The sequence below is a fragment of the Puma concolor genome, chromosome D3 (assembly GCF_028749965.1).
Source record: "Puma concolor isolate L17-30 chromosome D3, mPumCon1.1.hap2, whole genome shotgun sequence".
NCBI lineage: Eukaryota > Metazoa > Chordata > Mammalia > Carnivora > Felidae > Puma > Puma concolor.
This window is the reverse complement of record NC_141678.1, coordinates 79,133,632-79,277,810: the sequence shown is the minus strand read 5'-3', so window position 1 is coordinate 79,277,810 and position 144,179 is coordinate 79,133,632. Positions and strand designations below refer to the sequence as shown.

The 144,179-nt window shown below is 38.0% G+C and overlaps 1 long non-coding RNA gene and 1 pseudogene across 1 annotated transcript; both read left to right on the top strand.

Annotated features, from left to right (window-relative positions):
- The first annotated feature begins 30,746 nt into the window (after positions 1 to 30,746).
- On the top strand, positions 30,747 to 97,737 carry LOC147575659 (uncharacterized). Its single transcript, XR_015242760.1, has 3 exons — positions 30,747 to 30,850; positions 56,727 to 56,789; positions 97,509 to 97,737. It is a non-coding gene; the product is annotated as an uncharacterized LOC147575659 (long non-coding RNA).
- An 18,297-nt stretch (positions 97,738 to 116,034) lies between these two features.
- On the top strand, positions 116,035 to 116,605 carry LOC147575658 (prefoldin subunit 5 pseudogene; annotated as a pseudogene).
- The last annotated feature ends 27,574 nt before the right edge of the window (positions 116,606 to 144,179 follow it).

Here is a 144,179-nt window from a genome sequence, read left to right as displayed (position 1 = left end):
ACTAAAATTTTCTTGTCTTTAATATACGCTATGCTGCAGGAAGGCACTCAAACACCAGTCTCTCATGTAGAAGAATTTGAGAAATGTCATCTTTTTTTTAAGATAATTTATTGTCAGATTGGTTCCCATATAACACCCAGTGCTCATCCCCACAAGTGCCCTCCTCAATGCCCATCACCCACTTTCCCCTCTCCCCCATCCCCCACCAACCCTCAGTTTGTTCTCGGTATCCAAGAGTCTCTTATGGTTTGCCTCCCTCCCTCACTGTAACTTCTTTTTTTTCCCCCTTCCCCTCCCCCATGGTCTTCTGTTAAGTTTCTCAAGATCCACATATGAGTGAAAAAACATATGGTATCTGTCTTTCTCTGCCTGACTTACTTCACTTAGCATAATACCCTCCACTTCATCCACATTGCTACAAATTGCCAGATTTCATTCTTTCTCATTGCCAAGTAGCATTCCATTGTATATATAAACCACATCTTCTTTATCCATTTGTCAGTTGAGAAATGTCATTTTCATCTACAGTTTGTATCTTCTTGCGTAACAAATAAAATTCAATTATATATTAAAGTATGAAGATGTTATGTAGTGACTGAAGTAAGGATGCATTTTTATCCAAGCTAAAAAGTCATGTAGTATTTGTTTTTCTTTCAACAGAAACACTGACACATTTAATTTAGAAAATATATAGTATATAGAGAATTTGACTATTCTTTAATAGAAATATCTTCCCATCATGGACTGGATTGTATTTATAAAAATAAAAAAAGAAACCACTGTAGAATTTCTGTTTTGCACAATAATTTCTGTCCCCTAATTTCTATCCTTCACTAGCTATCTGCTATGGAAATAACATCATAGAAATTCCAGAGGATGTGTCTTGCTTATTTTATTTTTATTTTTTATCATTTTTTTATCATGATAAGTGTACTCTTTAATCCCTATCCCCTGTCTTCCTCATTTCCCCATTCACCTTCCCTCTGATAACCATCAGTTTGTTCTCTTTAGTTAAGAGCCTGTTTCTTGGTTTCTCTCTCTCTCTTTTTCCTTTGCTCATTTGTTTTGTTTCTTAAATTCCACATATGAGTGAGATCATATGGCATTTGTCTTTCTCTGATTGACTTATTTCATTCAGCATTATACCCTTTAGGTCCATCCCTATTGTTGCAAATGGCAAGATTCCATTCTTTTTATAGCTGAATAATATTCCATTGTGTGTGCCTACGATATCTTCTTTATCCATTCATCTGTTGATGGACGCTTAGGCTGATTCTATAGTTTGGCTATTGTAAATAATGCTGCAATAAACATAGGGGTGCGTGTATCCCTTCGAATTAGTGTTTTTGTCTTTTTTTGGGTAAATATTCAATAGTGCAATTCCTGGATCATGGGGCAATTCTACTTTTAATTTTTTGAGGAACCTCCACAGTAGCTGCACCACTTTGCATTCCCACCAGCAGTGCAAGAGCGCTCCTTTTTCTCCATGTCCTTGCCAACAATTGTTGTTTCTTGTGTTTTTGATTTTAGCTATTCTGACAGGTGTGAGGTGATACCTCATTGTAGTTTTGGTTGTATCTCCCTGATGAGTGATGTTGAGCATATTTTCAATATCTGTTAGCCATGTGGATGTCTTCTTTGGATAAATGTCTGTTCATGTCTGCTGCCCACTTTTAAATTGGATTATTTCTTTTCTGGGTATTGGGTTTCTTAATTTTTTTTTTTTAATTTTTTTTTTTTTTCCAACGTTTGTATTTATTTTGGGGACAGAGAGAGACAGAGCATGAACGGGGGAGGGGCAGAGAGAGAGGGAGGCACAGAATCGGAAACAGGCTCCAGGCTCTGAGCCATCAGCCCAGAGCCCGACGCGGGGCTCGAACTCACGGACCGCGAGATCGTGACCTGGCTGAAGTCGGACGCTTAACCGACTGCGCCACCCAGGCGCCCCAGGGTTTCTTAATTTTAAACAACAAATTTATTATTATTATTATTTAAGATATATTGACATATAACATTGTATTTTTTCTACTTATACAATATAATGATTAATTTATGTGTGTACTGTGAAATGATTGCCACAATATATTTAGTTAACATCCATCACCATATTTAAAAAGTTACAATTTTTTCTCTTTTGATGATAACCTTTAAGATCTATTCTCTTAGCAACTTGCAAATATACAGGACAACATTATTAGCTGTAGTCACCATATTGCACTTTACATCTCCAGGACTTATTTATCTCATAACTGGAAGTTCGTACCTTTTGAGTGCCTTTATCTATTTCACCCCTCCCCCCGCACTCCCTTTGTCTAGTAACCAGCAATCTGTTCTCTGTATCTTTGAGCTTGTATATTTTTCTTAGATTGCAACATATGAGATCATATGGCATTTGTTGTTCCGTCTGACTTATCTCACTTGCAGATTGCCCTCAAGTTCCATTCATGTTATCTCAACATGATTTCCTTCTTTTTCGTGGATGAAAAATATTTCACTATGTATATACACCACGTTTTTTAATCCATGAATCCATTGATGGACATTTAGGTTGTTTCCATGTCTTGGCTATTATAAACAATGCTGTAATAAACATTGGGGTGCAGATGTCTTTTTGAGGTAGCAATTTCATTTCCTTCAGATAAATACCCAGAAAGGGAATTACTGGATTGTGTGGTAGTTCTATTTTTAATTTCTAAGGAACCTCCATACTGTTTCCCATAGTGGCTGTACCAGTTAACCTTCTCTTCAAAAGTGCACAAGAGTTCCTTTTTCTTCATGCCCTCACGCATACTTGCTATTTCTTGTCTTTTTCATAAAAGCCATTCTAGGGGCGCCTGGGTGGCACAGTCGGTTAAGCGTCCGACTTCAGCCAGGTCACGATCTCGCGGTCCGTGAGTTCGAGCCCCGCCTCGGGCTCTGGGCTGATGGCTCAGAGCCTGGAGCCTGTTTCCGATTCTGTGTCTCCCTCTCTCTCTGCCCCTCCCCCGTTCATGCTCTGTCTCTCTCTGTCCCAAAAATAAAATAAACGTTGAAAAAAAAAATTAAAAAAAAAAAAAAGCCATTCTAATAAGCATGACGTGGTAGCTCATTATGGTTTCAAGTTGCATATCCATGGTTATTACCAATGTTGAGCACCTTTTCACGTGCTATTCATGTGTTCAACAGATAACTTGTTCGCTATTTTTTTTAGTAGACTTAACACACAATTTTACGTTAGTTTCAGGTGTACAACGTAATGCTTTAAGTTCATTCGTTATGCTGTGTTCACCACAAATGTAATTACTTTCTGCTCCCTTACATTGTTACTGGGATTTGTCTCTTTTTTTAATAATTTTTTAATGTTTATTCATTTATGGAGAGAGAGAGAGAGAGAGAGAGAGAGAGAGAGAGAGAGAGAGAGAGAGAATGCATGGGGGAGGGGCAGAGAGAGAGGGAGACACAGAATCCGAAGCAGGCTTCAGGCTCTGAGCTGTCAGCACAGAGAGGGATGTGGGGCTCGAACTCACAAACCACGAAATCATGACCTGAGCCGAAATCGACACTTAGCCAATTGAGCCACCCATGTGCCCCTGTCTTTCTTAAATCTTGTATTGCATAAGTGAGTTTCAGATACATGAGAGTTATATTGCAAGGGAAGTATCAACCAAATGTGCATTGTTTATTCCTGGACCGAGTGCTTTTCTTGGATGTCTGTCTTCTATGAAATTTTAGTGGTCTGTGTTGAGATGACTACAAGGAATCTTAAATATGTAGATTTCTAAGTCAATATTTGCTAGAAGTTTCCAGCTCCTTATGTATACCCACTGATTATATCCCTGTTCCTCTTTCTCTTTAAAATCAGAGTTGTGTCCTATGTAAATAGGACTCCTTAGACAAAGAAAAAACAGCATTGGCCAAAGATGGCTACATAAACACTCCAAGGAAATGCAAAAGGCTCTTCAGACTCCAAGTTGCCCCATTTCTGCCAACATGACCGCAGCACAGAGCTGCCAATGCACAGTCCGCACCCACCACCTGCCAGATCTTCTTCATGTTTCTAGCTCTTCCTTCTTCCTTCAGAGGGTCAGTCCCTCAGCTACACAAGCAATTGTCTTCTGCCCCCAAAGTGGAAGAGTCAGGGTATACTCAGGATAAAAATAGAAGTTTGTTTTTAATCTTTCCCCTGCCCCTTTCATTAGTTGGCAGGGGTCCCATAACAAAAAAAAAAACAAAACACCTGGGTGGCTTAAACAACAGAAATTTGTTTTCTCACAGTTCTGGAGGCTTGAAGTTCAAGATCACGGGGTCAGCAGGTTTGGTATCTTCTGAGGCCTCTGTGCATGGCTTGCAGATGGCTGCCTTCTCTCTGTGTTCTCACGTGGTTATCTCTCCATCTCTGTGTTGTCTGTGTCCTATCTCTTCTTCTTATAAGGGCACCAGTTATCTTGGATTAGGGCCCATCCCTATGACTTCCTTTTCCCTTAGTTGCCTCTTTAAAGGCCCTGTCTCCAAATGCAGCCACGTTCTGAGATTCTGGTGGTTAGAGCTTCAACATATGAATTGGGGGCAAGCACGATCCCATAAAACCCTTGTATTGATTTCCTAGAGCGGCTGTTAACAAATTCCCACAAACCAGGTGGCGTAAAACAACGGAAATTTATTCTCTCACAGAGAATTCTGGAGGCTATGTGTCTGAAAGTAAAATATTATGAGGTCCATGCTCCCTCTGAAGGCTTCAGGGGAGAATCTTTCCGTGCTTCATTTTAGCTCCTGGTGCATCCTGGCAATACATGGTATGGCTTGGCTCGTAGCTGTGTCACTTCACTCTCTGCTCTGGGTACACCTGGTCTTCTTCCCTGTCTTCACACAGAACTCATAAAAGTTCACCAGTCATTGGACTTGGGGTCCATCTCTAGCATGACCGTATTATCTGCCAAAACCCTGTTTTTGAATCAGATCCCATTCTGAGGTTCTGAGTAAACATGGGCTTTGGTGATTTTCAACCCTTGTAAACCTCCTAATACAAGTTCAACTATCATCTCCTCCACTAAGTAATCTCTCACAACCTAGGTTTGTGTGTTATTTTTTTTTAATGTTTATTCAGTTTTGAGAGAGAGAGAGAGAGAGAGAGAGCATGAGTGTGGAGGGGCAGAGAGAGAGGGAGACACAGAATCCGAAGCAGGCTCCAGGCTCCGAGCGGTCAGCACAGATTTTAACACAGGGCTTAAACCCAGGAACTGTGAGATCATGACCAGGGCCAGTCAGACGCTTAGCCACCTGAGCCACCCAGGTGCCCCATTGTTTTGTTTTTCATTCTGGAAACAAAAAAAAATTGCATGTGAGGAGGTGAAATGTGAACGATTTAGACCTCTGGAATCCAAGGATGAATTTTCCCAGATGCAATCTTTGGCTCTAAGTGTCAGCCATTCTTAGAGTAATACGTACTCGGTACACTAAAGTGCTTTTCTGTTCTTTTCTGCAATTATAGCATTGTTTTGCTTTTTTAAATTTTTTTAAAAAATTTTTTAATGTTTAATTTTGAGAGAGAGAGACACAGAGCGTGAGCGGGGAAGGAGCAGAGAGAGAGGGAGACACAGAATCTGAAGCAGGCTCAGGCTCTGAGCTGTCAGCACAGAGTCCGACGCAGGGCTCAAACTCACAAACTGCGAGATCATGACCTGAGCCGAAGTCTGACACTGAACCGACTGAGCCACCCAGGCTCTCCAGCATTGTTTTGCTTTTGTGACACATCAATGGTAGTTTCTTATCCCCTTTCTCTTTTCTGCCTTCATTACGTCAAGATGTGCCATTTTATTTTTATAAAGGCTTTACAGTTAGAGAAAATTGAGCTCCAATGGGCTGTTTTTCGAGCCACAGTTTTCCTCATGTCCGGAATCCGTGTAACAGTACTTAACTCTCAAGTTTCGGCAAGATAATGATTGCTTGGCATGCTGTATACACTTAGGTCATGAACCAAACATTGCATTTTATTGTCTGTAGCTCTCTCTCCCTCTCTGGCCCCCTGAACCTGCTTTATATCCTGAGACAAACCATGACCAACAGGGGTTAGTTTGTAAATATCCCAGTTCAGTCACCCTTCAAGTGAAATAACACTGACATGCATATTCTTCACTGGCTCCCGGAATTCCTTTGTAGGATTAAGCTCCGGTTTCCCACACGGTAGCTAACTTGGCATGGCACCCTTTCCTGACTGGTTTCCTTTTCCTGCCTCACTTCTGCTTTCCTTTTGTGGGGAGTCCAGGAATTGCCTTCAAATTAATGACTTACAGTTGAATTATTTTCTCAAGATCTGCTTGGGAGAACCCAGAGTATGTCTTATGGGAGAACCCATAAGACTGTTATGTCATTGTTAAGAACAAAATATGGAGCTTTTAAAGTGCTCAGAAGTCTTCTGCATCCAGGCCTTGGGGGAGGTTCTTATCGTGTCTGTTAGTCCTTCTCAATAGGTGGCTTTTGCTGCTGTCTGCCTGCCACTTCTCTTCTCATTTGATGTACTTTTTTGGATGGCCAGCCTACATCTTGTTCATTCCATCAAGTTTTGCAGGAAAACGTATGCAATTTTGCAGGCAACTACCAGCCTTATTTAAGGTGCTGAAAGCTGGTCCCCCAAGCCTTGTGTGTCACTTCATCTACACGTCTCTATCTCCCAGTCTCTTTTTCGTGGTATTCACACTGAATTACTTTCCCTGACCAATTCCTAAACCACATTCATCCTTCACGTGCACCTTTGATGCTGATTTCAGATCCGGCTTGGCCTCCGGACTTGGTATGTTTTCACTTATTCAGTAATTCGGTAAATGTGTATTGAGTGCCTACTGTCTACCAGGCATGGACTTGGTATTTGGAGGTGAACAAGACGAAGTCTCTATTTCTCATTCCGGGGTGTCCTTGCTTCATTCTCTCCATGAAGCCTTGTATTTACAAGTAGCGGAAACAAATGGGCTGCTTTAAGTAGATGAAAGGAATTTACTCAAGGACGTGTAGTAGCTCAGAGAATTTTTGAGAAGGCCAGAGAATCAGGCTTGAAAGCTACTCAGCCAGGAATAGCACCCAAAATCACATCTCAGAAATGTTTCTCGGGACAAAATTGCCATTAGCACCGCAGCTCGAGCTTCTGAATTTTGAGACTTTTAGAGCTGAGTGGAGCTGCTCCTTTGCTGACACTCTCGCTAGAATGGATTCTGTACTTTCCGCGGTAGGCAGTCTCTGAAAGGTTGCCAGTGATCGCTTCCTCTTGGTATTCACATCCTCGTGTCACACTCTCCCCCTAGCGTGAGCAGAACTGAATTACTTGCTTCTAACGGGTAGAAAATGGCAAAGATGGGTTAGAGACATGACTTCTGTCTTGCTTGCGTTCTCTTTCTCTTCTCTTTGTTCTGATGAAGCAAGTTGCCGTGTTGTGAGCTACCCCTAAGAGGCCCATGTGGCAAGGAATTGAGAGCAGCCTCCAGCAAATGGGCAGTGAGGGGCTAAGGTCCAGAGTTCGACAGCCTGTGAGGAACCGAATCCTGCCAACAACCATAAGAAGTAGCTTCGAGATGGCTCGTTTGAGCTTTGAGATGGCTCTGGCACCGCCCCGGCCCTGATGGCAGCCGGACGGAGATCCAGATGCAGAAGACTCAGCTAAGCTGCGCCTGGAGTCTAGACCTGCGGAAACTCAGATAACACATGTTATTGTAAGCCACTGAAGTGTGGTGTAATTTGTTATGCAGCAATAGATAACTAAGATATCACCCACAGTTATTTGTGTTGCCAGCTGCAGATTCAAAATCTGGTGAGAAAGCATCCAACCAGTTGGACCAAGATCATACACTGGTGTCCCAGCTGCAAGGAGGCAGGGACGGTGAGCTGCCAGCGTTTTCATGCATCATAGTCGGAGGTGGTTTCCTCTTCACAGCAAGACACGGCGGGAGGGGGGGATTTTCCCAAACGTGGAAAAGACTTTCATGTTTTGGTCAGTTAAAAACAATGAGTACCGTGCGCCATGATGACTGCTTGGTCAGAAGACCAGCTCAGCTTACAGTCCCGGTAAGGAGCCAACGTCTTGCCTCCCTTTGCACACTTCAGATAGCATTTTCCGTCTGTGCTTGCTCTAGTGCAGGCAGCTCTCTCACTTAGTTTTCTCTGGACTCCTGAAATAGGTGGGGTCTGGAAAGGGCTAGAGAAGTATTTTGTTTGGGCTGCTTATGGATTCCTGGGGGGTATATGACTTTATGTTTGAACCGTGTGGATTATTGGAGAGAATTTAATTCTGGGGTACTATTTCATGTAGCCCACAGTTACGAGCCAGTTGAGGCAAGAACACGAAAGCTGTGAAACACCAACAGGCTTTGCTGTTTCCCCTGGGACACTTGAATAGAAGCCTTTTCAAATTATTTTCTCTAATAGTAATAGAAGGTGTTACAAAGCCAACAGAAAGCCCAAAAGTCACAATAATCCTCCCCACCAACAAAATCGCAGGCCTTGGAGCAGAGAAGAGATGGGCAAAGACACCCTGGAGCTGGGGGTGGTTGCACAGAAGGTTGGGCAGGAAACAACTCCCGGTTCATGATTGCTATAGGTCCCGGGAGAGTGAATGCTAGCTTGAAGGCATAAATCCATTAGTATGTGAAATACTTTAAGAATGAAAGTTGGGTGCCGGTGTAGAAGGCAGGCTCATTGGAGAACTCACAGGTAGTGGGGCGAAAACCACATCAGCAGAGAAAAGAGGAATCCCAGTGAGCAGAGTACCTAGAACTTCCTCAATACCTACTCCCATGACACCAGACATGGGCACGAGACCCGGGTACAGCAATTACAAGGAGTGCACGGGATCTCGTGGAAGACGGGGAGTAAAACAAGGGTAAGACTTACGAGCAAGAAGAGAACAAGCTGGAGGACACAGGAGGACATTGTGCCGATTTTCATGATGTGCATGTTGCAGAATCTTGGGGGCCTATGAGTTCTTCCGTTTCTTTATTAAACCTCTTACTAACTCAGCATGGTCAAAGGATTTGCAACCGATGAGGATGGGATCATCCAGAAGGATGAATGCCCTGATTTTGTGCTTTAAAGAGTGTGTGAGGTGGGAGCCAGGCAAATTATGGCAGTCCTCCAAAAGATGTCTTCACGATTTGGGTGCCGGGGCGAAGGGGTTGTGTGAAATTTCCACAAAATAGGAATTACCTTTACATTTCATTTTTACTCAGTTGAACATTATGATCTTGATGTGGAAATACAAATACTCCTTTACCCTTTTGATTGTATTGTTTCTCTCTGTCCTTGAGTAACCTCAGGAAGTTAATTAATAATGACTTTTTCAATGTATTTTCATTAACACACATTAAACATAGAAAACACTATCTTTTCTCCCTAACCAAAATCTATACAATTCCTTCTGGCAAATTTTAGTATACCAGTGAAAGCAAAAGAATTCAGAGAAGTGAATGGAGACACAAAATGCATAGTGCATTGGGGGAAAATCATGATTGAAAGAGAGAAAATTTATTGTTCCCCAATATGTAATTTAAGAGTGGTCCATGGACAATTTCCTTCATTATCTTCGTGGGAAAGATTGTAATAAGTCTGTAATTAGTGATATTAGTAGAATACATTTTTTTCAAAACTATAGACCTATAATATTTGTAGAGAAATAAAGTTAAGTAATTTTTAGTAAGGAAGCTGAACAATTACAGAATCCAGTATGTTAAGATTTCATGCAAGTGAGTGATCATTAAGAGAAATGTTTGCTGTGTGGTAGGCTGTAATCTTTCTCTTAAGAGCTATACTAATAGCAAAAAAATGTGTTGAGAACATATCTCTTTCAGATTTTATCAGATCTTGTTTTTGAGGCAATGGACCACAAATTGGCTGTGTGTTCCCAATGGCACCACCTTCACCTGGCATGATCACTTGTGATTCTATTTCCCAGACTAATAAGCCTATTAGGACTTTATTTCTGTAAATCAAATATATATCCCTAAAACTGACAATTATGTGTGCAACTGTTCATTTATAGCTACTTTCCAAATTAGATTTTTTTCCTCTGTACCAAATTGGCCATTCCAAATAATACTTGGACCTGTTTACTTTTGGTTGTACTAACTCATGTGCTCAGTCAGTACTGCCTAACACATAAGGGGCAACATTCACACCATAGTATGAAGGGCTGTGGGTCTTGATCTAGTCATAGTAATATACTAGAAAATAAACTCCCTGAAGGGAGGAAGTCCTTCTTATTTTCTAACACAGTGTTTCATTCTTAACTTAACATATATTTGTAGCTAACTGTTTCATTGAGTGATTCTGGATTCATGAAGAATGTAGGAGAATGCTATAACAAGTACATTTTCCTTCTAGTTATTATGGTTGTATAGAGCAGTCTACCATATTTTTGAAAAAAAAAAAATCACAACCAGTGTGAATCATAGGATGGCATAGACTTCTTTTGTGGGCTTTTGTATCCGTAATTCCCATCACAATAGCTACTGATAGTACATGACTTATCAACTTTTTCATTCATCATTTTGAGTTTTTAAAAAAAAGTTGCCACCCCCTGCACAAAGGTAGCAAACAAAGTATTGTATGGAAAGAGAACGTAAGGTATGAGGGGGCAAAGAAAAAACTTGTACCGTTGAATCTTTACAGAAACCTTAACGTTTATTCTATTCATACATTGATGAAGTAGATATTATAATTAAAACAAAGAAATAAACTTCAACAGATTTATTTATGCCAGTGAATCCACATGTCTATCCAAACATCCACAGTTCTCACTGACTTAACTCAATGTTTGCTGACAAATGAGAAATTCTCATAATAAGAGAAAGGTAAGACCCCCATGCCCACTTAGAAACATCAAGAATCCCTCAGTTATGTACCACTGACATTGAAGTTTTTCTAGGTATATCACTTCTATAAATCTTTTAGCTCTGGCCTAGAAACTGTTTTAAAAAGAAAAAAAAATTTGTCTGTATCCCCGATTGTCAATTTTTGTAGAGGTCAAAGATATCATGTATCATAGAAATCAACAAGTGACCAAAAGTCACAGCGAAAGGATTTTCCTATGCAATAAATGGCATCAACATGAAAATCAGTGCTTAGAGAAAATAACATCAAAGAATCAGTTTGCCACCTCTCTCACAGCCTAGCTTATGATTTAGTTTTCTCATTAATAATTAATATTTAGCGATAAGCCATATTAATATACAAATCAGAATCAAATCCTCATAACCATGGATCAGTATGTTTCCCCTTGACTTTACCCTGCCGTGGCCCTACCCTTTTTAAAAATATCTTTTCCTATGTCACCTTCCCCAAAATACTTGGACCGACATAGTCTCCTTCACTCCAGATGCTGTCTTTCTTCCCTCAACCCTCCTTGCATTTGATTTTTAATCTCTATTGCTGCTCCTCTCATTTTCCTGGGTTTATATTTCAGTTAATTGTTCTGGGTTTTTTTGTTCTGTTTTTTGGCTAATTTTCTCGTTCTTAAATTGTGTACAGTCTGAAACACCTAACACAATAAGTGTTCAATAAGTAAACTTAATTGGCCATCGTCCACCTCTGATGCATAACTTTGTACTATAAAATTATGTATATGCAGGCTAAAGAAAGTGTATGTCAGTTCAGATGTACTGAATATACAGCCGTATTAGGCCTCCTCTGACCTGAGGAGTACACAAACTGATGTGACTCAAGTCCACTATCAAATTGCATTTTTCAATTGGAAGAGAATTATTCTCTTAAGAGGCTAGCAGGAATAAAATCGCCTGTTCATGAGCAATCATAATAAAGACACAATTGCAATAAAAACAGAGCAAGGTCTGCAAGATTTTTAGATAGTATATGTGTGACCCTGCGGATTAATCACTCTGCTAAGAATTTTTATAATAATTCTGTGTATTACCCTTCTTGCTTATGGATCTTGGTCCATAATTTCCTCAACCTGGGTTATTTATTTATATTTTAAATTCTGCACATTTCGAATACCTAGCAAATTGTTTTTTTACTGATGTCAGTGACCAAACGTCTCATCTTTAAGAGCAGGTTTGTTCTCACTGATTTTTAAAGTCAGCTTATAAGCCGTGTCAAGGTTTTTATGGCCAAAACTATGGTGAAATTAACAAAAATAATTGAAAACATTTTACTTTATGAAAATAAAAATAATATGTAAGGTACACATTCCAGGCTTTAGTTAAAGGAACATTAAGTAGGGGCATCTGGGTGGCTCATTCAGTTGAGCATCCGACTTCAGCTCAGGTCATGATCTCACGGCTCAGTTCATGAGTTCCAGCCCCACATCAGGCTCTGTACTGACAGCTCAGAGCCTGGAGCCTGCTTTGGATTCTGTGTTTCCCTCTCTCTCTCTCTGTCCTTCCTCCAGTAGCACTCTGTCTCTCTCTTTCAAAAAATAAATACACATTAAAGTGTTTTTTAAAAAGGAAGAAAGAAAAAAATGAAAGAACTTTAAATATTTTATCTCTAAAAAAGTAAGGCTTCTGCATAAAAAAACATTTTTTAAAAGGAACATTAAGTAAAACTTTGCTCATTTATTAGATTTTTTTTAGTAATTAACATTCCAGAAAAACTAAAATACAGTGCCATATATAATTCTTTTTTTTAACCACCTAATATTAAGATGATTTTTGAACATTTTTGTGGAACAAATGAGAGTGATTTGAAACTGAAGATTTAAAAGTATCTAGAAAAATATGTGTTCAGGAAGACAAAGTTCCCAAAGTGGAGTCACTCAGCCATGGGATGTGCAGCTGACAGCATTCAGTGAAGGGCACCTGTGCTGAGGGTACCCATATAATTCTTGACCCAAGTAAAAGAATCTTATTTGCTTGGGGAAACATAACATTACAGTAAATCTTCATGTGGCTATTTATTTGTATATCACTTGATGCAAATGCCTACTACTTCCCAGAGCTCTTCCCAGAGCTTTTTTTTTTTTTTCTTTTAGAGAGAGAGAGAGAGAGAGAATGAGAGCACAAGCAGGGGAGAGGGGCAGAGGAAAGAGAGAATCTCAAGCAGGCTCCACGCTCAGTGCAGAGCTCAATGCTGGGCTCAAGTCCACAAGCCCGAGAACCTGACCCGAGCCGAAATCAAGAGTGGGTCGCTCAACCGCCACCCAGGGGCCCTGTTCTATTTTCAATTAAGGTAAATTTTAAGAGCTTCTCATTAATTAAAGAATAGTATTACAGTTAGCATTGAGTCCATTGAATCATTAGAACTGTGGACTAGCAAGAAAACAAAAGGATAATTGTATTAGATTTTCAGCCCTTTAGATAAAGCTGTTTAGATTTGTTTTCCCAAAATGTTCATCAGTTAGTTTTCAGAGAACTTATCCAAGCTTCATAATCCACTTTTTTCCCCTAAAAGCAGATACAGTACATTTAAACCAAATCCCTGAAGTATCCCTTTTATGTGCCATCTATATTTTTAAGTGGTTTGAACATTCTGTCTCACATTAGGATAGTTTATAGTATGAAGGTCCTCTTCTTTGTGGTGCTACATAAAGCGGAATTTCTTCATAAAACTCCTGACTTTTTCCATCGTATATATGTGTGGAGACAAATTACAGCTGGTTGAAGATGCGCAGATTAAGGCTTCATTTCAGTTTCTAGCCGACAGTGAAAAGGCACAGTCCTTCCGGTGGCTACGTATGTTTTAATTTCACAGCGTGGTTTCTAATACTGTGGTGCAAACGTGAATTCCAGTATTCTTATTTTTAAAACTGCAGCCCGGGGGCGCCTGGGTGGCGCAGTCGGTTAAGCGTCCGACTTCAGCCGGGTCACGATCTCGCGGTCCGTGAGTTCGAGCCCCGCGTCGGGCTCTGGGCTGATGGCTCAGAGCCTGGAGCCTGTTTCCGATTCTGTGTCTCCCTCTCTCTCTGCCCCTCCCCCGTTCATGCTCTGTCTCTCTCTGTCCCAAAAATAAATAAATGTTGAAAAAAAAAAAAACTGCAGCCCGGCAATCGGCAGTTATTTATTGATTCGGCACCTTGTACGCACAAGCAGTCCGTGAAGAGTTGTGAAAGGTGAAACAATTTGAAAGTAAGATTCCTGCCAGAAGTCATCCCATAAAATAATATCTAAAAATATAAAGCTCTATGTGATTAGTCCGAAATGTATTTGGTTCCGGCAACAGCCACAGCAGGAGGTCAGATGATGCAGTATTCAGTGTGAGCTAGAGGAAGAGGGGGAGCTGCTTTGGGGAAGTGGCATTTGAATCTAGAAACAGAAACTTCAGAAACAGAAATAAGTCTTAGATGGGTAGAAAGGACTTGAGAGAGCATTCCAGCTGGGGAAACAGCTGTCAAGTGACAGAGGCAGGGGATTGAAATAAACACGTGGGGGACGGTGAGAGGTTAATGAAGAGGAGTAATTGGAAAATAAGGCTGGGGAAAATACGTTTGAAGCATATTTTAAGGGATTTAAATAATAACCTAGGAAGTTTGCACTATGGGTTACAGCTCTCAGTGACTACCGTTTTTTCAAAGTTACAGAGGAACAGGAGGACTTGGAGAATGTGATTAGCTGATTCTAAAATCTGTACGAAAATCAAAGAGACTTAGAAAAGCCAAGGTAACCCGGAAGAAGAAAAACAAAATTAGAGGATTTTCACCACCAAGAATCAAGACTTACTACATCGATACAGAGATAAAGTGTTGTATTGGCACAACAGCAGACAAATAGTAATGAATTAGCATGAAGAGCCCAGAAACAGACCTACACACGGATATACAGCAAAGGCACCCGTACGATTCAGTAAATGGTGCTGTACCCAAAGGATGTTCCATGGAGAAATTTTTAAAAATATGAACCTTGAATCTGAATTCATATCACATGCCAAATTTAAGATGGATGATAGATGGATAATGTGAAAGATAAATAAGTAAACAGGCACATTTTTTTAGTGGGCCTGGTGCTTCAACAGTCATCTCAGAAAGGATATCCAAATGGCCAAGACAAATACAAAATGATGGCCAACTTCCATCAGTCACCATGGAAATGCAAATTAAAATAAAAATCACATATATTATGCTCCTATCAGATTGGTTACAACTCAAACAATGACCAGTATCTAGTGTTGGCAAGGGCGTGGCACAATGGGAGCTCTGATATTGCTGGATAGGAGTGTAAACTGTACTTAAGAAATTGTTTGGCAATATCTAACAAGAACTAAACACACCTACCCCCTTTAAGTCAGCAATTCCACATAACAATGGGTGTTTATGTCTATTAAAAGACTTGTGTGCAAATGTTGCTAATAGCTTACAGCAGCCATATTTATAATAGCCCCAAAATGGAAGCAATCTGAAAGTCCATCAATGAAAAGATGAATAAATTGTAGGATATTCATATAATATAATACAACAGTGAAAAAAACCACAAATAACAACGTAGATAGTTCTCACAGACCCTATGTTGAATGAAAGAAGCCAGGCACAAAAGAGTGGTATCGTGTTGGTATGAAGTTCAAGATATGTGTTAAAATAGTAATTACCTTTGAAGAATGGTTATTGACTGGGACCATGAGAGAGCCTACTGAGGGCGGAGGAGGGGGATGTCTTATATTTAGATTTGTATAGTGGTTATTTTGACTTGTATGGTGGTTATATATATATATATATATATACACACACACATACATGGTTGTATATATATATATATATATATATATATGTACATACAATTGAGCTCAGCATTTTGAATTTGTGCACTTTACTGTGAACAAATTATTCTTCAATTTACTAACCAGATTTTAGGAAGTCTCTAACTTTTTTTCAATTGCCTACCCACATTTTTTTGTTGTTGTGTTTCTACTTCTCTACAGATCTATTAACTTGTCCTGTCTTGGCTGGTGTCTTCTTACTTATTTCGTCTACTGACTAATCTTTGTGATCTTTTGCCTTGGTTCCCCAAAGATAAACACTCACATGGTGTCTGTCTCTCATTTCAATCTATGCAGTAACAGTAATGACGGCTAGTACAATTGTGAGGTATTGGGCTGTTTTACATGCATCATCCCACTCAATTCACACAAGCAGCTTATGAACTAGCTATTATTATCATTGTTTCACTGATGAAACTCTGAAAGATTAAGTAACTCACAGAAGAGCTAGGATTTGAACCTAGATCCATCACATTCTGGAATTCATCTTCTTAAACACAATGCTATGAGAAAGATTGAGACCAAGAGAGAGACTGACTTTCTGATTTTCCAGGCCACCTTTTCATACCAACAGTGCAAGCAGTAAATCACTGAAAATCTTACAGATGGCCAACCCAGGTCGGTCATGACAAACAGAATGTGTAGAACATGTCATAAAAATGTTTAGGATGGTCCCAGGGACTCTGGATGGGAGCTGACTCTACGTTGCCGTGAAATAATCCAAAATTGCATCACTTACTGGTCTCTTTCACTTAAACAATGGTCTTTGAAAATCAAAAATAATAAAAAATTAAAAACCAAAAGAAATACACTCAAATTACCAGGGGCAGATATAAAAATGTTCATCCTAAATGACAGAAGAGAACTGTTTTAGTGCAATCTAGAGTGCTGTGTGCTGTGTTACTAAATTGTGTTACCAAAATGCCCTAGAGTTACCTTAAAGAATCTTTTGTCTACTCCTCACCTGCATCCTCAGACACCATTGTAGGGATTATAAAAACATCATCTAGTTTGAAGTTCGGTGCTTTAGGTAGTGCACTTAAAGAGGAGACTTGCATGCTTTATTCATTTTTATTCTTCCTTTGGAATTAATGAGCAGACTTTTGCAAAGTGATTTTGTTCTGAGAAAAGCTGAATATTTGATAGCTGTAGCTAAAAAGCATCTCCACTATATCTTCCTTTTCTGTATAGACTAACTTTTTAGTCCTATGATGGTATATTTTGAAAGGTGAGATTTCTCTAATGCTCTGGATATGACAAAGCCCTGTCTTCCCCATATAAATATATGCACATTTAGTTAAAGGAAATTTTGTTCTGGGTATCCTGTTAATTAAAGTTTTTATTATGACTGATAAGTTTTCCATTGGATACTAGATAAAAATAATTGTTAAATTTATTCCATAGAAATAGATGGGTTGGATACAAATGCATATGTGATGTGGAAGTCTGGCATCAGCAGAGTTATGACTTTTTAAATTAATCCTAGGGTGTGATTGATTATTAATGAATGCTCATAAAATGACTACAGACTTATCTCCAAATGTCATGTTTATTGCCATAATTAGAAGGAGAAAATGTTTATTTTTAATGGGAATTTTCCCACAGTCTCATGATTAAGTGGAATTAAAACATTGAATAAAGTTCTGTACAGAAACTAACATTTCTCTCTGAGATAGAATTAACCCTAAGATTGAAATGAATTGACTTACAGAAAATACATTTTTTGTTTTCTTTTAGTTTTTCAGTAAATGTGAGGATAAAATATTTGAGGATATAAGATATTATTATATTATTTAATATAATTATATTATATTGTATATAATTATAAATAATATTATATTATCTTCTATTTTTAAAAAATAACTTATTCACATTTTTAAATTTTTTCTTTTCATTTTGCAGCTGAAGAAAATCGTTTGAGATATCACAATTAGTATATTTGTTTACATTTTTTTAAATAATATGACTTTAAGTCTTTAACCTATTAATGTGAAATATACTGACTGATTTCCTAATGTTTAAGCAACTTTGCATTCTACCCCCCAAAAAACCCAGCTTGGCCATCTTTTAGGTATAATTTTGAACTTTGCTAATATTTTGTTTAAGATTTCTCATGTACATTCATAACTGTAGTTTTTATTTATATATAAAATACATAAAAATAAATGAAATAAAGATTGCATATTTAAGATGTACAATGTGATGATTTAATATACATATACATAGTGAAATGATTACTACAGACAAGCTAATTAACATACATCCTCACATAGTACCATTTTTGTCTGTGTGTTGGGTGCACCTGAAATCTATAATCTTGGCATATTTCTAGTATTCAATATAATATTATTAACTACAATAATCATGTCTGTATATGAGATCTCTAGACTTATCCATGCTGCGTAATTGCAACTTTGCACCTATTGACCAATTTCTCCACATTTCCCTCATATCCTCAAGCCCCTGGTAATGACCTTTCATCTCTTTGCTTTTATGAGTTCTATGAGTTCAAGTTGTTTTGTTTTGTTTTGTTTTGTTTTGTTTTGTTTTGTTTTTAGATTCCACATATCAGTGAGATCATAGTGTTTGTGTTTCTATGTCTGGCTTATTTATTTCACTTAGCCTAATGTTCTCCAGTTTTATTCATATTGTTGCAAATGACAGGTTTTCCTTCTTTTTCATTGCCAAATAATATGTGTGTGTGTGTGTGTGCGCGCGCGCGCACGCATCTGTGCAAAACATCTTTTTTTTAATCCATTCATCCATTGATGGTCACTTGAATTGCTTCTCTATCTTGGGTATTATGATTAATGCTGCAATAAACATGGGAGTGAAGATATCTCTTTGGGATTCTGATTTCATTTTCTTTGGATATATGCCCAGAGTGGGATTTTGGATCATGTGGTAGCTCTATTTTTAATTTTTTGAAGAATCTGCGTAGTATTTTCCAAACAGCTCTATCAATTTACACTCCCGCCAATAGTGTACCAGGGCCCCTTTCCTCTACGTTCATGCTTACACTTATCTTTTGTCTTTTGGACAATAGCTTTTGGATAATAGATGTAAGGTGATAGCTCATTGGGATTTTCATAAATTGGAATACTTAATATTGTTAGGATGTCAATACTACTCAAAATGATCTACAGATTCAATATAATCCCTATCAAAATGCCAAAACTTTTTGCAGAAATAGAAAAACCTGTCCTAAAATTCATACGGAATATCAATGGACCCTTTCTAATTTCAAAACTTACCACACACCTACAGTAATAAAAACAGTGTAGCACTGCATAAAGATAGACCTATCGACTAACAAAATAGAATCAAGAGTCCAGAAATACCCTCGTGTCTTAGTCAAATAATTATACTCAAAATGTCAAGACCATTCAATAGGGAAATGGCAGTATTTTCAACAAATGGTGTTAGGAAAACATATCCACATGCAAAAGAATGAAGTGTACACCTTTTTTTTTTACACCATATACCAAAATTATCTCATAGTGTATCAAAAATCTAAATGTGATAGCTAAAGCTATGAAACTCAGAAATAAGTGTAGTAGAAAAGCTTCATGACATTGAATTTGTCCGTGATCGCTTGCATCAAAAGCATAGGCAACAGAAGAAAAAGTAGATAAATTGAACCTCATCAAAATCAAAAACTTCATGCATCAAGAACACTGCTAATTGAAAAAGTAACCCATGAATGGAAAAAAAATATTTGCAAATTATATATCTGTTAGGGGAAAATATCAAGACTATATAAAGAGCTTTTATAGTTCAATGATTTTTAAAAACCTGATTTTAAAAAATGGGCAAAGGACTTGAATAAACGTTTCTCCAAAGAAGATATATAAATGTCCAATAAACACATGAAAAGATGCTCCACATCACAAATCATTAGGGACCCACAGTGGGATACCAGTTCACATCTATTGGAGTGGCTATTGTAAGAAAACAAACAAAAAATGACAAATGTTAGTGACCATGTGGTGAAATTGGAACCTTTGTGCACTAGTGATGGGAATGGAAAATGGCACAGCCTCTGTAGGAAGCAGTATGGCTGTTCCTCAAAAAATTAAACTGAAAATTGACATATGATCCAGTAATTTAACTTCTGGCTATGTACCCAAAACAAGTGAAAGTGGAGATTCAAACAGATATTTGTACATCCTTAATAGCAGCATTATTCACAATAGTTAAAGGTGAAAACAAGCCAAATGTCCACTGAGGGGTGAATGATAAAATATGGCATCTGCATACAATAAAATATTATTCAGCCCTAAAAATCAATGAAATTCTGACACATGCCACACATAGATGAACCTTGAAGTCATTATGGTAAGTAAAATAAGCCAGATGCAAAAGGAAAATCTAGGATTCCACTTTCATGAGGTACCTAGAGTAGTCAGACTTGTAAAGACAGAAACTAGAAAGGTAGTTCTGGGGACCTGGAGGGAGGCGGGGCATGAGGAGTTATTGTTTAATGAGTATAGACTTTCAGTTTGGGAAAATGACAAAGTTCTGGCAATTGATGATGAATATGGTGACACAACAATATGAATATACTTAATGCCACTGAACTGTGCACTTAAAAATGGTTAAAATGATAAATTTAATGTTGTGTACATTTTTTTTTCACAATAAAAAGAACGTGTGTTTATCGTCAACTCTCTTGCCTCTATGTCCCTCTGCCTTGTTAAACCCCAACCCTAATTAAATGCAAATCAGTCTACTCCATGCACCTTTTTGGTTAAACTCGGCTCAGGCAAAGTGACAAACTTTGCTGACTGATATTTCTTTAGATTTAAAACTCCAGCAGTCAGAGTGATCCTGTATACTGTAAGCCATCATGTTGCTCCCCTGGGAAAAACTCCGCAAACACTTCCTCACCACAAAATAAAAGCCAAGTTCCTACACAACTTGGCTCATTCTTTTCTCTTCTGTTTCATTTCTACTATCCTTCCCCTTAATCTTTCTAAGGCTAGCCACACTTGCCTTTCTGAAGTTCTGTGGAAGAGCCAAGGATATTTCCACAGCGAGACCATTGCATTTGCCATTCTAGATTTGGAATGTTCTTCCTTTAGAAATTTGTGGATTCCCTTACTTTCTATAATTGTCTAGGCAAAATTCACCTTCTTAGAGAGGCTTTCCCTGTCCACTGTCTAAAATAGCAACATCACCGCTCTCTTTACCCTTATGCTGCTTTATTTTTATTCTCACAGTGTTTACCATTACATGCTATTATATGGCATAATTCATTTGTTTATCCCTAATCTATTTTCCTCATTAGAATAATCCCATGAGGATGCTGACTTCTGTTCACTGTTGCATTCTCAGCACCTCGGAGAGTGCCTGCTAGTTGGTTCTCAATAAATATGTATTGAATGATGGAATTACTTAACACATCCTCACAAAGGGGTTCAGAAAGTAGCCTAGAAGAAGAATTCGTTACAAAAGTGGATCCTGAAGTTCTCTTGACATTTTTATGTTTCGGTATTTGAACTCCTTTCTTTTTTGAAGTAGAGATCTTTGTTGTCCCATAATGGACTCTTCTTTAGCCTATATAATAAGCAAAATATGCCCTTTATACAACTGCAATTAAATAGTATAAACCATGAAAATCTATTGCTATGTTCATTGATGACCTTGACTCAAGTATTACTGAATGTGTACCACATGGAGATACACTAAGTAGCCTCAGAGTCTTCTCTCTTCTTGAACTAGTGAACTTGTGCAGAAGCTAAAACTAATTCTACAACATTTTTCTACTTTTTTTTTCTTGTAGGATGAGGGTATTTTCTCTACGCAGTTCATGTTTTCATATTTTAAAATTGTGTGTTTTGATCCTGTTCACTGCTGACTTAACGGGCTTTTTAAAGTAAGTGATAACGTTTTTTTTTAAAAAAGAAAATAATTATTTAAGGTGCTTTAGTGAGGGGAATCAAAATATTATTTTGCAGTATCAATTGTTCTTTTCTGAGAGGTCCTTTATGTGGATTACAGTCATATATTGCTGTGTATACACAACGATGTATATGTAACAATATGTAGATATAGATATAAAATCATATATGTCCTATAAATTATAATGCCCTGAAAAGTCTTGCCATGTTTCTCTACATGATCTCTATTTATAGTTTTCTAAGAAAAAAAACTTTTAATCAAATCAGTCAGTTCTTTTTCTGCTTAACCGTACGCTTATCCCTGTTGGAAATAATTTATGCAGTGGAAACCCACTGATACTACTCATCCACCGAAAATATTTTCGTCAATGTTTTCTTTGGAACCAGATAAAGATGAAATTCATTGTAGCTAGCTTTGAGTGTATTAGTTGGCATTTTACTGCTGTCTGACTTTCTGAAATTCCAAACACTTTTAATGATTAAAACCATTTTACATAACAAGAGGCTTTGTGGTGAGAATGATTGACTAGTTGCTATCTGCAAACAGCAATTTATAACCAAAAGGGGCTTTAAGATCCTGAAAATAATTGGTAGCTCATTATTTGGATTAAATTGCTGAGTTTAGCTTTTCGTTTAAGTTTTAACAAAACCACACTTACCAACTGTTCGTATAGGCTTGGTAAGTGACTACGGCCCCTCATAGCACTCTTCCAAAATGACAAAATGACAGTAGAGCTGTAAGTGGGTACAGGTGACAACGCTTAATAATGCAATTAACTAAAACAGAACCCAATAACAAGGAGCTTTGCTGTCACCTTCAAAGAGATACCTTTGCCTTAAAGTGTCCTTACAAGTGGCTCAAGAACTTATAAGAGAGAAAGGTGTTATTTGTAACTTGGTACTGAGTAAGCACCAGGTTTGAACTCATGAAAGGCCACTTAACTGTTTAGAGTCCCATGGCCAGAATCTTCCTATATTTCTCCCAACCTTTAATAACTGCAATCCGTAAGTTAAATGTGGACAGGGACACATAACAGGAGTGGGTCAGTGCTACTGCTTTGGGCATGGGGTTACGCTGTTCGTGTGACTGTTATCTTCTATGAAGGACAACGTCCATAGTTGTGCTATGAAAGTTTTGATTCCAACACAGAAGGACTCTAGATGTCCAAGCACGACGCTAGACATTTTCCCTAAGGCCATTATAAGCTTCACAATAACCCGATGAGGAGACCTTTATTATTCCCAATATGAGGACACTGATCTTCATAGCTAATAAATCAGCCAAACTGTTGACTCCAGTAATTGCCATCTTCCCATGTATCCATTCTGGCCTTCTTCAAATATTTAGGCTTCCAAACAAAACAGATCTATCCTCACTATGCTTCAAAGACAACATGTTAGTGGGTGATTTGATGGTCTGGTTTTGCTCCAGTAGTTCCTAACTAAAGGCTTGGATTGCCACATGAATGAGCAGGTTGGCTTGATAGGCTCAGTAGGAAGGTCCCTCTGAGCAGGTGTGCTGCCCGTGAGGAGTGCAGAGACAAGCTCTTTGCTGTTATTGTGCGATGTGTTATTTCAGGGCAAATTTATGCCTCTCCTAGGGAGCCTTCTAGAGTAATAATCTCTGACAAATGGTGATCCTGTTACACCTAGGCTCCCCGAATAGCTCCACCTGAATTTATTTTGCGTGTAAATTACAGTGCTCATGCGAAAGAAGAATCCCATGGATGTAGCTTCATTTCTACTTATTAAGGGTGGAAAGAAAAATGTCATGATTTGTTAAGAACATCTTTCAATCATTCTGCATTTCCCCCCAACTATTAATTTTCTTGCAAGTGGATTTTAGGAACCTAGGCTCCCCTTTCATAAAAAATAAGTGTCATTGTGAAAGTGTACGTGACCAGGTCCTGCAAATAACCAGAGACAGATTTGAGTGGGCAAGCACAGCACATTAAAATAAAACATTTCCATTTCTTGCATTTTTCAACAAATCTTTAATTGGGGGGGGGAGATAAGTTTAGTCACTGTGATTTTACATATAATTATTAATAACATGTTTTGTACTTTTCCCTTCTCCATGGTCCTCATTCATGGTCTCTGTTTTCTCTGTAACCAGAATCTCCCACAGATGCTTCAAATTTTCAGTGCTAATTTTGAGATTGATATCTTTCCTCCACCACTAACTGAAATGTCTCTGTAAAAATGATCATTTTGTCCCATCTTTTTTCTTGAATAAAGACATACCAAAAACTTGAAATTAATAAAGAATAAATTAGAATAAAGCTTTCTTTACCTTCTCTCTGAATCATTCCAAATAGCTTGTCAGAGGAGAGGTCATTACAAGTTTTCTTTGTTAGGCAACACATATTTATCTCCCCTATTCCCAAATTGTTATATTATACACTCCTTCCATAGTTACAATAATAACAGTGATTTATAAGTGGTTACTTCTTGGTCTTGACTTATTAAAAAATCTAAGCAAGTAAATATATAAGAAAGGCTTTTACTGAGGGATCGTCTCAGTTTTCCTTGCTGTGTATTGGGAGAGCTGAGTGTTGTTCAGGATGTGTGCATATCACTCTTTATTCTTAGAAAAGCTCATTGTTTCTCTTGGCAAAATTCCATTGTTCTTTCCATTCTTGTTTTCTGGATTTTTTTTTTTTTTTTTTTTGAGGGAGTGGGTAATTTTCAGTATCCATTTGAATGTGTAATTACTTCTAAAATCAAATAGGTTTTTTTTATTATCATTATGAAAGTAAAATCACTTTTAGTTGATATTTAGTATTCCTGAAATGTTCAGAGAGAAAGATTCTGCCTAGTTGGCCACATTGCATTTCTTCTTTCAGAAATGCAAATAAAACATCTATTAACTTTTTGTAAAGATAATACATAATGTATTTCTTTCTCATAAGTCTACTGTGTTCGTGAAGGACGCTTGCACCTACATAGAAACACGATTTTAACTCAAGGGGGCATAGGGAGATAATGATAGATAGATACAGAGATACAGAGATACATAGATAGATATACAGATGATAGATCGATAGATAAATACATAGATACATAGATAAACAGGTATTAGTGTTCTCTAGTAGTGAAAGAATGAATGCTGCCCTCTGGAGGCCACAAATAGGAAAAGCAAACCAAGTAATTATACCATCTAATCACGTGCTTAATGCCTTCAGTTTGAAAATAAATTGTTATCTCTTGCCTTTCCAGTAAATTATATCTAAGGTGGTACAGCCAAGAATGTAGGGTTAGGCTGAATCTGCATTTCACCACATTACACATTTTCGTGGGGTTATGTGTTCTTATGATAATTTGTTCACAGTGTCTTTCCTTTTCACCAAGGACCACAGAAAGAAATCAGTGGCAGAGAGAAATGGAGAATGGAGTTGACAAAAAGCAAATTAATCTTTTTGTCTACTGAACCCCCACTTGAAATATATATGACTTTGTACTTCAGATAATACTTTATGCTTTCTTGCATAACATATGTGCCAAGATTGTGAAGTGAAAAATGTGGTTTAAAAAAATAGATGAAAATGGAAGAGAAGCCGTGACTCTGGAATTTAAAATATATTCTTTCTATATAAGGACAGCTTTTCTCTTATGAAAATTAAAATACCGTAATGAAAGAGAATAGCCTTTGCTGCAACTTCCTTAGATGTGGATCCACATACGGTCTCAGTCTTAGAATATGTGATATATAGATTAGAGTAATAAAAATACAGACGTTCCATTTTAAGTGTTCTTAAGACTAGTCATTAGGAACCCAGATATTTGGAATGTTTCTTCCTAGAAGAGCTCTTCTTTCTTAAAAATACCAATGTTTATAACCCTTTGAGGGTCATTTAAAGTTTTAAGTCCAAGAAAAGTCTTTCTCCACTTCATTTCATTTCAGGAACCTACTATTTGTTTTACTTCTTTGGCATTCTCACACAACTCTAAGTGTCTTAAAGTTCCACCTATATATATATATATATATATATATATATATATATATATATATATGTTTAATATACACAATTAATGCTATTCTCATACTTTCTGAAATAGGGATATTTACTTTATTCCATAGATAAGATAGTGAGAATCATTTAGGTTATTTGACTCATTTCTTTGCAAGAACATGGTACCCTCTAAATCAAATACAAAATGTTGGACTTCAAAATTGTTTCTCTTTCTGCTATACAACATTTAAGAAAAAAGCATTTGTCATGGACTCAAACATGATGCATTTAGAAGAGATGGGAGTTCAAGCATAAAGTGGATACCAAGCCATACCAATAAACAACATATCAAATAGTAACAGCATTCTGCAAAATGAAAGAAGGAGGGAAGTGGGAAAGGATGGAGGAAAAGAAGAATAGTAGTGGGAAATAAAGGAAGAAAAAAACTGAGAATTTCACATAGTCTCATGGATTGCATTTCATACTTTTTATTTGCCAGAGGAAAGAGCGTAAAAAGTACAATTTCAAATATGATGATTGCACAGGTATTTCTGGAGTAGCAAACTCAGGTATAGAAAAAAAAATATTATAGAAGAGTAAAAGAACCTAAGGTGATAATGAGCCACCAGGGCATAGCTGTGGTTGGTTAGAAGCAATAGTTGACTATACAAAGACATTTAATGAGGAAAAAAAATAGGACAGTCTATTAAAGGGCACATTTTTTAAACCATTTTCCATCTGTGTTCCTGGAAATGTGAGTTCAATCAATGAATAATTCATCCAAGGCTGATAAAGGAAAAATGCAGAATGTATTCACTTGGCCAAGATATGTAGGACAGTCAACTGGTAACAGCTTCAGTTGCCCTGGCATCAAGGTTTAATTGAACCAAAAAGCAATTCTGAAATTTCAAAAGAATATTATTTCTTTTTTGAAATCTGTAAAGTTGCACAGAAGCTTTTGAAGACATAAAACTAAATTGAGGGTAAAATAGGCTTATGAATTCAAACCATAAAGGTTATCAATTTTATCCCTACCTAGTTTAGTTAAGTAGAGTCATCATTTTCTTTCCACCCTGCTTCATTTTCTTTGCCTTTATATTCATGTCACAAGTTCAATATGCAGATATTATTACAGATTGTAGAACATGAACAATAGCAATACCTTGATTCCAACTGTAAGCCATGATACTCTGGTACCATCTTTCTAGTAAAATTTCTTATCAGTTGGCTTTTACAGCTTAAAAAAATCATCATAAGCATCATGACTTAAAACAATCATCATGTATTTGGCATTGGAAATGCACCTTGGTCCAGGTCAACTAGAAGGTTCTTCAACTGGTCTCAGCAGGGCGTGCTCATGCGCCTATGGCCAGCTCTCGGTAGACTGAGGCTAATTCGTCAAAGGGGATGTTAAGTAGAATGGCTTGTCTTTATTACATGTGGTCTGTTAGTCCCAGCAGGTTATCCCAGACTTGCACACTTGGTTGTAACAAGGTCCCAAGAGTGAGAGGTTTACCAAAGCCTCTTGAGGTCAGGCTGAGAATTTATAGTTTCCCTTCCATTGCTTTTTTAAGTCAAATCAAGTCCCATGTGCTGCCCAGATTGCAGTGGTATAGAAAGAGATTCTATCTCCCGAATCAAGGAAAGATTATGTGGCCATTTCTGTCATCTACTCCATCTTCTTTTGAGAAACTCTCACTAACGAAGATACAGCCATGAGATTAAAATTCATGCATAATTTATGGCATACATTTAGTCCTCAAATATTTCTGAGTTCAAAGTTTCTACCATGCTTGTCTTTCCATCTTTCAGTGGTCACTCAGTCAGACTCCCTCTGGAAGTTCTCATGGAATACTAAGCTCTATAACTGATGCCCTTTACTAGCTTAATTTCTGGGTTTTGTTCCAAATATGTGGTGGTTCTTTTTTTTCCCCTTCATTTCTCCTTATCCCTATACCTATTTCTTGAATATTAGTGCAAGGTCTCTATCCTTCTGACTCTTTTCTCTCTTTGCACCATTTCCAAGGCTGCAGGTATATACCACATCCTTCTCACTTGTTATTTGAATTACTATGGTAGCCTCCTCCTGCATATTTCACTTTCCCTTATTTTTTTCATGGTCATCATCAAGAGCTCCTGAAATCCTTAGAAGAATCACATCAATTGTAATTCTTAATTATCTTCATTTTTCTGTAATTTTCAGAATAGAGATCAAAATTTCAGAACACAAGGAAATGTATGCTCTAATCTGTTTTCTGCTCTAATTCCCCAAATCATCTCTGCTAAACCCATATACGCCATTATTTTTAAATGTTTACCATTTTTCAGTAGCTTTTGCTCCTGTGATTTAGAAAATAATTTGCTGCTTTCTAGAATGCTCTTTTCGTCACACCTTTTCAACGTTTTTTTTTTTTTTTTTTTTTTTTATTTATTTATTTTTGGGACAGAGAGAGACAGAGCATGAACGGGGGAGGGGCAGAGAGAGAGGGAGACACAGAATCGGAAACAGGCTCCAGGCTCTGAGCCATCAGCCCAGAGCCCGACGCGGGGCTCGAACTCACGGACCGCGAGATCGTGACCTGGCTGAAGTCGGACGCTTAACCGACTGCGCCACCCAGGCGCCCCTCGTCACACCTTTTCAACTAACTTATCTTCTACTCATCCTCATTCAAGATTCCACACATTTCATTCACTGCCAGGAAGATCATTTGATGCCTGTTTAAGTTAAATAACCCCTATGGGGACTTCATGAAGTCTATGCTCATCTGATATAACACATCACACTTTGTTACAAAGTGTTGATGGTTTTTCCTTCTGTCTTTCACAGGAGCATATCAACTGAAAGAAGGTTGTTGATACGTGTTTCTGTGCCTATTTAGTATTTACCACTGTATGACACTCATCAGATGTTTGAAATAATTAGGTGGGAGTAAGTGTGTGCCATAATAGGAAAAAGAAAGTTAACGTATCAGTTCCTTAATACTATAATAGTGGTGTGTAACAAACAGCCACAATACCCTACTGGTAGAAAATGTATACATTTATTTTTGCTCTGAGTCTGTGAATCAATCGGTTGGTCTGCTGATATGGACAGGTGTGGCTGATCTTGACTAGACTTGACCATGCACTTACACACAATTTGTTAGATGGGTAGCGGCTGGCTGGTCTAGGATAGCCTCAACTGGGACTCATCTCTCCTCAGTGTGGTCTCTGTTCCTCCCAAGGGCTAGTTCAGCCTTATTGTCCCAGAAGATGCAGGCATTTACTAGAGTTGCTAGGCTTGGAACTGGCAGAAATGTCTTCTGCTTCATTCTATTGGTCAAAACAACTTACAAGACCAGCACAGATTCAAGGAGTGAATCATGAATCATCTTGATGACAGGAGCAGCAAAATCACACTACAAAGAGCATGGATGTAGTGAGGCCATTAATTGGAGCTATCAATGCAATCAATTAGCTTTCCCAACCTATAGCATATTATCCTAATTTACATAATTATTCACATCGTTCAATACTGTGCTATTTAACTCTATCGCAAGCATATAAAGAAATACAATTCCAAAGTAGACCTCAGATTTGTTCAGACTACTTTAGTTGGAAATAAGTTTCTGATGAAAAAAGAATTTAGAAACAAAACAATCATTTAAACACTGAGCACCACAGCTCAAACAATAAAGAAATTATAAAATAAAGATGCTAATGAAACAAAAAGAAGTAAGAAAGGAAAGAGAGGAACAGATAATGACTCAACAGAGCCAAACTGCTAAACTGTAGCAATCAAAGCAAATAGCAAGAAAACAAAAGGCACTGATTAAATTCAACCTCTCTGCTCCCAAAATAATATGTATGCTGCATCATTTTCAACCAACAGTATGGTAAAGACCTAAGTTAGTGCACAGCAAGCATTATCAATTCTATTTTCATTACTATTGGAGGAGAGATTCATTTTCTCGATCAATTAGGAAAAATTATCCCTATTAAAGTATTTTTTGTACAACTATAGCTGGGCCACTTGAAGCTATCTTGTCCTTGCTCTGGCCTTGAAGTATTGGAAGAAAACTCTATTATTATCCACATTCAGCTTGGCAGAGAGCAAAATGACATACCCTTGAAGCCTCTGTTTTCCAGATCAAGGGACCAGTTCTCTGCTAAAGGACAATTAAGCAAAGTTTAATTTGGCAAAGCTAAAGGCTCAGTGTCAGAAACATAAAATCATTAGTTAAAGAAGGCAGTGATCAAGATAACCTCAATATTTCCCTCAGCTTGACTATACGTAGACTGTGTTCTTCCTGCCTCCAGGCCCCTGACCTCCCTTTCACCCAGGCCCTTACAGAATCCAGATGGCCTAACCACGGAGGCCTCTCTGCATCCTTTTCTTAGAACATTTACTTTAGAAAACTTGTCATTGTGAAATCTTTCTTTGTCCCTTTGAGATGCAAATCTTTTTAAGAGCCTCTTGCTAGTTTTACAATCCAACGTGGTCTTTCTGCATGACTTTGGGTCTGTCCCATTGACTGACACCACTGAGGAAGATAGTGTTCCTATCTTCCCAGTCTCTGACTGAGGGTTGGAGCCTAACTTTCCTTCCTGGGTGCTTTGCTCCATGTGCAAAACTATCTTCCATTATGAAGACGCACGAAAACTTACTTCTCCTTTGGTTACAGTCAGTGAGCAAACAGAAGGCCAATAGTCCCTCCACCCTGAGTCTTAAAAGCTCAGACTGAGTTCTGGTCTTTCCTCTGTTGCAATAGCCTGGAATAAAGTCTTCTTTCCATGTTTAATTTTCTCTGGTGCAATTTGGTTTTGAAAGTGGCATCTACACATTAGCAAAAATTGAGATGTTTGAAAGTACTTTTGAAAGTTCAAAAATATTCACAGAAATTCTAAGAAGCCTGAAAGCTTCTGTGCAGTATTTAAAAAGCAAATACTTCATCATTTGGAAAGCCCCATTTATTCAGAAGTGATTTAAGTTTTAGAACAAAACTAAGAAATTTTCCCCTTAATGGAGGGAAGAAGATGCCGTATGTTTTTCACAGGTAACTTGAAGTTTCTCTCCAGAGACCCCTTCTTTATGAGTGTTTTTCTTTAACCTTAACAGCTTACACCGCTGCCCATCTTTCCCCTAAAAGGCTTATAATCGGAAAATGTGACCTATTTCTAAATTAACTAAATTTGAAAATGATTAAGTTTAACTTCAACTAACTGTGCATTTAATATCTGTCCCTTAGGTCCTCGGCCTGTTTCAGAGCCCAGAGCACCCAATCGGATGTTAAAGAGTTTCAAGTCTAGTGAAGAAGGTTGATGTTCACACAACTACCTCTAGAAGAATGCAGAGTAAGTGAAATTCTATGATGGCAGGGAAACACACACAAATTGAAAAGGTTTATAGGCAGGAGCTGTTAACATCCAGGAAGTATAAGGGGGCAAAAAAAAAAAAAAAAAAAAGAGGATGTTTGTGGTCAGGTCTTAAAAGATGAGCCGGGGTGACTCAGTGGCTCAAGAGATCAAGTCTTGATTTTGGCTCAGGTCATGATTCACAGTTTGTGAGATTGAGCCCTGCTGGGCTGACAGCTCAGAGCCTGTTTGGGATTCACTCTCTCCATCTCTCTCTGCCCCTCCCCCACTCATTCTCACTTCTCTCATTCTCTGTCTCTTAAAATAAATAAATAAATTTGAAAAAAGAAAAAAGATGAGAGGTGCCTGGGTGGCTCAGTCAGTTGAATGTCCAACTCTTGATTTCGGCTCAGGTCATGATCTCACAGTTGGAAAGTTCAAGCCCTGCGTCAGGCTCTGCACTGACAGTGAGGAGACTGCTTGGGTTCTCTTTCTCTTCCCGTCTCTCTCCTCCCTCCCCTGCTTGTGTGTGTGCACCCTCTCTCAAAATAAGTAAATAAACTTGAAAAAAAATGAATGGGAATTCTAAAGGAACACAGAGAAAGGAAGAAGATTCCAGGTGAAGGCAATAGCTTGATAAAAGGTTACAGAAGAATGCAGGCTTCTGTCTCGTTCTGTGGTGCTGTAAACACATTAAGACAGAGTCTGGCAAAGTAGATATGGGAAAATCCTGCTTAATTACTCCACTTTTTAAGAATTAACTCTACCAAAAGTCACTGAACTGTGAGATTTGCCCTTTAATAATTTATAAAGTTTTTTTGGGTTTGCACACATAATTTTTCGTAACTTTACTCAGGGGAAATGTATATAAAAAAAGCCACATCCACTTAAGATGTGCAATTTGTGCACTCTGACGGATACGTCCATGAAACTGCCGCCCCGGTCAAGATAGTGAATATACCCTGCATTCTCAGAAGTGCAGCCCACCTTTGCTCTTAGTCACAAAGCGATCCAGATTTTGTCATTATAGATTTTTTTTTTTGGCTTTTAGAATTTTGTATCAATGGAATTGTAAAGTATGGACACTTTGGGTGTCTCCCTTCTTTCACTCTATATAATGGATTGGGGAATGGCATCAGGTAAGTGTAAGCTTAACTATTTGAGAATCTGACCTATGATTTTACAGGTGGTATTACTGTTTCACATTTCTGCCTGCAGCATAGAAGAGTTTAGTGGCTCTACATGCTTGCCTGCAATTAATATTTCAGTCTTTAGAAGGAAAAAAGGCAGTTCTGGAGAGTAGGTCATGATATTTCTTTGTGGTTTTTTACTTGAATTGTCCTGTGAACTAATAATTTTTAGCATCTTTTCATGTGCTTATTGGCTGTTTTTAAACCTTGTGAAATATCTGTTTGAATCTTTTCTCTATCATCTATTAAATGGTTTGTCTCTTTATATAGAATTTTAAGAGTTATCTGTATATTTTGGTTACAATTTCTTTGTAAGAATCATTTTTTCAAATATTTTTTTCCGTCTTAAGTCAGCCATTTTGGTTTTGTTAATGTTATCTTTTGAAGAAGCAAATAATATAATCTTAATAAAGTATAATTTTATCAAATTTTTAATGATTTATGTCCTATTTAAGGAAACATTGCTTAATCCGGTACTGCATAAATATCTTCTCCTATGTTATCGTTCAGAAATTCTATAGGATTAGCTTTCACATTTTGATTTGTCATTCAAGCTAATTTTTAGATACAGTGTAAGGTAAAAAGCTGATTCTCATTTTTGCATATAGGTAGTTTTTTCCATTAATATTAGCGGGGAAAAGATTTTTTCTATATAAGTGCCTTAAGAACTTTGTAAAAACTCCATTGTCCATAAATTTGTTGTCCTATTTCTGGACTTTCTACTCTGTTTCTTTAATCTACCTATATTTTTTGCTAGTTCCATATGTCTTGATTATGTAACTAACAGTAAGTCTGAAATCAGATAGACAACATACAAATCTATCATGGACAATGAAAGAGAGAGAGAGAGAGAGAGAGAGAGAGAGAGAGAAATTACAAATACCCCTCTGAAACATAGATGCAAGAATAACAAAATATTAGCAAATCAACTCAAACAATATGTAAAAAAATTTTTTTACATAGAATTTATCCCAGAAAATCAATTAGGTTAACATTTGAAAATCAATAAGTATAATTTACCGTATCAAACATATTTAAACATGAAAACCATGGGATCATTTTCAACTATAGGTAAAATGCATTTGACAAAATTCAACATACATTTGGGGTAAAAGACTATTATTACTTAGTTTTATATATAAGTATATTACTTATAGTTATAAAAAACTATGATTATTATTACAACATATTACTAACAGAAAAGAATATTCTCAAGTAGAATATTGCATCTAACAACTTCAGAATAAATATTTTTCAAGTGCACATAGAACATTCATTAAAGAGAAATATATTCTGAGTAATATAATAAGCCTCAATAAATCAACATTTGTTAAAATCATGCAAATTATATTTTTAATAATAGATATCTAGGAAAAGCTACTGTAGTGGGAAATTAAACAGCATAAATTTAAAATTATACAAGAGAAAAAGACAAAATGTTAAGGGAAATTAAGTTATATTTTGAGGTTGGGGTGCCTGGGTGGCTCAGTTAAGTGACCCACTTCGGCTCAGGTCATGATCTCACAGCTCTTGGGTTCAGGCCCCACAGGTCGGGCTCTGTGCTGACAGCTTGGAGCCTGGAGCCTGCTTTGGATTCTGTGTCTCCCTCTCTCTCTGCTCCTCCCCTGCTTACGCTCTATCTCTCTCTCAAAAATAAATAAACATGAAAAAATTATTTTAAAAAAAGATATGTTTCGAGGTAAATGATAAAATATATCAAAATTGGTGAGATACAAAGTATTACTTAAAGGGAAACTTATTTTAGAAATCAAAGTATCAATCAAACCAAAAGACTAGCCCTCAAAAAAACAAACTAATTAACAAGATCTTTTAGCTATACTGATGAAGAAAAAGAATATAAATCACCAAATCAGCAATGAAAAAGGAATTATCACCACAGTTCATACAGACATTAAACAGATAATGAGAGAACATCATGAAAACCTCATGCCAACAAATTTTAAAATTGACATGAAAGGGACACATTTTCTTGAAAAATCCAACCTTTTAAAATTGATACAAAAAGAAACAATCTGCAAGCCCACTATATATGAAATAAATTGAATTGCTTACAAAAATCATTCAAATAAAACTCACGAATCATATAGTAAGATCTGTCAAACATACAAGGAAGAAATAACATAAACTGTTTCAGAAAACACAAGAATGAGAATCACTGGCTAAGACTAACTTGTGTTTGAGGCCAGAAAATCTCTAATATCAAGCTGATAAAAAAAATTATATGACAAAAGAGAAAATTATCAACCAATGTCTTCACAAATACAGATCCAAAATTCCTTGACACAACACTAATAAACCATAACTAAAATATTTTTATTTTTCAAAAAAAAATTTTTTTTTCAACGTTTATTTATTTTTGGGACAGAGAGAGACAGAGCATGAACGGGGGAGGGGCAGAGAGAGAGGGAGACACAGAATCGGAAACAGGCTCCAGGCTCTGAGCCATCAGCCCAGAGCCCGACGCGGGGCTCGAACTCACGGACCGCGAGATCGTGACCTGGCTGAAGTCGGATGCTTAACCTACTGCGCCACCCAGGCGCCCCTAAAATATTTTTAAAATATATTTTAGGAGCACCTGGGTGGCTCAGACAGTTAAGCATCTGACTCTTGATATCAGCTCAGGTTGTGATCTCTCTGTCATGAGATCAAGCCCCCCATCAGGTTCCACACTGAGCAAAGCCTGCTTGGGATTCTCTCTCTTCCTCTCTCTATGACCCTCCCTTGCTTGCTCTTTCTCTCTCAAAATAAACTTAAAAGAATAAATAGAATGTGTTTTAAAGTATATTACACTTTAACCCAGTAGAATTCATTTCAGATAGTTTGCATTCAAAAATCAATCAGAGGTACACCAGTATTCATAGCAGCAATATTTGTGAAAGTCAGAAGTCAGTCAGCAAAAGGCTAAAAAACAACGGACCATTTCTTCTCTTTAGGGTAGGCAAAATGTTAAAAGACTAACAATACTGAAATATGTGGTACCAAGAAATCAGTGTATATTTCTAGTGACAATGGGAACTGGAACAACCACTTTAGACACTTTTGGTGTGTTTCATGTTTCAGCAAAGTGTAACACAACCAAATAATTCTGCTTTCAAGTACATATCCCAGTGGAACTCTAGCACACGTCTACAGGAGAAATGTATCAATATGTATAGCATCTTTTGTAGTAGTAAGAAAACTGGAAACAACTCAAACGCCCACTGAAGAGAGAGAACCAAAGTGTCATATGCTCATGTGATGGAATATTATGTGACAGTAAAAACAAAGCAAATGTGGCTGCCTGGACAAAAATAAATCTCCCAAAATGTTTTAGAAAATTGTGCAGAACTGTTCACAGCAAGAATAATAATTACATGAAGTCCGAAAGCACTTCATAATTGAATAATTCATTTTTAGGAACAGATAAATACGTCTACAGCAAGAGAAGGATAAAACAGTTCGGGAAGAGAGGCAAAGTAATGGATCGCAGAGAGTTCACAGGAAGTTCATAAATTATTGGCAGTGTTCTTTTTCTTAAGATAGGCAGTGTGTAGATGAGTGTTCATTCTATTTATTAATCTCTATAACTTAGATAAACCTCATGCCTCAAATACAAGAAAAAAAAATACTAGGGCAGACTCCATGTCTCTTGGGTATTAGCCCAGCTATTAATCATTTTTCCATTCTTCATACATCTGCTATTTATTTCATGTAGGAAACACTAAGAAAAGTGTTTCTCCTGAGAGGAAGAAAACAAAATCTCTTTGTTTGCTTTGCCATTATTGATGATGCTAATTGTAATATTGTTTTGAAAAATAATGTGCAAAATCCCTGTCTTATTTTACTTCCTCTGGAACTAGGATAAGGACATTTTTTCTCATTTCTAGAAATTAATTGCTTACATTTCTCCCCACATCAGGCGGACAGCAGATATTGTGCATGTGTCAGTCATAATTTAACAGAGGAGAATTTGCATCTTTGAATGTGTCTCTCCCTTGTGAGTATCTGCACATTGGGAATAGTTGGAAACAATATCACCATGAAACAAAATTCAGTGCATTCTGAAATGTTTGCAATGTTGTCTTTGTTTTCCTTTCTGGAGCCTAATTCCCCAATGCTATGTCTATGTCGTCTTTTTTCGTGACAGGAAGATTAATAGTGAGCATCACATATACATTTTTGCTAGGCCATAGGTTATAGAGGACACACTGTGACCAGCCTTATTTGCTAATCAAGACAGAACTTGATGCCAGCAAGATTTATCTGGAGATGAGCTTTGTAAGAGGAACAGTTTTACTGAGTAATCACAGAGAGTGTGCATTGCTTTGACTTTAAAGTTTGACAGCTGGGATTTATGACAAGCTCAAAGCAGTTCCCATCAACATCATCCAGTGGCATGTACAGGACCAATTTTCTATTTCCCCATATTTATCTGAATTGGCAACTAAGAAACTTCCTCTAGTAGCTGTTGGCAATTTCAAATCAGATACTCTGTTCCTGTCACTACAAAAAGCTCCATTGGAATTACTGACAATTGAAATCATGCATAGTGCATATGCTACAATGTTTAGTCAGCATGTGCAGGTATGGCCTTGTGGGAAGTTCCTTTGCTTGTGACATAAGTGTTTGATAAGCCCATATGACATTTTTCTTGGCTGGTAATGCAATAATATTTCTATGCATTTATTTGTGCATAAAATAGAAAATACAGAAAACTAAAATACCATCGAAATTTGGGGTGAGAGTTCACCTACTGTCAAATAGCACTAAGCCAGATGAAATCTCATTTTATCTAACAATATTTGTATAGTGCTGTGAATAAGAAACACCTTTGGGAACGTACATGCTTTACGTTCCTTATTTACTTCACAATAATTAGTTAATAATGTGATTCTTCTGTCCTCTGCTCATTGATATTAACATCTGAGAAAAATGAAAAATGCACATGGCATGCTTGTTTATGTTGGAAAATCATAAGGAATGTACAAAAACAAAACTCCACTAGAACTAATAGTTGAATATGCCAAGATTGCAGTATCCAATATACAAAAATCAATTGTAGTTCTATACACAAGCAACAATTAATTGGAAAATACAGTAAAGCTATTATTTATAAACTGTAGCAAAACCAATCAACTATTTTAAAAATAAAGTTAGTAAAATATGTGTAAGACCCAAAAACTGGAAGCTACAAAATATTGATGAAATAAATAAAGGAAGACCTAAGTAAACTGATATACCATGTTCATGGATTGAAAGATTCAGTACTGATACTCAGACATGAATTCTACATAAATTCATCGGTATTTATTCACTACAACCCCAGTGTAAATCCTCTTGGGCTATTTTATAGAAACTAATAAGTTAACTCTGTAATTTATATGGGTATGCAAAGGACATAAAGCAGTCAAAAACAATATTGATAAAGGAGGCAAAAGTTTGAGACGTTCACCAACCTGATTTCAAGACTCATGATAAAGTAACAGGAAACAAGACAGTTTAAATACTGATGTACATGGAGACAGATAGATCAGTGCCACAGAACTGGAAGTTCAGAAACAGATCCACATATAGATTGATTTTCGCAATGGCAACAAGTTAATTCAATGGGAGAAAGGATAGTCTTTCAACCACTGATTCTGGAGAAACTAGATATCTATTTTAGAAAGAAAAAGAACTTTTTTTAAAAAAAGAAAAAGAAATTTAATTCCATTCTCAAATCATACATGCAAAAAAGATAATTTGAGATAGATCACAGATCTAAATGTAAAAGCTAAAATTATAAAACTGTAAGAAAAAAGAAGAGAATATTTTTGTAACAGAGAGTAGGCAATACTCTCTTTAAAAGGGACACAAAGGCACTATAATTAAAGAAGAAAAATGATAAATTGGGTTTCATTAACACACTTAACACATTTACTCTTCAAGAAAAAAAATAAGAAAATGAATAGGCAAGCCACAGAGTGGGTGACCATTTTTGCAATACAGATATCTTACAAATGACTTGAATCCAGTATATATAAACAACTTTTAGAACATATGAAGCAGAAGACAAAATAAAAAGAGACAAAAGAATTCAGACAATTTAGAAAAGAAAACAGAATGACCAATAAGTACATAGTAAGGCTTTAACATCATTAGCCATCATAAACAAAAATTGAGGGGTGCCTGGGTGGCTCAGTCGGTTGGGTGTCTTAACTTCAGCTCAGGTCATGATCTTGCTGCTTGTGGATTCCAGCCCCATGTTGGGCTCAGAGCCTGCTTTGGATTCTGTGTCTCCTTTACTCTCTCTCTCTCTCTCTCTCTCTCTCGTAAATAAATATTTAATTTTTTTAAATAAAAATTTAAAACAGAATATGTTACCATTAGACCCCCATTAGAATGGCCAAATTTTTTAAAGATTGAAACATCAAATTTGATAAAGGTGTGGAGCGGCATGAACCCTCATATATTACTTGTGGAAATTTAAAACACTAGCCCTTTATTAAACAGTTTTGTGATTTTTTTCTATAAAGTTAAAACACACACTTACCGGGGCTCCTGGGTGGCTCAGTCGGTTAAGCGGCCAACTTCGGCTCAGGTCATGATCTTGTGGTTTGTGAGTTCGAGCCCCGCGTCGGGCTCTGTGCTGACAGCTCAGAGCCTGGAGCCCGTTTCGGATTCATGTCTCCTTCTCTCTGACCCTCCCCCATTCATGCTCTGTCTCTCTCTGTCTCAAAAATAAAATAAACGTTAAAAAAAATCACACACACACACTTACCATATAACTGAGGAATTCCTTAGGTAATTCCTAGGTATTGTCTAAGATAAATTTTTAGAAAATCCACAAAATACTGTAGAAGAATATTCAGGGCAGCTTTATTTAGGGTGAATAGATAAACCAATAGTGACCTACTTATTCAGCGGACTACTAGTCTCCGGTAGTAATACTGATAAAGCAACAAAACGGATAAATCTCAGTAGCATGTTGAGAGAAGAAAAGGCCAGTCACAAAGAGTACACATCCTACCATTTTATTTATATGTCGTTCTTGAAGAGTCAAGTGAAGCTATGATGTTAGAGATCTTACTAATGGTTGTCTCAGTTGTCGTGGGGTAGGGTGGTGATTACAAAGGAACATTAGAGAACATTCTGGCATGGTGAAAATATTCCACATATTGATTGGAGTGTTATCCTAATGTATATGTTCATCAGAATTCCTAAAATGTTCATTTAAAACCTGTACCTTTTTTTATACCTTAATTATAGCTCAATAAACTTATTTTTAATGTGAAAGAGGAACTGTAATAAATCATAAGATATTTAAAAAGCGTAACAATCAAATATAATGTAGAACCTTTTTTGGATCTTGATTCAAATGAGTTAACCATAAAAGACATTTTTGAGACAAGTGGAGAATTTAATGAGGACTCAATATAAGATTTTATTAAGATACTAATATTAATTTTGTTAGGTATGACGATGGCATGCGGTTATGTAAAATAATGCCCTTATTTGGCAGAGATAAATACCGAACTATTTATGGATAAAATGATATGATGTCTTAGAGATGCTTTAAAATACTCAAGGAAAAATGAGAGAATAGATAAGAGTAATAAATTGTTGGCAAATGTTGAAGCTGGTTATCGTTACATGGGATTCCTTATATTCATCTGTATATTTCATGTATCTGGAAAATCTTTCACAATGAAAAGTTAAAAATTCTGGTACTATTAGAGTAGGTGTTGGCAAACGACATATTTTTTTTCATCTAGAAATATAAAATTCATCCTGGAGCGCATTATCTAAGAAAAGAAAATTCTAAAATGTATTGTCCACCAAGATTCTCTTCTGCATTTTCATCTCTGGTATCTTGTAAGAGTTCATTACCTCTCTGTACATAACACCACATTAGATGAGTGAGAGGTACTGTACAATTGACAAATGTTGCTTCCCAAATGTTTTTCTCCTGACGATCTGTCCATCACCTCTTTTACCACACATCTTTCATCTGTTTAAAAGATTTTGTGAGAAGCGATACCCACTTTCTTATTCAAATTACAGTATATCCAAGTTATGTGTGCCTTTTGAGTGTGTCCAAAGCTAAATTACACCTGATACCCATCCCATCTTTGAAAAGTGGCTTAATTTGGGCACCCCTGAAGATGGAGCCTGAAACAGGAAGTTTCTTTGACAGATGACGCCATGCTTTCCAGAGTGTTCCTTCCAACTCACGGGAGCCTGGAGAGATTTTTCTACTGGCTCCTATTCCCACTAGTTGAAGGTTGCCTGAGACATTGTCTATACCCTCCCATGCCTCTCATCTTGCAGTTACAGGCTATATTTGTGTAGTCCGAAAGGGCTACTGGCTCCTGAGAAAGCTGTGAGGCAAACAGAGCCGGGCAGTGCACCTCTGGGTGGGACAATGTCAGCATAGCATCACAACCCACCAGAGCTGTGGCGGAAATAAAAATGAGCAGAGGGAACGAGATGTGGGACAGTGAAAGCACATGCCACAGGGAATGTGCCAGGGTTTTACGTTTGCCTGTTTCTTATTGAAAGAAGCATAGTCATTCCAATGTCAGGGTTCATTAAAAGTGCAGATAGAAGGTACAGGGTAACAGAAATCATTGTGGTCTTCAGAATCAAAGATGACTCTATTGACTACATTGTTTTCTCACATTTTAGATACTAACTTGAGTATTCTCCCATTAATGATGTGCTGCTTGTCTGCTAATGGATCTATATTATTATTTAAATGTTTTATGTCCTAGCTGCCAAGCAATGAGTGCCTTCTATATATAGGAAACTGTACTGAAAAAACAATGCATTTTTGTCCTGATCATCACAACCCTAAAATGTAGATGTTATTACAACCCCACACATGTGTGATCTTTTGGCAATGTAAAAAAATGTCTTGTTTGGAGTCACTTGGTAGTAAGTGGCTGGCCATTTCTGAATCTAAAGCTCATATTCTTTTCAGCTCCATACCTCTCCTGCCTTGACTTCAGGTACAGATGTTTTTGATGGCTCTGTGTACCAGATACTGGGTGACAAAGAGTAAATGTCATGAAATAGACTCTCCAAAGAGAGCTTGTCAAACGTTTCTCAAGCTTTGTTTGGGGGTAATTTCCTTCTTCCCATTGCTGTTATATACTATCATGAATATAATTGGGCCTGGGTCCTCTCTATATTCCAGATTTTTCTTAGAGAGATAAAAATACCAATGATGGACCACCTGTAATAAACACCTGCCTAAGTGCAGAGAGGACTGGCAAATCAGGTCACTCCAATGTGCATGCTAATAAGCCTCCTGAAATGCTATCCATGGCTTCAGGAGGAAAGAAAAGCATTTAATGTTTCCCTTTCCACTCCTTCTCAGCATGTGATTATTGCTAAACCTTTCCTGCTTGGTATTTTTTCCTCCAATAGGCTAAAAATATGCAAATAATCTTTTTAATTGTTCATGAGAACTCATTAAATTTCCCTCTTATGATGAAATTTCATTCTCTTAATCAGCAGTTGTTTGGAACTTGGTAGATAAAAAAGTATCAGTATTAGCACACTGCATTAGGGGTTTTTTTATTATTATTATTTAACAAAAGGGAAATTTTAAACTGAAGTGATTGCAGAATTTAATTTAAAAACCATATTCCTTTTCCATCTAATTAGAATTTTAAAATGGTTTCTTGTATCAAAGCTAAACTATCTGACCTCCCTTTATAATATTCGTTGAGAATTCTGATTCTGTAAAGTATCACACATGAATATATGAATATGTACCACTATTCTTTTTCTTTCTGGTACCTTCTTTTCTCTTTCTGGTAAGAAATGTGAATCCCTGTTTTGAGAGAGGGAGGGGAAGAGAGCAAAGAGCCAAATTCACAGAATCTGCTGTATTTTCAATTAAAGATACGTTTGTCAGTGTCTGATTACCAGAATCCTGTGGGTGGTGGAAGGCTGGAGTGATAAGAGATGAGGTTTCATCTGATAGACATCCCTCCACTAGAAAATAAGGAAACTGATTAATGGTAGACAGCATACTGGTTATTTCCTTCACCTGTATTGGCTACCAAAGACACTAAATTATTTGACCAACTGTTCACCTTTGAGTAGTGGGAGTTGAGAGATTGCTCTGGATTGAGCAGAAATCCAACAGTGGGACCCTAATTATTGCAGTTTTCTGAGATGTAGACCCATTCCAGAGAATCGTGGTGTCTTCTAAACCAAAAATTCAAAAGTTCTTCAAGAACAGAATCTGTTTCAGTCTCAATCTATCTTTCAGTTCTTGCTTTGGTAATTGTACAAAGATTAAAATTGTTACATGGATATAGCAGGCCATGTGGGTCAGCTAAGATATATTCTTGCCATGATGGCAGAAGTTCGTAATGACCCAGAACTGGTTTCATAAGTGGGGTGGACAAAGGAAATAAGTGGTGCTTCCAGGAGAAGCAACTCATCATTGGTTTACTCGGGATTGAAGAAAAGAACTTTCTTCAATCTTAAGGCTGAAATTTTTCTTTTTTCTGCTTTAGAAAATGGTGTGTTTTAATATACCAGTGCTACTGTTAGTTGGACTTTAATTGAGCTAACATTTAGTGTCGGGCACTGAAGGTTCAAAAAGAATAAATAAAACAAGGTCCTTCCCAGTTTATAGGTTAGGAGAGGACCATAATACAAACCAGGCTGTGCCAGTGTTAGCCAAAGCACACAACATGCTTTCACGTAGTAGCTGCAACGTGCAAGGGAGAGGGTTAGGTAAAAGTTATATGAAGGAATCAGTTGTGCTTCCCTTTGCTTACCTGACTTCACCGCACTGGCCTCTTTTTTGTGTCTTCAGTGTATCTCAGCATGAGAACCTTTTCAGTTTTTCATCTATCAGGAAAGAGCTTTCCCTGGATAATTCCCTCCCTTGATGTCTGACTTCTTCTAGATGGTAACTTCAATGTCATTCCTCAGTGAGGCCTTACTGACTATCCTAGCTAAATTCACTCTGCCTCTAATTTTAACCACTTCTAGTGCTTTACTCTTCTTTACTGCTGGGCATTATGAACTTAGTTGGTTATTTCTGTGTCTCCTATATAAGCACTTGGAAGGCAAAGGATTTCTCTATTTTGTTCACTGATGCAACCTCATGTCTAAAGACATATACCATATTCCCTAATATTTGTTGAATAAAAGAATGAATGACTATGATAGGAGGAAATGAGACGAACATAACATGGGGTATTTGGGCTGGGTATTGAAGAATTAACAGTTTCTACAACAGTGTGTAAAGCATAAGGGAAGGTTTTCCTGATTCAGCCTCAGTCCACTAGCACCCTGGTCCTTGGGGTAGGGCTTTCTCAGTGATTTCACTTCTCTCATAGTGGGAAGGATTCTCTTAAGTTTTGAATCCAGGATATTTTTCTGCCCTTCCCCTAAGATAGAGGTCCTCTCTCTCTCTCTCTTTCATTCCCACAGCTGCAATGGGTCTTCACGTGTGTCTTGGGGGCCAAAGAGTTTGCCTTCCTTCACCAGAACTTAAGTTTTTTGTTCCATTGGGAGAAGAAAATGGGTCTTCCAGTAGTGGTTTCTGTCTTCCTTCCCAAAGCCCGGACCCGTGGGAGGCATTCTCCAGTTTCCTTGTTGCCCCTATCTTTCTCTTGAGCACCTACAGAAGTCCACAGAGAAGGATTTGCTAGTAAATGCAAATAACCCCATGTCTGTGGCTTCTAGAGCTTCTGTAATCTCATACCATCCCATACTTGGCCTCTAGCAGTCTATTAAAATTTTTAGCCAAATTCTTACCGATTTGTATGGCATCCCCATTCTCTTCCCATGCTTTGCCCTAGGTAATCCAGTGCTCACCTTCCTTTCTCTTAGAGGCCCTTGTTTCCTTTAGATTTAGAGCTAGTTACTCTGAGACCTCTGCCTTTCAAGGATTTCAAGAGAAGTTATGGTTTTAAAGATAGTCTGATTTAGCTTGTTATTAATATAGAAATTATCATTTCACAGATTTCTGTATCCTAAGTTGAAGCTTCTATTACTCTGGTTCTTTTAATTTTTATTTATTTTGACTGATTGCATTTATTGCTTGTCACTTGTATTTGGGCAAGTTGTTTCTTGTTTCTTTTAAATTTGATGGTTGTTTTATTCTTCAGATTCTTCTATATGCCAGAATATTTGAATGACATATGGCTAAATATGAAACTCTACTAAATTAAACTTTTGTTTCTTTGGACATGTGACTCAGTATTAAAATGTGCTACTTGAAATGTTGATATCACTCTGATATTTCCTCTTGGATAAGTGACATGGTTTTTCTTTTTTGGGTGCCCCTTGGATTGCTTCTTTATTCTCAGAGGTGTTTTATTTTTCTAATGTCACTACAATATATGTTATTAGTAATTATTACATGTCATTTTCTCCCTCACACTGTACTTTTTTTTTTTGAAAATTCTGGTTTTTCTATACTTCAGGAAAAAATTCATGTACTAGATGGAGGAGAAGTAGGGGGATCCTGGGCTTTCCTTGTCCCTCAAACACAGCTGTATGGAGGTGAGATCACTTGGAACACCAAGGAAATTGATCTGTGGAGTGGCATAAAGATTTCCACAATTGGAGGGAGACAGTGTGCCAGCTAGGAGGTTCATGGAAGTGAATTGGAGGAGAGAAAAATGGAGGTGCTGCAGAGGGGAGAGAACCCTTTCCATGGAAAGACAAAAGGGAGAGAAAAAAAGAAGGGTTGAGAAAGTGTGGCATCAAGTTTACACAAGAAGAAAACCTCTCTGGACCATGGACTGGGGAGCAAGAAGTAACTGAGTGCAGGTTTTGTTGGTTTGTTTTTGTTTTTGTTTTTGTTTGTTTTTGTTTTGCAAACAGGGTTTGGAGCTCAGACTATGAGGTTTTAGAAATGCATGACTTTCTCTGGAGCAGAGCTGTGGTGCACATCCCTGGGGAGGAGGGTACTGGCCCCAGAGTGCATAGTGTGGTGTAGTGATCTCTGAGGTGCACTGGGAGAGAACATTCCCCTTCCTGGAGTACTTATGGAAGAGGGTTCTTATGGAGTACTTATGGAAGTACTTAGGGAAGAGTACTTATGGAAGAGTACTTATGAAGGACAAAAGACCCCACGGGCACCAGCCAAAGGCTTTTCATCAGCAGAGGGTAGAGGCACACCCAGAGGGAATATAATCTTTGCTGCTTTTAGCATTGTTACACCATACTTCCACCCACTGTGCAGGCATGGAACTGTTTTCAGGGACAGAGGGCTTGAGACACAGCGTGGAGGGGCTCTACTCCAGAGGAGGAGGGCAGATCTGCATGGTGCCAGGTCCTTTAAGACTTCAGGTTTTGAATCCTAGCTATGCATTAAAGAAAAAAATGTAAAAGAGTAGTGATGCAAGGTGAGCTGCCTGCCCTGGCTATTCTGTGAGGGCTGCCTGAACATCAGGGGGTGTGAGATCCCCTGTCTGGGCAGGAGTGATTGGAGTGGTGCCATTTCTCCCCCATCACCAACACGGTGGAGCCAGCAGAGTGGGTCTCTCCTCCAGAAGACCAACACAGTCAGCACCCCATGTGTACCACGTGTACTGAAAATCGAGTGCTCCAAAATGACACCTACAGTTCTGGTGGAATATAGGACCAAACTTACTTTTTCTTTTCTTTCATTTCTTCTTCATTTTTACTTTTGGAATCAGGCTCATAGATTCCTGTTTGTTTTTTTCTTTTCCTCTTCTCTCTCTCTCTCTCTCTCTCTGCAGCAGTCTTTTTATTCTTTTCCTTTTTCTTTCTTTCTTCTTCTATTCTTTTTTGTCCTTTCTTTTCCTTTGGAATCAGCCTTCTAGTGTTTGAGCCTCTGTTTTTGTTGTTGTTGTTCCGTTTCCTTTTCTCTTTTTTGGAGGTCAGGCTTTCCCCCCTTTTTTCCAAGCTTAATTCAACCAAGAAATCAGAGCACTCCTAGTTAAAGTTCCAAATACTCCCCACTGCAAGCAAGGAGGAGCTTTGGAGAGAACTGACCAGTGGGAAAGAAAAGCCAAAATGCAACCGCAGAGTGGACACAACATACACTAGAAACACTTCCTGGAGTGCCAGGTCCTGGATAGTGTATGACCCCCTTTATAATATAGCAGTATTCTCAGGTGCAGGATACATACCAAGCTTTTTTTTAAATTTTTTTTTAACATTTATTTATTTTTGAGACAGGGAGAGACAGCATGAATGGGGGAGGGTCAGAGAGAGAGGGAGACACAGAATCTGAAGCAGGCTCCGGGCTCTGAGCTGTCAGCACAGAGCCTGATGCGGGGCTCAAACTCACGGACCATGAGATCATGATCTGAGCTGAAGTCAGATGCTTAACCGACTGAGCCACCCAGGCACCCCCATACCAAGCTTTTAAAACACACAAAAGACAGAAAATTGGCCAAAATGACAAGACACAGGAATTTTCCCCAAAAGAAAGGTCAAGAAGAAATCATAGCCAGGAACTTGCTCAAAACAGATATGAGCAATATATCTGAACAAGAATTTAGAACAACAGGCCTAAAACTACTAGCTGGGCTAGAAAATAAAGCATAGAAGACACCAGAGAAACCCTTGCTGCAGAGATCAAAGTCCTAAAAAGTAATCAGGCTGAAATAAAAAATGCTATAGCTGAGATGCAGAACTGACTGGATACAGTCACAATGAGGATTGAAGAAGCAGAGGAGAAAATGGGTGACAGAAGATAAAATTATGGAAAATAATGAAGCTGAAAAGCAGAAGAAAAGGAAACTATTAGATCACGATGGGAGACTTAGAGAACTTAGTGATTCCATAAAATAAAACAATATCTGTATCATAGGAGGCCCAGAAGAACAGCAGTAAAATAGGACAGAAGGTTTATTTGAACAAATAATATCTGGGAACCTCCCTAATTTGGGGAAGGAAACAAGCATTCAAGTCCAAGAAGCACAAAGAAGTTCCCTCAAAAGCAACAAAAACAGGTCAACACCAAGATATATCATAGTGAAACTTGTGAAATACGAAGAGAATTCTGAAATCAGCTAGGGACAAAAGATCCTTAACCTACAAGAGTAGACACATAAGGTTAGTAGCAGACCTATCCACTGAAACTTGACAGGTCAGAAAGAAGTGCAGGAAACATTTAATGTGCTGAATGGGAAAAATACACAGCCAAGAATTTGTTATCCAGCAAGGCTGTCATTCAGAATAGGAGAGATAAAGGCTTTCCCAGACAAACAAAAACTAAAGGAGTTTGTGACCACTAAACCAACTCTGCAAGAAATTTTAAGGGGGATGCTCTGAGTCGAGGAAAAAAAGGAAGACCAAAGCAACAAAGACTACAACCGACTGAAGAACATCACTAGAAAGACCAACTCTACAGGTAACACAATGGCACTAAATTCATAACTTTCAATAATTGCTTTGAATGTAAATGTGCTACATTTTCCAATCAAAGGACATAGATTATCAGAATAGATTTAAAAAAGACTCATCTATATGTTGCCTACAAAAGACTCATTTTAGAACTAAACACACCTGCAGATTGAAAGTGAGGGGACGGAGTACCATCTATCATGCTAATGGATGTCAAATGAAATCTGGAGTAGCCATACTCATATCAGACAAAGTGGATTTTAAAATAGACTATAACAAGAGATGAAGAAGGGCATTATATCATAATTAAAGTGTCTATCCATCAAGAAGATCTAACAATTGTAAATACTTATGCCCCCAACTTGAAAACAAAAATATATAAATCAATTAGTAACATAAAGAAACTCATTGATAATAATACCATAATAGTATAGAAGACTTTACTTACAACAATGGACAGATAATCTAAGCAGAAAATCAACAAGGAAACAATGACTATGAATGACACACTGGACCAGATGGACTTAACTGATATATTCAGAACATTTCATCCTAAAGCAGCATAATACACATTCTTTTTGAGTACACATGGAAAATTCTCCAGAATAGATCACATACTAAGTCACAAATCATCCCTCAACAGGTACAAAAAGATCAAGATCATACCATGCATATTTTCAGATCACAATGCTATGAAACTTGAAATCACCGCAAGAAAAAATTTGGAAAGCCCTCAAATACATGGAAGTTAAAGAACATCCTATTTAAGAATGAATGGGTTAGCCAGGAAATTAAATAAGAATTAAAAAAAAAAGACTATGGAAGCCAATGAAAATGAAAACACAACAGTCCAAACCTTTGGGATGCAGCAAAGGCAGCCCTAAGAGGAAAACACATTGCAATTCAGGCCTATCTCAAGAAGCAAGAAAGGTCCCAAATACACAATCTAACCTTAGTCCCAAAGAAGCTAGAAAAGGAGCAGCAAATGAAGCCTAAATCCAGCAGAAGAAGAGAAATAATAAAGATTGAGCAGACATAAATGATATAGAAACAATAACCACAACAACAACAAAAACCCACCCAGTAGAACAGATCAATGAAACTACATGTTGGTTCTCCGAAATAATAAAAAAAATTGATAAATTCCCGGCCAGACTTACTAAAAAGAATAGAGAAATGTCCCAAATAGATAAATTAATGAATGAAAGAAGAGAAATCACAACGAATACCATAGAAATACAAACAATTATAAGAGAGATACTATGAAAATTTATATGCCAAAAAACTGAGTAATTCGGAAGAAATAGATAAATTCCTAGAAACTCATGCACTACTAAAACTGAAACAGAAAGAAATAGAAAATTTGAACAAAGAAATTTAATCAGTTATCAAACATCTCCCAACAAACAAGCATCCTGGGCCAGATGACTTCCCAGGGGAATTCTACCACACATTTAAAGAAGAGTTAATACATATTCTTCTCAAACTGCTCCAAAAATAGAAATGGAAGGAAAGCTTCCAAACTCATTCTGTGAAGCCAGCATTACCTTGATTCCAAAGCCAGACAAAAAACCCACTAAAAAGGAGAATTATAGGCCAATATCCCTGATGAAAATGGATGCAGAAATTCTCAACAAGATACTAGCAAATTGAATTCAACAGTACATTAAAATAATTATTCACCATGTTCAAACAGGATTTATTTCAGGACTACGGGGCTGGTTTAATATTCACAAATCAATGGTGATTGACCACATTAATAAAAGAAAGGAAAAGAACCATATTATCCTCTCAATAGATGCAGCTAAAGCATTTGACAAAATACAGCATCCCTTTTTGGTAAAAGCCCTCAAAAAAGTAGGGATATAAGGAATATACCTCAACATCATAAAGACCATATATGAAAGACCCACAGCTAATATCATCCTCAATGATGATAACTTTCCTCCTAAGGTCAGGAACGCGACAGGGATGTCCACTCTCATCACTGTTGTTCAACATAGTACTGGAAATCCTAGCCTCAGCACTCAGACAACAAAAATAAAAGGCATACAGATTGGCAAGGAAGAAGTCAAGCTTTCACTCTTCATAGATGACATGATACTCTACCTGGAAAACCCGAAAGACTGCACCAAAAAAACTGCTAGAGCTGATACATGAATTCAGCAAAGTCACAGGATGCAATATCAATGTACAGAAATTGGTTTCATTTCTATACACCAGTAATGAAGAAGCAGAAAGAAATCAAAGAATCAATCCCATTTATAATTGCACCAAAAGTCGTAAGACATCTAGGAATAAACCTAACCAAAGTGGTAAAAGAGCTGTGTGCTAAAAACTATCGAATGCTTATGAAAGAAATTGAAGAAGACACAAAGAAATGGAAAAACATTCCATAATTATGGATTAGAAGAACAAATATTGTTAAAATGTCTATACTACCCAAAGTGATCTACACATTCAATTATATTTCTATCAAAATAACACCAGCATTCTTCATAGAGCTAGAACAAACAATCATAAAATTTGTATGGAACCAGCAAAGACTCTGAATAGTCAAAGTTGTTGAAAAAGAAAACCAAAGCTGAGGGCATGACAATTCCAGACCTCAAGCTGTATTACCAAGCTGTAATCATCAAGAAAGTATGGTACTGGCACAAAAACAGGCACATAGATCACTGGAACAGAATAGAGAACCCAGAAATGGACCCACAAATGTATGGCCAACTAATCTTCAACAAAGCAGGAAAGAATATCCAATGGGATAAAGACAGACTCTTCAGCAAATGGTGCTGGGAAAACTGGACAGTGACACGCAGTAAAATGAAACCACTTTCTTTACACCATACATAAAAATAAATTCAAAATGATTGAAAGACCTAAATGTGATATAGGAAGCCATCAAAATCCTAGAGGAGAAAACCAGCGGCAACCTCTTGGACCTCAGTTGCAACAATTTATTACTAGACATGTCTCTGAAGGCCAGGGAAACAAAAGGAAAAATGAACTATTGGGACCTCATCAAGATAAAATGCTTCTGCATAGTGAAGGAAACAATCAACAAAACTAAAAGGCAACCAATGGAATAGGAGAAGATATTTTCAAATGATATATCAGACAAAGATAGTATCCAAAATCTTATCAAAGAACTTACCAAACTCAACACCCCAAAATCAAACACCCCAAAATCAAATAATCCACTGAAGAAATGGGCATAAGACATGAATAGACCCTTTTCCAAAGAAGACATCCAAGTAGCTAACAGATACATGAAGAGATGCTCAACATCATTCCTTATCAGAAAAATACAAATCAAAACCACAATGAGATACCACCTCACACCTGTCAGAATGTCTAAAATTAATAACTCAGGAAACAACGGATGTTGGTGAGGATGCAGAGAGAGGGGAACCCTTTTGCACTATTGGTGGGAATGCAAACTGGTGTATCCACTCAGGAAAGCAGTATGGAGGTTCCTCAAAAACTTAAAAATAGAACTACCCTATGACCTAGCATTTCACTACTGGGTATTTATCCAAAGGATACAAAAATGCTGATTTGAAGAGGTCCTTGCACCCCAATGTTTATAGCAGCACTATCAACAATAGCTAAATTATGGAAATAGCCGAAATGTCCATCTACTTATGAATGGAAAAAGAAGATATTATACATATATACACACACTTGGTGACCGAAAAGAATGAAATCTTGCCATTTGCAACAATGTGGATGGAACTAGAATGTATTATGCTAAGTGAAATAAGTCAGCAGAGAAAGACAAATATCCTATGATTTCACTCATATGTGGAATTTAAGAAACAAAACAGATGAACATAAGGGAAGGGAAGGAAAATAAGATAAAAACATAGAGGGAGGCAAACCACAAGAGAACAAACTGAGGGCTGCTGGAGGGAAGGGGAGTGATGGAACGGGCTAAATGGGTGTTGGGCGTTAAGGAGGGCCCTGGTCGGGTCGAGCGCTGGGTGTTACATATTAAGTGATGAATCACTGGGTTCTACTTCTGAAATCAGTATTACACTGTTTGTTAAGTAACTTGAGTTTAAATTAATTAATTAAAAATAAAGAAACAAACAAACCTTCCCAGCTTCAAAGAAAAAAAAAAATTCAAGTGCTTATTTTTTCTCTTCTTTAATCATATAACTATGCACACATCCTATTTCTTCATCTGTCTTTTATATATTTTATTTTTCCTGTTCATGATTTTACTGCTAACTTTTTTCCACTTGATTTTGCATGAGTTTGTTCAAGTCTAGCCTTGCCTTGTCTGTACTTTTACCATTATCTACGTCACTTTTTGTTGCCTCTAAAGTAGCATTAATTTCAGTAACAATGTAACCTTTTATTTTCTAATTCAGCACTCCACTTTCTATCTTTATCCTGTTTTTGATATATGTCTTTAGATCTATTTCAGTTTTGTTTTTTCTAAGAAATCTATGAGTTATGGAAATGTCCTAATATTTTCTTCTAAATCCTGTGACAATTTTTCTGATATGTTTATCTTCATTTTGTTTTTATGTCTCTTACTTTTTGAATTATATTTAGTTTCAAATCCTATTATTTCCTTTATAATTATTACTGATTTTTTTCATGGAGCCTTTCAATTTGAAATGGATTTTACTAAGTCATATGTTAGAAAAGTAGAGGAGGGAGAGAACGCTAAGTAGTCAGAACTTTCAGTTAGGGTTTTACTCCCCACACCACAGATACTATTTCCTCTGCCTCAAGAGTGTATCTAGTCTGGGTTTTGTGCATTCTCTGTGTTTGACCAAACAAATGGTTGATATCATTCACAATAAAGCTTCTAAAATGTTACAGGCTATGATGCTGTATCACCCAGCTGTTTGAATCTCTTTAATCCATGCATTAGATGCGAGGAAGCAAGCTTACAAGATACTAGATTCCAGGCTCTTCGTCACCTTAGCTAATGCAAAATTAAGTAGAGATAGCCCAGGGTGCAGATTTGTGGGAATAAAATAAAAATGTAACCACTAGGGGCACCTGGGTGGCTCAGTTGGTTAAGCGTCCAACTTTGGTTCAGTTCATGATCTCAGGGTCCGTGAGTTCGAGCCCCGCGTCGGGCTCTGTGCTGACCGCTCAGAGCCTGGAGCCTGCTTCAGATTCTGTGTCTCCTTCTCTCTCTGACCCTCCCTCATTCATGCTCTGTCTCTCTCTGTCTCAAAAATAAATAAATGTTTAAAAATAATTTTTTAATGTAACCACTAGGTTTGAGAGTGATTTATTACACAATATGTAATTAGAAATATCATATATGGCCAATGTGAAGAAGATGTGTTTGACTTCTGTATGCATTCCTCAATTTTGGTTCCTATGCATCTGAATTTGGTAGATAATCTTCACACAGTTAACAACAGGAAATAATAAATGTTCATTTTTGACAAGGAGATATTAATTATATACTTAGCTATATACTTAGGTACAGTGTGACTAATATTTAAGTTGTGGTTTGACCCTATGGCCACAGTTTTAAAAGAACTATTAAGTCAATAGCTAAGTTTAAAAAGCCATAGTAGAATGTAGAAACTATTATTTAAAAAAATAATAATTAATAAAAAGGAAGAATTAAAATAGAATGAGCCATTTTAAAGTTTTTCTGTCACCTTTATTTCTTTGACTATAGATTCACTAGTTTCTTTTCCACATAAATAGAAAAGTATAGAGTTTTCTATATTAGACCTTACTCAAATCTTTCAAGCATTTTAGAAAACAGAGAACAATTCCTCTCAACTGTTCAACTGTTACAAAGGATGTTTTTGCCCTATCTACTTAAAATATGAGAAACTTTATCTAACATGGTTTTAGAAAGATCCAATACTCTGCTCAACATAGAAATATGAAACAAATTAGAATTATTCCTAAAATGGCTAGTATTAATTTTCCAGAGCACATCACTGTTCCTGAAGTCTCACAACCCACAGGCTGGTCAGTATATCAAAACACTGTTCATAGGCAACATGATTTAACAGCCACATGATAATGGCCGCCATTATTTGGGTGACTTGAGAGTCCATTAAATGTAGTCCATGTAAATCTCTTCTTCTAGGTACCCTGGGCACTCAATAAAATTGCCTTCAGTGTAGACTGTACACGAAAGATAAGAAGGAATACGTTTCTTTTGGCACTCACTCAACTGATGAAACAAATGGATTGGCCAAGATTAAAAACCACAGTGACAGACTGAGGTCAGAAGTATGCTCGTCATCACATCAGGACTGCAAATCACATAATCCTAAGTTTATGATCTTCTGTTTCCTCACATTTATCATCTGCACTCTTCCAGTGACATGGGAGAGACCTGCTTTGGTTTTTCTTGCACATGGTATTTTAAGTGCAGAAATGCAATCCTCCCATGCAGTCCAGGTCTCAGTGCTGAAGACATTTCTATTATTGACGTTGGGCCTTTCAATATTAATGTCACCTTAGTGGTGGCAATGGAAGTAAATGACCTTTTGCTTTTTATTTTTTCAACATCTGAGTTATTTAGCAGAGTAGTATTATTTAGCTCTAAGCCTCTAAGCCGCAAGTATCTCTTTTATGTTTAAATAACTAATCATGATTTATTTTCTTTGTAATTTCAAGCTAGCAGCCCCCATAACAGAAGCCCAAAGCAGCACTGGGAAAATGATTCTGAACTCTCAGGAATGTACTGAGCTGCCTTATTTTAAGATGATATGCAGAGAACTGTTGAGGAATAGAGCTTAGAAGGAATCTTTGGTGCATTTCATCGTTTTTCTACCTCCCTTTTTTTCTTCCCTAGATAATAATGAGTATCTGAAAAAAAAAAAAAGTGGGCTAAACAATGTGCTCCAAATGTATTGTATTTATCATTCAGTTAACCAGAAATATCTATTATTTAGCATTTTATTTACTTCTAACTAACACTCTAATAAAGTCTTGAAGTGCTGACAGATTCTTTAGGAACTCCTGAATCTATCAAAGAGCAGTTTTAAGTCATCTAACCTTAGCATTGCAGTATGTTCTTGTGGTTCAGTACAAGACAGAAGAGGAGGGGAGGCCTGTGACTTAGAAGATGCCCACCTCTCCATCCATTCAGACACCTTAAGAAACAACACAGTGCACAAGTTATTATGCCCAAAGCATCACTGGCACTACTCACATAATATCTAGTAGAGTGGATTACATAAATAATATAATCTTTAGTAGAGAAAGTAAACCTCTTACTGATGAATAGGGAAATTGAATTAGTTGATGTTTATGATCCTTTGGGTTTGGACTATGACTTACTGTATACATATGTGTGTATGTTACATATTTCTTTGCTCATTCTCTATTTTTAATTACTGATAGAATCCAGTCACATTCAGAACTTAGCATCTTTTTATTCTGACCCTCAGAGTTCTCTGAAAGCCTGACATCAGGGACCAGATCTTTCTTATTGTTTGGAGGAGACAGTTGGAAGGTTATGTTCTGTGGCTTCATATTTGAGGAGGATTCCTGCTCAGCAGAGTAGTAAGTTGCTCATGCTGTCATCAAGGTACAATATTATCATCCAGAAGACAAGAAAGTGCCTGAAGTTTTATACCACACTCTGTCCTCCTTGGTTCTCCAATGTCCAGCAGTTGTCATGGAGCACGCAGCAATTACTTATGAGACCCAACTCCCGGCCCCACGTCTGCTCCCTAGGACGTAGGGAAAATGCCCTCTAGAGGAAAATGATGCAACCATAATTTAAGATACTGTGATTACAGTTTTTTAAAATCTGTTTTTACCAGCTCTGCCATGGCTAAAACTCTTGCAAGATCCCTTGACAATATTGAAACTTAATGTCCTTTCTAAATGAAATGATTGCCAACATTAGTGGGCATGGCCAGGGTGTGTGGCTTACTGAGCAGTACATTTCTGGCGTTTCAGGGATGGAACAACCATAATCTGTCACCCTTACCCTTGGAACGACTTAGTGATGCTAAACAAAAGTCTGATATAATCACGGCTGTTCTGTGATTCCCTGTATATTCCCAAAGATTTCTGCTAACCTATCTGCCTATGTCTCTTGGTGATATACCTTGTCTAGTTCCATCCTATGTGGAAACTTGTGCCAAAGTTCTGACTGACTGACACCCATGGGGAGATTATCATAAACATGTACTTCAAAGCTGTTCTACCAAAGTGGGTAGGATCAGGAGTAATGCAGTGTCTTTGCAGGTCAAAACAAAAGTTGTATGAAAATATATTAATATTAGCAGTCAGAAAGCACTATCTGACCCCACAGAGATTCAGTGATCTCCATAAATTATGAGTTACTGGGAAAACTGTTCCATTATTGCCACCATTCAATACAGCTAAACGTCTCCTTCATCAAACTTCACTAGAATTAACTCTTAGGAAGCTAATTCTTTGATATATTTTTGATGAATATATTATTCTTGAGGTTTATAAGAAGAATATACTTCTTTTTTTTAAATTTTTTTTTCAATGTTTATTTATTTTTGGGACAGAGAGAGACAGAGCATGAACGGGCGAGGGGCAGAGAGAGAGGGAGACACAGAATCGGAAACAGGCTCCAGGCTCTGAGCCATCAGCCCAGAGCCCGACGCGGGGCTCGAACTCACGGACCACGAGATCGTGACCTGGCTGAAGTCGGACGCTTAACCGACTGCGCCACCCAGGCGCGCCAGAAGAAGAATATACTTCTAATAAAAAATGTATTTGCCAAATGTATTCAAGTAGAATATAGTTTAGAAATATATTCGTGAAAAATGTGGAAGTATCTTATTAAATATATATTAAAATAATTATGTCACATAATTGCTTATAATATATATGTAAATACAAAATTGTAAAATTATATATCTTATGATAACATATTCATGGTGATTGTATTAGCAAAAACAATTCATATTCAAGATCATATATTCGATGAATATATATATATTTTTTAATGTTTATTTATGGAGAGACAGGGAGAGCATGAGTGGGGGAGGGGCAGAGGGAGAATCCCAAGCAGGCTTCAATGAAGCTCAGTGCAGAAGCCAGTGTGGAACTCGATCTCATGACCATCGACCATCCCATGCGGGGAAAAAATGTGAAACTGGTCAAGTTAAACCAAACAGTCATAAGAAACAAGTAAATTCGAAAAGATTTTCATTCAGCAAATGAGTCACTTATTAAATTATACTTTAGAGAATTGGTCATTAAGTGAAACGGCCCTCTTTTCCTCAGAACATTCCTCCTTTGGTCCTCCAGGGGCTGCCTCCTATCGTTATTAATATCTTGATCCGCTTGCCTTTCATTTCTATTCTTCCAGCCCCTCAAATACTCCGTTAACGTTTCTCTCCTTTAAATTACAGGTGTGGTTTCAACGTTAGTAAATGGAGTCTGCTTGATAAAGGAAGAGCATTCCAGGGGAAGAGGTAAGGACGTACTAATGTAAAGAATGACCATGTTGTGGGGCGCCTGGGTGGCGCAGTCGGTTAAGCGTCCGACTTCAGCCAGGTCACGATCTCGCGGTCCGTGAGTTCGAGCCCCGCGTCGGGCTCTGGGCTGATGGCTCAGAGCCTGGAGCCTGTTTCCGATTCTGTGTCTCCCTCTCTCTCTGCCCCTCCCCCGTTCATGCTCTGTCTCTCTCTGTCCCAAAAATAAATAAATAAACGTTGAAAAAAAAAATAAAAATAAAAACATACTTTTAATATGATGTCTCCAAAAGAAATTATTTAAACAGGAAAAAAATTAGACAAGTTCTGTAACATACCAGTAAGACGTATGAGCAAAGATGACTATATAAAAATATAAAAGTATTAGTTCATCCCAGAAAACACTTACGAATTGTCATCTAGAACTTATAACTTTGTGATTCAAGCCCACGTTAATTATAAGAATAAAATTCTAGATGCATACTTTACAATAGAATAACTGGAAAGCCTCAGCAACATAGTTCTGTGAGAACTTTATGAATCTTACTTTCTGCATGGCTTGCTTCCATATATGTCTGTCCCTTTTTAATTTGGGTAATTGTGTTTTCCTCCATTTGTAGCCTCTTTGTTCCAACCCACCCCAAGCATCTGATTTCTCTATCTATGGAAATGTGTAACTCAGTCTGGAGTTAAACACCTAGGCAATTTTTGGACTTGTAAATGTAAAATCAATTGTCTCCAGACTGATGTGACCTGATGGTCATTGGCTATGATGTTGGAAAACAGAAAGAAAGATTTAGCAGGACACATAGATTTTACCATTTTCTTCAGGGCATAAAATAGTGTGATTTATAGCACATTCTCAATTGCTCTTTTATTTAATTGTTGTTAATTGCACTTTTAAAATACTTGCATTGTTTATCAATAAAATAATTTTATAATTCCAGGCCCTAAGAATCTCAAACAAAGTGCTGAAGTCATTCACAGCAAGAGAGCCTTTTCCACCCTTGACTTCCTAGTGTCTGATTAACAGCTAGAATGTTAAGTCATTGTGGGGTCTTGTTCCGCCTTCGTGTATTTTCTGTTTGGAAGGTAAAGCACAGAAGACCTTGCTGAGTGACAATAAAGGAACAATTCAGCTGCGTACAGAATCCAGAAATGATTTGCATTTCATTAAAGGAGTAAAGTTACACATGGATCTTTAGGAAAAGGAACAATCCATAAATCAGTGGGCTTGAGGAGGATACGCAGCTCTAAGAAAAGGGAGAACTATCCAGGCTGTGCCAGAAGGATATAGCTCATTTCCACTTCCGCTTATTTTAATCTAGCGTGTGACAATTGGGTTTTACTAATCTTTAACGTATAGACTGATTTTCATGCCCTCCAACATCAACTGGAATGTGCACCTTATTTTCAAGGAAAATCATGAGTTCCCCAAGTCACAGGTATAAGCAACAGTGCCCTCCTCTGTTTTCCACATACTGCAAAGGATTAAAATGTATTTGTTGCCAGTGTAGTAGATTGATGGATTATATTACCTAGTTTTAACTAAAACCAATTCTCAGGAAATGAAGAAGTGGCTTTCAATACATTCTTGAAAAGAAAACAAGAATTTAAAATCATAGTGATGTGATTCCTCAGAGATTTTATTTTTACTTCTAGCGTAAGCTCTTCATCAGCCACATTACTAGGTAGAAATAATAGTGAACTAGTCGGATTCGGTGCAATTGGACAAAAATTCAAAACATTTGGAATGTTATTTCCTATACATTTTATATTCACTATTAATAATGGCAAACTTGTCCTAAGAATATATTTTCTGTTTTATATCATGCCACTGTGATGTGTCTTTTTCAAAGATGGCCATTATGCATCATATATCAAATAAACTGAACTTCAAACTAGATAGTTGAATTTCTGAATCTCAAATATTTAAGTCAGGGTTTTTTAAGATAAATATTTAATCACATGGCTTTCACTAGAATAGAATGAAATTTTAGCGAGGTAAAAAAATTGTATCATAAAAAATTTAAGTATACTTAATACTTTATTCATTCAATCCCTTATTAATATCTATTTCTGTATGCTTTATGATATGTGTATTATATTAGTAAAACAGCGTTGGTATATAAGTAGCTAGTATATAATGGGGTGAATAAAAACTCCAAAAAATGGGGGCACCTGGGTGGCTCAGTCATTTGAGTGCCCAACTTTGGCTCAGGTCATGTTCTCACTGCTTGTAGGTTCAAGTGCCATGTCGGACTCTGTGCTGACAGCTCAGAGCCTGGAGCCTGCTTCAGATTCTGTCTCGCTCTCTCTCTGCTCCTCCCCTACTCATGCTCTGTCTCTCCTTCTCTCTCTCAAAGATAAATTAACATTAAAGAAATTTTTTTTAATTCCTAAAAACGTATATTGGTACAGGATTGGTACCAATTCCTAAAAACGTATATTGGTACAGGATTGATCAAAAAAGTCTGAAGAAACAATTGCCCTAAACATTCAGGTCAGGCCTCTTTAGAAGGGTGGAAAGACACGACAGGACAAAACCTGTTTTATTGCAACATCTAAGCGGGTTCTTAAAAGATCTGTGGCCCAGTTGGTTCTAGGATAAGACAGGAACCAGAATTATTGGAAGACCCTATCCCGTAGATGAAGTTCATGTTGTTGAGATCAGAGACAAGACACAGGCAGCCAAGATCAGAACAAAGAAAACTGTAGTCATTACTGCTGAGAAGTTCCAGGAACCTTTACCAGTATGCATGTTTGGGGTTTAGTTTCACCTTCTGTCTTTAGGTATATTTTTGGCTGTTGTCTTCAATAGGGACATTTCAAACAAGATAATAAGGATGATTCTAAGTAGACAGATTTCCTTAAACTTGGCTTGCAGACACATTTATCTTTGGGGCCCATGCTGTTAAACAGTGTAGTGATCGCTAACACAACTATCAACTCTTTCATTGTAAAATAGACATTAAATGACTAATACTGACTTTAGCATTCAGCACCTGTGCCTTAGGTAAAGGTCACTATCTCCCTGGTACCGTAGATAGTAAAACCATAGATATAGTGTCTGAGTTTTTTGTTTGTTTTATGTAAAATCAATACAGTGACTAAGGAGACGGCTTTGTTTTGATTTTTTAAATTTGAATATTGCATTAAAGTGATAGTTTTCAACACTGAGCCATTTTCCCTCCCCCAACCCCATCCCTGGAAACATTTGGCAATGTCTAGAGACATCTGGTTACCCCAGCTCGGGGGCTGGAGACGGTACTAGCTTCAAACGGATAGAGACCAGGGATACTGGTGACCATCCTACAGTGAATTTTCAGGACAACACCCTCCCCCAACAAAGAATTAACTGGCCTCTAATAGCAATAGTGCTGTGCTGAGAAACCCTGCCTTAAAGGGATCATCCTGTTTATCCATACTTACTTCTTGAGTTCAGGAAAAAAAGCTTTTGATCTAGTTATTCAACTGCAAAAAATATTTTTAAAATAGCCTTTTCAGTTACTTATTAGATTACTTTGCATTTTCTCTCTCTTCTATAGCATTTCTGTTCACAGGAAAACCTTGTGTACAAAGGCATTTTTAATCCTAATTTTATGACCATTTAATTGCTATCGTATTTATTCCGGTTAAATAATTTCTCATCTTCTATTTACTTTAACTATAGCACCTGCACCATTGCTGCTACTTTTCCTTTAACCTACTTTGTTTATTAATATGAGTAAACATGAAACCCCAGGGGGACCCATTTAAGAGGAAGTGTTTTGTGATACACGTTGTCGCTTTTTCTCCACGTGAATAAATAAATTTCCAAGCAAGTGACTGAGCTATTTGGTCTTCTCCATCGCATTTTTCTCTCCTGCAGTTTCTTTCTCTGCTGAAAAGTGGCCGTGCCTTAACTTATTTGATTAGTTTTAATTTTTTTTCCTCACAGCATTAACTTCCCATCCACTTGCCTTTGTGAGGCCCCAGCTACTTCAATGGCCTGTCTTGCTTTTCTTCACTGCTCCTAACAGTCAGCTTTCCACACGGAAATCCATTCTCTAATTCATATTAACAATTTGACAAAAAAAAAAAAAAAAGTGTTACTTGCATTGTTCCAAACTCATCTGTAATAGGAAATTTTCACTGGAGAAGAAAGCGTATTGACAAAGGCTACCTTCCATGTAGAAAGAATCAATTTAACAGGATAATAAGGTGGTACTAAGAAAAGCATAATGGAAATAACACAAAAAATTGGATTTGGGGCAGATAAAATTTCTCAACTCATAAAAAATGGAACTAATATTCTATAACCTCAGATGACAGTACAGAACCGTATTTATTTTTCAAATAATCTTAGAACTCATAGGCAAGTATATAAACACCAGATATTAAATGAAAATAGCTCTAAAATGTGAAGCGCCCTTGAAACGTAACTACTGATGAGATATATGAAGTACTTATGAGACAAAGAATCAGGAGAAATGCATGAATAATTTAGGACAATAAATGATGTCAATGTAGAGAATGTATTTTTGAAGAATGCCATCCCTAAGACATACACACAAACATGAACAGTATAGCTGAGAAGAAAATAAAGCAGAAAAAAATTACAGTAAAGGTACAGAAGGCACACAGATTTTTTAATGAGATGATAAAATATATTAACAAAAACAAAAGACTCTCAGAAAGTACTTAATAGAAGTTAATCCTTTAGGCTAATCACAAAATGAAAACCATCAAAATCTCTACACATTAAAGTAGAAATCAAAGTAAATATCACAGGTATTTGAATTTATTTCTAGGGTACTTTAAGTAATTAGTTATACAGTAATTTGTTTAATATTTGTTTTATGAGAAACTATGAAAGATGGGAAATTGCCCATGTTGTTCAGGGATTCAGCCCAGGATCTAGCATGGTGCTAGGTATGTGGAAAATTAACTGTTATGGATATCCAAAAGCTAGTGGAGGCTTCTGGAAGGAGCTGGACCTTACCTAAGGGTTACAACATAGACATGCAGTGAATAGAGTAGATACTTCAAAGTGGAGGAAATAGCATAGCCAAAAGAGAAATCATGGTAAAAATGTAGTGATAGTAAAAAATTCCATTGGTTTAAGGCATGTAAACAGGAATAACAGGAAATAAGATTGTATAGGTATTCCAACGTAGTAGGACATAATTTCTTAAAAGATACTGAGAGAAGGAAAGTCAACTGAAATCTATGCCCCGGTCACTGTTGTAAAGTCTGTTATGCCTCTTATAATACGTAATGAAACTGTAAGAACTGATTTTTTTTTTTTTCCTTTCTGTTAAAAACGGGTACAAAGACCTGGGACCTTATGGTCAAACATCACAGCAAAACAATTTGCTTCTACAAAGGAGTAGGGAAGAGAACATCACAAGGATCCCCAAATAATAACAGGCTGTTTGGTTCCATAGGAAAATTACTCATAATTTTACAAAGAGTCATCTAGATGATGTTACATCAAAGAGCTCTTCCTATCTGCACATATTTATATAATGATGATGTCTCTTTCATTCACAGATGAACCCATTGGAGTCAAATTGGTAGGACATACACTGGTACTTCATTTTCATTGGTGTTGAGCTTAGATAAATTCATTCTCACTTTTCTGTCCTTATTTTGTGATTCATTGTCTACTAAAATATGAACGTGCAGTTCTAAAAACAACATTAAGAAGCCAACAAATCTCTTATGTAAACAAACTACAGTGTGTCACAAACAAGTGGAGTTTATTCCACGAAAGGAAGTGTTTCCTTCAAAAATCAGTAGATGCAACTTATATCAATTTAAAATGTGGAGGTATCATATAATGAATTCTTTAGGTTTCCAAAAAAAGCATTAGAAATCTCAACATCCATTTGTGATTTTTTAAAATATCTACTAACAAACCAGGAATGAATAGGAACTTCCTTACTTTCATAGGGAAAAACTACAATTGTCATACTTGGTGGTAGTATATGGAAAACCTTTGAAGTTAGTAATGAGACAAGAGGACTCACTATTATGATTGCTATGAAACATTATACTAAAGCTTCTAGCCAGTTCAATAAGAAACTTTTTGAAAGAAAGGAACAAATACATATAAATTAAAAATAAATAAGAATACCATAAAACATCATGATTGCATATGAAGAAAATAGGTACAGAGAAATAAAACTACAGAAGACTGTCAGAATTTATCAGCACATTCAGGAAGTATGTTGTATAAAAGGTTAATAATGTACAAAAACAGCCTGTTAAGCACTTTTCACCAAGTTATTGGCATGTGTATGTCCTTTATGAACCGTCTCACCGGGTCTAATGTCTATTTATTAAAAGATTATATTTTATATGAAAATTCTTTTTCATATTTATTTTTGAGAGAAAGAGCATTAGCGGGGGAGGGGCAGAGAAAGAGAGCGAGACAGAATCCAAAGCAGGCTCCAGGCTCTGAGCCGTCAACATAGAGCCTGATGTGGGGCTCGAACCCACAAACCACGAGATCACAACCTGAGCCAAAGCCAGATGCCCAACCGACAGAGCTACCCTGGCTCCCCTATATTTTGTATTCTTCTTGTTTGTGGGAAGTTTTTAAGTCTCTTTTGCAAGTAAGTCTGTCAATTATGAAGTGTAATTTGCCAACTATAATTGTTCCCCCGAAATTATGAAAATAGTCTTTTTTCCCTAAAAAAAATGTTGAACTTTTCCTTTAGAAGTTTCTTATATTTTGAGAATTAAGAGATTCTTAGTCAATACATTGGCTACAGGATTCTTAGCCAATAAATTGGCTGCAGAAATAAATTACCGAAATACATCAAGAATAAAGTTAAGCTTCAGCTTCATGGTCCTTTTTTTTTTTTTTTTTACTGAGATTTTAAAATTTATTTTGAGCAAGACAGAGTACGAATGGGGGGAGAAACAGAGGCGGGGGGGGGAGAAACAGAGAGGGAGGGAGAGAGAGAATCTCAAGCAGGCTCCACACTGTCAGCAGAGAGCCCAATGCAGGGCTGGAACTCACAAACCATGAGATCATGACCTGAGCCGAAATGAAGACCTGAGCGGAAATCAAGAGTTGGACGCTTAACAGGCTGAGCCACCCAGGCACCCCTTGTGGTTCGTTTTTAACTACGGGGTGCTTCAGTGCAATGCGTTCTGTGGAATCAGAGGAACGTGACATAAGAAGATTTATTATTCCTGTACACCTTCACCTTTCTTAGGTTTTCCCCTGCCCCTGTGTTGGTGAAGAGCTAAATAGAAGAAAAAGGACGGGCCAAGTTTTAAGCGAGCTGTATCACCAATGGGATGCATGAGGTTCAATTCATTTTGAATGTAACATTCGCCGGAGGAGTTACTAGTTCGCATTCATACAAAAACAGGTCGCAAAATAGTGAAAAATACACTCTGGGATCTGCACATGAAAGACTGAAAGCGACAAAATGCAGTACTAGTGTGGGCCTTTAAGTATCTCATTCTCCTGTCTGTCAGAGGATCAGCATCTTTTAAGAAAGGTCTCTTGACACTTTCATGATGGCAGAAGATAAAATGTTGCTTTCCAAAAGCATGCACATATGTCTTACTGGAAGACAATGTAACTGTAACCTGGGGTTATGTTCCTTCTTTAAAAACCTTTCTTGGCTTCCATCTGTGAAGCTTTTCAAGCTGACAAAGGATTTGGACTTATATCTCTATTCTGTTGTAAAAGAATATCAAGTCCCATTAAATTATTCTTTCCGCATTTAAAAACCACTTGAATATCAGCAGTAAAGCTGTATGTCGATATATCTTAAATATTCAGATCTTTGCTAACAAGATACCCCTCTATGCTGTATTTCCCCTACAAAGTCTTATATCGTTCTTACTACAGGTTATTCTCCTCTTTTAGACATATTATTTTGTCTGTTTGCCTGCTTTCCCTTGGTACTTCATACTTTTGTATTCTTTCTTCTCATTTTTTCATACTTGTTTGTGTCTAAATGTGCTGCTTCAAACCTCTAATAAATTATGTAGAATAGAAAAAGTGCTTAAGAACAGTTTCACCTAGGGGCACTTGACTGGCTTAGTTGGTAGAGTACGTGACTCTATACCTCAGGGTCGTGAGTTCAAGCCCCACACTGGGGCTTAAGACAAAACCAAAAACAAAAACCAGTTTTAGTGGCATTTCCATCCGTATCAGGCAACTACTGTTGTTCTAAAGGCCTCCCCCTCCCCACCCGCTGTCCCCTTTGTAGAAATGACGTTCTGGGTTTCAGTGAGCACTCACTAAAACAAGAAAGTCATTTTTCAGTTTTGACTGTCAAATGAGATTGTTTGTTTGTTTGTTTGTTTGTTTGTTTAAACCGGCAGCAGGACGGTAAGCTTGAAAACTCAATTTTGTCAGGACAGTGGGGATGGTCCTTACCATATCAGAACTCAGCCAGGGGCTCAGCCCTCAGAGGGACAAAAGGCAGCCAAGTTCAAGTGTGCCCCATCATGACTGGAGAAGAGAAAAGGAAAAAAGGAAGAGGCGCAGGGGTGTGAGATGAGTGGACTGAGGGTTTCAGTCTTTTTCAACTGAACCAGCCCAGAATGAGGAGGGGTGCTAGAAACCGCCCGAATGGTGAAGCATAGGAGACCGCTTCGACGAATGATGATACTTCCAAGTGTGATCATATGTGCTCATTATGAATGCTGGCAGTGATTGTGTTTAACTCATGATAAAAATAAGCTTGATTAAAAGCGATGTTTCATACAAGGATGTAAGGAATCTTTGGCATTCACTTGTGAGTGTAATACGCTCGGGAGAACTGGGTTGTTGTCACACAACTACTTTCCACCTCCCTCTCTCTGTCTCGCTGTTTCTGTCCCTCTCTCCCTACAGTGTTGATTGTCTCTGACTTTGCTTCTCCTCGTGAATCTGCTTCATTATTCACACACACTTTCTCTCTCTAATCAGTTTTTCAGTTTGTGTGTATACACGTTGTCCTCAAACACTGGCCTCAGCCCTCAAGTTTTTCCACACGAGTGCTTTTGTCCAAATTCTCGTACTCTTGAACGGAGTGTGTGATTCGCCCATGTTGGATCATAAGCTCGTAGCTGATCCACAAGACAGTGGCTGCAGGGTACAAAGGTCAAAGAGGGCACAAAAGTTGCCCTATTGCAGTGTCATGGATAAAACAAGATTTTTATGATGGGAATACAAGAGATGAAATTATTTACATTTTTAGAATAAGCTGTTACTATCTGATACCTTATACATAACATTCTTTTCTTAATTTTTTGCTTTACATTTTCTTCTTCAGTGTACGATACTATTTATTTGAGAAAATAATAAAATAATTTTCTGAACAAAGTCACCTAAGATAAAAAAGAAGCTCCAGAAGGAATTCCACTGTCACTGGTTACAATATTGATATATCAAAGGCCTGTAAGTCAGGAACCAACTGAGGTTGGATACATACAGATAGCACCTGTTATGAGGTCTAGAACAACCATATGAATTTCTATGGTGTTGAAATAGAGATCTATTTGGGGGTTTTGGGGTTTTTTTATTTTTATTTTATTTTTGAGAGAGAGAGAGAGAGAAAGAAAGATAATATGAGTGGGGGAGGGGCAGAGAGAGAGGGGGAGACACAGAATCTGGGGCAGGCTCCAGGCTCTGAGCTGTCAGCACAGGGCCCGACATGAGACTTGAACTCACGAGCTGTGAGATCATGACCTCAGCCAAAGTCGGACACTTAACCGACTGAGCCACCCAGGCACCCCGACAGAGATCTGTTTGTATTCAAAGAGCCAAACTGTCTCTTTAAGCCACTCAATCCTACTATATTGAAAATCCCCTCATACGATTAGAGCTTAAATATACCAAGAATTAAAGAAAGAGATAGCATTTGTATTTTTACCATTGCAGTGGTCTTTACTTTGAAGAGGAATCAGACACCTTTTCATTTATAACATGATTAAGGGATTTAAACAACAAAGACTGTTTACAGTATTTTGTTCAGTAGCTGAATTCATTCCTCTTCCCATGTACATGGAAAAATTGTACTTCCTACACCTTAAAATTAGGTGAACGTGTGAAAGCTTTGGCCAATGACGATGTCAGCAGAAGTGACGGGTGTTGCCTCCAGGCGGAGGCTTACCAGCCAGTGTGCAACGGCCACCAGTAGTGGCTGAGTAGTCAGCCTGGTTTCTGATAAAAACACATAGAACGGAGCTTTCAGACAAGAGGCAGTGTTTGTGGAGCACATCCTTCGTTGTGTTAAACTATTGAGCTTTTATTTATTTATTTTTTAATGTTTATTTTTGAGAGAGACAGAGACAGAATGCGAGTGGGTTAGGGGTAGAGAGAGGGGGAGACACAGAATCGGAAGCAGGCTCCAGGCTCTGAGCCGTCAGCACAGAGCCCCATGTGGGGCTCGAACCCACGGACAGTGAGATCATGACCTGAGCCAAAGTCCGACGCTCAACCGACTGCGCCACCCAGGCGCCCCGCAACTATCCAGCTTTTAGAAGATACGCATCACTGTGGCATGGCTTTCCCCCTCATGATGGGTGCGATTAATTTTTATGTGAGATAATTTAATACAGTCTTCGTAGAATTAAGAGTACAGGCTCTGGAATGATACTGTATAGAATCAAATCACAGCTCCATAATCACTTTTTGGAGCTACCCTTCGCAAGGTACGTACACTTTCCTTTGCTTCATTTTCCTCAAAGGAGAAGCATAATGCCTCTCTTTCATAAGGGTGTCGGGGTAGTAAATTCGATATTCCATGTGTGGAAATCAATGAAGACCACCCAAAGGAATAAAAGCAAAAGCTGTTTAGGCAGAGGCTGCTTTAGCAAGGGAATCAGACACTCTCGCTTGCATTTGACGGAGATTCAAAGGCAGGGAAGATTCTGAAGATTAAAGATTTCAGGTCTGCCCCGGTTGGATATGTTGGTTGGGAAAGCTGGAGGCAGACTAAACCAGTAGAACATCCTGTGTGATGAGGGGAGCGGGTTTGACTCTCCCTGGTTATTCCTAGGTCAGAAGCAAAGGTAAAAATTAGGGAAGCTGGCAGGTTCTGAGTAAGTCCCAACCATTTGGGACTGGTTGCTAGAGCGGTTATGATTTAGCGTCCTAGACGCATTGCTGCAGATGGTGGGTCCGAGTTCTCCTCTTAGATATGCTGTGGTCATTGTATATTTGTACATTCAATCTCTCACATGTGAGGTTTGCATTGTAAATTACCTTGCACCACACTTAGCTATAGTAAAGTCAATAAACAATACCTATTGTATTTATCTTGATGGTTCATGTCATTTTATCCTAAAATGCTCGTTAAAATGCATTCTGCCATTAGGTCACTTTTTGTTTGAACCGACCGTTAGCTGCTCCCAACAATCGCTACATTTCTACATTGCGGTGTCTTCACAAAATATCTTATTGTAAATTAAAATAAGAATATTCTAAGTAGAGGGGCACCTGGGTGGCGCAGTCGGTTAAGCGTCCGACTTCAGCCAGGTCACGATCTCGCGGTCCGTGAGTTCGAGCCCCGCGTCAGGCTCTGGGCTGATGGCTTGGAGCCTGGAGCCTGTTTCGGATTCTGTGTCTCCCTCTCTCTCTGCCCCTCCCCCGTTCATGCTCTGTCTCTCTCTGTCCCAAAAATAAATAAACGTTGAAAAAAAAATTAAGAATATTCTAAGTAGAAAGAAAAAGTAAGTGAGCTACTTCCTTTTTGGACATCAATTTCTTGTCAGCTGGGGTTTTCGTCTTCCTAGAAATTGCGTACAATGGCTGTTACTTGGAAGTGAAGCAGTTAAATTAAATAAAGCTATTATTAATGAAATCCAGGACCACTTTATGGTAAGTGTACAGGTTAGGAGGGAATTAGAGCAAGACTAAGGATCACAAAAAATCTAACTGCAGCGCCTAGATTTTGTTGCCTAAAAAAAAGAAAGAAAGAAAGAAAGAAACTATTTCAACAACTGTGTATTAAACTGTCGGCTCCAAAAGCATATAGGAAGTAAAGGAACGACATGACAAACATTCATGGACTACCAAATTTAACAAAATACTAATACGGCACTGTGTTGGCTTCAAAAATTTTCACAATTAAAACATAAGTCATAATTCCTGGAATGCACTTGAGAACCCTTCTCAAACGTATTCAGCTTCATTACAGCAGAGACATAATCACTAATCAGAATGTAACCACTAATCAGCATGTATTTTTGTACTTTAGTACATCTTTATATATTCAAAATGAACGTATAGTATTATTTTTTTAATATACATGAACCGTGAATGGAAACAAACATTTCATATTCTGAAATCTTATTTAATTTGCATTTTTTCACTCACCGTTAAATTAAATGTTGGTATATGGGAGTACAACTTAATTCGCGTTAGTTGCTCTGTAGTCAAGTAACATTGGAACGTTCTAAAATATATCCATCTATTCAATTAGTAAATAGTGCTTCAAAAGTTTTATGAACAATCCTCCAGTTAACAACTTGACACTTGTCTGGGCACCCGTGGTGGAGTTTCTGTAGAATGGGCCCTTAGAAATGTCAGAAGGTGGGCTTATGCACACGTGAGCACCACCAGGCACGCCAACGTGCTTTCCAAAGCAGCCACCCCTGTTTCCCTTCATATAGCAGTGATGAGAGACCTTATTACTCTATATCCATGACAACGCTTTGTTAAACTTCTATATGTTGCCAACCTAATGCATAGGTGATGGGATATCATTGTTTCACTTCCAAACTTCACTTTTGTCCTTCTTTACATCTTCTATTTCTTCGCTGTGCTTTTCTAATTTCTCATCTGTAATTCGAGAATGTTCATAGTTGCTCATTGGAGCATTTTTTATGGATGGCTCCTTTAAAATCCTTGCTTGACAATTTCGACATCCATATGACCTCACTGTTGGCATCTGTTGATTGTACTCAGATGACGTGAGACTTTTCCTGGTTTTCATGTGACAAGTACTTTTGGTCTGTATCCCGGGCGTTCTGACTACTGTGTTGCAAGATTCTGGTTCCCATTTAAATCTTCTGTTTGAGCAGCTAGTCAACCTGTTAGGTTCAGAAGTCCTGGTGGGCTCTGATTCAAATGCCAATTTAGTTTCTAAAGCCTCTGCAGCGTTCTTCTGGTTGGCTTCACTGGTGTGTTACTCAGGAGAGGGGACCACATCACAGCGTCCTCAGCACTGGCTGGGGAAGGGGGTTGTCAGAGTCTGCTCAGGGGTATCACTGTGGAGGGGTGCCTCCCTGTTACTGCCCGGGCAGGGGGTAGGGTATGAAGGTGAGGATTCCATCCACAGGCTCTGTGAGCAAGGGGCACCCCTCCCCCACCTTGATCAGTCCGGGGGACTGAAAGTCAGAGGTCCACCCACAGGCTCTACCGGGAGGTCTGCCTCCTGGTAACTGGAGCAGAGAGGGGAGAGAAGGTGGAAAACAGTTCTGTTAATCCCGCACTCTTTGGGGTGGAAAAGGAGGACACAACTTTTTTCATGGTGCTTGTCTCAAGAGCAGAAAGAACAAAGGAAGGTAACCTAACAGGGCTACCCTTTCCCAGCCCTTTGCCTAGAGACAGCCAGCTCTTCTTGAGGCTTTCTTAGGTCTGTGCGAGCTGGCGTTTCCAAGCTGTGAGCTTCTCTAGCACTTGGGCTCAGATATATACCCGGCAAGGAAAAAGCCCACGGAACTCACCACTGGATGCAGACTCAGGTTCTGAGCTCACTCGCCAATCTGCCTTGTTTTCTCCACTTCTCAGAGTTTTCTGGTAGATCATTTATGGGTTTTTGTCCAGGACTTTTGTTGTAATTAGCAGAAGTAAAATGAAATGTCTTTCCTCCATGTTCTCTTGCTCATCATTCCCTTTCCACGTGCTATTTCAACACATAAATTTATCTGTCTTGTCTCTGCATTCAAAGCACACCTTTTTTCTACCTAGGATCTCTGTATCAATCGTCTCCAATTTCTTGAGACAATTACAATTCAAAGCAAGAGTTGGTAATGGTTCTAAATCAAAAAGCTTTGGGGAAGCTCTGTTGCCTTACCCACCATTCTGATCTTATCTCTTAAATGTCTTAAATTAGAACACAGAAGTTTTTTGATCCTAGTCTCTCAAACCAAATAGCCATTGAAATGACAAAGTGCATACTTGTGGCAAAGGACCTCCTGCTGAAATATTATTTAGCATGCCATTCCTTACACCCCAAGAGCCAAGTATCAATTTATTCAGGTCATACTTACAATCTGAGCTGTTATTCACTTTACAGTAAATTGAAAGATAGTGATACCGTTTTGTCACTGGTTGATGGATAATCCTATTGTTGTAAATAAAAGAGAAAACTGAAAAAAAAATGATACGTGTGAACATTTTGTTGTAGAATATTGAACATTTCTCCCTAAATCGTATCTGCATTCTCTGTAGCCATTGAGTCAATTCTACACAAAGCTGCTATTTCATTTTTCTGGAAACCAAGAGACACAAATTCTTTGCTCTCCAGGAAATTACGCTTTTAAGTGTGTGATAAGTTTTATTTTAGTTTCTGGACTGAATGTCATTTAAATATTTTTGATACTGAATAGATGGATGATGATAATATCTTGGGATATTATCTATAAAATGATAAGAAACATTGGGGCATTAAAGATGAATTCTCTTATGATTCATTTCTGGTTGTAATAAAGAGAAATTAAGGGAATCCAAATGATATGTATATAGAATCTTGAATTTTGATTGCCTCATAAAAGGCAAATGACTAACTTCGGGTATATCAAGATTTTGCTATGAGTTTAGATTCCAACAAGCCCAACAAATGTGCATTAACTTGTTTTCTTCCACTAGTTTTTGCTTCTGAATGTTCACTTTCACGTGGCTTTATAATAGAGCTTGCATGGGACAAGGAGCTGGGAAACAGATTAAAACATTTGTCTGTAATTTCTAGAATCTTCTAGAACCTCTAGAATTCAGGATGGTCTGTCTAATGATATACCAGCAAGCTTGTGGAAGTATACAACATAAGACCTGACGCAAACCTCTTCCAAAGGCTTTATACTGCACACATGAATAGAGACATTTAAAACCATATACACATCCTAAGAACAGCATAGGAACTTGAAGCAGTAGGTTCTAATTCCATCTATGTGTTTTTTTTCTCCAGTAAATACACTTTGTAGCAAATGGACTTTGGAAGGCTAGGAGTCATTGATTTCGGTAGGGTTACCACATGTATTTTGCAGACTGTGTCCTATACAAGACTGCCCAGTCAAGGAGACAAATAGTGCTGAATTCCAGCCATGCTTTATACTCTAAATTGAGAGATTTGTGGGGCTGAGTCTACCTGAAGGAGAGATCTATTTCTAACTCCCCTCAAGGCCTGAGAGAGACTAATAATGACTCTGGGTTTAGGGTCTAGCCCAGAAAAATCCCATTTGCTAGGTTATAATACACATCTGTATCTTCACTATTATAGTGCTCCCTCAGCCACGTGTACATTTGCATGTGTAAGTCCACACACTTACAGCTTTAATTTGAGATTTTGAGATTTTTTTGCAGAACTTCTGAAATCCTTTGCAATAATTATTTAAGTTCTCCTATCAAATATTCAGCATGAGAAAATCCATTCTTACCTCTAGATGATCAAATGGATGTTTGCTTTCCAGCTGAAGCTATAATTGCCACCCATATGTTAGTTGCAATTAGGTTAGACTTTTAATTAAAAATAGAATAAAACCCAGGGCGCCTGGGTGGCTCAGTCAGTTAAGCATCCAACTTTGGCTCAGGTCATGCTCTCGTAGTTTGGGGATTCAAGCCCTGCATAGGACTCTGTGCTGACAGCTCGGAGCCTGGAGCCTGCTTCAGAGTCTCCCTCTCTCTCTACCCCTCCCCTGCTCGTGCTCTGTCTCTCTCTCTCTCTCTCTCAAAAATAAACGTTAAAAAATTAAAATTTAAAAATTAAAAAAAAAACATTAAAAATAGAATAAAACCCAATTTCTTCTGTGTGAAAGTACTGGAAAGAACATTGCCCTGAAAGTTAGGAATTATGGGTCAGTGCTGATTTTGGTGTCGTGGGACATTGGTCCAATAGCTTAGTTAGCTGGACATCAAGTCGTTGTTGCTGTTCTAAATCTGTATATGGGAAAATTTTACTGAAAAATAAGAGTTTAGAGGCAGAATTGAGAACTGGAACTAATTTCTTTCTCCTTTCTCTCTCTCTCTCTCTCTCTGTCTCTTCCTTCCTTTTCTTTTTCTTTCTTTCTCTCTTTCTTCTTTCTTTCTTCTTTCTCTTTCTGTCCCTGTGCTAAGCAATTCTGACTTTCTTGTTCCAAGGCTAAGTGACTCTGGGACACAGCAATCTCTTCTGACTTTGTGCTAAACAGTACTGGGGTGAGGCCAAACAACTTAAATACATTCCCCTGAGAAATATCTATTCTTGCCAGACAGTAAACCAACCTTGGCAAGACTAACAGCTTATTTCACAATACACACTTCTGTGCCTAAAGTACAAAGCCTTTAAGTCATGAACTCCACCCTATCCAACCAGCTCTCTGCCTTGCAAGATGCACCTTGAAATCACTTAGCCTGGACCTCGAACCCTGTAAATATCCTCTCTCGTTGATCTCCTTTCTGAGAGATTTCTATGACTGTCAAGGTCCTGTGCTTTCCTAAGGAAGCAAGCCTGATAGCTTCACTTTTAGGTTATCTTTGGTTAGCTTTGCTAGTTCAACAGGTTTTTCTGGTGATTTGGGGAGCGAGTTGTTGGTGGATTGTTGACAGATCATATCTTGAGAACTAATAATAGACCATCAGTCCTTCTGACACTCAATTAAGATCTTTGCAATATCATGGCTTAATTCAGTTTGTTGATTTTTTTTTTCTCCTTTAGGCGTCTGTGTAAGACACAACATAAAATATTCACATACTCATAACAGAGTGCTTCTTAGTGGAAGTATTAGCTGCTTCTAGGCTCTACATACTATTTTTAAAATAAATGATTCATACTAAATATATTTTCTCTTATATCATAATATTCTCTAGAATTATATCTGAACACGAATCTGGAGACATGTCAGTAATTTAATGTTTGTTTGTTTATTTTGAGAGGAAGAGAGCAAGGCAGGGGAGGGGCAGACAGAGAAGGAGAGAGAGAATCCTAAGCAGGCTTCACGCTGTCAGCGCAGAGCCCGATGTGGAGCTCGATGTCACCCACTATGAGATCATGACCTGAGCCAAAATCAAGAGTCAGACACTCAATCGACTGAGCCATCCAGGTGCCCCGACATGTCAGTAATTTAAAATATGGTTAGAAAAGGACTCATCCTCATTATTTTTTTTTTTAATTTTTTTTTCAACGTTTATTTATTTTTGGGACAGAGAGAGACAGAGCATGAACGGGGGAGGGACAGAGAGAGAGGGAGACACAGAATCGGAAACAAGCTCCAGGCTCTGAGCCATCAGCCCAGAGCCCGACGCGGGGCACGAACCCACGGACCGCGAGATCGTGACCTGGCTGAAGTCGGACGCTCAACCGACTGCGCCACCCAGGCGCCCCTCATCATCATTATTATGAAGAGTTTTAGAAGTCGGTTTCCATGTGAATACTGATTTCACAAAACTTTCGTGTCGGCCTGAGTTGCTTTAACTGTGTCTTTTCTCCTAAATTAGGATGCAAATTAGGTTTCCCATCTCTCTTACACAGATTAAAGATCTAATTGTTAAATTTCACCCAATAGATTTAATGATGTTATTTGTTCCTGAGAGAAGAAAAGAAAAAAAACAGACAGGAAGGCAGCATCACGGGAGGGAGAGCAGTGATTACCATGGTGACTTTTTGCCCATGGAAAGGCAGAAATAAAGTGGACATAAGGGCAGGAAGTGCAAGACCACTGCCTTCGCAACTCCGCTATTGCTATAGTATCACATGCCAGGGGTCTAACGTGAGCGGCTTAGGTTGACCAGTGGTGTCGGATTGAGTGTGAGAAGTGGAAACCAGAGCTGGTGTTAGAACTCAAGAAGAAGTCAGATTTAACTCCCAACTGGTTAGGAACCCAACGGCTACTTGTGTGGAGCGGAGGAAAGTAGGAACGCCTTCTACAACCTCTTCCTGCTGAGGTGCTGTCTGTTCAGAGAGAAGCCACATGAAGAAATGAACTAGAGAAATGTTTCGAGGGAAGAGGCATAATTGTTTGATAGCTCAAGGGATGCTATCCCGATCTCTGAATAGTAGCGCTGAGGGATGACTGAGTTATAGTATTTTGTGATGTAAAAATGCCAAGTCTGCTGTTGATGTGCAGTTGGGAGACGTGGCTATTTTAAGAGACAAAAATATTTTGTCCTTGGGGAGGTCAGAAAAAATGATGCCGTATTGTTTTCATCTGGGAGGCTGGCACCCAGGCCATGTGAGATACAAGAGAAGCTCTAAGCCAGGACAACTTCTACCGTGATTTCCTTCGAATACTAAAGGATACAGCTTTAGTGACACAGTGATTAGTTGCAGAGGGATATGATTTGCCATACTCTTTTGGACTGGTGAAATCTGTGCCTCCAATTTTAGTAAGAGTTTATGAAACATTGGATTATGTTTATTATAGGAGGGAAGAGAGGAAAATGAAATGATTTAATTTTTCATTCAAATGAGGGCCAAGAGAAGTCTGAAGAGAGAGCTGTTTTCCCAAATTGATGAGGTGATTCATAATTTATTATTGTTCCTGCTACATATGGTCAATTAATCTTGATTATTTACACTCTTATAAAAAAAAATGATGTTATCCCAAATAGCTCTGCTGCAAGTCACAAAGAGTCTGGCTTCCGGGCTGCCAAGAAAACCAAAAGTAAGGTCATGAAAGCTTGTGTTCACTTGCTCTGGTATTACACTATTCCTCTGTGTAAAAAATGATCATATTTAATTTATCAACACAGTGGGATACAAAATATGACCCCTGCATTTGCAAATGGTTTCTGGGGGCACCTGGGTGGCTCAGTCAGTTAAGCATCTGACTTCGCTCAGGTCATGATCTTACAGGTCGTGAGTTCAGGCCCCATGTCAGGCTCTGTGCTGACAGCTCAGAGCCTGGAGCCTGCTCTGGATTCTGTGTCTCTCTCTCTCTGCCCCTTCCCCAGCTTACACTCTGTCTGTCTCTCTCTCTCTCTCTCTCTCTCGAAAATAAATAAACATTAAAAAAAATCTTTAAAGCCAAAAAGAAACTCCCTTTGACCACTTTTATTAGCAAGTTATTTCCTTGCTTATCGATGCCAGATTAGAGAATTAGGCCAGCTTAAATACATAAATGTGTACATCTCACTGTTATTACTCGTACATATTTTTAAATGGCCCATACATCTATCCATGACACTACGAGAATATGTCTATATCGCTGAGCAGCACGCTGTTGGCATGAAAATCCCAGTGGCTCAAAAGGACATAGCTTTGGAAACTGAAGTGGTTTTGCAAAAAAAAAAAAAAAAAAAAAGGCCTGGATGAAGCATTCTGGTCTTCACTCTACTGGTAACTCGCCATGTGACCTTGGGCTTCCCTTTCCTATTTTAAAAAACTAATTAGATCCTACTTAGATCAGTTTTACGCCTCCTTTCAGCTCAATTTGTACAATTCTATCTGCAAACATAAACGTTGACTAGCAGTACTAGGTGAGCGAGTAGGGATGCCCCTCCAGATGGGGTGACTTTCCTCCCTAGTTTTGGAGATTTTTTACCTTCCTGCTAGGCCCGATGGGAGTAGTTGTCCTTCCAGGACAAAGGGGTCTCAAAGTAGAATTTATCACTATGAACCGGCAATGAAAAGGGAGACATGCAGACGCCCCCCTGAAGCGCCTGCCGCTCGCCACCGCCTTGTGGTGCAGTTGTCTCTGGACCCCAGCCAGGGCTTTGGCATCAAGTGGATCCCACCTGCTCCCGCGCCAGTGGCGCCCCCACCTGCTCCTGCAGCGGCTCCCGGAAATGCAAGGTGCACATGCGCTTCCTGCAAGAGCGGCTCCTGCTGCCCCACGGGCTGTGCCAAGGGCGCCCAGGGCTGCATCTGCAAAGAGGGCATCAGACAAGTGCAGCTGCCGTGCCCGAAGTCCAGGAGAGCCTGTTGCCCGTCTAAATAGAGCAACCTGTACAAACCTGCAGGTTTTTTGTGAGGCTTTCTTCTTTTCTTTTCTTTTCTTTTCTTTTCTTTTCTTTTCTTTTCCTTTCTTTTCTTTTCTTTTCTTTCTTTCTTTCTCTCTTTCTTTCTTTCTTTCTTTCTTTCTTTCTTTCTTTCTTTCTTTTTGGTGAAACCCTGACCTGTTTGCTGTGTTCCTTTTTTTTCCTATAAAATACATGAATTATAATACAGGTTGTCGACTTAAAAAAAATAGGACATGTATTTAAATATATACAGTCGATCCTCATTATTCATAGATTCTGTATTTGCAACTGTGTCGACTCGCTAAAGTGTATTCATAACCCCAGAATCAATATGGTGCTTTGGCAATCGTTCATGGATATGAGCAGAGCAGTGGAAAACCTGAGTATCCTGCTGTGGGTCAAACAAGGTGATTCTCTGCCTTCTTTATCCAGCTCTAACCCTAAAAACAAGGGTCCTGCTCATGATCTGTTGAGTTCCATGCTTTTCTAATTGTTGGGGTTTTGTTGGCAATTTTGCTTTAAATTTAAAATTTTTAAATGGCTCCCAAGCATAGTACCGGAGTGCTGAGCAAGTGTCCTAAGTTCAACAAGGCTATAATGTGCCTTATGGAAAAAATACATGTGTTCGATAAGCTTTGTTCAGGCATGAGTAAATTAATTTTTCTTGGTGACATTATGGAACATAACTGCCATGGATAACAAGGATCGATTATATAAAAAAAAAAGGTTACCTGCACCAAAGCACTTCTGTGTGTATGTGTATTTCTCTGAAGGAGGACCCTAAATTATTGAGGCCTTCCCCCCAGGTATTTGGGCCAGCATGAATGTATATAATGGAAGTCATCAAGAAATTTCATGTACAGGACATATGTCATGATGTCCAAATATGATTCGATGTCTATCCTCTGCCTGATTCTGAATTAATATCATTATGTACTTTCAACATATGGAATATGTAACATAAGCTGACTTTAAATGGCACGCTATGCAATCATAGGTAATGGCCTTCATAATGCATGGATATAAGCTAAATGGCATTAAAAAGTGTAATGTGGAGCACGTTCATCGATACTGAATAATGTATAGCTGACAATCTAGAAACAATTTTCTTGATTTTTCATTATGAAAACATCTTCCACGAGAGCAGTAGAAGAGTATGCACACCTGTTTACGCCCTTGACATCTATTATATCAGCGATCCAGGATGAGATACGGCATCTGATTGCCTAATGAGTTGTCGCCTAAGATTCGAAAAGCTGAAGAAAGTTTGTGCAATTATGAAAGTTGTTATCTGAGTCCTGAATATCACAAAGCTTCGCTAACCACGCAGAGTTTGGGATCAGGATTGGGAATTTGCAATCCAAGCATCTTTCTGCATGGTCTCTATCCTACAGGTAACGTAGGTGTCTACCATAGTGGATAATTTGAGCAGGAACCCAGCCTGGAGAGTGTAGGAAGTAGCTGTTGGGCTAGAATGTGTTACTAGAATGGTTTGAGATTCTGTTAATTTTCCAGCCTGCGTGCTCCCGTGACCACTGATTCATGGATAAGAGACAATTTAAGAGGAATGAGGAAAACAGGAGAAAGTGCCAACAAAGACTGAGGAAGCCCGAGGGGTGTGGAAGCACCAGGCCCAAGTGTTAGTTTACACCCCTGATTCATCCAGTAAATTCAGGCAGCCCCCTCCCAGGATTTTTCCATGGAAAGCACAGTGGAAATAACCATTCTTTGTTTTGTTTTACCACCACACCAACTGGTTATTAATGAACTCTCAAAAGCTCATATGCACAATGCAGAACTGAGCAATGTATCCCCCTTGCTATGCACACTGGATACTAACAGCCTGGGCACAGGTCCTTCTGAACTCGCCACGCTTTTCTGTTCAGATGAAATGGCATCATTTCGTGTGCAGAAAGGCACCTTGGATCATCAGTGCTGCCTCCATCATTTCCCGATTTGTTCTACTATAATACATGCACTCTCAGGTTAAGCTGACAAAACGAAATTGCAATTCTTATTAAACGCCTTAAGAAACGAAATATTTTCCATAAGGTATTTTTATGTTGAATCATTACTGCAAAACTGTTTCTTAAAAAAAGAATTCAGCATCTCAGTGGTAGATACTGCATTTTGGCACCGCTTGCCCGGAATGAGGGGAAGCAATCAAGCGCTTGCCTCTGCTGCAACATTTAAGGAGATAACATCCCCCCCCCCAAAAAAACCCCTCAACATTCAAGGTAAATAATTTTAATACAATATTTTAAAAATAAAAATTAATGCAAAAATCCATCACGTACAAAATATTTAAAAATTAAAGACAAAATTAGTATGAATATTAGTCATTTCCCCCATTCATTCCAAAAATCTGTATCAATGCTCACTAGGGATAGGAAACATTTTGTGTCCTGGGAACACAGCAGCAAGCAAGAATGGCAAGCCCCCTGTCATCCGATAACATAACACAGAGGGTGTCTGAGAGGTTCCCCCTCCACTTTTAAAAACACTGGGTATCGATTAGGTAAAGGTCAGTTTCAGAGCTAGTCCCTTTCGCAAGGCTTATGACAAAGGCAAAAATCGGGAAAGGGAGAATAAGATTATCATGAGTATTGTCTTTAATTAAAAAAGAAAAAAAATGGGGGCGCCTAGGTGGCTCAGCAACCTAGGCGACTGACTCTGGATTTCAGCTCAGGTCATGATCTCGCATTGGGTTCTGTGCTGAGGACACAGAGCCTACTTGGGATGCTCTCTCTCTGCTCCTCTCCCGCTTGTGTGCTCTCTCTCTCCCTCTCCAAATAAATGAATAAGCTGGATGAGGAAGGAAGGAAGGAAGGAAGGAAGGAAGGAAGGAAGGAAGGAAGGAAAAAAGGGAGGGAGGGAAGTAGAGAGAGAGAAAGGGAGAGAAGAAATGAAGAAAGAGAAAGAAAGGAAGAGTGGGAGAGGAAGGAAGGAAGAAAGGAAGGAAGTGAGGGAGGAAGGAAGAAAGAACATGGAGGCAGGGGACGGGCTGCCACAGACTTGAATGAAGAAGGGCTGCTGCTGTGCTAAAGAGAAGTTTAAGATTAAGATTCAAAGCAAACTACTTTTTTTTGTTCATAGTTTGGACAACTACTGAGCGCCTATCACTGCCCAAAAGTGTGCTAGGCTTTGAGATACAGTGTGGAAGAAGACTGGCAAAATGCTTGACAGGACATACATTTTGGTCATCACTGGGGAGAGGTTCCTTCCCTTTCCAGTGATGTTTCCCATGATCATGGCCAAAGGAACAATTTCTGTGCAAGTTGAAACCTGAGAGGAGTGTTTCTGGGGGTAATTCCCTTCTTTTTTCCTAATTTCTACCTACCTGGATAATAGAGACCCTTGCTACCGAAAGTGTGATCCTCAAATCACCAACACAGATACCACTTGGGAGCTTGTAAAATGCAGAATCTCATACCCTCCCCACACCTGCTGAGTTGGAACTCACATTTTAACAAGACCCCCAGGTGACTCGTCTGCACATTAAAGTTGAAGAAGCAATGATTTAAAAATAAGTGAATTTTTAACAAGGAAAATATTACCCACAATTTCATCTTCTCAGATCAGTTTGTTTTTTCCACTCTTTCAGTTCCTGCCTATATCCACGCATACTTTATATATAGACTAAGCCAGAGTTCATAAAATTTCATTTTTTTCAACTTTATTTTCTGATAATCTTCCAAAAGCTTTTTAATTACCATATTCATTGGTTGCATGGCATTTCCTCACATTTTGTATACATGATGTACTTTGCCTGAATTTAAAAACAGCCTTTCAATCTTTCATAGTAGAGGACTGATGATTTTAAACAACAAGGCCGTAGTCAACCAGGATGGACTGAAAGTTTGTGTCCCCTCAAGATTCAGGTATTGAAGCCTAATCTCCAATATGATTGTTTTCAGAAGGGGGGATCTTTAGAAGCTAACTCTCTCTCTCTCTCTCCATATCTCCATCTCTCTCTCTCTCTCTTTCTTTCTCTCTCTCTCTCTCTCTCTCCATCCATTGTGTGAGGATACAGTAAGAAGGAGGATGCCTGTAAACCAGGAAGAGGGCCCTCACCACAACCTGGCCATGCTGGCACTCTGATCTTAGACTTCCAGCCTCCCTAATGGTGAGAAATAAATGTCTATTGTTCAAGCCACTCTGTCTGTGGTCTTCTGTTCTAGCAACCTGAACTAAGACCCCAGTATAATGTGTGTAGATTCTTGGTTGCTTTGCCTTATTGTCACATGTAAGATTATGTATCACTGGATGCAAGCATGCTTGAATTATTGTTTGGTTTTACCATGTGTGTTTCTGTGCACCCTATCTTCAGCGTTATGTAAATAAGGATCAATTTCACCATGATATCCTGGCATTATACATTTTTAAAAATAAGTAGATATAATCTAATGTCATAATTCTGAAATTACTCAGTCCCTCTTCACTAAAGTACATTTGTATTGTGCATGTAGATGATTTCAATTTGAAATGTAGATCAATTTTTTAAAGGACATTTTAACTAAAAACAGTCTAGAGGTTGATATCCAAGAATACAGATCAAACATTTAAAATGGAAAAGCTAAAACATAGACTTTAATGAGCTCCTTCACTAATTAGGTTACCCCTCTTCATTCTTCACCAGTAACACGCTTCCTGCTAGGTCTTAGGCAGGAAGTACTTCAGCTGCACAAACGATGAATCGGTAAAGAGCTCCACATGAAAACTCCAAGGGAGAGGGGTGATCATCTCTAGCCGATATTAGGACTGGATGGGAAATAACAGTGTCTGGAAAGAATGACCTATGCTTAACAAACTGTAGTGTCATTAAAATGTATGTTCATGGTAAGTGAGGATCTTTGGGATTTTTTCACAGGATAGTTTTGTTTTACTTGCGTGAAACAATGCTGTAATTAGAGTGATAATCAAAGTCTTACTTTTGCAAGTCTCTGTGTGATATCAGATTCTTTATTTTACTTCCTCAAACTTTGGTTGCCTCCTCTAATTAGGAAATAAAAGGATGATAGTGCTGCACGGGGGTGTTACAATATCATGTAAATAATATGTGCTTCTGAACACAACAGGCTGCTAAATGTTCATTCTTTCCTGCTATTCATATACACCATTCAGAAGCCCTTTGATTTCCACTTTCTGGCTTCTGGTAAATACCATTAAGAATTTCAAAAAATCTAGGATTATTTTGGTTCTCCATGTATACAAGAGGCAGAAAACTCACATTTTTCTAGAATAGTCTTGGATATTTCAGCTGTGAGTGCAAGTTTGATGACCAACCACATCCCTGCTGGCTGGCTGTAAAGAAAATGCGTCGAGTCATTGGTTAGGCATGTGCTGAACTCACTGTTTGGCCCCAAGAATTTCTTTACGTCAGTGAAGCTTGCTCACAAGGAGATATCCCAACAGGCATGGATATCAGCTGAAAGATATGGTGACCAGTTCAGTAAATTCCTTTTCAACGTATGCATTTTTGCAATTATGACGTAAAGGTATTAAGCAAATACCACTAGAAGACGTAACAAAATACTATACATCTACTTTTCTTTTAAGTAATTAAAATGTGACTATTGTTAAATTTGTTTTGTTTCCTTTATTAGTAACTGAATTATATGACACTTTCAGAGCAATAATTACACTATCTTCTAAAAAGTCTGATAAGTTTAAAAACACAAAAATCTTGCCATTCGGCTCCATGAGAAAAGCAATTTGCAGCGGACCACGACTACTTTCTGTCATATGTATGTTTTATCCATCAACACTGACTGATATGAATCACTAGCCTCACTGAATTAAAATATGGGAAATCTCATTCTTCTCGGTGGATTAGGATTCATATTTCCATTTGTCTTGTTTCTGCCTTTGCAACAGTGGGATGGGGCAAGCTGTTTGCATAGATTGCAATCTTTGACATTCTGCTTGAAAATAATATGCCTTTTCTAGAAAACATAGCGTAGTGTAGATGTGTAGAGTTCAGTATACTGAGGCTACTGTTGAAATGGCTTATGTTTTAATAATTTTAAATTCAATAGAATCAAGCAATGTGATAGCTACATAGCACTTTTTTTTTTAGTCATTGGGTATTCTATTAAATTATATTCTTTAAAGGGATGCCTGGGTGGCTCAGTCAGTTGAGCATCTGACTCTTGATTCTGGCTCAGGTCATAATCTCACAGTGGTGGCATCGAGTTCTGTGTTGGGCTCCGTGCTAAGTATGGAGCCTGCTTGGGATTCTGTCTCTCCCCCTCTCTCTGCTGTTCCCCCACTCATGCTCCCTCTCTCTCTTTCTCTCAAAATAAATAAATAAATAAATAAATAAATAAATAAATTCTTTAAATAAATGTGTAATTTAATAAGGAAAATCATAAAACATTAGTAAAATCACTCTGTGTCAAATTAACTTACATTTAGAAAGCTATAATTTTCATGTATTTTTTATGGTCTGAGATCAAATAAAATAAGCTGTGACATGGAAAAAGCCAAAATATTTTAAGATGCCAGGAGTCGTGGGTTTTTTTTTTAATGTTTATTTATTTTTGAGAGAGAGAGTCAGAGCGCAAGTGGTTGAGGGGCAGAGAGAGAGGGAGACACAGAATCCCAAGCAGGTGCCAGGCTCTGAGCTGTCAGCACAGAACCTGACATGGGGCTTGAACTTACAAACCACGAAACCATGACCTCACCTGAAGTTGAACACTCAACCAACTGAGCCACCCAGGTGCCCCAAGATGCCAGGAGTTTTAATGTTTATGTGTACTAGGAGTGTTCAAATGAACATGAAGGACACTGTATGGTCATGTCTCTAAACAAAAGTACAAGTAGATTGTTTAACTACCTCACTACATAGCACTTTAAAAAATTCTCCAATGCTTAATTCCTTTTAATATTATAAAAATTGATAAGGACTCATGTTAGGGAAAAAGGTAGTGGTAATAAATATTTAATGTGTCGAATGCTCTTAGGAAACCGAAATTAAACATAATCCAAAGAAATTCAGTAATTTGATGTTTTATATGTCCTATTTTTTTTTTAATTTTTTTTTCAACGTTTATTTATTTTTGGGACAGAGAGAGACAGAGCATGAACGGGCGAGGGGCAGAGAGAGAGGGAGACACAGAATCGGAAACAGGCTCCAGGCTCTGAGCCATCAGCCCAGAGCCCGACGCGGGGCTCGAACTCACGGACCGCAAGATCGTGACCTGGCTGAAGTCGGACGCTTAACCGACTGCGCCACCCAGGCGCCCCTATATGTCCTATTTTAATAGAGTTCATTACATTACAACTGAAGCTTTCAAAGCATAAAAGAAGCGACACTTCCATTTTTGTGACATTGCAATTTGTATCTTTCCTTGAGTTGAATGGCAGCATTTGAAACTTAGCTGAGCTCTTTACAAGACAGTTGATGAGGGGCGTCTGGGTGGTTCAGTCGGTTAAGCATCCGACTTCAGCTTAGGCCATGGTCTCATGGTTTGTGAGTTCGAGCCCCACGTTGGGTTCTATGCTGACAGCTCAGAGCCTGGAGCCTGCTTTGGATTCTTTGTCTCCCTCTGTCTCTGCCCACCCCCCAAATTAAATAAACATTAAAATTTTTTAAAAAAGATAGATGATGTAATTATTTGCTCTTAAAAATAGTGTACTGAGTTAACTATAAAAGAAATGAAACAAAAAATGCTCACTCTAAAATATTAAAATATTAGTCTCTTGATGTGCAGGTCAGGAGTAGAAATGGATAAAAATCTATGGTACACAAAGACTGAACATATTACATTAGGTGGGAAATATATGTCCGTATTAACCGAAGATTCATTTTTTTTTAGAAATTGTATATCATATGCCAATTGGGAAACAGAATTGGGAGTTTCACTTAGCATCTTAGAAATATATCAGTGCATACCCTGGGAGTGTGTGATATCTGAGTAGTTGCTTTCATCGAGATTGTATTTGAAAACATTTCGTCAGTGTAGGTAGGCTTTTGATAATACATTCACTAAAGAACTCTGGAATATTAATACTTGGCTTTGGATCCTTTTTGCAAAAGACTGAGGCAAAAACCAACCCTACTGAAAAGAGAAATAGACTAATCCACAATAATAATTGAAAATTTCAAAACCTAACTCTCAGAAATTGATAGAACAAATAGCCATAAAATCAGTTAAGGATATAGAAAAACCTTAAAACACTATCAGTAAAATAAATCAATGTGATATTTATATAGTACACAACCCATTATTGATAGAACCACAGTCTTTCTAGCTGTACATGATACATTCACCAATAAATATCTTCCCCCACCCTCTTTTGGACAGTTTTGCTTTGTGCAGACAATAAAGGCTCACCTTACAGCTGTAGTTATTGTTAAATCTGCCTTGCTTCTTTTATCGTTGCCTGGATTATATGACATTTTAATAGCAAAAGGGAGGTATACCACCAGAAACAGGCTCTGGGCACACAGAGAAGCATCAGCACGCGCCTCCTTACCCTGGGCCTCTGCAGCACAGCCATGTGCACACAACATTCACGCTGACACACGAGAGGACAGCAGAAAGACACGGGGGCTGAGAGCAGGCATGAAACACATACTGCAGTGGTGTGTGGGACCTGCAAGGCCATAGCAAGGCTCACCTCCTTCTAGTAACACATGTGCACAAAGTTTAATTTCATGATGGCACATTTAGCTGTTTTAAGGGCAGTCGCATCCAAAGCAAGTACTAATTATAGCAAGTACTAATTATAGCAACTTGATATGAGCACTTTATTTATTAAAGGTCAACATGGGGGCACCCGGGTGTCTCAGTCGTTTAAGCGTCTTCCACTCAAGTCATGATCTCACAGTCCGTGAGATCAAGCCCCACGTCAGGCTCTGTGCTGACGGCTCAGAGCCTGGAGCCTGCTTCAGACTCTGTGTCTCCCTCTCTCTCTGTCCCTTCACTGCCTACACTCTGTCTCTCTCTCTCTCTCTCTCTCTGTCAGAAATAAATAAACATTAAAAAAATTTTTTTAAAGGTCAACACGGAAGCCAACTTTAGTCACACAGGTGGTGAAAAACTTGTTTTATAAGGTCAGCACTACCCTAATACCAAAACCCAAAAAAAGGCATTATAAGAAAGGAAAACTGTACACATATCCCTCATAAAGATTGACACAAAATCTTCAACAAAATATTAGTAAATTAAATATGACAATATATAAAATGGAATATGCACCAATTGGGTTCAACATGCAAAAATCAAGTAATGTAACTCATCAGCAAACTAAAGACAATCATGACTATTTCAACATGTGAAGAAAAAGTATTTGGAAAAAACATCTGATCATGAAAATATTTTTTCTCATTAACTAGAAAGATAAGGAAACCTCCTTCACCTGATAAAGAGCATGTACAAAAATTACAGCTGATAGCATATTTAATGGTAAAAGACTGAATGTTTTCCTCCAACATTTCGGGAAAGGAAAGGATGTAAAGTCTCACCACATCTCACCACTCATTCAAATATCACTCAAGGTGCGATAGAGCAAGAAAAAGAAAAGTCATATAGATTGGGAAGGAAGAAATGCGACCATCTGTACTTACAGATGACCTGATTACCTATGTAGAAAATCATATAAATCTGCAACAACAAAAACAGCCACTATAATAAAGTTTAGGTAGATTGCAGAGTAAAAGATCAATATACAAAATTTCATTATATTTGTATACACTGGCAATGAACAATTAAAAATGAAATAAATTGGTTCAGTTTAAATTTATACACACAAAAAAAGAGAATTGCTTACATATGTAGGTATTGCGAAAACTACAAAACATTAATCATTAATGAAAGAAGTCCAAAATAAATGGAGACGTGTTCATGGATTAAAAGATGCAGTATTGTTAAGATGTGATTTTTTTGTCTAGAGAGTCGATGCATTTGTAACAGAAATTCTGGAAGGAGCTTTTGTCTTTGTTTTTGTAGAAGTAGACAGGGGACCCTCAATAGGAACCATAAGAGCTAAAAACAATTCTGAAAAAGAAACAGAGAGTTGGAGAACTCACATTTCCTGATTTTAAGACAAGTATAAAAAAAAAGATGTAACTACATACCCACAGTATTTAAGATGTGATACTTGCAGAAGGATGGAAATATATATCAAAGAATGAAAATAGAGAATCCAAAAATAGACCCATGCACATATGGCCAATTGATTTTTGAGAAGACATATGCAAAGGCAATTCAATGGAGAAAAACTTTTTTACCAAGTGGTGGTGTAAAAATTTGATATTCATACACAAAACAATGAATCTCAATCCACACATTGCATCATATGCTAAAATTAATTCAAAACGGATCATCAATCTGAACGAAAACGTAAACCTCTGCAGTTTCTAGTGGAAAACATAGGAGAACTTGTTGATCTTGTGATACACTGAAGTTCCTTAGCGACGACGCTGAAACCATAATCCTTAAAAGGAAATCTTTTAAGACAGTTTTTGTTGAACAAAAGTCCTCAGAATCAAAAGGAAGCAGAGGACTTAGGTCTTCAAGTCCCAGTCACAAGCTGCACATGAGCTAGAACTGTAAGACTATGGCCATTGTCACTCAAGTACTTGTCTTTCCCAAAGACTTGCATTCTCTCAATGGACACCACCAACTGAAACACAGGATTGCTAACCCCCCTGTGGTTTTCTAAAGACCGGACGCTCTTCCAACACCAAATCTTTTTATAAATACCACCCTCAGAGGCATTCCCTTCTCCTTCAAAGAGTCAACATCCACTCTTCTTTGTTTTGTAGCTCATCCTTCGGCTTCTTCAGATGACGTCGCTGACCGATCCCATCTCATCCCCAGTAGCGCCACGCTATCGACTGAATTGTATCTCTCCAAAAATTCATATGTTCAAGTCCTAAACCCCTGTACCTCATAATATAACCAACTTGAAGCTAAGGGCTTTACAGATCCACATATAGGGTCTCTCTTAAGTTAAAACGTAGCTCAGAACTCTCTAGACATTAGGTCATTTAATTCCCATTTTGTTGGTTAGAAAAATAAGACCAATAGAAACGTAATAAATGACCCAAGAACAAGATATCACAGAATGAGGTCTGAATGCATCTGAAGGAGGAGTCAGCAAACTTTTTCCATACAGCACCAGATAGTAATTCTTTTGGGCTTTGCAGGTCACACGGGTTTGGTTACAGCTACTCAACTGTGCCCTCATAGTGTAAAAGCAGCCACAGACAATGAGAAAAGGAATAGATGCGGATGTGCTGCAATAAAGCTTTATTTACAAAAACAGGCAGTGGGCTGGATTTGGTGGCTGGTTATCAAGCCCTGCTATAAAGTCTTGTCTCAAATCTATACCACACATCTTGACAAAACCACTTCAAATTGAAACACAATCTTTGTTCTTCTTCTTAAAGCCTGTACAAGAATTCCAATTAAGAACTATCTGTGTATTTTTAACACATGATGATGTATCCCTCACTGTGATGGTTTAATTAGTACACAATCCATGCCTAGTTGAATGTAAATGAAGTGCTTACTTCATGATAATTTAAAACGCTCTGTTGTATCATGAGCAGTTATTAAAAGCCTCATTGACATGATTGCTTATTTTGTTTTAAAATTTATTGTTGAGATGCAAGTTGGCAGGTTTTATCCATTCTTTTTCTAAATACCAAACAATGCTACAGCATGGAAGAAAAATGTTGACTATAATACTTTCTTTGGGACTTGTATTATTAAAACTGGTACAATAGTATTAATACAATAGATTATGTATGCATTCAATAATATACCAGAAACCCAGAAAGATGCTACATGATCCCAACCCTATGGTTACTTAGTATTTTTAGTAAAGAGCATACTTTTAATATCTCTATTACAGTATTTTTCACCTTGCATTTTTTCCCTGAAGATCATGATGGAGAAGGTGATTGCCTTTGTGTGGAAAGAGGGTTTTGCAATCTTCAGAATGATTTCCTTCACCAAATACCTTTGGCAGATACACTGATGTGGGCTTCATTAGGCAACATATATTATAAAATTATCTCATCTAAATAAATAGTTTCAATCTGTCTTGCGTTTAAAAATCATGTGGGATTGGGGCCTCTGGGTAGCTCAGTTGGTTAAGCATCCAACTCTTGATTTCGGCTCAGGTCATGATCCCACAGTTCGTGAGATTAAGCCCCAGAGCAGACCCTGCCTGGGATTCTCTCCCTCTCTCTTTCCCCCTCCCCAGCTTTCTCTCTCTCTCTGTCTCTCTGTCTCTCTCTCTGTCTCTCTCCCTCTCCCTCTCTCTCAAAATAAATAAACATTAAAAAATTAAGAATAATAAAAGTCACGTGGGATTTATTTTTACTTTTAAAATATGATTCCTCGTGGCCATACATGGATATTGTGATTCAGCTGCTCTGAGGTGAAGCCAGGAATCTGCATTTTAATTCAATAAACCGAACCTGCCTTTTAAAGTCAGACACGTTACCTGATGATCACAGTTCAGGAGAAATCACCTAACTTCTGAGATCAATTTGAATTTGCAGGTAGCTGGGTTTAGACGTGACATTAAAATCAACAGAACTAGGATGTAATGACATCATACAATGGTGTCCCAGAGCCTGAAAGAATATTTGTGAAAAGAAATGAAGAATGAAGATGGATTGGGAAACTCTTAGCAGACTTCATCCATGCTGGACCTCTTACAATAGAGGAGAAAGATCAGAAACAGTGTAGAAGGAGGACTTATTCCCACAAAGGAAAGGAGGTTTTACCCCCATCTCGTAAAATAGGAAAATTACAGTCTGGTGAAGTCTGAGTTTTCTCCCATTTCTACCCCTTCTGTTTCCTAGCTGTTTACTTGCTTAGGCATGGTAGACATAAGTGGACAGTTTCTTAACAATACGAATGATATAAACCAAAAGCCGACGTCACGCCTAAATAAAAAAAAAAAAAAAAAAAACTAGTACACTCCCATTAAAGTTCAGAATAAGACAAGGGCTCCATTTTCACCCTAACACCATTTTTTTTAACTCTCCATGGAATAGCTGAAGATCATATATTAATAACACTGGAAAACCCAGTAGAGGTCACCTACCTAGTAGAGGTGTGGAGAGCATATTTAGAAATCAGCAGCAGTGACATGGGTAGGGAGATATGAGTCCCATGACTGACGTTGAGGATATAAGTTTAAGCGAGTACCTAAGATAGGGTAGAGCTCCGGGATCTATAGAGTTTAGTAATGTAGGGCAAAGATGTGCTTCCCACATTCCAAGGAATCTGATCCCAAGTTTTCCCAACAGTAGACTTGAAGAATAAATGCCAGAAGGTCAGTAGAAAGTAAGTGGACTGGAAATATTTCTCAGTAGCTATAGTGGGTACTGGGCTTTCTTGTGGGGTGATGAAATGTTTTGAAAACAGGTGCCACTGAATTGTTCACTTGAAAATGGTCAATTTTAGGTACTGTGGGTTTCGTCTCAAAAAGTTTAACTTCTCCGCAAATAACTTAACTTCAATTATAATTTTAATCGTGACGATCTGTAAGAGAACATTTAAATAATCCCAATATCGCAGATTTACATGGAAAAGATATTCTTTCAGATGCTGAAAGTAGATCTCACTACTCTCTCATTTTATGGAAGCTAAAAGGCTCTCAATACCATAGACACAAGTGTGGGTGCCATGATTTTTTTAGTGTCAAAATGCAAATATTGGGAGAAAGCCTGTGTGCTGCGATGTCAAGAATACCAGAGTTGTTCTTTTTCTACCACACCATTTCTCTCACAGATAAAATTTGCTGATTGTTCCACCCAGTTCCCCACTAATAATCAAAGGCTTTCAGGATTCGAAAAGAAAAGAATTTATAATGTCAAATGTTCTAAATTCACATCAAAGTGGAATGACAAACAGAAGTATTTATTTTCCTAAAAATAAAACAAATGCTCCTGGAAAAAGTAGCACAGACATCTGTCATACGGTTGGGGGAAAGGCACAAACTTGCAAGAGAAAATAATCAAAAAAGGGAAGCTGACCTAGAGCTGACTCTGCAAAACACTTCAGGAAGTGCTATGCAAAGGGAGGCGTTGATAAACCAAAGTGATATATTAATAGGAGTAAAATAAGAGCCGTATTATTGGATCAGTTCATGTTAATCCAAATCAAAAATATCATGTCCAGGGATCTCCTGAGAGCATTCATCTTGGTGATTTATATAATGAGCTTCCGAATGTCGAATGTGAAAGTTTGGGTGCATTTTGCATGCACACCATAGATTTCCTATTTGCCCTGAGACTAATAAAAAATAGTTATGAATCTCTAATTACATGGAGGATTCTTTATTGAGAACTGACGAGGGGCACCTGGGTGGCTCAGTTGGTTGAGCGTCCGACTTCTGGTCAGGTCATGATCTCACCATTCCCAAGTTCAAGCCCTGCGTCTGGCTCTGTGCTGACAGCTCAGAGCCTGGAGCCTGTTTTAAATTCTGTCTCCCTGTCTCTCTCTGCCCCTCCCCCACTCGTGCTCTGTCTCTCTCTCTCCCTCTCTCTCTCTCTGTCTGTCTCAAAAATAAATAAATATAAAAAAAAATTAATAACCGACGAGAAAAAATCAAAACTGTTTGCTCTCAAAAACATTTTCCTTGCTTCCATTCAAATACTTAGCAATAAATGCTAGAAAATAATGGACTAGAGAATTTAGTAAATTTTAGGAAATTAATTCATTTTAAACATTTAATTTGTAATATTTTTCTCAACTACTTCTGTATTTTAAAAATAGCGGAGACAAAAACAATACACTTAAAATGTATGGGTATATGAGAGTTTTAAAAATATGCTATGGTTGATCTGTAAATGAAATTTTTATTTAAAATTCAAAATGGCTTTTTTGGATACAGTTTATTAAAGCAATTAATTTGGTTGTTTTACTTGTGCATTGAATGTTTTGCAATTGAGTAGTTACTATAATTATGTCATTACAATAATTATGCAATTACTCTCTGTAATTATATCATTTAATTATATAAGTATGCTTACAGGAATTAGTTGTATAATTAGAACATGTAATTACATAGTAAAATAGAAAACTGTATTTTAAAACCTACTAAGTTGGATATATTGGCCTATTCCAAATTATAACATTCAATGTCTTAAGATTCTTTGTCCTGTATAAAATTTCTTAAAATGTTTAAAAACTTTTTATTTTGAAATAATTACAATTTTTCAGAAAATCCTTATTCCTTTCATCCAGATACCAATTCAAGTTTTGCTAATTGTCCAATTATGTCTATTTTTGCAAAATTTTCCAATCCAGGATCATGTATTGCACTTAGCTGTCATTTCTCTTTCAACTCCTCGAATATATATGTATGTATGTATGTATCTATCTATCTATCTACCTATCTACCTATCTGTTATCTATATCCATCTATCATCTTTCTCACTCTCAATCTATCCATCTATCTTATTCAAAACCGGACTCCACATGTGAAATGACACCGCCAATTCCAACTAAAAACTCAAAGTTCAGGGGCGCCTGGGTGGCGCAGTCGGTTAAGCGTCCAACTTCAGCTCAGGTCACGATCTCGCGGTCCGGGAGTTCGAGCCCCGCGTCAGGCTCTGGGCTGATGGCTCAGAGCCTGGAGCCTGTTTCCGATTCTGTGTCTCCCTCTCTCTCTGCCCCTCCCCCGTTCATGCTCTGTCTCTCTCTGTCCCAAAAATAAATAAACGTTGAAAAAAAATTAAAAAAAAAATAAATAAAAACTCAAAGTTCATTCCAGCTTTCCTCCTTTTTCAGATTTATAAATACCTTCTAGATGAGAAACTTGACTCTCACTATCCTCTATGTATTTACTTATTTGCTCACCTCTAGAAGAGTCCCTCAGTCCTTTCTTGGCCTCCATGATATTACTATACCAAAGGTTACAGACCAATTATTCTGTAGAATGACCCTCAGTTTGGGTTTGTCTGATATTTCCTCATGATTAGATTCAAGCTTTGCATTTTTGATAGGGATGTTCCAGAATGATTCGGTACTCTTCTTCTTATGCCCTTTTGGGGATGTAGGGATTTCTTTGTGTTCCATTACTACTGATGTTAACTTTAAGCAGTTAAATAAAGTGCTGTCTGCCGATTTCCTTACTGTAAAATTTATCTTTTTCCATGTGTAATTATTAAATATGTGGAGATACTTGGTGCTTTGTAAATATATCACTTTGTATCCTAATTTCACCTACTAGTTCATCAAAATTCACCCAATAAATAGTTCATTGAAGAATCTTGACTGAAAATGCATTATTATGATAGCACCAGGTGATTTTCATAATTATCTCATTCTTCCTACATTTATTTTTTACCATTATAAGGAAGAGCTTTATCTTATTCACTTATTCCTTTACCTGTTTGTATGAATATAATTTCATAGATTAGTAAATATTGCTAAAAGTTATTGTGTAAAATCCATTATCATTATTATTTGTTTTCATGCTCAAATTATCTCAGATTTTGGCAAGTGATAGTTCATTCAAACTGAGTTCTGTTCTTTTCAACAGATTTCCATCAGCTTTTGAGCATTTCCCTAGTATTTGCCACAATAACATGTTTTAGGTTCATTTTGTACTTTGCCTACTACCCCTAGACTCAGTCATTTCTCTAAGGAGCCTTGTTTTCTTCTAATAGAGAATGATATTTGGAAATGGAGACCTTAATGCTAGGTGTTTTCATTGTTACTGGGATGTTGCTAGTCTCAAACCATCTCAATAAACAAAACCAAGAAAAAAATATGCAAACATATATACAAACACATACAAATATATTTTACATATATATATATATATATATATATATATATATATATATATGTAAGGGCATATATGCATACTGCATGTGTATATATATAATGTATATATACATATTGCATGTATGTATAGGGCATATACACATGTTGCATGTGTGTATATATATGTATATGTATGTGTATATATATAGTGTATATATACAAATCGTGTGTGTATATTATAGTGTACATGTACACATGGCGTGTGTATATATAGTATATATGTACATATTGTATGTATATGTGTATATATACATACATATTTAATGACCTATAGTTTACAGTGATTCTTCCAATTCAAATCCAACACATCAAAGTTTATTGTCCCTTTTCTCACTTAAGAAACACAGCTCTTATTATCCTTGATATGTTTACTAATATACTCGATCGCCTCTTTATAACCAATCTCTGACCCTTCCTAGGGACTGCCTTGCTCGGCTGCCACTGACCATTGCTGGACTGCCAACCAGCTGTTTTTTCACATGGGCCCAACTTCTTGTTGGAAGTCTCTCCCCTTGGCCATCTTTGCCAACAGCTTAAATAATCTGTCCAAAGTTGTACATGGCTCTCGTAAACTTCATCATAAACTGCCATGTTGTACCTTGACTATTAGTATAAATGTCTATGTTGTCAAATGGGCCATAAAATCCTCCTAGCAACTATTAGATGTGTAATAGATTAGATGTGTAATTAGATGTGTAATAAAATTAGAATGTCTGTATGTTTTAATTGCATGTATTATTCAATGTGTTTCCACAACAAGCAATAATAATAGGATTTGGAAAATTCCAAGGACTTCTGTGATATTTTTATCTTTATCGTGATACTTTAAGCAGATGTAGCAACAATTTAAGTTATTCTTATATACCTAGAAAGAATGAATAGAAATGAAAATTGATGACTTTAGGAATGAAGGGGAGGAAGTACAAAAAATTAAGTTAAGAATTTATCTGTTTAGAGAGATCGACAGAATCATGACTATCAGTTGTAGGTGGTATCAACCGAATGGCAGAGTATTAAAGAACTGGGGGAAAATTTGTTTGCACCCCAATATGTATAATGCATCTGTGCTATGAGAAGATACTACACGTATGCAACTAATCTTATAAATGTATCCACAGATTAAAATAAAACTCTTTGACATTTTGGAATCACAAGCATGTTTTTTTTTTGGGGGGGGGGAGGAACAAAAAAAAAAAGGAAAGAAAAAGAAAAAAAGAAAAGCCATATACTGTAGAGGAAGGAGCACAGGGTCTAGATGCAAGGTCTAGGGCTGACTCATGGAGCTGTATGATCTAGGGAAAGTGACTTGATCTTTTTGAACCTCTGTTTCTTTGTAGATTAAAAAAGGGATAGTAACACTTTGTTTACTTATTGGGAAGACTTGATATTTTATGTGAAGAGGGCAAGCACAGCAGGAATGCTCAGTAAAAAGTTATTTTATAATTAAAAGTCCTGTGGTAGGTTGTACTCAAGGTAATAAAAACATGAATTTAGGTAAATAAAAGGTGAGAATAATCATGTGAAATTACAAAGGTGAAATTCGTGCCCACTTTCCCGGAATTCAGGAGAAGAAATGTTATCAAGGCTAAATTAATTCCATAAAGTAGTGTCATCAGGAGTTAGAAATATCAAAAATACTTGTTGAGGTCATTAATGTATTCCCTTCAAATAGATGACCTAAAGTGTTTCCTGTAGTCTTAACTAACTCTATGAACATTTCATCACAGATAAGACCATGAATGGGGAAAAATGATACTGACTTTGGGAAAAATTAGGTAGGAGAATATAAGAAGCTAAACACTGAATCAGAAGTTACTCCCATGGTGTTTTGTCAGTGCTATTGAAATTTTTTCCACATTAGCTCTTTCTTACAATTGGTGATAAATGGATCGAAATTGTTACAGTTAATGACAGAAACCAAGACAGCAAAATTACTGGTGACATTTTATATAATTACATGTAAATTCCACATATATAAATAAACTGACTCCTGGGACTCCTGGCTGGCTCCGTTGGTAAAGCAGGTGACGGTTGATATTGGGGTCGTGAGTTTGAGCCCCGCATTGGGTATAAAGATTACTTAAAACTAAAATCTTAAAAAAATAATGAATTAACCAATTAACTACTAATTTATTCAGAAGTAATTTATCTGGTATGGTAAAGTCTTCAGAATACAGAAAGAGAAAACAGATTAAGTAAATAATGTATCTGAATAACCCAGATAGATGTTGCAAAGTCCATCATATGGAAAAAAAAGAAAACAAAAAACTCCTTTGCACTGTCACTAGAGGTCCATTAATGAACCCACTTAATTTTCCCCAACATTATAGTAATTGAATCTCCCTGTCTACAGGAGATTTACACTGAAGGTAAGTAAGGGAGAATTCATGGAAGCCGACTTCTTGACAGAAACTGAAACTGTAGATGACTGTTTACCACTGATGGAATGAAAACAAAGTAATTGTTAAAAGTAGCATTGAGATCATTAAAATGCACATTAAGAAACCAATCTGCAATTAATAGTAACATTGTAAGTTTAATTATATGTGCTTAGCTCCTGTTTTCGGATGTTCGTGTATTATAGAAAAGCAGAGATCCAAAAGCAAATGTTCCATTTCCCGGGATGTTAAAAGTACTTCTTGGCCAGCTTAGGTATTACTGATTTGCTGTTCCTGTTTTCAGTGAGCTTCTAAGCACCTGTGTAGAAATAATTTTTAATGGAATAATTTCACCCACTTTGGCTTTTTTTTTTCAGAAGTCCTTTATCATTATTGATTGTTCAGGGAAAATGACTATGTGATCTCCTGGGGGCATCAAGGACTATAGCACAGAACTGACTACTGAGAGAATGACACCTGAAAGAATGACACCCTCATGAAACAAAGATTAATTTTTATGAGTTGAATGGGGTAACCTTGATATATCTGGATTGTCTCCTCATGTGGAATACCTCCTTTTCTGTGTCTCGTTTTAAAGGAAGTGCTATTACTGTTTACAGTATTCCGGGGCACGTAAAGAATTATACACACCCTGCAAACAGTATATACACACCCTGTTTTGTCAAAGTACTCTTTGGCTTTTTTCCCCAAACAATCGATATTTGAAAGTTTTCTTGACAACAGGTAGGATAAAACAGAGGAAAATCAAATGTAAATAAATGTATGTGAGGAAGATACGGGGAATCCCCAGGAGGTAGACGTTAGAGTGGCCTTGTACTGTGAAAATTAACAAGTTCAAATTCTTCTTCACCGTGTCCCTTTCTTTTAGGATTCTGGTGTGAGGCAGGAGCTACTGTAGTTCTTCACGTCATGGCCCATGTGCTGGTTGGCCCTTTGGGGGCGGGGCCACAGCGGACCCGAGGTTCCTCTAGCTCCCACCCGATTTCTTCTTTTAGATTCCAGGTGTCCCGGGTCAGGTATTTGGTGCTAATTTGTCCATTACTCACAGCATCAAGACTGAAAGTGGCAAGAGACAGATCTGGGTTCCCAGTAGACATCGTGATCCCAGTTTTTCTCTGCGGGTTCCAGTTTTTTTCCTGCACTACTCCAGTTTACGTCCATCTTTCCTTCCTGACTCCAGCTCTGCTGACTTCAGGCCAAACACTAGATGCAAAAACAACTGCTTTGCATAGGCCACTTAACTAGTCCCCATTATTGTGCAAGGTCTAGTCCTTATAATAAAAGGCCGATTCTATATGATTAATAGTGGCTCTGCTTTTCTGACCAAAACTGATACAGAACTACAGCGATATGACCAGTAGAATATAAGCATGATGGTGGCAGAGAACTTACCTGTATTTTACTGTTTCTTTAGTGACTAGAACACCGTCTGGCATAGTAGATGCACAAGAAATATTGTGGAATGACTTGTGACCTCCACGGACAGACTGGAGAAAGAGAAGAGAAGCGGTATGAGAAAAACCAGACAGGATGGAAAGCTAACCATAGTGAGGACCATGTTGACATTGCCCTTGCTACAGGACAAGGTAATGCTAGTGACTCTCAATGCCTAAGTCACGCTATCCATTATTAGCTTCTAGTCACACACAAGGCTACAGAGAATGTGCAATGTGGCTAGTGCAAATTAAGATGTTCAGTAAGCATCAAATACACACTAGGTTTCAAAACTTAGCAGAAAGATGGGGCGCCTGGGTGGCGCAGTCGGTTAAGCGGCCGACTTCAGCCAAGTCACGATCCCGCGGTCCGTGAGTTCGAGCCCCGCGTCGGGCTCTGGGCTGATGGCTCAGAGCCTGGAGCCTGTTTCTGATTCTGTGTCTCCCTCTCTCTCTGACCCTCCCCCGTTCATGCTCTGTCTCTCTCTGTCCCAAAAAAATAAATAAACGTAAAAAAAAAACAAAAAACAAAAAACTTAGCAGAAAGAAAACAAGAATGTAAAATATCAAATTAATAATTTCAGTGTGGGGTACCTGGGTGGCTCGGTAGGTTAAGCATCCAGCTTCGGCTCAGGTCATGATCTCACCTTCATGGGTTCAAGCCCAGCCAGCATCTAGCTCTGTGCTGACAGCTTGGAGCCTGGAACCTGCTTCAGATTCTGTGTCTCCCTTTCTGTCTGCCCTTCCCCCGTTCATGTTCTGTCTCTCAAAACTAAATAAACATTAAAAAGAAATTAAAAAGTAATTTGAATGTTGATTATAAGTCGAAGTGAGAGTATTTTGGATATATTGAGTTAAATATATATTGCTAAAATTAATTTCTCCCAGTTCTTCTTAGGTTTTAATATGGCTACTAGAAAATTTAAAATTAAGTATTTGGCTGACATTATATTTCTATTGGACAGTGGCTGTCTAAGTAGTTCTTTAGTAGAAATTTCTAAAATCATTGCAATTTATAGCAGCCTCATTTGCTGACAGGTGAAACCTGATGTCTTAAAAACATATTCTCATTTATTATTCTCATGAATTCTTTGGTCTAGCTACTGTTTACTGGTAAGGAAAGAGATCTATAATGGGCAGAGGCACTTTGGAAGATACATATATTGTAACAGAAAAACCCTTTGGAATCATGAGCCACATCTTTTAAAAACTTTTGCAACTGGGGGACCTGTGTGGCTCTTTTGGTTAAGCGTCAAACTTCTGCCCAGGTCATGATCTCGTGGCTCATGGGGATCAAACCCCATACCAGGCTTTGTGCTGACAGCTCAGAGCCTGGAGCCTGCTTCGGATTCTGGGTCTCCCTCTCTCTCTCTCTCTGCCCCTCCCCTGCTTGCTTATTCTCTTAAAAATAAATATTAAAAAAATTAAAATAAAAAAATAAAAACGTTTACAGTTGATTTTGCCAGTGAAAGTACAGGAGCCCTCTTAGCAGCCTTTCTCCATGGAGGGTTGGGGTGGGGTTCTGTACTCGCAATGCAAATGCACTAGAATGAGGCTAGGGGTTACCTTGGGGCTGAGAAGTGGAGAGCTCAGACCCTGCACCTGTGGCCCTCGATCTGTCATCCCCAAGGTCTTGGAAGCCACAAGGTCACAGTGTTGTGGCCCAAGCTTTTATTGTGTAGCTTGTTTATCACGGTCCTGGCCTCCTGCTCAGGTCTCTATCATTCCCCTCCAAGGACTTGGGACTCTGACTTCCTTCCACTGCCCTCTTCTAGATTCTACCTAACAATTTGTGCAGAGAGTTCCTCAGCAGCCTTGTGTCTTACTACGGCCACAATTTCCACTGCAGCCTGCTCCAGACATTCCTAACTACCTCTGAACCGTCCCCTCCATCCTGTGTTTACAACCCTTGGGCAGGCACCTAGCTAATTCTCATTTACTCTCTAGGCTTCTTCAGGCAGTCCCTGAACCCTTCTTGCTCATGTTCTCCCCACTCCTACAGTGAGGCTGGAGAAGACATTTGTGACATGTTCACTCCCACAGGAGAGTATTCTTGATGCACTCTTACAGTATGCTTACTTGTTTATGTAGATGGTAAGTGCCTTGAAAAACAGGGATCATGTATTCCCAAGAGCACTGGTTATCTTCATAACCACATAGTACCTGCTATCTGATTATTATTATTATTCCATACTTATTTTTAATTCATGGAAACATAATTCTGTCTCACTCATTTAAAGCATTATAGAAAACAATTTGCTTCAGAAAATGTTTTGAGGTTTATGGTGTTTTCTCAGGTTTAAAATACATCCTCCTCCCTCCTTCTGATCTTTCATAATTGAGATACTGGAATGTTTATGTCGTTCAATGTCCACTTCAAATTTTATCTTTGCAAGAAGATTATAGGACTTTCCAATCACTTTATTTTGGATTAGAATTACAAATATGTATGCCTCAAGCTAGCACTTCTGCCCTTATTTCTATTATGTAAGTCAGCTTCTGATCACAAGACAGATGGATGTGGTCTTTTGGAGCATGCATTCACATGGTTATTGTTTGTTCATTATTTACCCCTAGTACTTAGCTCAGGATCTTTAATGTTTGCTTATAAATTACATGCTGGATTAAACTACACTGGAATAATATTTAATACTCATACTGATAACATACAAGCAAAATATTGTCTAATAGAGATTCTTATTTTGTGTTAATCTGATTTGTAAGTATTCAGTGAATTCAGCAATTTTCTTTAACATTGATTTGTCAGATTGTCACGGGATTTTGGTTAATTTCCAGAATTTTGAAAAAGTTTAGTTTTATATTTTCCCGTGTTCCCGTCCCTTTTGTGGAAGAGTAGAGTTTTCTAAATCTTTACTTCATCACCCTGGACATGCTGTCTATTTCTTTTCAAACAAACTTTGATACTTTCTGCCTTCCAAGTAATTTGTCCATCTTGCATAAAGTTGCTTATAATATGGCCTTGTTAATTCTTTTGGTATCTGTAGAATTTGTAGTGATGTCACCTCTTTCAATCCCAATATGGCTGACTTGTATTTTCTCTCCTGTTTCAATGAATGCCCTTATTATTTTATTGATTTTCTCAATTGTTTTTATGTTTTCTATTTCACTGATTTCAATTATAATATGTATTATTTCCTTTATTCTACTTACTGTAGGTTTTCTTTGCTCTACTTTTCCCTCTAATATATTAAGGTAGAAGTAGAGGTTATTGATTTGAAACTTTTCTTCTTTTGAATATAAGCATTTTGTGTTTTGAATTTCTGAACAGTGGCATCCCACAAATTTTGATATGTAGTGTTTCATTTGTATCCAATTTAAAAGTTTCAAATTTCCCTTTGGATTTCTTCTTTCAACCATGGTTTACTTGAAATGTGCTACTTAGCTTCCAAATATTTGATTGTTTTCTGCATATCTTTATGTAATTGATTTCTAGCTTAATTCCATTTGAATAGAAACATACTTTGTATTATTCAAATCATTTAACTTTATCGCGTCTTGTTTTACACCCAGAATGTGGTCAATCTTGGTAAACATTTCATGTGCGCTTGAAAGAATGCATTCTGCTGTCAGTGGGCAGAGTGTTCTATGAATGTCAGTTAAAACATATTGGGGTCAGGGCTGCATAGTCTTTGTATACTAACTGCTTTTCTAACTGTTCCCTCAGTTACTGAAAAGGGGGTATTGGAATATATCAGTTGTCTCTTCTTGAATTTTGCAGTTCTATTGTTAGATGTATAAATGTTTACCATTGTTATATTCACTTGGTAAATTTACCCCTTTATAATTATGAAACGACCCTCTTTATTCCTTTTAATAATTGGCTAAAATCTACATTGGCTGGTAGTAATGTAGTTACTTCATGTTTCTTTTGATTTGTGTTATCATGGTATATCTTTTTCTATTACTGTACCTTTAATATATGTATATATTTATTTTTAAAATGGGTTTCTTGAAAAGAGAATATAGTTGGGTCTTGAATTTTTATCCAATCTGAGAATCTCCACCTTCTAAATTGAAGTGTTGATGTGATTTACAGTTCATGTGATTGTTAGTATGGTTGCATAAACGTACAGTTTGCAATTTATGTTATGTCTCTCCTAGTTTTCTTTGGTACTTTTTTTCTTCTTCTGTTTTCTTTTGGATTGAGTGCCAAAAGAAAAAGTTATCAAACCACAATTCCATATCTAATGAAAATGTTCAAAAATGAGGGTAATTTAAAGACATTTCCAAATAATTAAAAGTTGAGAGAATTCATCACAGGATTGCATTAAAATACTAACTGAAGATTTCTGGAATGAAAGGAAATGATCCTAAAACACACTTATATATGCAAGAAAGATTTAAAAGCATCAAAATGTTGAATATGTAAGTAAATATATGATTTTTTTTCCTATTTAAGCTCTTCAAAAAGATATAGCTATGTCAAAAGTATAACACCACGTTTTGGGGTTCATAACGTGTGTAGATGTGAAATATGTGACATTAAGATTCACAGTTGGGTGATAAATGAAATTATATTGTGGCAAAGGTGATTATCTTCTTGGAGACTAGTAAACTATGAGCTCTAAGTCCAATGCAATATAACTGTACACTCTAATCCAAGAGCTACCACTTAAAATGATACAGGACAGGGGCAACTGGGTGGCTCAGTCAATTAAGTGTCCGATTTCACTCAGGTCATGATCTTGCGGTTCTTGAGTTCGAACCCCACGTTGTGCTCTGTGTTGACAGCTCAGAGCCTGGAGCCTGCTTCCGATTCTGTCTCCATCTCTCTGCCCCTACCCTGCTCACACTCTGTCTCTCTCTCTCTAAAATAAATAAAAGTAAAAAAAAAAATTTAATAAATAAAAAATAAATAAAATGATACGGCACAAAAATAGACATTTCACAAAGGATAATATAGAAATGGCCAAAAAAAAGTTTAATATCATTAGATATCAGGAAAACATAGATTAAAATTATGAGGTACATTCCATGCCCACTAGAAAGGCTAAAATTAAAAACACTGACAAGAGGAGTTCATCCTCCAGCTAAGATGAACTCACAGAACCCATATAAACTATCCCATGTGAAACAACTCAAACACAAGACAAAATATTGAAACATGTTTCAAGACACTAAACACTGGGTAGAAAAGATCACTGAGAAAAGGAAAATAAAGAAGGTGAGCCATACAATTGCTAACACATACTAACCAGAGGTTTCCAACCCTAGACTCAGGGAAAATGAGGCAGTCACCTCAGCTGAAAAGATAAACAAGAATCTGGAGAAGCCCAAGTGGCCAATATACATGTTATTGGGAGACTCAAATAGTAAGAGAGAAAATATATTTAAAGAGATAATAACTAATTTTCCTTAAAAATTGTTAAGTTATAAATCCACATATCCAAGGAGTTCAATGTCCCTGAGCACAGGAACATGAAGGAAAGTATACAAAATCACACTATACTCGAATTATTTAAGACAAGGGATAGAAAGAGAAGCTGTTTTTAAAAAATGACACACACACACACACACACACATACAGAGAAAAAGAGATTAGAATTAAAGCAGACATCTTCTTGGTAGCAGTGGAAGCCAAGAGATAGTGGCACACCATCTACTGTGGGGAATAAGCTTAGGAATTCCCTGAGCCTCACTGATGGGTTAACAAGGCATAAAGAATTAGAAAGCCATAGGATGCTCATACCCAAGTTTGGGTAAACAAAACTAGGTAAGAATAGGTAAGGTGGGGCAAAGGCCCCAGTATAGGACAAAGGTATATGAGGTAAACAAGATTAGACAGATATTCAGGGCAGAAACACCCCCCAACTTAGTACTATAGCAGAAAGCTGCTTTCACAGGAAGGAAGGACCTAATTAGGTAAATAGGTAAATAGGACTATAGACTCAGCAAGGTGAAGTTGCCCAGAGCGGAGCTAATTGCAAAAGAAAGGTGCCTTGTTGACCCTGAGGTAGCAGGCTCTGTCTTTCTTGTCCCCTGGACCAGTTGAGGTAAACAGAGGTGGGGCCTCATGTCTGCCTTAAACAACCTTCCACCCCAGGGTTTTGTTTTGTATTAACCAAACCCCTAACCACACATATCTTCAAAACCCCCTTTCCCTCACGCCCATGAGTTGATGTTCACAGTTTCATTATCTCTTTGTGCACGTCCATCACCATGTTTGTAAGCCTTCTTATCTAATAAAAATAGAGCAAGGACCCTTACTTGGGGCTCCTGTCTTCTCCCAGACATTAGCCATCTCTCGCATTTTTATTTTTATTTTTTTTCCAACGTTTATTTATTTTTGGTACAGAGAGAGACAGAGCATGAACGGGGGAGGAGCAGAGAGAGAGGGAGACACAGAATTGGAAACAGGCTCCAGGCTCTGAGCCATCAGCCCAGAGCCTGATGCGGGGCTCGAACTCACGGACCGCGAGATCGTGACCTGGCTGAAGTCAGACGCTTAACCGACTGCGCCACCCAGGCGCCCCCATCTCTCGCATTTTTAATCCTGCATCCCACTTTCTTGCTGGACAAGAAAGAACTCTAGACCCAGAGTCTGTGACAATCTACAAAGTACCAAAGAGAAAAACTGTCACCCTAGAATTCTATACTCAGCAATGATGGCTTTCAAAAATATAAGCGAAATAAGATTTTAGGCGTGCAAAAGCTGAAAGATTTTAGCACCAGAAGACGTGCCCTAGAATATATAAAGGAAGTTCTTCAGGAAGAAGAAAGAGATACAAAATGGCAATCTAGACATGCACAAAGGAATGAAGAGCACTGTAAATGATACATAAGTGAATACTTTTTTAAATGTTATTTAAATACTTTTAAGATGTAACTAACTTTGTAATAGAAGTATCAACGTGTCATGAAGCTTACACTATGTGGTGTTTGCTGAACTTCTTGGATCTTCTATTTTTAATGTTTATTTATTTTTGAGAGAGACAGAGAGAGTGCGAGTGGGGGAGGGGCAGAGAAAGAGGGAGACAGAGGGTCCCAAGCAGGCTCTGCCTCTGTGCAGACAGCAAAGAACCTGACGTGGGGCTCAAACTTACAAACCGAACTGTGCAATCATGACTTGAGCCGAAGTCGGCCACTTAACCGACTTCAGGCACTCCTGAAGTTCTTGGGTCTTCAACTTAATTTCCAAATATGGAAAATTTGGGGAATATTTTTCCTTTTGATGTACTTCCTGGCCCGTCTGCTCTCTCTTCTGAGACTTCAGTTACACATTCATTCTACTCCTTGACACTATGTTACAGGTCACTTAGCTTCTGTTCATTTTATTTTTAATATTTTTCTCTCTGGTTTTCAGGATGAATGATTTCTATTATTGCATTTTCTTATGTCTTCAGTCTAAGCCCATCTAGGTGTGTTCCACCTCCCTGAGAGGGTGATAGAGTCTATCCTCAATTGCGTGCCATGTGTTCAGGTGACCAGTGATGCGGGTGGCAAAGAATTACACAAAGAGCAGAATAACAAGCAGGATGGTTTATTCATTCTCCAAAGGAGAAGAAGGTCCAGACATTGAGAGGGATGTCTGCTCTGAGCTTTGTTGGTCTGAGGCTTTTATGGTTTTTCTTTTCCTTAAGGATGTGAGGGGGTTGCAGCTGCGCCCATGGTGGGTGTGGGGAGGGGGTCGATCTTGGCGAGGTAGATTCTCGGCCAAGAGTTGGCAGGTTTCTGGAGGGGCTCTGTCTGGAGCTTGATGGGATGTGGGTTGTGGTCAGGCTAGAGAAGAATATGGTTTTTTGAAGTTTATTTTATTTATTTGGGGGAGGGTGGGGAACACAAGTGGGGGAGATGCAGAGAGAGAGAGGAAATCCCAAGCAGGCTCTGTGCTGTCAGCACTGAGCCTGATATAAGGCTCCATCTTATGAACCGTGAGATCATGACCTGAGCTGAAATCAAGAGTCAGATCCTTAACCAACTGAGCCACCCAGACATCCCGGGAAGAATATGTTTCGTGGTTGTGGTCTACTTTCTGAGAATGAGGGGCACCATGACTTAGAAACACAAAGAGTTGGGGCCAAGTAAGGACTCTTTTGAGTTTTGTCTGGAAGCTAGGCTGGGGTGGGGGTGGGGGGGTGGGTGGAGCTTGACTAGAACCCTTTCACATTGTATCTTCACTTTTTGCCTTCACAATTCACCTTCTCTGAAGATCTGGAGAGAATTTTATTCAGGCTACATTCATGTGCTCCTCAGATGTACAAGGGATTAATGCCCCCAAGGAAGATCTCAAATAATCAGATAGGGGAGGTGTTAGATAACATGCATGTTTCCTGTACTTCAGATAAATAATTCAGTGAAGGATCTTGCTTAACTTCCTAGGAGGTCCCATAAGAACTTGGTCCTCATTTGTAATTTGCCCTTGTATTGAGCTCTCCTATGTCACTCTCCTGTCTGCTTCAGTTCTTCTCCTTTAGATAAACTCCCCAATAAATCCTTGTTTCAGATTATGTTGATTCCCCAATAGAACAAATAGCAGAACTACAGAGTTTAAAGCTTTTTCCCATTTAAAAGCAAGGCAGAAATAAGAAACATTCAAGAAGATATAATAAGATTAGGTGTAGTTGTTTTGATACTGAAAAACTCTGAACATTTTCAGAATTTAAAAAAATTTACAATTTCTCATTAAAAAAAATTCTCATGGGTTTACTATTCTTAAGTGTACCACTTATGTAAATTAGTGTGTCTAAAGGGCTTGTAAACATAATATTCCCTTAAGTGTTTATGCATTTACTCTGTGAAGAAAGAATTTATTCACCAAAAGTAAACATTAATGCATTTCATAATAATAAGTAATGATAAATTCTGAAGGGTGTGACCAAATTAATGAGGCTTTAATGGCGTTTTATACGTTTGTTTATGTTCAGGTAATCCTTTCAACATCTGTTAATGTAAGAATTACCGATCTCAGACTACTACCTAGCGGAGGGCTCAGACCTAACTGATTCCTTTTTATGTCACCAAGAACATTACCCTCTGCCTACGGGGACATAATGAATTCAAATCAAAATCACTAGCAATAAGTACCTTACAATGAGAATTCTGAAACAGCAAAATCTCTTGGAAATTCTAGATTATGGATCCTTGATTCAAGCAGTGGTCAGGATATCCATGTTGTGGTAAAGATGTCTTGGTACTTCTTTTAAGCAGACTGGACTTTGTGTGATTAATGATGAGCACCATCATGCCACATAAACAAGTCCCCTTACCCCCATAAGACTTCTTCCCCATCCACCTTCTAGTTATTATATATCAGTTTTTGTTGTTTGAAAACTAGAGAATTTTAAAAATTTTGTAATTTTTGGATAATGGAATTTGTTTTTTCGAAATATCATTTCTCCAGATTATTCAGCCAAAGGGAATTCATGCCTCAGTGGTAATATATTTAATACCTGCTCGTTCTGAGTTCATACCCCTGCCAGTGGAGACCGGGAGGGTTGTTCTTATAAAGACTGGCTAGGTGTAGAATATTTACAAGTTAAATAACAAAAGTAGATTGAATCGGCTCAGAGCCTAGATTGAACATGCAAATTATTTCAGCCTCTAATCCAGAAAAATCCTCCAAGCATTCTAAGGATAATCCTCCCCCTTTATTTTCAGTTCTGGATCTACTATAAGGATTTTCTCTTCCAAAATCATGATGACTCTAACTGTACGTCTTGCCTTTTGTTGACTTTCTTCTTGGTTCCCTAACTTTTCTAGCTGTTCATAACTGGTTGTCCTTTAGATTAGGTTTATTGTCCTGTGTAGGAAGTAATAGCTCTTAAGCTTTTCTTTTCCTTAATTGGAGAATCTTAGTCTTAGCGGTCAAAGAATGACTTGACATCCCTCATTTAACAAAAATATATTCTGAAACTTGTTCATGGATTGCGACTGACACCATATCCAAATGAGGTATTACACATTTACACACATAGAGTAAGTTAGTGTATTTGGAAAGAAACAACCTAGAAATGGTTTTATTAAATATCCACAACACCCCCTTATTTTTGATACAGTATTTTATCTAGTTATTTGGTTATTTCTCATTTCAAATTTCTCTCCAAGTGTGTACAAAATGTAGTGCAGATAACAGGAGATGAGCACAGTTGAAAAAATGTGCTTCATGACTGATAAATTAGATACCAGATTCCAAAATAACTACGAACAATTTGGGGTATAACTAAATTAGGAAATAAAAGTGATAATGACACCAACATAAAAGATTTTACGATCTTTTTAATGATTTGTATATATTTAAAATGCATTATCTTCCAATTTCCATAAACAATAGTTCCAATGCGATGGGGAAAAGTGGTAAAGATAATAAATATCTTTGCTTGGCCCTTCAGATAAGAAAACTATGCCTAAATGAATTCTGAGCATCATTTGTCATTATTTGTGCAGTAGAAATTTCCCTTAATTGTTGATTACCAATGTATTTTTCTGCAGTGGTTTCAAGGTTTCAAGAATAAAATGCAATTTTAATAAAATTTAATTTAAATAAGTATAATTTTATTAGTTAAAAGCTTGAATCCATTGAGGAAAAATTAAACTAATGAGGGAATTAAACAGTAAATTATTCCAAAAGTTAGAAAGCTCTTGTGTCAATTTGCCTTAGTTTTATAATGGATTGTATGTTTGTTTGTGGGTTTTTTTGTTTGTTTGTTTTCTTTTTTTGCTCTGTTTTCTGGGGGTTTTGTTTGTTTGTTTATAGATCACTAACTCAGCTTGTAGCACAATAAGATGGAGAAATAAACATGTATGTTTGTGTGATACACAACTGGTATAACCTAGCTGAATAAACGCCCATATAGAACTGTGCTTTAAAGGATTAACCTTGTCCCAAGAAAGGTTTGGCCCTTTGCCCCCAGCTTCTGGGAGGTAACTTCTAATCCCCTGGAATGTCCTGACTGAAAAGTATGTCATTGCTAACCTGGGCGGCACAGCCCACACCAGATTATCTATGCTAACAATGTGATTTATGGTGGGAACCTTGGACCACATAGTTTCGGCTTGACTTCTAAAGGAGTTGGAGCTAAGGTCAGTCCTGTCGGCAGTCATGCCACTGTGACCGACCTCCAATAAGATCTCTGGACAATAAGAATCAGGTGAGATTCCTTGGTTGGCCACTCCAACCAGCGTGGCATATTGTCATACATTATTGCCAGGAGAAGTGAGCACCGCCCACGTGACTCCACTGAAGGAGGACGGTGGGAATTTCCACACAGGGTCTCTGCCCTTAGGTACCTTTTTTCATCACTGATCTTGATGTGTTTCCTTTTGCTTTAGTAAACCGTAACCATGAGTATAACAGCTTTGCTAAGTTCTGAGTCCTTCTGGTGAATTATTGTACCTGATGGTGGTTTTAAGGACCTCCCAACATGTAAAAAACCATAACTCTAAACATGTGTATCATATACCGTATCATATATTCATGTATAAGTGTATGTGGAAAGAGTATATTTCAATAACCAAACTGCAAGTAAATATCCGATTCCATTCTGCATACTATTTCAGAAATAAATAATAGTATCCTTTAGGAAAATATTCATATTAAAACATAAGCGTTTTTATCCCAAGAAAGAAATTTACATTCTACACTGTTTTCAGTATTTATTTTCCTTGTTATTAAAATAGTTTGTGATTACTTTAGAAAAAGTAAAAACCTTTTAAAAATTAAAACAAAGAGGGGCGCCTGGGTAGCTCAGTCGGTTGAGCGTCCGACTTCAGCCAGGTCATGATCTCATTGTTCCTGAGTTCGAGCCCCATGTCGGGCTCTGTGCTGACAGCTCAGAGCCTGGAGCCTGCTTCGGATTCTGTATCTCCCTCTCTCTTTCTGCCCCTCCCCTACTCATGCTCTGTCTCTCTCAAAAATGAATAAACATTAAAAAAAAATTTTAATGAATATGTCCTTAAATATCTGTTAAAATTTAAGTGTATATACTTCAATTTATGTGTTTTTAAACATTTACCTCAATATATATGGTCATCTGATTTTTGACAAAGATAACTGCAGAGTAATAAGGAAATGCTAGTCTTTTCAATAAATATTGGATTTAGGGAGCCTGGGTGGCTCAGTTGGCGAAGTGTCCAGCTCTTAATTTTGGCTCAGGTAGTGATCAAACAGTTTGTGGGTTCGAGCCCTGCATCGGGTGTCACGCTTCACAGTGACAGCACAGAGCCTGCTTGGGATTTTCTCTCTACCCCTCCCCTGAACGCACGTACATGTGCTCTCTCAAAATAAATAAGTATTGATAAATGTTGAATCAAAGGGATATGCACATAGAAAATATTATTCTTGATATCTTCCTCTCATTGTATACCTAAATCAATTCTAAATGGACTATGGATGTAAATGAGAAAGATAAAACAATAAAGGTTTTAGAAGAAATAGAAGCAAAATCATCATTCACTTGATAGGCAAAAATTTCTTAAATGGAAAACAAAGAAGAAGGAAAACATTGATACATTGGTCTACATTAAAATTAAAAATGCCTTTTTCTCTAAAGACTGCACTTAGGAGGTAAAGGCAAGCCAAAAGGAGGCAAAGATATCTGCAATGCATATATTTAACAATGAACAAATAGGAAGAACATATAACGAATTACCCATCAATAAGAGAAAAACAGAAAACCCAACAGAAAATGGTAGAACACTTGAAATAGCACTTGTGAAGAAAGATCCAATGGTCAGTACAAGGTGCTTGTTATGGATTGAATTGTGTCCCTCCCAAAATTCAGACAAAAGTTGAAGTTTTCACTCCCAATGTTGACTGTATTCGGATATCGGGCCTTTGAGGAGGCAATTACATTTAGATGAGGTCGGAAGGTGGGGCCCTAATTCACTAGGACTGGTGTCCTTACAAGAAGAGGAAGAGACACAAGACATGGCAAGCATGTGAGGACACAATGAGATGGCGGTTGAATGCAAACCAAGGAGGGAGGACTCAGAAAAAAACAAACCTGCCAGCACATTGTCTTGGAATTGAACTCAGTTTACAGATCAGTTAATAGTAGATGACAATGTGTCATTGTCTGCAAACATGAGGACCTTGGCTAACGTAAATTGCTGATGCCAACGTCCAAGACATAAAACAATAGCATCTTGATGTTGTCTTTTTCATTCACTAAGTAGCTAATAACTGACAATTTAAAATTTTTTATCATTTAATTGTAGTGAATTATTCATTCACATCCATTACTCATTTTCCATTTGAGGTATCATATTTTCTTACTGTTATATTAAGCATTTTATGTTAAGAAGATAATATTCTGCCTTATATGCTGAAAATATTTTTCCTAGTAAGTGGCTTAGGTTTCTTTATGATGATCCCCAGCCTAAGGTTTTAATTTAAAAAAATGTTTTGGGGGCACCTGGTGGCTCAGTCGGTTGAGCCTCCGACTTCAGCTCAGGTCATGATCTCACCGCTCGTGAGTTGGAGCCCCAGTCACGCTCTGTGCTCACAGCTCAGAGCCTGGAGCCTGCTTCAGTTGTGTCTCCCTCTCTCTGCCCTTCCCCCACTCATGTTCTGTCTCTTTCTCTCAAAAATAAATAAAGTTAAAAAAATAAAAATACATTTTTTAATGTTTATTGATTTTTGAGAGAGAGAGAGAGAGAGAGTGTGTGTGAGTGGAGGAGGGGCAGAGAGAGAGAGAGAGAAACAGAATCCTAAGCAGGCTTCAGGCTCTGAGCTGTCAGCACAGAGCCAGCTGTGGGGCTCAAACCCACAAACTGCGAGATCATGATCTGAGCCGAAGTCGGAGGCTTAACCGACTAAGCCACCCAGGTGCCCCTAAAGGTTTAATTTTTATATAGCAAGATATACTTTTTTAAAAATAAATTTTCACTTAGTTTATGCATCAAATATCTTGTTGTGATAAGGTTGATTTTCCTACATTTTCTTCTATTGTTTTCTGGCCTTTGTTTTTGTTTTCTTTTTCTTTATGTTTATTTATTTATTTTGAGAGAAAGAGAGAGAGAGCATGTGCACACACTCGTGAGTGGGGGAGGAACAGAGAGAGAGAATCCCAAGCAGGCTCCGCACTGTCAGCTGGGAGCCCGACAAGGGTATGCGATCGATTCCACCAGTAGTGAGACCATGACCTAAGCCGATATCAAGAGTCTGATGCTAAACTAACTGAGCCTCCCAAGCACCCCATGAGATTTTCTAAAGGTTTTCTTTTCTTCTTTTTCAAGGTAACTACTTAAGTCATGTTTATTTCTAGAACTTCTATTTTTTTTTTTTAATTTTTTTTTCAACGTTTATTTATTTTTGGGACAGAGAGAGACAGAGCATGAACGGGGGAGGGGCAGAGAGAGAGGGAGACACAGAATCGGAAACAGGCTCCAGGCTCTGAGCCATCAGCCCAGAGCCCGACGCGGGGCTCGAACTCACGGACCGCGAGATCGTGACCTGGCTGAAGTCGGACGCTTAACCGACTGCGCCACCCAGGCGCCCCTAGAACTTCTATTTTTAACATTTCCTTTTTTAACAATTATTCTATTTTTAATAACTTCTATTTTTAAATTAGGTTTGCAATTTCATTCCAGTACCAAGACCAACTTGGTAATGTCCAGCTTTTCTGTAGACTTGGTTGTGCGAGCGAGGAGAATAAAACTGATTTGCTTAAGAGTCACCAGCTCACTGGTGTTGAGGCAGACTTCTGGACTTGGGTGATTTATACTGTATGCTACTCACAGTTCAGCCTCCCAGCTTATGGGCAACTAGCAGTTCTAATTCTAAGCACTTCTCAAGAGGAGGTGGATTTTTATTGTAGTCATGCGAAGTAAACAAACTCTTCACCCTAACGTTCATTCATTCATTTATTCAATATGTATTTATTGAGTATCTACCCAGTGCCAGTCACTCTTCTGGGTACTGGAATAGAGGCCAATGTAAACAATCCAAGCTTCTACCTTCATGGAGATCATACTCTGGGGGAGAAATTTAGACAATAATTAAGTAGGCATATAAGTAAAGACTTCACACAGTGAGAAGACTATGAAGAAAAAATTTAAAAAATTTTTTTCATGTTTATTTTTGAGACAGAGAGAGAGAGACAGAGACAGAGTGTGAGCAGGGGAGGGGCAGAGAGAGAGAGGGAGACACAGAATCTGAAGCAGGCTTCAGGCTCTGAACTGTCAGCACAGAGCCCAAAGTGGGGCTCGAACCCATGAACCGCAAGCAGGATCGTGACCTGAGCAGAAGTCGGACGCTCAACTGAGCCAGCCAGGCACCCCTGAAGAAAAATGTTTAAACACCAGGGTAATGGAATGTGGAATGTGAAGAGTGGTAACTGCATGTGCAGTGGAGGCTGGAGAATAACTTAAGGGTCACCATTTGATAATAACTGAATATTACTTTCTAGTAAATATTAGAGATTATGAAGATCTGGTGAAAAGCAGCTATTCAAACGAAAACAGCCTTCACAAGGGATGGGAGGGACAGTTTGCTGCGGCCTCAAAGAAATCTAAAAGAACTAAATCCACACACCCCCCCCCCCCGCCCGCCCCCCGCCCCAGGCCAAGTTAGAGGAGACTTGAGACCCATGGCTCAACTTTCTCCTGGGTGGAAGAGGAATCCGCCATAGATGACGGGTAGGTGAAAACAGCTAACCTTTGAAAATCTTTTCCCATCAACATGCAGGCTGGCTAGTCATATTAGAATTATAAGCAGCCCAACCCCAGAGCAAGTCTGCGTTCAAACACCAACATTTTCCTGTACATCATCACCAGACCCTTGGGAGTCATGTATCAACACTTGGGGTACTGAAGGAGAACGGAGAAGGATTCTCCCCAGGGCACATGAGACCATCGCCCCAGTACCAAGCAGTCACCTTTAGAGTATGGTGGGGACGGCAGGAGAGCCGATAGAAGTCTGTCCAAAACGTGCCGCCTTTTGCCTACGAAGTAGTGAGGAAGGGCTGTTCGGAAAACTTCCTTAGGTTTTCAACTACCAAAAGCTGGGAGCTGGACATGCAGACTGAGGGGGTCACCTGAGGGGATGAGGGCTTTTATTCACCAAAGTCTGGAGGTGTGGTGACAGAACAGTGAGATATTCCAGAGACGCCCCAGTATTGCAGATACTAAAGCCTGAACGCATCAGAGTAGCACTGAGAGAAATTCTGAGACCTTCCGAATCACCCCAGACAGGGAGGCCCCTTCTGAAGGCTGAGGAACAGACAATGGGACTATGGAGTTCTCTCGAAGGCACAGAAATGAAGGGGAAACCCTGGAGAGCAAAGAGAGGGCCCTGCTGACCCAGAAACTTACCAGCCAGGCTGGGAAGTAGGAAGAGATCTCTCTGGGGGCTCAGCTCTGAAGCACAGGCAGATTGCCGAATCCTACCAGTTCTTAGCCCCATGCCCTGCTGATAAGAAAGTGTCCATGCAACTCTCAGAATATCTAAAGTCAGTGGCGAACTCCATCAAACACCATGTGTGACAAACCCCAGGCCCAGCTAGATCAGACAGATTGACCCTTCTCTCAGCTCCCACAGCTTGACAAAAGATGGAGGTGTGGAAAATATATATCACTCAACTTATTCTGTACATTTTCTGTGTGTGAAAGCATTGGCATATAGCCACAAATTAGAAAACATCCACAGCGGGGCACCTGGGTGGCTCAGTCAGTTAAGTGTCCGACTTTGGCTCGGGTCATGATCTCGTGGTTTGCGAGTTCAAGCCCCGCGTCGGGCTCTGTGCTGACAGCTCAGAGCCTGGAGCCTGTTTCAGATTCTGTGTCTCCCTTTCTCTCTGCCCCTCTCCCACTCACACTTTCTTAAAAAAAAAAAAAAAAAAATATATATATATATATATATATATATATATATATATTTAAAAAGTGGTAAGGTCTTCCTAAAATTGAGAAAAAAAAAAACATTGATGCAAAGATCCAAGAATCTCAGCAAATTCTAAGCAGAATTAAAAACAAAAAAAAAACCACAAAACATCTTGATAGATAGTCAAACTGCTGGTAACTGAAGACAGCAGTTACTAAAATCAGCCAGAAAGAGACTACATAGAAAGCTCCAGTTCAGTTGTGTCAGGAGTTGTCCCGGATTCGGGTTCCACTGTTGCTATTGTTTTGTTCAATGCCATTCCGGATGCTGTTCTCACCTGTGCTGAGAGCAGGGCTTGGTGCATAGGGTTTTCCGGCTCCCTCTGCCCTCGGGGTGCCCTGCACCTCTGGACCTCAGAGGGTATTCTCGCTCCATCCTCAGTGGGAGCACTTTCACTTTCCTCAGGACCAGTTTTGCTATGGGGTCATGCTGGGCTGGCCCTTGCCCAGGTCGGCCTCCACCGTAGGCAGGCCCTGTGTATCTGGCCTTTGGGGATGAGGCTTTCTGAGGTCATCACAGACACGGATCTGTGATTTGTCTCGGGCGGGAAGGTGTTTCCTGCTCCTTCTCCAGGGATGGCTAGCCCCTGCTTGAATCCTGCAGAATTCTGCATCCATAATGGCTTCCTGTCTCCCTCTCAGGTACAGGTGTTCTCTAGACACAACTGACTTTTGCCTTTATCCTGAGTTAAGAGGGCTTTCTTGCCCTCAATCAAAAACAGAGGGATTTCTGCTTCTATTCTTTTCTCAGAATTAATTAATTTTTAAGTGGCCCTGGGTGTTGAGCGATTGCTGCGCATGCACCTAGTTTTAGGGTTTTTGCTTCATAGCAGAGAAGGATGAAGGCTGTCTGGCAGGGCTGTATGTCTGTGCCCCGGCAGCGGCCGCCTCCTGCATCCCCGAAGGGGTCTCGTCTCCCACCACATCCTTGACCTCTCTCATGATCACCTATTGGGGAGCAATGCAAAAGGCTTCTACATGAACATAAACCCCTCCTTGGGTCTGCGGATTTTAGTTATTCTAACCTGTTGCTAGCCCACATTTGCTCTTTAATAATGTATTACGATTCCAGCCAGTTCTTTCTTACTTGTTTGTATGGCCTCCACATCTTCTATTGGCTAAAATAAAACAGTTCCTGTGTCCCGTTGCTCACAAAAGGGGATTATCTCTTTCTGGAATACAGTTTACTTGACTCATGACTTTAACTCTCTGCTGAGCGCAATAGAAAGCTATGATTTTGTAAATAATCTGCTTTTTTTTTTTTTCTGTCATTGTTGGTTCGGAAATGACACTTTCTTGAAGGTTCCTGCGTCCTGAGCAGAAGCAGAACTCAGGGGTATTTGTATATATTTACTTAATCTAGAGTAAGGAGCAGTCTGTTGAGATGTGGTGCATTCAGGGTGTATAAATTCCCCTTGTCACTGCTCATACCCACTGGGTCTTGCTAGATTGGAGCAAGCATTTTATAACAGAAGGAGGGATGTTCGTGAACTTGGTCTAAATTTTATTTGTAATGTTAAGAGCTGGAATACTTGTCATTCCCACATATGTGGCCTGAATTAGATGAGCAAGCATATAATTTATTAAGCATTACTGCATAGAAATATTATCTCCTATTATTAAGTGCTTATATTAATGCTTTTTAAAAAAATGTGTATCCTTCCCAACATGACCGAGTCAGTTAACATCACCAAACTGAACCTGCCGCAGCTAGAGATACTCGAGAACCAGCTGGAGTTCTTGTTCATGACGACAAGGGAAAAGAATGGAATTACTTGTCCCAGTGAAGAGTTCTATGTATGTCCCTGGGAAGCTACATGATGTGGAACATGTCCTCATCGATGTGGGAACAGGTTACTATATAGAAAAGACAGCTGAGGATGCCAAGGGCTTTTTCAAGAGGAAGATGGACTTCCTCACCAAGCAAATGGAGAAAATGCAGCCTGCTCTGCAGGAGAAGCATGCCACGAATCAGGCTGCCATGGAGATGATGAGCCAGAAGCGTCAGCAGCTCACAGCCTTGGAGGGCAACTCAGGCTACTGTCTGAGAGCTTGTTTCAGAAATGGAACAGAGGGACCCTGCCTAAGGAGGTTAGGACTTTGTGGGCATGGCTTCTTGGGGCCAAGGAAGAGAAGGATCTAGCGTTTAATGCTAATGAATGTACCAGCTGGGTAGAAAACAATATCAATGTTTATTCATTTTATTTTCGAGAGAAAGAGCGAGAGTAGGGGAGGAGCAGAGAGGGAGAGAATCCCAAGCAGGCTCCGCGCTGTCAGAGCAGAGCCCTATGTTCGGTTCAAACTCGAGAATTGTGAGACCTGAGCCGAAACCAAGAGTCCGACGCTTAATCAACTGAGCCACCCAGGCACCTCTATTAATGCTTATTTTAAAAATTATATGAAATCATGGAATACAAAAACAAAGAATGCCTTACTCTTCTGACTCCATTCACTCTGTTTCTTAAATTACAGCTGCCATGTTGGGCTTCATGCCCAGACCTTCACCCCTGCCCCCACCTACATAAACACACATGAATAAGCCTTGCCCTTCTGTTTTTGGGGTGTGGCAGTCTCTGGGAAGTTAAAAATGATTGAATTAATATTGACCATCTCAGACAGAAGGACTGCTTGCCCAGTTTTCTGCTCAGTGTAGATATTTCTTTTTTTCAAACTGGATCCATGATAGTAGGGATAAAAAGCTAAATCATATCACTACCTCTCTTTCAAGGAAGAACAAAATGGCTCACAGCAAACATTTAATAATGAATGAATGATAACTTCTGATTATGATTGTTCATTGGGATCCACACATCTTGTGATTAATGAATCTCTTCTCCAGCCCCAGATGTTGGTAATAGCTAATTGCCACTCTTAGATTAATGTTCATCTCTTCTCCATTTCTTAATTGTTTTTTTTTTTTAGTGGGGAATTGAGAGAAGCTGCATTAGAGACCATTATCTAGATAAATTTTTATCTAAAAATTCTATATTTTATTCTGATTTTTGGACCTGATTCAAGTGGTTTTTATTTAGCTTTGTGAATTCCTGTCATCTGTGGCCACATAGTGCGTTTCTGTAATTTACGAAATGCGTGGTAATAGGGAAGTCATTTAACTGCTTCTTTTAAAATTAACATGACAGGGGCGTCTGGGTGGCTCAGTTGGTTGAATGTCCCACTTCGGCTCAGGTCATGATTTCACAGTTTGTGGGTTCGAGCCCCGCGTCGGGCTGTGTGCTGACAGCTCAGAGCCTGGAGCCTGCTTCAGGTTCTGTGTCTCCCTCTCTCTGCCCCTCCCCCCGCTCATGCTCTGTCTCTCTCTCAAAAAATAAATAAGCATTAAAAAATAATTTAAAGTTAATGTGATAAGAATACTTTTCTTATCTACCTTATCAGGATCAAATGAGATTATAGATGTAAGAGTTTTTGCTCATTCCTGAACTACATATGGAACCATTACGTGTCCAACTTCCTCTCTAAATTGTGGGCTCTTTGTGGACTGGGTTAGGGATTGAATTCTTTCTATGCTTGGGGTTTAGCACATAGTAGGTGCCATATAATTGTTGATAAAATAAGTTAACATAATTGTCATGTAAGGATAATCGTCGTAACAAGTAGAATGTACATAAAGTGGTTTGTAACTCATTTTTAATTTCTTACAAACTTAATATAAAACCATGCATGTAGTGAAAATTCTGTACAGGGATAATAATTGTATCAATCATTATACTATAAACTTATATAATTTATCATCTGTATAAATCATATATAAGTATCTGTTATGTATGAATATTTATAAAAACAATAACATTTGTCATTATGCTATTGTTATCCTGATGCTATAATACCTAGGAAAGGCTTGCTGCAGAATAATTACTTTTTAAATGTTTTGATTCCTTTTCCTTTCCTTCACGTACTTGTAATAAGTGAGAATTTTATGCAATTCATATTCTCTTTAGAAAGAATGATGCATTCTTCAAACTTCAGATGTTAAATAATTTTTATCATGTTTAATTAGTAAATTCAAATAATACAGAAGTATTATTAGGCCATGAGTATTATTAAGTAAGCTTAGTAGTAGTTTAACCTAAACATAAAATAATGCAACATTTGACCTAAAGCATTTTAAAAATCAACTAAGCCAAGGAAGCAAGAGTAAAATAGGAATTTTTTAACACTTTTACTAATCCTTCATGTTTTAACTTATATTTAATATCCTCAGATATTAAAAATTTAAAGGGCATCTGGACAAGCCTAGCTCATTCTTCTAGGTATTTTCACAGTATACCCTTCCCCTTATAGTGAAAGTACTGGTTTTTCTTCTCCTTTCTTCATTAAAGTGGAAGTTTTATAAGGGAAGTGACCATTTTGGCTTTATTCCTCTTTGGTTTTTCAAACCTTTGAATAGAACCTGAAACACAGTAGGCCAGCTCAATGCATCTATTCAACAAGTATTTCATGATTTTAAATGGAATTAGATTTACATTTTTCCTTGCAAATAGCACCCATATTATGATGCTATTCTATCCTGATGCCAAAAATTCTCATTCTTAATTCTAAGATCATGCTACTAAAGCTAATTTCTTATAATGAACTTCTTCCCAGTGAGATCTGTCAACAAGAATTCACTGGTGTCAATAATTTCAAGTATTCCAGCTCTTTGACAAATCTATTTATTGCTGGAAAACTGCCATACTTTTTTTTTTATTTCAAGTTTTTCTTTAAATTCTAGTTAGTTAGGGGCACCTGGGTGACTTAGTCCAGTAAGTGCCCGGCCTTGGCTCAGGTCATGATCTCACGGTTTGTGGGTTTGTGAGTTCGAGCCCCGCATCGGGCTCTGCGCTGACGTGCTAAGAGCTTGGAGCCTGCTTCGGATTCTAGGTCTCCGTCTCTCTCTGCCCCTCCCCCACTTGTGTTCTGTGCCTCTCTCTATCAAAAATAAGTAAAATGTAAAAAAAAAAAAAAAAAAAACACCCATCACCCTTCTAGCTCATCCCCCACCCACCTCCCTCCATCAACCCTTAGTTTGTTCTCTATAATTAAAAGTATTTTATGGTTTGCTTCCCTCTTTTTTTCCCTTCCCCTGTGTTCATCTGTTTTGTTTCTTAAATTCCACATATGAGTGAAATCATACTTTTAAAAGCTTGTAATACTTTTGGTTTGGGGAAGCAGATGATCGAGGAAGAGTTACTATCCACAAAAGATTTGAGTCAACTGATCATGATATGATGATTGAAAACTAAGATTAATAGTAATATTAATAGTATTTTGTTTATTATGGAAATAAACAAATTTCATAGGAACTTTGTTTTAAAATGAACCAAAAAATAGTAACCCACATCCAGAGATGAAAGTAGAAATACAAAAGAAATACACACCTAAATTTATCCTTCTCTTTAAATTTTTCACATGTTCTCATAAACTTGGTAGATTTTTGCTGCTGGGCCCCCAAATGTTTTAATTATAGTACAATTCTAGTATCAGTAAAATTCTTTACATTACTATGTTTCATAGCACTTGAAAAAATTAAAGATTTTTAATTATTAAACATTTATTATTGCATATTACTTTGTCCTTTATTATACAGAAAAGCAAAGTATTTACAAATATATGCATGTGTATGTGATATTTATTTTTATTTCTAAAAATTTTGTTATGGTACATGTAAAATCCATTGTCAATTTACTCATATTTTTATTAATTTTGCCCATAAGCATAAATAACATAATAATTATGAATAAAGGAGCTCCAGATAAGATAATGGCATATTTGCTCTGAAAGCAGATTGTATTTTGCTATGAAAACATGACAACAGTATGGTTCTAATTACCTCCTATATTTTGGAGAGTGGCAGCCGGCCAATGAACTGCATTTTTTTCTCCTAAAAGGATATAATCAAATAAATGGTAGATGAAGCTTTTGTTGACTCTTGGATATGTAAATTAAGCATGCTATTTAACAAGTTATTTTGTCATCCTGATGAGTGGAAACATTGATTTGCAAGACTAATTATACTCACTATTTTTAGAATAAGCAAAGGGCTTTGCATTATGTAGTTTTTTGCAGAGCATCAGAATTAGACAGGTTCCCTGCAGGTCAGGCCCTCTCAGAAGATGCCCAGGATTTTTACATAAAATTTATCTTAGTGGAGGAGGTGAGGTTTATAATTCAGTAATTCACTGTGGAGCCATTTCACATTTTGAAGTCAATTAGAACTGGCTGCTTGGACACAGCTTCCCAAATGTCAATGAAGGTCTTCACCTGCAAATAGGCCACTAATTACTAATATATCTTTAATGGTAAAATAAGTCCAGACCTTTATTAGTCCTCAGAAAAACATGTACCTCCACCATAAAAATATTATTTTTGGGGGCGCCTGAGTGGCGCAGTCGGTTAAGCGTCCGGCTTCAGCCAGGTCACGATCTCGCGGTCCGTGAGTTCGAGCCCCGCGTCAGGCTCTGGGCTGATGGCTCGGAGCCTGGAGCCTGTTTCCGATTCTGTGTCTCCCTCTCTCTCTGCCCCTCCCTCGTTCATGCTCTGTCTCTCTCTGTCCCAAAAATAAATAAAAACGTTGAAAAAAAATTTAAAAAAAATTATTTTTTGTTCATCCAGTAAAACATCTTGTAAGTTGGTTGAGATTCATTGAACAAATCTGTTTTATACCATAGGGGTTCAAAGAGAGTCCCAAGAGAGGAGCTGGCATTTAGATTTTGGAGTCACCCAAAGAAATATAGAAGTAACAATCCTTTCTGAGGAAAGAAGTATGTTAACTAGATATAAAACAGAATTATTTTTAGGTTTCTGGCTTTCAACTACAAGGAAACTCAAGAATTTGATGGAGCATGGGAATAAATCACCTAGACTAAAATTTTTGAAAAACTCTTCCCCCTTAAGCACATTTAGAGTGGAAATCTGTGAATTGGAATTTAGAGTCAAAAATAAGTGGGAAATACCTTTCAGTTTGTTTGTGTCATCCTCAGTTTCTTTCATCAATGTTTTATAGTTTTTAGAGTATGGGCCTTTCACCTCCTTAGTTAAGTTCATTCCTCGGCATTTTATTATTTTTGGTGCAATTGTTACTTTATTATTAGTTTATAGAAATGCTACCAATTTCTGGGAATTCATTTTATATCCTACATTACTGAATTCATCAGTATGAAATTCAGTATGAAAAACTGAATTCTAATAGTTTTTTGGTAGAGTCTTTAGGGTTTTCTACATAGAGTATCATGTCATCTGCATTGATAGATGAGTAGATAAGGAACACAATGGAATATATGTATATACAATGCATACACACACACACACACACAGAATATTACACAGCCACAAGAAGGACAGAATCTTGCCGTTTCAACAACACAGATGGACCAAAAGGATATTATGCTAAGTGAAATATGTCAGACAAAGACAAATGCCATATGATTTCACTCATCTGTGAAATCTAAAAACCAAAACAAATGAAAAAACAAACAAAAAGCAGAATCAGATCTAAAAATACAGAGAACAAACTGATGGTTGCCATGAGGAAGAGGGTAGGGGATGGGCAAAGTGGGTGAAGGGGAGTGGGAGATACAAGCTTACAGTTACGGGATAAATAAGTCATGGGAATAAAAGCCACAGTGCAGGGAATATCGTCAATGATACTGTAATAGTGCATGGTGACAGTTGGTAGCTCACACTGTGGTAGGCATAGCATAACATATAGAGAAGTTGAATCAGTAGGTTGTGCACCTGAAAATAATGTAACATTGTGTGTCAGCTATACTCAAATTTTAAAAAGCTACTGAAAAACATAAGTGGAAAATACATATAACTGGAAAATTTGTGTTCACCTCTCACATTTGTGGGTGTCAGGGCAAGCTGGGAGCACTACATTTATTAAGTAACAGAAAATAGAGTCTCCTTTCAGTGTTCCTCACTCAGAAATTTGCCCAAGAAATATCTTTTCATCTTTTTTAATTTATTTTTTTATTTTAGAGAGAGAGGGTGTGTGAGTGGGGGAGAGGGGCTGAGGGAGAGAGAGAGAATCTTAAGCAGGCTCCACGATCAGTGTGAAGCCCAACATGGAGCTTGATCCCATAATCCTGGGATCATGATCTGAGCCCACATCAAGAGTCCAATGCTCAACCGACCAAGCCCTCCAGGCATCCCAAGAAATATCTTTTTGATTTATGAAGAGAAAGTTGGATTATTCTCCTAAGGTTAATTCCCTTAGGGTAGAGGCGATCACAATGCTATTCACCTGAACTGTCTTCCTGGGAAATCAACATGCCTCTACTACAGGTGACTTAGTCCCTCTGGAGAAGTCAAATCAAGGAAGAAATGTATAGCCACATCAGCACACGCACAGGTCTTTCAAGACTCAGTGACAAGCCCACTCTGGAGTTGACAGTAATGTTATTGCTAGTGTCAGTGGATATACTTGCTAGATCCAAAGCTGTACTGTCTATATTAAGCTATAACTGTAAATCTTCATCCTCAAACTCCTTATTCAGTCTTGGGATATACCAGGACAGTCAGCCATCAAATTAGAAGTCACATTTGGAAAAGTAAAACTGGTTTAGCAGCATCTATATCATTGTTTTATTTTTTCCATCCTCGGCACTAAAGATGTATTTTACCTGTACATTTCAAAAGATGAATTAAACATGCCTGACTTACACGTTACATAACTACATGGAGAGGTGAAATAGCACTCGTAGAAAGTAAATTTCATGAGCCACACACTTCACTGGGACCTAGGACCTCCATACAAATGATTGTCTTTAATCCTCACAGCAATCCTGTGAGATTGGAATGATTGTACTTGCTTTAACCAAAGGAGGGGAGGGTTACAGATGTCAGTGACTCACTTGACAGAACACTCCGCTACTACCCTGCAGAGGTGGAATTCACCCCGGATCTTAGGAGTCAAAGTCTGTGCCTACTTTATAATCTGAGCAAAAGATTTTAACTCAAAAACTTCAGTCACCCAGTACAATTATTCATTTGATGCTTGGATTGCCTCTAAATAAATCTTTAAATTAGTCATCAGCTGATGTTTAAAGATTGTTAATAATGAGGAGAACTTTTAAGATCTCTTTTAGCAACTTTCAAATATATAATACAGTATTATTAAGTATAGTCGCCATTCTGTACATCACATCCCCATGACTTAATTATTTTATATTATGGTGATTGCTTCACAATATATACAAATATTGAAACCTTATGTTGGACACTTGAAATTCATATAATGTATGACAATTATATCTCAATTTTACAATAATAAGTAAATCAGACATAAACACAAAGTAGATTTGGGACTGAAATTAAGAAAAAAAAAGATTTCTAATAATAAGAAACTGAGGCAGGTTATTCGCTCAGAAATTCCTAGGATTGCCCTGTCCAACATCTTAGAAACTAGCCACAGGTGCTGCTTAAGTTAAAATTAAATGAAACTAAAAATTCAGTTCCTCAAGTCTCACTGACCACATTTCAAGTGCTCAATGGCCTCCTGTGACCGGTGGCTAGCATACCGCACAGCATTTAAATATATAAATGAACTCACACACAGATGCCTAATTACGTTCAAGAGGAACTGCTCTAGTTAGTATCTGAGCACTTAAACCCAGTCTTAGATGCAGTGCGTTGATTAACAAACTTGTGATAACTCTTAAGCACCTCCTAATACCCCTATGGCTTGAAGAGCACAGTTTGAGGATGGCTATTCTAGAGAAATTATCAACATCATTGTAATTGTTATATATAATTATAGAATGTCAGAGGTGGAATGGGTTCCGACATCATCTCATTCAATCGCCTCATTTTGCCAAAGGGGACAGAGGTGCACAAAGGTGAAGCCATCATCACACTTCAAACTTAATAGCCCACTTGCTTTTCCCCTTTTGCTTATTCTAAATTCCCATTCGCCACACAGAGGGGAGAAAAATAAACTGGGGGTCCTCAAATGAAACCCATAAACTCTAAAAGGACAGAGATCCACCAAAATTGCATATTTATTTTTGTCATTTATTGTATGTTATCAAAGGAAATGATCCATAGATCCACACAGATTTCATCAAAATCTCAAAGCATTTTTGTGATACTAGAAACCATGAGACTACTGTGACCCTACGAGTATGCATAACGTAAGTTTCTTTACAGAATGATTACACTGCAGACTTTAAAGGACTTTCCTTGTAGTACGTATTGAGACCCAAAATAATAAGAAATGGGCGGGCATCAGAATTAATTCATTAAGCTGTTCACCCTTGCAGGAAACTCGTAACTGAACTGGAAACATCACATTAAATTAAAATAAACATTTGCATATTTGATAAAGAGACTAGACGTTTTGTCATAAACACTATAGAGTAGATGCAGTTGGGAACAACTTTCACAGTTGGAGAAATAAAACAGATTCATTTCACTTGCTTAATATAAAAGCAATAAGAGGGGTGCCTGACTGGCTCAGTCAGTTAAGCATCTGACTTCGACTCAGGTCACGATCTCCCAGTTTGTGAGTTCAAGCCCCGTGTTGGGCTCTGTGCTGACAGCTCAGAGCCTGGAGTCTGATTTGGATTCTGTGTCTCCCTCTCTCCTGCCCCACCCCCACTTGCACTCTGTCTCTCTCTCTCTCAAAAATGAATAAGTGTTAAAAAAAAATTAAAAGCAATAAGAGAACTGGAAATCCTAAAGCAATTCTTGACAATGATCAGAAATATTCTTGCCTTTTTATTCTGCTTTTGAGGACAGATAGAGCCCAGACAACAAAGAATGTTGTGTGAAAAATATGTAAAATAACTTTCTTTTTCATCCCCATTATTGTGGATATGCAGTAATTCTTTTCATGTTTTTCAAGCTCAATTGTTCATAATTTGTTATTTTGATTTTTGTAATATTTTGAAATATTGATACAACAAAAAATATTATGCCAACTATGAAATGTTTCATTATTTCTAATGCCAGTTAGATCCTGTGCATCTATTTATTATCAAAAGATTGAAACCTGTTTAATGATTGCTGGATTTTTTTTTTCAGCGCTTTAGATAATTACCATTTTTGAGCTATTCTCCTGCAGGAAATTAAATGCTATTTACAATGCATTTGTATTTTTTTCTTGTAAAATGCTGCTTCGAAATAACTTCTTATTATGTGAATGGTCTTGAAAAATGGTAAAGCAGCCAAAGCACAGAAAGGGACATCTCTGACCTGATGTCTTCTATAAAACCTTATGTCTAACGATGCAGTGCAATTGGAAAACCCATAATAAGTACATCGGTTTTCCAGGATACATGCCTCACAGCCCAAGAGAAAAATGTTGCCAAATGCTCAGCATCCCAAAGTGTTGATGCACTGCTTCCCTTGGCACGATGCTGTGAAATGGCTTTCTCCCCCCTCCCCCCCCCACACACACAAAGTAACACAATTATCAAATTTCATTGAGACCTAGAGGAGAGAAGATAGGTCTACACAGGATGATTATTGCATGTTGAGTGAAGCAGAGGACTGGCTTTTTATTAGCTTGATGGAACTGGGGACCAATCCTCTGTGTTGCTGATAAGCAGCACAACAAGAATTACACATTGGGCATTTTATCCGTCCAAATGTCTAATTAGCGATTTATGCAATCTGATCATACAGAAGAGGTGTGTGTGTGTGTGTGTGTGTGTGTGTGTGTGTGTGTATACATGTATGTGAATGTGCGTGTTCACACAATCTACACTTTGCTTGTATATTGCAAACAAAATTGCTGTATCTGGCTTCGGTGTCAGAGTAATGCTGGCCTCATAAAATGAAGTTCTTCTCAGATTTTTTGCTCCATTTCAGTTTGGGAATCTCTCAGCTGTATTCTTGGGCTCCCATAATGGTATTCTTGTCCATGAACGGTTGTTAAAATTGATGTTTCTATGGGCGGTGTGAGGACTGGAAGCTTCTATTCCATCATCTTGCTCTCGATTTACAACTTTTAAAATTTAGATCCGTTATATGTGGTCCTCCGTTGTATGCTTACCCCAGATATTGTAAGTGGTATAGATAGGTATCAGCCTGTGAGAGAGAATGATCAGACCTTATCACTATGGGGGCTCCTGGCTGGCTCAGTCAGTAACGCATACGAGTCTTGGTCTTGAGGTCATGAATTCAAGTTCTGCTCCGGGCATGGAGCCTACTTAAAAAAACAAACAAACAAACAAACTCATCACTATGAAAATAATCACATATCTCTCAAAACTATTTAATCACAATTTATTTCTAAACCAGTTTTTATTTTTTATTTTTTTATTTTTTTTTTCAACGTTTTTTATTTATTTTTGGGACAGAGAGAGACAGAGCATGAATGGGGGAGGGGCAGAGAGAGAGGGAGACACAGAATCGGAAACAGGCTCCAGGCTCCGAGCCATCAGCCCAGAGCCTGACGCGGGGCTCGAACTCATGGACCGCGAGATCGTGACCTGGCTGAAGTCAGACGCTTAACCGACTGCGCCACCCAGGCGCCCCTAAACCAGTTTTTAAAAATAAGAATGTAATTATTCATTTTTAATATAAAAAGAATGCCTACATATTTAAGGATATATAAAAATATAGTAATTAAATATGGAGAAAAATTAATACCTAAAGATAACAGCTATGTATCTTTTGTTGAATTTTCTTCTTAGATTTTCCTATTGGTATTTTAACATCATTGCAAACCTACTGCATTATATGATAAAATATACAATTTGGATTCTATTTTAAGGTTTTTATATAGGGGTGCCTGGGTGGCTCAGTCGGTTAAGCATCCGACTTCAGCTCAGATCATGATCTCACAGTGTGTGGGTTCAAGCCCCAGGTCAGGCTCTGTGCTGACAGCTCAAAGCCTGGAGACTGCTTCAGATTCTGTGTCTCCCTCTCTCTTTGCCCTTCCCCTACTCCCATACACTCTCTTTTTCTCTCTCAAAAATAAAATAAACAGGGGCGCCTGGGTGGTGCAGTCGGTTAAGCGTCCGACTTCAGCCAGGTCACGATCTCGCGGTCCGTGAGTTCGAGCCCTGCGTCGGGCTCTGGGCTGATGGCTCAGAGCCTGGAGCCTGTTTCCGATTCTGTGTCTCCCTCTCTCTCTGCCCCTCCCCCGTTCATGCTCTGTCTCTCTCTGTCCCCCCAAAAATAAATAAACGTTGAAAAAAAATTTAAAAAAAAAATAAAATAAAATAAACATTAAACAATATTTTTACAAATAAAATTTGTATATAATAGGGGCACCTGGGTGGCTCAGTTGGTTAAGCATCTACCTTTGGCCCAGGTCATGATCTCACCGTTCATGGGTTAGAGTCCCGCATAGGGTTCTGTGCTGACAACTCAGATCTTGGAGCCTGCTTTGGATTCTGTGTCTCCCTCCTCTCTGCCTCTCCCTTGTTTGCACTTTGTCTCTGTCTCTTTCCAAAATAAATAAATATTAAAAATTTTTAATAATATAAAATAAAATTTTTAAATAATAAACATTATCATATTAACACATTTTCTTCACGAATATTAATATGTTTGATGTGCCATTCTCTACATATCATTATTTAGTCACAATACAGAAGCTACCTAAAGTTCAGGCACAAATAAATATTGATAAAAACATGTCTCAAGACCCCACGCATAGCCCTTAGCCTTACTATCATAGTATTTGTCATGTACTGGGAGGCTGGGTCCCACATCTCTTTGTCTGGGGGCATTCTCCAGTGTCCAGAACCTACTCAACTATTTGTTAAGTTGTCCAAAGTGTCATCAGCACGTTAACATGCCGTAGGAACAGTACTCACACATTGACTGGCGGGAGTTGGTGATAAATACCACTGTTCCCTTGCCCTTTATCTACTCTTCCCAGCTCATGGTCTACTCCACCTGCAGAGTCCCCAGTGGCAGCTGGTGTAGAATATTGTCTTCACTGGCTCCTTCCTCTTCCCTGACTCTCTGACTCTCTTACCAGCATTTCTGGGGGCTACCTCCCAAATATGTAGTGTGCGCTAAAGGACTAAGTTTTGTTTCAGCCTATCATGAGGGTGACTAGACAATCTACAACCCCCATGTCCTAATCTTTACAGCACTGACCCAAGAATTAGGCCTGTAAAATTTTTAAGGAAAATGTTCTCAGGTTCCTCGGTGGCTAAAGACAATGAACAGAATGCTAGGTTTTAGAATGTTTATTGCATGATACTCTCACAGTGATTTCAGATATGAACCAAGGCTATTAAATGAAGTTTTGAATCTATTGTCATTTGAGGACCAGCCAACTTGATAAGTGCCAATTAAAATGAGGGGGATAAAGGGGCGACTGGGTGGCTCAGTCGGTTAAGCATCTGACTCTTGGTTTCAGCTCAGGTCTTGATCTCACAGTTTGTGAGATCAAGCCCGGCTTGGGGCTCTGGAGTTCTCTGCTACCAGCCTGGGGCCTGCTTTGGATTCTCTCTCTCCCTCTCTTTCTGCCCCTCCCTGCTCTCTCTCTCAAAATAAATAAATAAACTTCTTTACAAATGAGGGAAAAAAAGATCTTTATAGTTTGATAAATGAAAATGACATCTCATTTTAAAAACTCCTTCACTAGTAAAGAGATTAAGCATTGTACTCTGCATATTTGAGGCCTACCTAAACTTCCTGCTTCTTAACTACTTATATTTGGGGTACTAGAATGGGGGGAGGCAGAAAAATGAAAGAGGAAGCTTTGAGGTCAGGCCTGGCACTGACTGGGGAGGGCTCTGTCATCTTGTCTTGGGGACTTAAGGCAGTCAACCTCTATAAATCATCATATACATTCTGAAAACTCTAGTACCAATATCAAACTAAACATTAAAATTAGGAGAATGGAGGGGCGCCTGGGTGGCTCAGTCGGTTGAGCGTCCGACTTCAGCTCAGGTCACGATCTCACAGTCCGTGGGTTCGAGCCCCGCGTCGGGCTCTGGGTTGATGGCTCAGAGCCTGGAGCACACTTCTGATTCTGTGTCTTCCTCTCTCTCTGCCCCCCCCCCCCCCCGTTCATGCTCTGTCTCTCTCTGTCTCAAAAATAAATAAACGTTAAAAAAATTAAAAAAAAAATTAGAAGAATGGATATAAATCACTGAGCTCAGCAGCATATGATAAACATTCAGAAAATGGTAGGTATGGTCAATTTATACCCCTCAGGTATTTAACACTGTTTTTTGAAAGACTATCTTTCACTTACTAGATGATGAGTTTGTGTAAAACTACTAACCTTCGATCTCCTTTACTATAAATGTTTATCAAACATGAACTTTAGTTTTATACAGAATATTTATATATATGTAGCCAACTTTACTTGTTTTGTCTTTTCATCTGGTATTTTAACCTTAAAAAATTTTGTATCTCACTCTCTGAGGTTTGCTAAATATTTAATTTTTTTAATTATAAATGATACATTTTGAACTCCTATGCTCTCCTAAAGTCTTTACCTCATTTTGGAGGAAAAACAAATAAATCATCCTGTTAGCTTCTCTTTATGTATCTTAGGGAATATTTTTATTTATAAATATTGCCTTTTTGTGCTTGAAAGTTTATAGGAAACATAAACTTCTCTGCTCTACAAATCTATAGACCTCCTTATCAACTGGTTCCATCTTGGTTTTGAACTTTGCTTTTCCTTAAGCCTTTCTCCAGGCAGATTAGTCTCATCTCTGGTCCTCTGCAGTTATTCTCCACCCGTTCCAAATCTTTGTTTGCTCTATATGCCCTCATGGGTCACCAAATCCAAAGCTGGGTTTATCTCAACCTCTTGCATATAATAATTTGCTTCAATGAAAAGGTTATTGACAGGGCCAGCCAATAGTAGTCCTTTTATTAATGCCTTTGTCACTCAAGGAGAATTCCAGTTGGCAAAACTCCATGGTAGCCCCCAAGATTGTCACTGCCTGCATAGTCCCCTCCTCTTGGGTTCAGACAGAGTCTGCAAATCTGACGAGACACCACTCCCTTGATTATGGTATGTTCTAGGGCCAAAGAGATTTTGCAGATGGAATTGAGGTCCCTCATCAGTTGGCTTTGAGTTAATCAAAACAGATTATCTTGGGTAGGACCTAATCAAATGGGTCCTAAAAAACAGAAGACATGGCAGCAGACACACTCTTGGGCCTGGAAGAAAGCACAGCCTTGTGAACTGTGTCTGCAGGGCTCCACAGGGCCTACCTCAGGTCCGATCCGGTTGGGGCTCTGCTCACATCCATTGAGAAAACACAGACCTGAGTTCTGCACCACAAGGAACTGGATTCTGTAAACAACATTCTTATATTCTGACTCCTACAAAATTTTACAATTATTTTCTAGGCCTCATTTTTGCCCCGTTGAACTTACAGAGATGTGCTCAATCTCATGCCTTGTACAGATTTTATCCCTTCCCATTGTGAACGTAAGGCAGTCATTTGGGACATGAATGTACTTTGGAGTTAAAACATACCCATCAAATTGTAAATGATTTGTGGTCAGCTTACTAGTTTCAAATCATGGTTTGATAAAACTAGGTAGCTAATAATAATAGTGATGAAAATAATACTGATAATAGTAATGGCATAATAGCAAACAAATATTTCACATTTAAGTATGTACACATTTTTATTTAAGCCTCACTTTTTAAATTTATCCTCGTTTAACGGATGAGGAAATATCCTTAGGAAAATTGAGTGACTTGGTGAATTTCACAGTCACTAAGTGGTGGAATCCAGTGTTAGATCAAGGTTGCCTATCGCCAGAGACTGGCTTTGGATCGATGCCCCCACAATTTTGTGATTTCTTTTAAAGGATGGGTCTTTTTTTTAAAGGGTGAAACCAGGAAGATTATTGCATTGGGGAATGTATACAGTGTAATTCATCCAAGAACAACCAAATTCAACATTCTTAAATATTTGAGAACATAATGCCTTAAGATTCAGCCAAACTCAAATACTTATCAACCAGTTACCTAAGTCCTTTGCAGATACCAAGCTAGAACCACAAGAAATCCCAGTTCACAATGAAATTTGATTGAACTATTACTGCTGTTAAATAGAGGTTCTACAGATCAGTATCACTCAGAAAATTAAAATCAAGATCATCATTATACAAATTAGCGAGGTGGATCTTAGGAGATGAAGTGACTTGCTCAAGGTTACCTGAGTCTCTTTCCCAATTACACTTGTTTCAAGAAACAAGAAACATCACAGGAGCTATGGAAATGAAGGCATGACATTCAAAGTTAGCTCAGGTCCCAGGATCACCTGTAGGTGCTTTTCTTGAAGATAGTATGTATGTTTTTTTTCTCTACCCTTTGGAAAATTATGAGAAGTTGTAAAAATCAGGCTCACATAGGCATCAGACAGACCATAACCAGGAGAAGTTGTGTAAAACCAGAAGAGTTAACAACAGAAAATGGGGACAAACCAAAAAATATTAGTTTCAAGACCACAGAATGCAGTACAATAGTGAGACAAGATAAAGGGCTAAATCAAAAAGTCTGAGGTTGGGTTGGTATTAAATGAATATAAAGGCCTAGTTAAAACAGGGATAACTCTTTGATAGGTCATGTGGTGTGGTACCTCTGCTTTCTAGATCTGAACTCCCCTGGACACGGGGTAGTTTGGGGATAATTGATAAAATTATTATTTGTTAAGAAATAGGAAATAGACTATTTCACCCCATAAGCTCCTAGATCTACAAATGTTGAATTTCAAACTTAGCCACATATTCATTACTGCCTATATTGTCATTACTTCTGTGATTGTCTATAGGTATCCGGAAAGTCTCTTATATTCTAATACTCTTAGTGTCTTGGGATTTTCTCACAAATTCCAGATACTTCCATGATAATATATCAGATACCATAGCTTCTGCTATATGCACTTTACAAGTTACCCACATCTATGCACAATTTCTCTCCATTCTCCCTGGAAATCCATCAGAAAATAACCAGCAAGGACATGTGGTCTACAAGCCACTTCTAATATACCCATCCACTGTATCTTTTTGCATGCTTTTTGATGGGTATGCATAAAGTGCAATATTATGAATGTCTGTTCAATAAGTCATGTATTGACTACAAGTCAAAGCAAGCAAGTGCTAAATCCATCCCAATATTTTTTCTGCTCAGATCAATGGGCATTGGCCATTTAAAACAGGAATCAATAATAGTGACAGATTTCAATGCTATTGCTAGGAATTTATATTAATACAAACAGCATCCACATTATACTTGACCCTGTGACATGGAAGACAGAAAATCAATACCCTTATATCCTTGCTTGGATTAAATTCTCTTCTTGGAATATGCTAATTAAAGTCAACCATAGTGCTAACATTTTCTGCATAATTAAGATAACTTCATAAAAGGCAAAACAAATTATAACATAGCAAGCACTTTTGTTGGAAAATTAGTACCAAATTAAATAACACTCAAAAAAGCCAATGGCAATAACATCCCTGATCACAAAAATTACTGATTATAACCCAAAAAGCCAAAACTTTATGTCAAGTTGTTCTCTTTGTGTTGCTATTATCTATTAATAATGAAGTGGTGTGTGTGGATGTGTGTGTGTGTATTTAAAGCACACAAGCTCAAAATGTGGAAGACTGTGAGGTGTTTTTGTACCTGGATAATATGTAGGTAGAAAAGCTATTTAAAGCAATAGAATGCATTATTTAATGTCAGTACAGCTTTCAATGTGACTCAAACTTAATGATTTTTTGAGGGGAGAAATAAATGGGTTGAGCTCCATCAGATGTCTACTCAATTTCACACTGCAGATAGTGTTTTAAAAGAAAATTTACTATGAAAGTTGGAAAAGTAATTACTCTTCAACCACAGAGCTATTGTCTTTTAAAAGATGCATGTATAATTTGGCCTTGGCCTCAGAAAAGAGCAGTCACAATGTTCAGAAAAAGATCTACTAGTACAGAAATATCTAGATCTAGAAGAAATGGGAAAAACAGATGTGTAAGATATACTGAATGAAGTGCAAAATATCATCCCAGAGTGATTTAAGAAACCCAAGGAACTTACGATGTTACATTAGAAATACAAACAATCCATCCAGTCTTTCTTGGATATTCCCAATTGACTGATGTCCTTGATGGACCTTTTATTATTAAAAAAATATGCTCACAGACAACCAGACTTTCCCTACCCCCTTTCATTACTGGGCTCCTTCTCTTGCTACTTTGCCAATGAGTTTCCAACCATGAACTCAATCATTTGTTTTCAGGATAGTCCCCTATCTCTCATTAGCATAAGATTTCAAGGATAAGGGCCATCTATTTGCAATATATATGCAACCTCTCATCTTTAATCTCCTTTAAACTCATTATTTCTGTGTATGTGCCACATACTCTGCACTGTTCCAAACACTGGGGAAACAAAAAGAAACCAAACATTTAAGATTCTCATCCAAATTCAGCTCTTTTAGCAAACCTGAATCTCATCTAAATTCAAATCTTTTGTCAAATTTTGCACCAGTTGAGCTGTCTTTATTAGAGCTGACCATTCTTCTCAGCATCTGAGAAGCATTCTTCTTTTACACTGCCATTTCCAAAGTCTACAGTTTTCACTCTCCAAACACAATTTTTGTGTGTGATTTGAAGCTGCATACGTTTTCCTCTTGTGAATTTCCAGTGACTCAACCTTAATTTTTTTTTTTTTTTTTGCTTCCTTCCAAACAGTAATCTGTAGACAAAAGAAATTGATTCTAATGCACTCAGTGAAATAAATGTGTTGATGATCTAACAGGGCCATTCACAATTCTGAACAGTGCAGATAAGAAATGAACCAAATAAACAAGCATCCTTGCCTCAAAAAGCTTACATATTGTTTATTATGTATGTACAGTTTTCTTTGGCATTTGAGTAACTACAATTGCAACAGGATGGTGTGCCTGTGTCTAGAAAATCCCCCATGCTCATTAAGAAAACATTGTCAGCTGCTCACTCTCTCTCTCAAAAATAAATAACATTAAAAAAAAATTTTAGAAAAGGGAGGGGGCACCTGGGTGGCTCAGTCGGTTAAGCGTCCAACTTCAGGCTCAGGTCATGATCTCGCAGTTCACGAGTTCGAGCCCCGCATCAGGCTCTGTGCTGACAGCTCAGAGCCTGGAGTCTGCTTCAGATTCTGTGTTTCTCTGTCTCTCTGCCCCTCCCCTGCTTATGCTCTGTCTCCCTCTCGCTCGCTCTCTCTCTCTCAAAAATAAACATTAAAAAATATTAAAAAAAGCATCATCAGTATAGACTGGGCCATGCCAGGAAAATACAATCTATGTGATCACAAAATAACTAAATATAAAAGGTAAAATAAAAATCTTAACCACAACCAAAACCTATAAATGTAATCATGGCGAACTATTTTAAATGCCTTTAAAACTTCAATATTTAACGGCACGTTGTGAGACATGATTAAAAAATGAAGGTGGGAAAATATTAGGATAAGGTAGAAATCTATGCTTAAAATTAAATATGCAAAAAGACGCCGCCATTGGATTCTTCTCTACATATTCTTTATGTGTCTTTCCTCCTGGAGTTTTGGGCACTCCAGTAAGATTTCTCTTATGCTTATCTCTTACAAGACAACTATTTATACTTTGTTCTTAGTGCAATGTTTTTACTGTACCCAAAATTTAAATAAATAGAACCTCTCCTTTTTTGATATTTATAACTACCTTTTCTCATTTTCTCTTCACCGGTGAGCATTCTGTTCCCTACTAAAAATTGGCTGTGCAACTCTCCAGGACACAACATTAAGCAGGGTCCTTTTCTTTTTTCAGTGATAATTCAGTGTTGATATTTTATCCACTTCCCATTTCTTTCCCTAGAAAATCAAAATCTGTATATTCTGTTATTCCCTCGGCCTATTTCAATTATCCATTGTATGCATGCCATCTAATATCCTAGGCTTTGGGAAATATAAAATAATGAACATTTTCTTTTTAGGAGTTGATAGCCTAGTGGAGACCATAGTCATAAAGGTATGAATTTATAATAAAATGTAATAAATTTTAATGAGGTAAAGGGTTGAAAGTTGTGGACAAGTGGTTTTAGAGTCAAGATGAAGAATGAAAGAGGTGCTAGCTAACAATATGAGGGCTTCAAAACTATTTCAGTTAGCTCTATTTGAAAGCTTGAGACGGCTGTAAATAGATGCTGTTCACACAAATCTACACAATTAATCCCCCAACCCGTCATTCGACTTGTAAAACGTGAGATGCTTAATATAGAGAAAAATGAATCCAATTTTATCTTTGCCCCAAACCAGTTAAAAAGGAACATTCAGATTGTTATAACACTAGAAATGTTATAACACTAGAATGTTATCATAACACTAGAAAAGCTGGCCATTTTGTACATTTTAAGATGTTCCAGATGTTTCTCGTTAACGTATCTCCTGGACCTGACCATCCAGTCACTCTACTTGGGTTTATCTTGCTGCTTGTGGGCAACCTTCCTCTTTGTAAGCTGTGACAGCGCTATCCTAATTTCCTAATATCTCCCAGAACAATACTATCTTGAAATGCAGCTGACCTTTGAACAAGACAGGATTGGACTGTGCAGGTCCACTTATACATGGATGTTTTTATATATAAACAGTACTGTACTATAAATGTACATAAATGATTTATATACATAAATACATAAATGTACATATGTACATTTGTCACTTATACATATTTATACATATACATTTATGTATATAAATGATTTCCTTAATAACCTTCTCTTCTCTCTAGCTTACTTTATTGTAAGAACAGAGTAGATCAAACATGTGACATATAAAATATGGGTATCAGTAGGGCTTCTGGTCAACAGTAGGCTATTAGTAATTCAGTGTTGGGGATGTCAAAAGTTATACTTGGATTTTCAAATGCATCAGGGGTCAGAGCCCCTAACCCCCACAGTGTTTAAAAGCCAACCAGATGCTGTTTCTATTCTTTCTTTTCATCTCATATCGAACAGTCCAGTCTGCCTGATGGATAAGCTTCAGGCAAATCCATGAGCACTGTTCTTGAGAGCTGCTGTAGAAAGGGCTTCTTTGGTCATAAGCCCTGAGAGAACTTGCCTGGCTTGGTTCAGAGGTGGTATAAATTTGAATGTCCACCCACCAACCCCCCAGCACCTGTCAACATCATGGTGATGGCTGGAGTGGAGAACCTTCAGAAAGGGCCTTCTTTCCAGGAGATTCTTTACTTCTGCATGGGAGTAGAAAGTAGTACTTTCTGGTTTGGGAGGTGGTGAGGAAGGTCTGGGGGTTGTTACAGACTTGGGCTGCTACTCCTGGGCTTATCGATTTGTACATTTTACTATCTGTGCCCCTTTTGCCTGAACTTATGTTTTAGGTTTGAATTTTATGCCCTGGCCCCAATTTTGTAATCATTTTGCCACTGGAATCCACAATATTTGCTTTTTAATTTTTTTTTTTATTTGAGAGAGAGAGAGAATGAGGGAGGGGCGGGGTGGGGGAGAAAGAGAATCTTAAGCAGGCTCCCCGCCTGTCACCGGGCTTCATCTCAAGACCCTGGGATCATGACCTGATCCCACGAGCCAAAATCAAGAGTCAGACACTCAACCAACTGAACTACCCAATATTTGCTTTTTACTGTGTAATACATGGCTATTTAATTGACCCCCACTACCAGAACCTGTCTAGCTCTCACCACCATTCTTTCAGGCTCTTTCTTTAAAGTCCTATGTGTCAAACACCATGCCTTCGCTATTTAGTTCAACATTTTAAATTTTGTACACAAGGAATGTAAGACACCCAGGTAAAACCTCACATTAAGTGGATCCAAAGGCAGCCTCAGAGAATGGAAACTCCCAGGCTTACGTCTCCTGTTCCTGCTCTGTTCCATTCCTGCTCCACAGACATTCTCTGCCAGAATTCCTCAGGAATTTAGGAATAAATGGAGTCTCTAGTTTTTAACAAGATAGATCCAAATGGCTATCACTTACATGAAGTATGAATAGACTTACCACAACACTTAACGGATACTTGTATCATTGTGGTGTGTGTGTGTGTGTGTGTGTGGTCTTGACCCAGGTTTGACATCAGCTGAGAGATCAGTCAGTTCTCCTTCTTGACCATTACATTCAGTCCACACCCCAACCAACTCCCTTATGGCCCCAGGGCCAGGTACCAGACAGCCAGGGACAGCCTTCATCCCCAGAGCCTACTGATGTTACTCAAATTAGCCAATCCCAAACATGCTCGCCCTGTCTCCACTTTCTTTTCCACCCAAACTACAGTAACAGTGCTTATTCACAGCTCACTTGCCTTCCCTCTGTCTGGTGCCCCAGTTTGGTGGTGTTTGAGTGGTCCCGCGCTGGTGTTCTGTGTTCTCCCCAGGGAGCCGGGAGTTATCCGCGTGTAGCACTCTTCTCTGGTGGCTGTCTTGAACTTCCACCAGCCTCACCATGCATCGCCACCACAACGCAGGTAAAACAACTGAACATATTGGATTTTTCAGTAATGTTTCATTTGAGAATGGTAAACGGAATGTCAACATGTGTGGGAACAAGTATGGCGAAAGCACAGGTTTCCCTAACTCAGAACAAATACAGGCGGTAAGTTTTACAAGAACCTTTTTTACAAGACTATCTGACCGCCTGTGGACCGATAGTGCCACCTGGTGGACAAATTAAATAAATGCAAGCAAGGTTTCTAGGTGAGCGTGCGCGGTGTGTGTGTGTGTGTGTGTGTGTGTGTGTGTGTGTGTGTGTGTGAGTGTAGTAAAGCGATTATAGTGAATTTTCTTGTGTGAAGTCACAGTAAAGCATATTCAATTGAACCTATAAAAAAATCAGTTCCTAAGAGCCGTGATATTCAACTTCTTCCCACATATATTTAACAAGGTTTACTAGTAATTAATGCCAGATCCTTCATCTGTCATTTATGCAGGGTAAACTTAAGCAAATTGCTTAATTTCTCTGAGTCTCAGATAATTTACATCCATAATATCAGTTAATTCTCACAAGAGAACACTGCATGGAGTATATTAATATTCTTTTTTTTTTTTTTAATGAGAAATCAAATTCTGTGGCTTGAAACAAATTAGGCCTTCTACAGCAGGTAATCCTCCCAGCTTATCAACCCTTTGAATATGATTCATGCATTAGAATTTTGATTAGATGGCACACAAAAACCCACAGTCTCCTGTTTCCTCAGACATTTTGACACGTAGACAATGATTTCTGTTTCATTTGATCTCGCGTATACAAAGCTTGTGTCAACAAAGACATCACCAAATCAGATATCACCTCCATTGGACATAGACTAGAATATGAAGCCTGTATTGTGGTCTCTAGAGAGAGATGGCACATGTCGAAAAGAAAAGAGAAAGAAAGAAAAGGAAGGGAGGGTGGCAAATTGCTCTTTGCTCTGAACTGCCAGGGCTGTTGAGACCGTGGGAGTGAGTCGAACTGTGTGGAGGGTGAAGGTTCCTCCTTCATCCCTCCGGGTGTGCTGCCGGGCTGCTTGCTATACATCATCCTTCCAACCCTACATGAAGACTCAGCCATGGAGGAGGGGTAGACCCTGCTCTTCCTTAGCATTTTTCCTTATTTCTTTAATGCAGGTTTTTTTGCAGTATAATTGACACAAAGCACAGCTTACTCTGTCAGGTGTAGATTTCTATCTGTCTCGGCAAATATGTGCAACCACACAGCCACCATCACGACGGAGAGGTAGAGGATTCCCATTATCCCAAATTTTCCTTGTCCCCCTCTACACAACCCTCAGCCCTGGCAACTCACCCCCGCTATACTTTTTGTTCCTATCATTTTGTCTTTTCCAAAATGTCATATAAAGAGGATCAAACAGCACGTAGCCTTCGGTGTCTGGATTCTTTCACTCACAATAACGCTTAAGGGGTTCATTGGTATCACCCCATGTATCAGTGGTTTTTATGTTTATTGTTGAATAGTATTCCATTGTATGGATGCATCGCAATTTATTTATTCAGTCATCACTTGGTGAGTAGCTCATTGGGACTGTTACTGGATAAAAGCTGCTATAAACATTTGCAAAGATGCTTTTTGCAGACATACACTTTGATTTGGGTAGAAATCGACAGGTGCGGCTGCTAAATCATAGTTAATATGTAAAAATATAAACATCTCCAAACTGCTTGCCAAAGTGATCATTCAACTTGGTATCCCCATTAGCAATTTCGAGAGTTCCTCTTCCTTGACATTTTCATCTGCATTGGGTATTGTCAATTTTGTGTGTGTGTTATTCTAATTTGTAGTGGTTTTCCACTATGGTTTGTTTTTCATTTTCCTAATGACTAAAGATGGTGATGAGCTTTTCATGTGCCCATCTGCCAGCCCTGTATCTTGTTTTGTCATGGAGGTTCCTCTAATGTCAATTAGATCAAATTGGTTATATTGGTTTTAGGTTTTCTTTACCCTTATTGATCATCTGTCTCCTTGTGGTATAAATTACTGAGAGAAAATTTAAGTTTTAAATGCTAATTGTATATGGATTTAATTCTCCTTTAAATTTTTATCATTTTTATTGTATATTGAAGCTCTTCTATTAGGTAAATATACATAGAGGAAAATTATGTTTTCTTGGTGAATTGACCCCTTTTGTCATTTCTTTACTCCTTTCCTCCCCCCCCTTTAACTTTCAACCTATACTTAACTAGCACACATCTTTAAGTCAATATCAAAATCTCCGTCTTTTAGTTGAGGCATTGAGAATGTTGGCATTTAATGTAATTATTTATGTAGTTGTGTTTAAAGCTGCAATCTTGCTAATCATTTTTCTATTTTCTCCATTTTCTCTATTGCCTGCCCCCCAGCCCCCACTTATTTTTTACCAGGCCCTTCTTTCTTTTGAGTTAAGGATTGTGGGTAGTTTAAAAAATTCCACTTATCTCCCTCAATAGTTAATTAGTTTTACGTCTTTATTTATTTTTTAGTGGTTACATCAGGGTTTACAACATAAATCTTTTTTTAGTGACTACCCTCTGACTTTGTACTTCTTCAGTAATATGTTGGCTATTCTATGTTTTTTTGTCTTTTCAAAACATGTTAGAATCAGGTTCTTTGATATCTGCAAAATAAATTGCCGGAATTTTGGTGGGATTTGGACTGAATATGTAGACCAAATTGGAGAGAACTGACATATTAGCTATTGAATCTTTCTATCCATGAAGATGGAGTATCTCTCCACTTACTTAGATCTTTGATTTCTTTCATCAGAGTTATATAGATTTCCTCATATACATGCTATATATATTTTGTTGTATTTATACCTAAGTATTTCATTTTTTGGTGCTAATATAAATAGTATTTTTTTTTCTTTCCAAATCCCAAGAGTTCTTTACTGGTACATAGGAAAACAGTTGACTTTAGTATCATCGGATTGGATCCTGCAATCTTATTACAATCACCAATTAGTTGCAGGACTTTTTCGGGATATTTTTCTTGTCAATCATTTAGAATTTTCTACATAGACAATGATGTCATTTGCAAATAAAGACAGCTGTATTTCTTCCTTCCCAATCAGTATACATTTTATTTCCGTTTCTTATCTTACGCACTAGCTAGGATTTAATAGTCCGATGGTGAATAGGAGTGGTGAGAGGAGGTATCCTGTCCTTTCCCCCATCTTAGGAAGAAAGCATCTTGTTTCTCACAATTAAGTATAATGTTAGCTATTATTTATTTTATTTTATTTTATTTTATTTTATTTTATTTTATTTTATTTTATTTTATTTTATTTTTCTATAGAGAAAGCATGAGCAGGGGAGAGGGGTAGAGGGAGGGAGAGAGAGAATTCTAAGCAGACTCCATGCTCAGCATGGACCCCGACGCGGGTCTCAATACCACAACCCTGGGATCATAACCTGAGCTGAAATTAAGTGTTGGACGCTCAAGGGGTGCCTGGGTGGCTCAGTAGGTTGAGCGTCCGACTGCGGCTCAGATCATGATCTCGTGGTCCGTGAGTTCGAGCCCCACATCGGGCTCTGTGCTGACAGCTCAGAGCCTGGAGCCTGTTTCAGATTCTGTGTCTCCTTCTTTCTCTGACCCTCCCCCATTCATGCTCTGTCTCTGTCTCAAAAATAAACGTTAAAAAAAATTAAAAAAAAAAAAAGAGTTGGACGCTCAACTGACTAAGCCACCCAGGCACCCTTGTTAGCTGTCTATTTTTAAACCGATTTTTTAAAAACAGTTTTAGGTTCACACAGAAAAATTGAGTAGAAAGCGTACAGAGTTCCCGTATATCCAGTGCTTCCACATATGCACATTCTCCCTGACTATCAACATCCCCCACAAGAATGGTACATGTCTCACAATCAATGAATCTATATTGACATCAATACCACCCAAAGTTCATAGTTTATGTCGTGACTCACTCTGGATGTTGTACATTCTGTGAGTCTGCACAAATATACGATGGCAGGTAAACATCATTATAATATTCTACAGAGGATTTTCACTGCCCTTAAGATTTGCCATGCTCTGCTTTTTCTTCATTCCTCCCCATTCCAACCCCTGGAAATCCCCGATCTTTTTACTATCTGCATAGTTTTGCCTTTTCCAGAATGTCATGTAGTTAGGATCATACAATATATCGCCTTCCAGATTGACGTCTTTCACCTATTCATATGTATTTAAGGTTCCTTCCTATCTTTTCATGGATTGATAGCTCATTTCTTTTTAGCCCTAAATCAGACGTACCACAGTTTATTCATCCATTCACCTGCTGAACAACATCTTGGTTGCTTCCAAATTTTGACAATTAACATAAAGCTGCTATAAATATCTGTGTGCAGGATTTGGGGTGAACATAGGTTTTCAACTCATTTGGGTAAGTACCAATGAGTATGATTGCTAGGTCATATGGTAAGAATACGTTTACTTTGGTAAGAAGCTGCCAAACACAGTAGCTTTACCATTTTGCATTCCCACTAACAATGAACGAGAGCTCCTATTAGTTCACATCTTCACTAGCTTTTGGTATTGCCAGTATTTTTTGGTATTTTTAATTTTTGAATTTTGGATTTTGTCCATTCTAATAGATGTGTATCTTGCTGTTTTAATTTGCATTTCCCTAATAACATATGATGTCAAGCTTCTTTTCATATGCTTAATTGCCATTTGTGTCTCATTCTTGGTGAGGTGTCTGTTCAGGTATTTTGCCCATTTTGTAAATTGGGTTGTTCATTTTCTTACTGTTGAGATTTAAGAGTAGTTCTTTGTATATTTTGGATAACAGTCCTTTATCAGCTATGTCTTCTTCATTTATTTTCCAGTCTGTGGCTTATCTACGCATTCTATTAAGCTGTAGTTTTTTTGTAAAAGTTCCTTATCAAGTTGAGAAATTTCCCCTGTATTCATAGTTTGCTACATGTTTCCATCCTAAATAAATGTTGGCTTTTATCAAATGTCCTTTCTATATCTATCGATATGGGCATATGATTTTTCTTCTTTAGTCTGCTGATATGATGGATTACATTAATTGGTTTTCAGATATTGAATCAGCCAAATGATCTAGAGCTTCAAAAATAAATACATTTTGTGCTTTTGTAGATTAGAGAGAAAATTTAATCAGTAAGATGGGAAGATTAAATTTTTTAAAATAGGTACTTTTTAGATATATAAAGTACATTATGGATATTGCTATAGATTGTATGTGATCAGAGAATAAATCCAAGGTTAAAAGAATTTTAAAATGAAACACCGTAAATACATAAATTTAAATATTGCTAATTTTAACTTGACGTGACACTCCCGTTTTGCTAATTACTTATACGTGAAAGTTAAATTACAAGTAATTTAATTAACAGAAAATTGCCTTCCCTTAAAAAAAAAATGATTGCTTTTACTCGAACATTTCCTTTTATGTTTAAAGTGGGGTTTTTTTTTTTTTGTATTTTTTACATGTAGAAATATACCCTGTATTTTCAACATGCCAATACATTTTCCCAACTTGCTCTTCATAGATAATGGATTTAATATAAATTATCTCTTTCCCCAAAACAAATATTCTGTTTATAATTAGGAATCAACCCAAGGAAAAATTTTACTGGAATTATAATAATCTGTTTCGAAATTTCTGTAAGAACTTTTAAGATGTTTATGTGGGCACATACTAGTTCTTAAAATGCTTCCTTCTGTGCTGACAGCTCAGAGCCTGGAGCCTGTTTCAGATTCTGTGTCTCCCTCTCTCTGACCCTCCCCCATTCATGCTCTGTCTCTCTGTCTCAAAAAGAAATAAACGTTAAAAAAAATTTTAAATGTTTCTTAATGTGAGTATGTCTAATAACTATTATATGTTCATAGAAAAGAATGGATAAACATTGACTTTTAAAATGTAGTCAAGGGGAGCCTGGGTGGCTTAGTTGGCTGAGCGTCCGACTTCGGCTCAGGTCATGATCTCATGGTTCATGGGTTCGAGCTCTGTGTCAGGCTCTGTGCTGACAGCTCAGAGCCTGGAGCCTGCTTCGGATTCTGTGTCTCCCTCTCTCTCTGCCCCTCCCCTGCTCATGCTCTGTCTCTGTCTCAAAAATAAATATAAACATTAAAATTAAAAAAAAATAATAAAGTGTAGTCAAAACTACACTACATTTAATGAGAAAGAGTTTTGAAAGTTGCATACTTAGATAAGAATTGGATAAATATTTTTCAGTCGATCAAAACATATCCTTTTATTTCATGTTTTCCCACCCCTTCCTCAAATTTCTAATTACATTTATTCAGAAATATTTTCCTAAATCCCCACAAAATACAATGCCCTTGTCACACAATTCACTCGTAAGCTGACTGCTTTCTCAGATAGCCATTGGGAGTGACTGCTAGGGCCACAATCACAGAAGTGCCTCAATTCTGAAATTCCTCGG